This window comes from Helianthus annuus, chromosome 5 (assembly GCF_002127325.2).
Source record: "Helianthus annuus cultivar XRQ/B chromosome 5, HanXRQr2.0-SUNRISE, whole genome shotgun sequence".
NCBI classification, from domain to species: domain Eukaryota; kingdom Viridiplantae; phylum Streptophyta; class Magnoliopsida; order Asterales; family Asteraceae; genus Helianthus; species Helianthus annuus.
In genome coordinates, this window is record NC_035437.2 from 158,034,909 (window position 1) to 158,179,087 (window position 144,179).

The 144,179-nt window shown below is 38.0% G+C and overlaps 6 protein-coding genes and 3 long non-coding RNA genes across 11 annotated transcripts; 6 read left to right on the plus strand and 3 right to left on the minus strand.

Moving 5' to 3' along the window:
* Positions 1-14,031: 14,031 nt before the first annotated feature.
* LOC110941711 (ubiquitin-like modifier-activating enzyme 5) lies at positions 14,032-21,410 on the minus strand. The gene is made up of 14 exons (XM_022183370.2): positions 21,158-21,410; positions 20,139-20,207; positions 19,932-20,045; positions 19,679-19,807; positions 19,525-19,593; positions 18,013-18,165; positions 17,863-17,899; positions 17,685-17,767; positions 17,477-17,551; positions 16,465-16,539; positions 16,235-16,321; positions 16,030-16,142; positions 15,258-15,304; positions 14,032-14,337 (listed from the first exon to the last, which is right to left on the minus strand). The coding sequence occupies exons 1-14, from the start codon at positions 21,245-21,247 to the stop codon at positions 14,198-14,200; spliced, it is 1,281 nt and encodes a 426-aa protein (XP_022039062.1). The 5' UTR covers positions 21,248-21,410; the 3' UTR covers positions 14,032-14,197.
* A 6,729-nt stretch (positions 21,411-28,139) lies between these two features.
* LOC110941712 (exocyst complex component EXO70A1) lies at positions 28,140-30,772 on the plus strand. The gene is made up of 2 exons (XM_022183371.2): positions 28,140-30,475; positions 30,550-30,772. Exon 1 carries the CDS (start codon positions 28,310-28,312, stop codon positions 30,449-30,451), a length of 2,142 nt encoding a protein of 713 aa, XP_022039063.1. The 5' UTR covers positions 28,140-28,309; the 3' UTR covers positions 30,452-30,475; positions 30,550-30,772.
* Positions 30,773-31,359: 587 nt separating this feature from the next.
* Positions 31,360-34,269, minus strand: LOC110941713 (SNF1-related protein kinase regulatory subunit gamma-1). Its single transcript, XM_022183373.2, has 6 exons — positions 34,010-34,269; positions 33,006-33,178; positions 32,763-32,897; positions 32,399-32,674; positions 32,034-32,194; positions 31,360-31,821 (listed from the first exon to the last, which is right to left on the minus strand). Exons 1-6 carry the CDS (start codon positions 34,173-34,175, stop codon positions 31,524-31,526), a joined length of 1,209 nt encoding a protein of 402 aa, XP_022039065.1. The 5' UTR covers positions 34,176-34,269; the 3' UTR covers positions 31,360-31,523.
* A 4,270-nt stretch (positions 34,270-38,539) lies between these two features.
* LOC110941714 lies at positions 38,540-39,691 on the minus strand. Its single transcript, XR_002594383.2, has 2 exons — positions 39,245-39,691; positions 38,540-38,857 (listed from the first exon to the last, which is right to left on the minus strand). It is a non-coding gene; the product is annotated as an uncharacterized LOC110941714 (long non-coding RNA).
* Positions 39,692-58,603: 18,912 nt separating this feature from the next.
* On the plus strand, positions 58,604-60,946 carry LOC110939343. Its single transcript, XR_002592185.2, has 3 exons — positions 58,604-58,822; positions 60,280-60,369; positions 60,898-60,946. It is a non-coding gene; the product is annotated as an uncharacterized LOC110939343 (long non-coding RNA).
* A 3,487-nt stretch (positions 60,947-64,433) lies between these two features.
* Positions 64,434-65,587, plus strand: LOC110943868. The gene is made up of 2 exons (XM_022185599.1): positions 64,434-64,738; positions 65,206-65,587. The coding sequence occupies exons 1-2, from the start codon at positions 64,434-64,436 to the stop codon at positions 65,585-65,587; spliced, it is 687 nt and encodes a 228-aa protein (XP_022041291.1).
* Positions 65,588-68,265: 2,678 nt separating this feature from the next.
* Positions 68,266-70,608, plus strand: LOC110939344. Its single transcript, XR_002592186.2, has 3 exons — positions 68,266-68,484; positions 69,942-70,031; positions 70,560-70,608. It is a non-coding gene; the product is annotated as an uncharacterized LOC110939344 (long non-coding RNA).
* Positions 70,609-75,817: 5,209 nt separating this feature from the next.
* Positions 75,818-84,762, plus strand: LOC110941715. Of its 3 annotated transcripts, none has more exons than XM_022183374.2 (28): positions 75,819-76,045; positions 76,153-76,351; positions 76,640-76,752; positions 76,881-76,991; positions 77,123-77,269; positions 77,357-77,641; positions 77,719-77,873; positions 77,956-78,077; positions 78,170-78,261; positions 78,351-78,552; positions 78,641-78,695; positions 78,785-78,933; positions 79,569-79,639; positions 79,713-79,886; positions 80,496-80,567; positions 80,651-80,749; positions 80,833-80,922; positions 81,005-81,080; positions 81,181-81,274; positions 82,167-82,236; positions 82,675-82,854; positions 83,115-83,237; positions 83,315-83,398; positions 83,524-83,708; positions 83,790-83,928; positions 84,016-84,075; positions 84,198-84,302; positions 84,392-84,762. In XM_022183374.2, exons 1-28 carry the CDS (start codon positions 75,959-75,961, stop codon positions 84,503-84,505), a joined length of 3,453 nt encoding a protein of 1,150 aa, XP_022039066.1. In that variant the 5' UTR covers positions 75,819-75,958; the 3' UTR covers positions 84,506-84,762. The 3 variants fall into 3 exon arrangements, with proteins under 3 accessions (XP_035846204.1, XP_022039066.1, XP_022039067.1); XM_022183375.2 differs by having other exon boundaries at positions 77,357-77,635; XM_035990311.1 differs by lacking the exon at positions 76,881-76,991 and having other exon boundaries at positions 75,818-76,045.
* A 3,273-nt stretch (positions 84,763-88,035) lies between these two features.
* On the plus strand, positions 88,036-93,068 carry LOC110941716 (argininosuccinate synthase, chloroplastic). Its single transcript, XM_022183377.2, has 9 exons — positions 88,036-88,232; positions 88,350-88,457; positions 89,527-89,668; positions 90,347-90,395; positions 90,749-90,931; positions 91,031-91,105; positions 91,200-91,385; positions 92,068-92,156; positions 92,408-93,068. The coding sequence occupies exons 1-9, from the start codon at positions 88,169-88,171 to the stop codon at positions 92,967-92,969; spliced, it is 1,458 nt and encodes a 485-aa protein (XP_022039069.1). The 5' UTR covers positions 88,036-88,168; the 3' UTR covers positions 92,970-93,068.
* Positions 93,069-144,179: the final 51,111 nt, after the last annotated feature.

Sequence of the window (144,179 nt, forward strand, 5' to 3'; positions counted from 1 at the left end):
TAAATACTCTCTCAAAGTGGGAGGGCTAATTGTGTAGCTAGTGAATAAAATGTGTTAATTAAGAAATAATCAAAACAATAACACAAACACTGGTGTGTGTTCGTGCGAGCCAGGGGAGGAAGAAAGGGGAGCCAAAACCCTAACTACTAGAAATCAAGCAAATTGAGCCACAATTTGTAGGAAATTCCTATGCATGAGCCCTCAAAATCAAGCATCTAACATTAGTTAGTAAAGAGGTGAGTTAAAATTATGAAATTTATGATTTGTAGAAAGATGGGTCCAGTCCAATCTCGAATTCTTGTATCAAAAAGGAGAAATCCGAGTTAGAATTGCTCTCTAGAACAAGAATCATGTTGATTTCTGACTTGTAGGAAAGATATTAGTAAAAAACCCATTTGGTGAAATTGAGTTAAGATTAGTAGGATCATAGTGTTATGATTTCTTGTTATCTTGATGTATGATCTTGATTGTAGTACTAGAATGATAACTAGATTGATGAAGGATGGAATAGCTATGTGAAATTGAATGAATGAGATTGTTGTATGATGATAAACTCATAGAAACATGCTTTATAGACTTGTACCTTGTACCATAATTATAAGTCCTACCAAGTGTTCGATAAAATGCCTAAATGATGAATGTATGTGTATTTCGGAAAAATGGTAGAACGAATCGATAAACTAAACAAAAGAATGAATGTCGTGATGTAGGCGTAAAGGAAGAAGGTACAAGCACCAAGAAAACGGAAGGCGCGCAAGATCGAGGTATGTTTCGTTGCATACAAAACCTTAATTATAATTTTGTTTATAATATGATAATTAATCCTTGTCAAAAGGCTATGGTGATTAGTAAGTAACTAGCAAATCCCTTGCGGATTTGGTTGTTATGAGAGTTATAATAAGCTATGCAAGTCGACCGGTTCTAGTGAACAAGTCGAGTAAGAATAAGCTACCATCCGTTTTGAACGGGTGGTTTTGAATGCTATAATGAATGCTAGAAGCTTAATCCGTTATATGGATAGAAAGAAGAATTTATGTTGAAAGCAAATAACCCTACTAAACGGGTCGAATGTGTATGCTTAACTCTCATTGAGAGTGTTTATGCCAAACCCAATTACTTGGGTAGTCGAATGTGTAAGAAAGATGAAGGCTCATATATCGATGGAACTAAAACGAAGGAATTATGATTTTACAACTGAGATGACTAACTTTAAAAACCTTGTTGTTAAATGTAGGTAAATCCTCACTTTAGGCGATTTGGGGATTTGGAGCGAGCACGTGTCCATGTCATGTTATACCAAATGCTTCCGCTAGCTTATGTTCATCTTTATGGTCCATGACTTGTTATTTTGTCCAAGTTTGTTAGTAGTCGTACATTTGTAAAACTTGTTGTCTTTGCTTTGGGTAGTTTAATGTCAAACGGACCGTAGAGTGTTGTTTAGTTTATTATGTTAAAAACAGGGGGCATGTTCGTTTTACGAACGGGTCATGCCCAATTTTTGTAAAAATTTTACTATGTAACAAAGTTGGTATTTTTGATGTCTTTAAATTACTCTTGTAAGTAATTTATTATCTATGGAAAAGCGGACCTTACATAAGCGAAACCCTAAGTGTCACAATAAGCGAAACCCTGAGTTGTCACAATAAGCGAAATCCTGAGTTGTCACAATAAGCGAAACCCTAAGTTGTCACAAGAGCGAAATCTGCTTGTCCGTTAGAGCGAAATCAGCATGATGTCATCATTTTCACGAGTCACTATGAGCGAAACCTCAAAAATCCTAAGTTTTTAGGTCGATTTTAGCTTTGAAACTTTCAAGGGTTTATTAATACATGATTATGAGTGTTGTGTGTGAATTTGAGCTGGTTTTACCGTGAAAAATTTTAAAATTTTGAAGAAAGTGTAGAAAATCAGAATAAATGCAGCTGAAATGGCAAGAACTCTTCCTCCTGAGCTCTGATACCTCTTGTAGGATCGTTTTCGGCCCTGATTGAGTCGATCAAAAGAATTCCTATCCAAAACAAGAGGCGGAAACTAATGCTTTGGTGCAATTTCAGCAGTATTCACTTTAATTGTTGTTGTATTGATCAATGAAGCGATTACAAGCTCTAACAACACTTCGGCAGCACTTCGTGGCTCACCAGAAGACAACACCTACAACTATGCATATGATTTCGCTCATACACCCTATATATAGGTAACATGATTTCGCTCATACAGACATGACACAAGAGCGAAACCACCTGATTACCACATAAGCGAAATCAGAACTTGACATATAAGCGAAATCAGGGCATTGACATATAAGCGAAATCACCTCCTAACACATGTTTCTTGGATTTCGTGCCCTGTTCTAACCTATACAACACTAGACTCGATACAAGACGTAGTCGACAGACGGATGCACCAACAAAAACTCGTAGTGAGCAACTTTAATGAATTTCTATCGTTCCCTTTTAATATCGATTGACGCATTTTTTTTATAAATTATTTGCATTCTAATTTAATTTTTGCTATTTTTATTATGTAACCTGACCCGAACTGCTTAACCGGATCGGACAGAAAAAGGCTAAACTTAGTAATAGACAATCGGTCGTCCATCCCTCAAAAATTTCTGAACCCGTAGAAAAAAATTCTGGCTACGCCACTGTAAGTCGGGTTACGTATAATACGTTTTCATTAGACGGTATAATTTCGAGTTAATGTATGTTTCGATGCCGCGCAACAAGCGAAAATTAACTATTTTATAACAAATAAATAATATACAGTTTTTTTGTCGTCGCGCGTTGCGGCGAAACCGAGCAAATGATATTGTAAAGCAAACGTGATTTGAAAATAAAACATGTTGTTTAGAAAGCCAAACTGTTAGAACGGTTTAGTTTATCATAGTACTGTTTTATGATACCAAATAAATACTTTATTATAAGTACAATTTCGTTTTTAACAAAACTTATAACGGAATGTCCGGTAAAAAATCAAGCATAACTTCGTACTTAAGTTTTTAGAAAAAGTTATAAACGTAAATTATTAAAGAAGTATCAAATTAATCGATAATATAGAAAAGACAATTATTAAAAAAATGGTATAGGAAATATATGGTTTTAAAAAAGGAAAAAAATTAAAAATATGTTATTAAAAATAATAAAAATAAATACTTTATTATAAGTACAATTTTGTTTATAACAAAACTTATAACGGAATGTTCGGAAAAAAATCAAGCATAACTACTTACTTAAGTTTTTAGAAAAAGTTATAAAGGTAATAAAGAAGTATCAAATTAATCGATAATATATGTTCTAGAAAAAGAAAATAGAATTATTAAAAAGATGGTATATGAAATATATGATTTTAAAAAAGGATAAAATTTTAAAATATGTTAATAAAAATAAAAAAATAATAAATAGCTATGTATTATTATAAAATTAAAATTACTATTTATCGTCATACCTAATATTATATTATAATATTATAATAATATTATAATATAATATAATATAATATAATATAGTGGTGAACTAAAACAATTGAATTAAAGCAGATGATAGATACATGACACGAACCAATGAAGACAAGCTTTGTTTTAGTCAGCGGTCAACACCCTACAAGAAGATGATGCTCCACCAATACCACAACTTGAAGATGATACCTAAAATATATAATTTAATAAATTAACTATAAAGATCAACAAACTTATAGTTGCTAAATGTCAATGAACAGTTAACTATTTTTTTAACGACAAATTTGGATCACTGATAGATCACTGGAGTATCATTGTGCTATCAGTGGAACCATCCGATCATATCCATCTCCACTAGGCATAATGCATATACACCAATTCAGGAGGAAACCCAGTAAATATGGGAAAACCCAGTAAATATGGGAAAACCCCCTTTGTGAGAATCGAACCCAGGACCTATTGGTTTCAAAGTCTTATCCCACCACCAAAATGCCACTAAGCTATAAAGCCATGGACAACAGTTAACTATTAATAGTGAACTAATAAACTAATTCTGCCTAGCAATCTACAAAGAAAATAACATTAATCGAAGAGTGGAACATGCGAACAAGAAAACATAATCAAAGTACTTAACCTAGTCGTCACTTATTTAGTAATTGTCAATTGAACTGACCGTTGCGATTCGGGCATTTAGGGTGTCATACTACGATGGATGCCTGAAAGGATGGCTATCGTTGGAATCGAGTTAGGATTACACTTTTGTTGGAGTTGATTCTGTGGTTAGGCGACAGGGCGAGAAACCGAGGATTCAAGGAACTTGGCACAATTAGCAATCAAACGGCATTTGAATTTTGAATTTTGGCCTTTTGTATTTGGGATTTTGGGTTTGGGGTATTAGAAGGAGGCTTAGTAGGAGGTGCACATTAAAACTTTTTTGGGTTCCAAAATTGGTATATGATTCGATCTGAAAACGATACTGAAACTGGTTTGGGTGAAACCGATCCCAATCCAATCTAATTCACCAATTTGAAATTGGTTTTAGAGTATATTCGTTGAATCCAGTTAAAATTGTCCCGTTCTGGTTTAAAGTCATTTCATTCCGATTGAGTTTTTTTCCTCTTATTAACCGATTTCTAATCCAAACTGGTTTTGAACCGATCCGATTTTGACTTTCTTTGACTCGATCTAAAGCAATTCGGTTTGCCCAAAATCCAATTGTGTGCACCTCTAGCCTTAATACATTATGGTCTATATTGTTGGATATTTTAACATTAATGGGGCATATTTGAATGGGGCATGTCCCCCAATGAGGACAAGCTCAATGTATAGTATTCTGTATAGATCTCTTTCCTGTTAGTTTATATTATGAAAGTCAATTTTCTTAATAAAAATTTACTTTTCCTTTTGCATCTCTTATCACCCTGTTAAGAAAAATACTCACAATCTTTGACTAAGTTCATGTTTGGCTTAACTTTCCAAAACAACTTATGACTTTTTCAAAAAGTTAATAAGTCACAGTGAAGTGAGTTATTGACTTTTCCCCTCGCATAATAATCTCATGCCAAACACCTTTTAACTTTTCAAAAGGTCAATAAACTTATAAGTCACTTAAATAAGCAATCCCAAACACCCCCTAAAAGATGATTTTGTTAAGGTATATGATATATATTTCTAGTAAATTCTTCTCGTTATGCATCATCGTCTTGTCCTTCATTTTCTTCATATTAACTCTTTTACTTTTATAATAATCATAAAAAAATTTAAGAGTGTATAACTTTAACCTTTTAGAAGTCCTAAACCATTTGTGACCTAGTGGTAAGGAGACTTCGATTCTCTAATAGAGACCCAAGTTCAATCTCATGTGTGTCACTTTGGTGGATTAGGCAATGATGGATAGAGTCTAGTCTCCTTATTGTGATGACATGCTCTATCCTAAGCCCACCCGGGTTTCCGTCCTACCTTGTGTGCCAGAAATTTCTGCTCTTTTGGTGGCACAACGACCATCAAGTGGCAGCCGGCGGTATGGTTTCCCAGGGGAACACCCAAGCCAAACTCTAAAGCCAGCGTAGGCCCGATTAAGACAACGTAGTTTGGCTGGAGTGAGGCAACGAGGCTCTCCAATTTAAGGAGTGCGGTAGCCTAATACAAGAAAGTCGTCATTCTAAAAAAATTATTTGAAAATGGATGTCCCAAAAATACCCTTCATTCTCGTGCGAAATGACCCCTACACAAACTTGGTATATTGACAAAATCACACTAGGATGGCGTTTGGCATATCTAATGTGTGGTAATCATGGGCACCTTTTTCATAAAAAAAAATCTAGCAACAATTGTTTGTAGGTCCCTTTATAGTCTTTTAAAATGTATAATTTATAGTTTTTATGTAAAATGTATGACAAGCTTCAAGTATACCATCTTTTATCAATGAAATTTACCAAGGAAGGTAACTAAAAATATCAAATGTCTGAAATAACTTTAATTCTGCTATTGTAGTATTTACAAGTAAAATATTATGAAGTATGGGAATTTTGAACATATTTTTAAGTCCTTAAACTTGCACTTGTATTTTTGACAAATTTATATAGGATAAAATAAGTACAAAATAAATAAGAATGGTAAGAAGTATATTAGCCCATCGATCTTAGATTTGAAAAATTGAGATTAGTTTTAAGGAAAAGAAAATAGTGAAAGGCATAAAGGGAATCATACATTTATTGATTTTCTCTCTCCATATGCACAAAAGTGAAGTAAGGGCATTAGGCACCTAAAAATTTAGGGTCTCCATTTAAAAAAAATAAACTTAATGTGTTTAATTTGATTGCCGAAACCATTAATGTTGTTGCAGTATGATGGTAGGAAATCAATATACTCTCAATGTAGATCTTGGTTCGAATCCAAACATGGGTTTTTCTTTTTTGGCCTCAGGCCTGAAGCTTTAAGAGTTGAGAGTTTCTACAGCAACACCTGTTAACATATTTTTGTTGAATAAAAATGAGGATTCATCCAACACAAAAATGATGCCCACTTAATAGTTAATATTGAATAGATAAAGAAATAAAATCTAATATTTTGCTCATATAATCAAAATCAACTATTTTCAAGATTTTTTGTTATTGGGCAGCAAAAACATTTGAAATAATAGATTTGATCAACATAATAGAGGGCCTCAGATTTTTACTTTGCTTTAGAACTCCAAAACGGTTGAATCGGCCCTTCACATGCAAGACACATGTCAATTCCCCAATCAGTTTAAAATGTCCATAACCTTTATATACAACATTTGTTTTTAAAAAAAAATTCACAATAACAACGAGCGCTTTTTACCTTTATTACGAGTATGATATTGTTATAAAAAATAAAACAAAATAATTCATTTTTTCTTGGTTTTCTTTGCATTGTATTAAATGTTCTGGTCATTGTATCTTTCAACTGAGTTTTGGTCATTACGTTTTTTATAGAGTGTATATACATTGTGTTATTATCAAAACTTATAACACAATGTTAATTTGTGTTCTGTCTATTGCATTTTTATCAGAACCTATAGCCAAATTTAGACATAATAAAGATGGTGCTATATTTGGGTTTTCTATACATTGTGTTATTGATTCTGATTATTGTGTTTTTCAACTGGGTGAGTTTTCTGTACATTGTGTTATAGGTCCTCGTTGTTGTGTTTAGTCTTCTATCCATTGTATTTTAATCTGTTGTCCATTGTGTTTTTGTTTTTTTATTCATTGTGTTTTAGTCTGTTGTTTATTGTTTTTTAGATTGTTGTTCATTGTGTTTTAAAGTCTGTTGTCCATTATGTTTTAATCTATTATTCATTGTGTTTTTAATCTGTTGGCCATTGTGTTTTAGCTTGTTTTTCATTGTGTTTTTTATCCATTGTCATCGATTGTGTTTTTAGTCTACTTTCTATTGTGTTTTCAGTTTGGTACTTATTGTGTTTTACGTTATATCCATTGTGTAATACGCAATTGGTTTTCGATTTTTTTTTTTTTTTAAAAGTGTAACAATATGGTACTCGAATTAAAGATTATAAGAAACTCTATTTTATGGAATATATTTTTTTTTAAAATGACGTATAAAAAAGTTACAAATGTTTAAAAATGGTTGGAAAATAGCATGTGACTGGCATGTGCGTATTTTTTTTCTCTTGGACAAAGTTACTTTCCCACTTGATTCCTTATTAGACATTTGTCACTCTATGGTGGCTTTTTTAACCCCTTTTTTACTATAACTCAAGAATTAACCTAAGATGAGAAAGAAAGTTAATACACCGCATGTTAACAAACTTGAAATTGTACCACCAGCGGAACCACCCGATCATATCCATCTCCACTAGGCAATAATGTATGTACACCAACTCATAAGGAAACCCAATAAATCTGAACCCCCCCCCCTCTTATGGAAATCAAACCCAAAACCTAATGGTCTCTAAGTAATCTGAAATGCCACTAGGCTATAATGTAATGTGCGTTTTAATAAAAGTGTTTTGGATCATTTACAGAAGAGTTAACTGCCATTTTCGTCCCTGTGGTTTGGTCACTTTGGCCATTTCAGTCCATTTTTCAAAAATGCGCCATTTTCCTCCCCGACTTTCTGAAAAGGTGTCATTTCAGTCCAAAAATCATAACCCAGTTAAGTCGGTTAGTAAATAAGGACTGATTGTGTAAATTTGTAACATAAAGGACCATTTAAGTAAATATTAAACACCACCACCACTAGCCCTGCCACCACCACCACTCCGCTGCCACCACCACCACCGCCACCCACCACCACCACTCCGCTGCCGCCACCACCACCGCCACCACCACCACAGCCCTGCCACCACCACCACTCCGCTGCCACCACCACCACTGCCATCACCACCACCACACACTCTCTCTCTACTCTCTCTCTATATGCTCTTTAATCACCACTACCATCACCTTTACCTCTCTACTCCGGTGACCGGAGTAAATCCGACCATCTTTCCGACACCCCACACCCCCACGTGTTAATCTTCTGTTTCTGTCGATCTGGGTCGAATTGAACGGACATCTGAAGTTCCTTAGATCCCCACAAACATTTTACACCCCTCACAATGCTCAAACACATCGATTTTAGCCGGAACCGAACCTGCAACTTCGCCGGAATCTTCACAGTGGCCAGAATCAGTCAACACGTCGTTCCAGCCGTTAACGGTTTGTTTTTCTTGTTCTGGTTCATTCGTTTATACTTGTACAATGTTTGCACCAGGTTAATTGGAATATAACCTGATTTTGGTCGTTAATTTGAGCCGTTGACTTTCCTGTTTGACCTTCTGTTGACCGCTTTGGGGGAGATGACACTGTTGACATCTGTGAGAGTGGTAGTGGCAGGGCTGTGGTGGTGCGGTGATGAACGACAAATTCATCATCATCATCATCGCCTCTATTAATATTTGAAGGAAGCAACAGTAACAGCAGCAACAACATTATCAGCAACAACATTATCATCAACAAAATTGGTGGTGGCGGTGGCAGCGGAGTGGTGGTGGTGGTGGCAGCGGAGTGGTGGTGGTGGCGGTGGCAGCGGAGTGGTGGTGGCGGTGGTGGTGGTGGTGGTGGTGGTGGTGGTGGCAGCGGTGGCAGCGGAGTGGTGGTGGTGGCGGTGGTGGTGGTGGTGGTGGTGGCAGCGGAGTGGTGGTGGTGGTAGGGCTAGTGGTGGTGGTGTTACAAATTTACACAATCAGTCCTTTATGTTACACATTTACACAATCAGTCCTTATTTACTAACCGACTTAACTTGGTTATGATTTTTGGACTGAAATGGCACCTTTCCAGAACGTCGGGGAAGAAAATGACGCATTTTTGAAAAATGGACTGAAATGGCCAAAGTGACCAAACCACATGGACAAAAATGGCAGTTAACTCTTTACAGAAAATGTTTAACTTTTCATTTTTAGTGAGGAATTGTTTTAAATAACTACTTAAACCGTTTATTTCAAACTACTTATTAAAAAAAACAGTAATCATTCACTTCTAATTGATGATTAGATTGATTTGGATATTTTTTGTTACAACGCTATGCATTTGAGTTCAACTATGATTTGGTCATGTATTTAGTTTATGTTATATAAGTTTGAAATATGTTTTTTTTGTTTTTAAACAATTACCAAAAACGAATATATAAAATAGAGTTATGATGTTGTATGGGCCTCAAATGTCAGTTTAACGGTCCCAATAATTTGTCATACAATAATAATCCAAGAAAATATAAATGTTGGATGTTTTTTTGTAATTTAATGTCAAACCTAATGATTTATACAGTAACATTTTATGACACAATAGTTTTAGCAAAACCAATTTACTTCACATAAAGAATATGAAATGGTGAAATTGTCATGGACAACATGATTGTAACTATTTGTGACAGAATTTGTGGGCAACCAAGTGAGATTCGTTTTTAAGTTTGAATAAAATCCATTATTTAACGCATTTAATTATGCTTTTTCAATAACAAAATATTTATCAAAATATCATGCTAAAATGTAATACATTAAATAATGTGATTTTTAGCTAATATGTAGTCGTTTAGTTTTTTCTGTTTTCAAAAGTAATTAACAAAGTATGTTTAAAAAAATTGAATATTTCATAGAATAGTAACCAAGTTTTAAAAGTGTTCTAATTAGGTAACTGGTGTTATTTTTGTTCAAATCAGATAACATAACATTCAGATTGAGCCATGTCCTTTTTTCCATGTGTCAAGAAAAAAATGGAGTATAAGATGCTGGGGTTGAATTATTTTAATTATGAAATTATATTTATTAAAAATAAAAACCATTTAATTACATTAAAAATTAAAAAAACAAGTTACAATCCACGTCATCACTCGACGTTAGCATCAAATAAAAGAGAAAAAAGAAACAAAAATGCACATCACCACAGTTACGTATGAAATGGATGAAAAAACCCTTAATTTTAATGAAGAATGAATGTTGAGTGACCTGATTGGAACACTTTTAAAACTTGGTTACTATTCTACAAAGTTACCCCAAAAAAATATTACTATAATCGTTAATCTTATATTTAGGTTGGAAGGTGTGGTATAAAGCCCCTATGGGCTTTGTCGCGTCACGTCATATGGGGGCTTTAAAACCCCTCCATTTAACTTGCATGCAAATATGCAATGGTTTAAACTTTCCATCATCGTTACCTGATTATTTTTTTATTTAAATTTAAACATTATTTAATTTTGATATATTAATTTAAATAAAAAAAAATACAATGCCATAATTTAAATAAAAAAAATACAATGTCATAATTTGAATAAAAAATACAATGTCACTAAAAAAATACAGTTCTTAAGAAAAGACGACGGCTCATATGAAACCGACGCCTAAACTGTGCATCATCGTACAACGGATTTTCACAAAAATAATCGTGCATTAAACGTTCATGAGCACCTAACCGATCTCATTCAAGAGGCGCTTGTCTGGTACGTGTTGTAGACAATTGGGCTTCTTCTCGCAAATAATTAATCGCCTCATGCGTTACTGCGATAAGCATATCGTCGACAACACCGTTAGATGAAGAGCTGGACGAATCGGATGAAGAGTGTGATGACATTTTTAAAAATGATTGGAGAGAATTTATGTGTTATTTGTGAGTGGTATGTGTTTGAGTTTGTGATTGGTGTGTGTTTGAGTTTGTATATATATTAGATTTTAAAAGCCTTTTTTTATAATATGACCGTTCACCAACGGTCAAGTTTGACCACCACATCGTTCCACGCGTTATAATGGTCGTTAGTACGCTGGCAAGGCAACTATAGCGCCCATGTCATGGCGGGCTCGGGGTGGGAGTGGGGCGCCAGAGCGTGCTAAAATGCCCTAGGTGGCCAGGGACGGTATACCATAGCCCCTAGCCTTAAATGGGAGTATACTATCTAACACTTATCAAGTCCGTTTACTCTTCCATCAAAGTCACTCAAATTTCGTTCTAACTATAAAACCACTTAACTTTCATTAGTGATCCATTATTGTGATTTTTTTTTAAATGTTAAATGTTAAATTAAATGACCTAATTGAAAAAAAAACATTAAACTTTACTACCATTTAATGGTTTTTTCCTTAAAGTATTACCTGAAAGTAGGTGGTGATAGATAGAGATTTAAAGTCACTAAATCATAAGTAAATTTCATAATCTATATAGTTCATTCAGTTATACAGGTATAAAAAAAAAAATTCAACAAAACATTATAAATGAGTGGTTTTTACAGTCAAACAGAAAAAAATACCAACTTATTAAAACATTATTAAAAATAGGTTACTATGTGATGTATAGGAATTTATACATCTTTTAAATGTCAAATTTATCCCTGTTTATGCGAAAACTCTTTGTATTTTCATTAATTTTGATACTCATTGGAGTTATTTGTGAGAATACAGGTCCGGGCTTTGGCCCCGGGTTAAAACGAAGGCTTTTGGAGCAAAACTGAGGAAAAACGGCCAAATCCAGCAAACTGGCAGATATGGCACGACCGTGCCAGGTCAGCCAACAACAACACTATCGCCAGCACTATCACCCAGTCGCGCATGCACGAGCTAATTCCAGAGAATTACCGACACGCACGGTCGTGCCATTCCCAAGCACGATCGTGCCCGAGCCAAATCGTTTCCAGATCAGATCAGTCGATTCACGAGAACACAGTGATCATTAACGGTGAAACATCGACAAGCAAGGCGTGCCATCACTTGGCACGGTCGTGCCATCTCGGGAACTTTTGAGCGGGATTTTTCCAGAAATGGCAGTAAACAAGATCGACAGTCGGAAAGCCACACTGACACATACCACGCACGACCCTGCCAGAAGGTGGCATGGTCGTGTCAACCGGACAGTAGCATATATATGTGTTTCAGCTCATTTGCAAGGGTGTTTGACCATTTTGGTGAAGTTTTCTCTCAAAAATCTGGACTTGGAAGCTTGTTAGAGCGAAGGAGAAGCTTTGAAGAAGACCTAATCACTTGAAGATCCACCCATTCACCATTTAATCTTGTCTTTAAATTTGGTTAGCTTGTTTCTTGCATTATAAACGATTTAATCTTTCTTATACTTAAGTTAGTTGTCATGAGTCTTATGGGCTAAACATTTGTGTTGCTTAAACTTGGTTGAAGCTTATGAATATGTGAAAATATGGAAGGAGATGTGATGATTGTTCTTGTTAATCTTCATATTGATATTTAGTCTTGTTCTTGGAGTTCATGTGCATGTTTCAAGTTGTTGTTCTTGAGTGTTTAATCATAAGTATATGCATATGATGTATTGGAAAGCCCGTGTGTGGATTATGGTTATTGAATCTTGTTAACTTGTTAGTTTGATTCATAACATGAAACTAGGAATGATAATTGCCAACATGAATTGAATGATGATTTGAACATGTGTATGAATTCTTGCATTTAGATTTGGAAAGATCATAAGAATGTTTATATGAATTCTATGGTATGCGTTTGTGTTAATATGATGATGTAGGCCAAGATTATTATCTAGCATGACCATGCTTGTGGTTCATATCAAGAGGATGATAAAGATATTATTTACTTAAAAGCAAATTAGGGTGATTAGTATGTTATTCATAGTTGTTTTCCTTAATTTGTAGAGTTAGAAGTTTTGACAAACAAGTAACTCATGATTAAAGATTAACACTAACTTAACAAACGAACTTAAAAAGAATAATTCTTAGGTGATTAGAGTGTTATTTCATTTTAGTTTTCCTAAGGATTATAAAACTAGGAACCTTGATTGGGACTTAGTTAAATTAGAGTTTGTATATCACTAATTCTTCCCTTTAGTTGTCATATGTTCATTAGTGGATACTTAGTTTAGGCAACTTTTCTTAGACACTGTTATTTCTAGAATACTTAGTAGCTTATTATTTGCATGATAATTTAGAAAGACCAAACCCGTTAATTGAAAAGACTTTAAAGTAACAAAAGTTTAATATCAAGACACCGCGTCCACGAATTGATATCAGGTTCTTACCAATAAACTATATTATCATCTGATGGGTACACTTGCGCTTTTTGTGTGTATTTTAGTTCTTGGGTGAAAACCATTTAAAACTAAATTTGTGTGAAGGAAAATTCATTCATAAAAATATATACAATTCACGCACATCACTATGCCACGTTTTATCCTTTTTATTAAATATATCAATTTATTATATGTATATATATATATATATATAGAGAGAGAGAGAGAGAGATGGAGAGAGAGAGAGAGAGAAAGAGAGTTTAAAATACAAAAGTCCCTTAACGTATGCGACCACCCAATAACATGCGTAATTTTAATTTTTGGTGGCATGCGGGTTTTGATTTTTTGTAACGTTCGTAATTATCCAATAACATTTGTAATTATGCAAATAACATGCGTTAATCCACACGTAATTATGTCAAGTTAATTACTATTGTGCCACTATGTTCAATTAAAGGCCTGAGGTAGGTCAGATGTGCAGTTGAGATGCTCGTGTACGCTTCACACAATAAGGTGGTCTTGTATGTTAACCTTCCCCGTATATGTGTGTGTCAGTGTGTATATATATAATGCCTTGGAATATATTAGTCAACTTTCTAGATGTTCATATCATTGGACTTCATTAAAGTTCATATGATCTACTTGATTTAAAAGGTGCTCTTAGACCAAAACTTGAAACAGGCCAAAATTCTTCTTAGTTTGTTACTCAATTTGTAGATTATAATTTAAAAAACTGATAATATAACAACTAGAGAGCATTAAGGGCCTCAAGTTGCTTTTTGAGATCTTCAAGATCATCTACGGTGTCCACAGCGTCGTTTGAGACCGTTGGATGCTTGTAGACATCAGCATTTGGAAGCTCATGAACAAGACCTTCTGGCAGTGCATCTGCATAAAGCAAAACTACATCAACATTCAATAAAAGGGTAAAAATGCAAATATTACATGCGGCAATCTTGACCCATTAACTTACATTGATCGATCATTCGATCCGGATATGTGTTTCATCTCTAAAATGTCAAGTGAGTTACAAACTTAAATGGTTCGACTATGAAAAGAGTATTGAAATGTATAAAAACCTCCTAAACCATTTTTTAATCATATTTATCACATTATTATTTAATAAGTTAACGTGTTTTGACCCGTTATTTAACCCGTCTGCGAGAACCATTCTAACACTTGATTATCTTAACCTCAGTATATAATATTTTTCTACCAAAACATTAATGTTCTAGATTTTTTCAAAACTAACATGTTAGTATGAATAAAAACATGCTATCTTATAAGATGATTGTTCATTTTTTTCTTTTTGCATAAAAGAATTTAAGAGGTTTTAAACACTTTAAACAACTTTTAATTGACCTTTTGTGACGTGTTTCCTTTTAGCTAAAGTTTTTTAAATTTACCGGGTGTTCGCAATTTAATACAAACCCAGATAAACTTGTTTTTTTAGTCATATGGCTGGAATTGTCCCCTCTAAAACATTTATCGAGTTCACGTTCAGTAGTCAAGTTGACATTTTATGGTCGAATCCAAACCCTAAGGTAAGATTTCTAGCACTAATTACACACTTCAGGTGACTAAGAAACGAGTGTGTATTTGCCGCAATAATACACACACACACACACACACACACACCTGTTTCTCTCTCCCGTTACTTATGTTTATCTTTTCTGCATTACATACAACTGTACAAGTGCATTTATGTGGTTCTCGCAGTTCTTAACATGTTATTGGTTCTGAAACGAATACACACACACATGGCCATAAGAATTAATTTAGTTAATAATAGAATAGAATAGGCTAACCTGAGCTTTGGCCATTTATGACATCAACCTCACAATCATCAACAACACTGAAAAGCAACAAATAAGATAACACGTTTGTCAAGAACAGGTGATTACATTATTCTAAATCCAAATTTACAAACAAAACCTTTTAGAAATGATGTAGGCAATTCCAACCCATTTACTAAACGGGTCAACTAGGTCTATGTTTTGTCCCTAATGCCGGCCGGTATAACTAAAAAAGTGTTAATTTCATGTATTCCCTTGAAAACTTGTTATAATCTCATATTCTACCCAACAAGAAGTCACGATCTCAAATATACCGATTTTCAAAATTATCATGTTTATACCCTTCCCTTAAAACTTGAATTAGGATATGAGAGAAGGGTAGAACTGTCATTTACAAATTATACTTCATGAAGTTGACCAATTATGAGATATGTAAGTATTTTGAATAGGTATATTTTAGTAGGATAAATATGATATTATGCAAGTCTTCAGGGGTATATACAAAATTGCGCCTTAGAAAACAGCATATAAGAAAGCCGGTCGAACAGGTCAAAAGTTTCCGAAAAGTGCAACTTTTTTAAGCATAAAACCTCATAAATCATTTTACTCAATTTATTAATAAAATAATAATATAATATATTAGATTATATTTGACATCTTGAGTGTTCGGGTCAACCCAACACCACCTCTACAAAAAATTACACGTTTTGACCTGCATCCATTTTGTCATTAAATATCATGAATTGAAAGTCATGAAACATTAAAAGACGTTAGTGTAAGTTACCTTATATTCCACTCGTTATCGGCATGTACTGGGATTTCAATTGTTGATAGTTCTTCCTCCATCTTCGCTTTGGCAGCTGCATCCCTTGCGGGTTTTAAGAGCATGTACTCTTTCTGCATAACAAAATTATTCTAGCATCAACAAGAAACCAACAACCTTAAACGGAATCAATGTTTCAAACAAAACATCCATAATATCAACTTACCTGGCGTTCTAGACAAGGTCCGTTTGAACATTGAGGGTTCGGCTTCATTGCCATCGTTGGGAAGTAGTCTTTAAGAGCATTGTATCCCTGATATCCATAATATAAAACAAAATATGTCGAGAACAAAATTATATATATATCCACATGTGGATCACTATTGGCCCGTGGCCAGAATTATTTATCTATGAGGTTATTTATAAAAATGAATGTGTGTGGTGTGTAGTGTTTACCAAGTATGGTGAGACTTGCCCGAATTTCAGCAAGAACTTGAGTGTGTTTTGGACTAAAAGCCCAGCAACGACCCCCTATCAAATAATTTAGGAAGTTAGCCACAAATGTACACAGCATGATTTTCAAATCTACATTCACGATAAACATTTAAAGAGGCATAGTTGCCTAAACTTACTAAGCTACTGACTGGCATGAGTTAGAAAGTGGGTAAGAATTAGATAATAATGATAATAACTAGTATTTTGACCCGACACGCGTTGCCGCGGTGTCAAAACTTAAAGTAACTCGAACTTATACCGTCGGATATTTGACCCAACATGTTTCCGAACAAACTTTAAGTCAAAACGTAGATCAACTGAAAACGCACATGAAATAAGTACGAAAATGTATTATATTTGACATGACTCATTGCCGAGAAAACTTACATCAAAACGTAAACCAACTTCGATTTATAACGAAGCGTACTTAAAAATAAGCACGTAAGAAAATAGTGTTTTTTACGTTAAAGAATGGTACCACGCGTTGCGGCGGAGTCGAAACGTAAAGTAACTCGAATTTCTACCGCCTAGTGAAAACGTATTATATTTGACCCGACTTGTTTCTGAACAAAGCGTAGACCAACCAAAAACGTACATAAAAATAAGCACAAAAATGTATTATATTTGACCCACATACATAAAAATAAGCACGTAAAACTCGACTACTTGAGGGGGTCAAAATGACATTTTACAAAGTTTTTAGAAAGTTGAGGGGGTGTAAGTGGCAATGCTAGAAGTCGAAGGGTTGAATAACAAAATAAAAAACATGTGTTGATGGCATTGTTGTAAATTTGGCAAAGAAAATATATCGAGTCCAAGAACTATTATATATAATAATAATAATAATAATAATAATAATAATAATAATAATAATAATAACAGCAACAACAACAATAAAATATATCGAGTCCAAGAACTATTATAATTTAAAAAAGAAACACCGCATTTAATGGGTGTAAAAGGCGTTGCTAACCATAGTAGTAGGCAAAGATGCAGCACAAACTCCTTCACGTTTAAGTGTGCGTTCATCCACCCCAGATGCAACAACCTAAACAAGAAAACAATCACAAAAAAAAAAAAAAAAAAAAAAAAAAAAAAAAAAATTCTTCACATATTATATTCAGGGCAAAAAATGTGGAACATGTAAAGTTGATTTATAGTTTATATAACTACACACTTACCAAAGGAGGTGCACATGCAAAACAAGCAGTTTCTCCAGGAATCAACAACTGTATATGACCCGAAACAGCATCCTCAGACACACCTAACAAAAGAAAACAAGTATTAAACTAAATTTATGAATGGAACAGCAACGTAAGATCAACTAACTATTAAAAAAGGACAAATGCATTTACTTACCAGACTCCATCCAAGTTTGATTAAGTTCATTGCAAGCCTGTATACAAAAAACGGTTAGATACCCAATCATAACTCATCCTTCACTTATGAAGATATAAATTTAACTAATTATTAAAAAAACAAACGTTTTTGGGAAAAAGTTGAATAAACCTGATTAACAACCATCCTTGCTTCATAATTATCTACACAGCTCAAAACAAGATCCACCCCGGTGCCTTCTTTCTTTTGATTATAAGATTTATTTGTGAGACTTGAAATGAAAGTTTCGAAGCCTTGCACTGTTGTTATGTTCATGGTAAAGCTCTGAAAAATAGTAAAGAAATATTATAGTGTGAAGAAGTCGAAAGAAATTAGATAATATAAAAATGAAAATAGAAGGCGGTCTTAACTCTTTAACTGAATACGAACATGAACATATAATCAAACAAATTATTTTGTTCATGTTCGTTCATTAAGAAAATGAGCATGTTCGTGTTTGTTTAAAACCTAAACAAATTGTTAACAAACATAAACAAACAAACTTGAGCGAACATTATTTTTAAAAACATTAAACAACACAAATGAAGAACATAAATGACCAAACATAAACGAACACAAAGAAGTTGCTTTTATATAAATCATTGATTAATTATGATAAGTTCCATTGGAAAGCGCATTTTCATTACTAGAATGCCCAGTTACTAATTAGTTATATATATAAGTAGTTAGAACTTAGAAAGCCACTTTTATGTTTATATTAATATAAATATAACTACTTATGTATTTATTAAATTCAAAAGAACAAAAAGTAACAAACAAAAACAAATGTAAATAAACGAACGTTCACGATCATAAATGAACGAACAAAACGTGTGTTCATGTTCGTTCGTTTAATTAAATGAACATAAAAATTTATTCATGTTTCGTTCGTTTATTAAATAAACGAACTTACCGAAGGACAAGCTCACGAACAGTTCATGAACATTCGGTTCATTTACAAGCCTAGGTATTGGATTAAGATATAAGCATAGTTATTAAAGGCACTAGGAGCACTCAAGGCGCATAGGCCTTGCCTGGGGCCTAGGCGCAAAGCGCAAAAAAAGCGAGGGCCTGAGAAAAATAAAGCGCATAATGAAATTTTTTTAAAGATATATTATGTATTAGAAAAAGAATACTATTCTTCAAATAAAATAAACAAAGTCTAGTATGTAACACTTTATATCATCTAATTAGTACCAATATATTAGTGTATTAGTGTAGAAAAGTAGTTTTCCTTGATTAAAAGTAGAAATTTGGCTAGAATCTTGTCAGAATTTAGTCGGGAACTCTCCGGAATCTAGGAATCTTGCCGGAATGTGCACCTGAACCATCACCTGGAGAGTTAAAGCGCAATTTCCTCGACTTAAAGCGCAACTGCCTCGCCTCGCCTGAAAAATGGGCCTAGGCGCAAGAGGCGATGGCTTTTAACAACTATGGACATAAGTAGAAAATGAAGAAAATTCCTATGCATTTATGTTAAGAACTTTAAATTTATACATCCAATACGCTTGCCTATATAAACTATGAATACAAATACCATGGCAAAGTGGATATACAGGTATACAACCATTTCAACATATTTACAATTACAATAGCAGTGATCAATATGCAGCAACATATTAATACTTCTTTTGAAAATATTACCTCGAGAACAACGTCCGGATTTATTTCTGATAACGTTTGGACAGCAGCATCAGTCTTGGTCATACCAACCTGAGGCATATAAAAACAACGTTAACACGCCTCACAATAATAATAAACAATTAAAAGTGACAATAATATCAATCACACTTCACACCTGTTCAGGACGAAAAAATAGCCTATTCATGTTGGCTAACTCCACTGTATCGTAATCATACAACAAAAGACGGCCAATACCACATCTCGTAAGCATTTCAGCGGCAACACTCCCCACCCCACCGATACCCTGTGAAAAAAAAACAGAAGTATTAAGTAATCATTTTATCTAACTTGCTCATACATAGCAAAAAGTGTGATGTAGGCGATTAAGCCTCAAAAGTTATAATTGAAAAGATGGGTTCAGTACAGACAACTATAGCAACTGAAAATTCCCGTATTCTTTCATAATTGTCCACAATACCCATCCTCTGCAGCGCCATAAGCCTACTATACGGGTTGCTGTCTACAACCTCTGCACTCATATCCTGAAATCAAATCAACAGTATTACTAAACTACCGGAAACAAATAACCGCTTTATTAGAAATAAATTGCAGCCCGGTATAAACGTAGACAAAACCTTGACTTTTGAACGACGAGTCGGTGCAGCCATTGCAAGACTGGTGAGATTCTCTACACGCAACCGAATCTGCAAGCACAGTAATAACTTATAACTAGTAACAAAGGTAGCATATACCAAAAAACAAAAATATTTTCCTTCATAACAAAATTACATAATTATACGCCAAAAAATGCCTTTTAAAGTTAAAGTTTCAGCTTGTTGTCAGTTTACCGGCCACTTTATTGGAAATTGGATCCTTCTTTACATAATATATATAGTGGATGAGGACTTACGCCCCCCGCTTGCGGTATGCGCATATAATGTATATATGTGTGGGCCATCGGGGAGCAAAAGTGAAAGTGCACTAATTTTAACGTTATTTTACTAATTTCGTGAATATAACGCTAAAAGTTGAGGACGGTTAATCATGCATCATGTGGTGGCGTTGATAGCTGAAAGACAAAAGGGTACATGCACTAATCGGTCTTTGTCCCGATTGCTGAGTGTTATGTGCCTTATGTCCAAGGCTTGATGCAAAACTACTATCGAGACGGGGGTCTCACTGGGGAAGCAGCCTCTCTATATTCCTACGGGTAGAGGTAAGGTTGTCTACATCTTATCCTCCTCAGACCCTACCTTTGCTTTGCTATTGATGGGATTTACTGAGTATGATGACGATGATGATGATGATGAGATCTATCCTGCTAATGTTAATTGGTGTAAATAAAAATAACTAATTATATAAACCCTAATTCTCTCAAACAAAATGTAGTGACGAATCTCTGATAAGTAAGTGTAATTACTCAGTAATTTGAAACAAACAACCAAACAATTTCAGTATGCATGTCACATAATCAGACAATCAAACAAATTGAACGATCAAGAGCATAATTCGACAGTTAATTGATGAAAAAAGGGGTAGAATAATAAAAGGGAAATTAGGGTTTTGTAAACATCGATATTAAATCATTGATTTGCAACATTTTGAGCACAGAAACACTACGGATGATTGGAATTGAGATGAAAAAGAAAGTTACTTGATCGATGGAAGCATGATGAGATGGATCGGATAATGAAGTTTTGAGATTTTGGAGATCAGATAGCGTCGCTTTCAGTTCCGCCTCCATTGCTGCCGCTCTGTGGTTCAACTCTATGTTTTTGTGACTGTTTTTTCGTTACAAAGGTCAAAGCTTGTTAGATCTTGAGTTGCTAGAAATCAGAATTTATGTCAAGAATTAGTATAGCTATTGCGGCTCACTTGACAATCCGGATTCATCCTCTTAATACTATGACATATGGCGTTGACTAGACGCATCATCATCTTGCCCACTCGTGCCTCCCGTCACTTGAGTCTGTTCTGGTTAACCTCTGCTCGCCCAAGCTACCACACCTCCAAACAGTCCCACAACAGCCGCTCGCCCAAGCGACCATGCTCATCCCGGTGCTCACGGGTGACCATTCGCGGCACCCCGTTGCGGTGCCTGTGAGCCACCTGGCCGCCTATGTGGCTCACCCCGGCGCTAACGGGTGCCACAACGCACGGTCTTATATAATTGTTAATATTTCTTTGTCTCTCGTATTACCTCCAGCTTTGTTTTATGCGTAATGTATACGTAGATTATGTGATTCTTGTGGCTCTCAACATTATAAGGTCATCCGTATACCCCTTGAGAAGGCCTTCAGGGTAGGGGAGCGGGGAATACCACGCCACCCCCTGATACCTTTTGATTAGTGACGGATCCAATATTTTTTTTTCCAGCGGGTTCCTTTTGGTAGACTTTCACCAATTATCATTATTTTTTTCTAAATCATACAAGGTTTCCACTAATTTTGTTTCCATTTTTTTCAAACCAAAGGAGGTTTCCAGGAACCCCCAAAACCCCACTGAATCCATCCCTGCCCCTGGTCCCTTGAAGTTGTGTGGTATCCGACGTGTGTATTCCTTGCTTCCAATATCTATTCATCTCTCTCTTTTTATACCTCTTTATTTAATTTTAAAAAGTACAGAAAAAATGGGTGAAGAATGGGTATAACATAGGTTTAGATAGGGGCGGAAATTCTTGACATGACCCGTTAACCAGACACGAAAAAAACAGGTTGGGGTCGACTAATGTAACACCTCGAATTTTTGTGTCCAATGATGTGTTAACACGTGTCATTTGATTACACGTGGCATTGATATTAAATAAAGGACTAATTTTGACAAACCTTGAAAGTATGTAAATTCGAGGGTTATAAATGTCAACCAAGGGTAAATATACTGTATAGTAACCCTAAATGATGCTCGTACCTTCAAACGAATAAATCATGGATCGTACGGAAGCGAAACGCGGAAGAAAGTGAGAGATTACGAGCTACAGGGGTTAACTGTGTCAACATGTTTAATTATACCTCTGAGTGACCCTTTAACGTTCCCAAGGCCTTGTAACAGTATAATACACTCACTAGAATACAATATATAAATTTCGCGAAGTTCCGTTTTAAAAACAAGAAAGTTATGATCAAATTCGTATGAGAAGGGTTAAAAGCGTCAATAATATAATTTAAGGCTTTCCGGACAATAAGTAATCTAACCGGGGGCTTAACGATACGTGTAAGTAACGCGAGGTCCTTAATTGTAATTAACCGAGGGCCATATCGCAAAGTTACCCCTTCAAACCCGAAAGGTCAGGTAATTAATTACCAAGATTTTATAATCATTACAAAAAGATTTAAAAAGATCCTATTCTTAACCCTTACGGACCGTAAAGGGTATGCCTTACGGACCGTAAGGAGGTGAATGATTGTGTTTGATCCGCCTGTGGCTTACGGACCGCAAGGCCGAAGCCATACGGTCCGTAAGCGATGCCTAGCGACAGAAATGTGGCTGTTGGCTGATTTAAACGGCCAAACATGTGGGAATGGGTTTATCAGAGGTATGGACGCCCCCTACTCGACCCATAACTCTCTAGGACACCTGCCATTCATCCATGGTCACTTGTAGACCAATGTGTGATGATCTTGGACCTTGTCTTTGACTATAAATAGGCTTGCATTGTTCATAACTATCACACACCTCAAACACACCTTCTCTGATCATTCTAAGAGCTCTCAAGTGTTCTTCTTTGTTCTCTAAGCAAGCCTAAGCTTCTGTAAGTCGTTTAATTCCTTTGTGGTTCAATTTTACTTAGTTATATAGCTAAAAACCAAACCGTCGTAACTACGGTTTGACTTCAAAATAAATCCATAATGGCTCAGTCTTATGACGGATCAAAAGTAGTTATGAGTTGGTAATTATGTGGGTAATAAACCCCTAAAAGGGTTCCCTCTGATCACCACTCTAACTAGCTCAAATGTCGAGTCAAACGAATGCTTAAAAAGTCAACAGAAAGCTATTTTTGCGATTCTTGCATAATCTGTGATATAAATGATATGCAACCTGTTTAGACACTCATAAAACATAATATTAAGTGTATAAACTTGTTTACGCTCGTTTGAATCGACCATTTGCTATATTGAACCGGTTCGGAGCCGAATGTCGCAAAAGTTTGACTTTTGCTTTGACTTCAGTTCTGACCCGTTTTAGTGAGGTATAGATATGCCTTAGGACTCTCTTAAGACCAGGTTACATGATGGTATAACCCTCTGTGACCGGTTCATGATTTGTCCGAGTCTTTTACGCGTTTCCGTTAATCGCCTAAAAGTTGACCGTAACGCCCTTTTTTTTTTAAATAAAACGAGTATTTCGGACACGTGAACGGACCATAACCTTGCTTACTAAATTATAAGCATGTCCTTAAAGTTTCACGTCAATCCGAGGTCTAGAATGGTAGTTATGCTAAATAGCGCAATTAAAGTAAACTTTTGTAATAAACGGCGCAATTAGCATAACGCCTATCTAAACCAAGATTTCGTCACCAAAACTTTTACCCACTGTTATAAAATAATATTTTGGGATTTTTAAAGATTTTTAATTATTTTTACCTTGCTCATAACCTGCGGTTATGGCTACGGTTCGGTAAATACCGAATATGCCCTTTTCGGCCAAAACTTGAGTTCTACAAGGTCTTTTGACCCGATTCCAGTTGCTACTGATTTTAAATAAGAAATAAAGTATTTTAAACTTTATAAACTGTTCGGGAAACTCAGATTTCCTGTAGAACTCGAAAAGCTCTTTAAAAGTCTTTAAAATGACCGAAAAACCCCTATGGGGCGTAATATTAACTTAAACTCGTTACGGGCATCACGGAAGGTATCCTAGTGATGCCACAACCTCTTTAAGGCATATTGACTTAGGAAACAAGCGTAGGACTCTCACGGTTAACCGTTTCGCCTATTGCGCGCACGGTTCGACTTATGAAACTAGTTTTCATAAATTAGCCGATACGGGTCAAATTATATTATTTGGACCCCAAAATCCAGAGTGTAAACCTTAAACCCATATAAAACAAGTCTCTGAACTTGTTGGGTCGGAATCACACTCCATCCTCGGTTTTCGCCTTTTCGCGCGATTAAACCGTATTTATCTTTCGAAACCAACCGGTCTAGGCTACGGCTAATATAAAGACCCGTTAGGATTCTAATAGGTTAATTAAAACCTTCGTTCTGGAATAGGAGCCCCAGTAAAAGCTATCTGTGACGTAATCCATTAAGGAATATACTTGCAAAGGTAAATACTTTAACTTATTTTCCCTTATACGGGCTTGGGAAACGGTATATTAATACCGCTTGATTGAGCATCATATCTTCCATCGCTTAGGTGGTTAATTGAATAATGTGATCGGCTCATTTAAACAGTCTTGTTACTTAAAAGCCTTTGGGGGGTTAATGACCGTTGTCCCGGATATCCTTGGCATCATTTTACGAAATGGCCACGACCTCGACATCCCGGTGTAGGCGTACACCCGATATATTATGTCGACATTATTACTATTAAAAGACGTAGCCGTTGGTTTTTACACTACGGTTTTACGCAATGTGGTGTGTCTATTAATCTTTAACCCGGACAGGATCCGGGCTACTGAACGCATAAAAGAACATGTAATTCGTCCACAAGATTATAATTATAAATAATTTTCCCAAGTTATAAAAGAGTTTGTGCCTCGTGCATTCAAATCAATTTTTAATAAACATTTTCAAATGTGTCAGTTGAACGTATTTACCAGTGTAAACTGACGTATTTTCCCCAAAAGATTAAGTGCAGGTACTACACGAAATTTGGCTGGTAATAGCTTTCTAGCATCACGAATAGTCTCGCAAACTTGATGCTGTATCTGATCGAACAATACTTTATTTTATTTATGATCCCCTGTGGATACAATTCGACTTCTGTAATACACTTGATATTACATTCAAAAGGTTGAATTATATTTATCTTTATGCTTCCGCTGTGCATTCATATAATTGTGTGGTTTGACTATATTGTTGCCAACTACGTCACGGTAATCCCCCACCGGGCCCACCGGTGATACACGTGGAAATCGGGGTGTGACAACTAACACGACCCGTTTAAAAAATGGGTCGGGTTTGGGTTGACCCGTATTAAAAACGGGTCGGGTTCGGGTTGACCCGTTAACCGGTTTAACTATTTAGATAAAAAAAATCTTTTATGTTTCGTTTTTGTTTTTTTGGTTTATATTTTACATGGTTACTTATAATAATGTTAATTTGACACATTATATTATTTATTTATCACATTCATACTCATCATTAAACATGTTATCGATAACCCGCTTAAAACCGAACAACTCGTTAATAAATCGTCAACATATATCACTCATTTAAAAATATGGGTTAAACAGGTGGGGATCGGGTTGACCCGAATTAATATGGGTCGGGTTAGGGTTGAAATCTTTGACCCAAATAATAATATGGGTCGGATTCGGGTTGAACATTTCAACCCACTAACCCGCCAACCCCGTAACCCGTCAACCCACCGACCCATCAATCCGACACAATTGCCACCCCTTGGTTTAGGGATAGATGTCTTGAGTTGGAGGAGAAGATGATGCGAAGGATTTAGTTATAGCAAAAGGTAAAATGCCACCAAAAATAGATGTAGTGCGCACCTAACACATACGGACTTTGTGTGCCTGAATTTAATATTTTGTTTTGAAGAACCCGACAAACTTAAATCTATGTTTAATTCGTTTAGTGTTAATATATGTTTTGATCATCATAACATCATTGTGAGTTTAGTGCCCACCAACATTGGAGGTTTGTCACAAAATCCAAGTTCAACACTCTTCAATCTTCATGCATCCATCGTTGTTAATTATTAACCCATCTATCTATGTGCAAGTCAGTAGGCGTCGAGGGTGCTCACGTCCATCGCCACCATGGATACAAAAGTTGGGGGCTATATAGAGTGTGTGCCCCTCTTGTAAACAATGTGTTATCGTTGTTACTGGGTTGTTAATTGTGTTTGACTAACAAGTTCACATGTTGAAATTGACGGACCTAAACACAACCTATATATCTATTTGTTTCAAAGACATCAACTCTAACCCGAAATCACTTAAAACTAAGTACTTTCAATGACCCGTCAATATAGATATTTTCACCAATCCTCCGGGTTAAAGGTGAATTTCCATATAAGTCAACCTTTTTGAATTGGGGTAGAGGATGGAGAGGTCTCTCACATGGCGGATATATTACATTGCAAATTGGGGTCTTTTCCATTCACCTAGTTTGGGCTATCGATGGGATCTAACGTGGTACTTATAATGAACTAAAACCATTTGTGGAATGGTTTTTGGTTTGAAAAGAAGCTATCACTTTGGAAGGCGATGACCCTCTCTTTTGGTGGAAGGATCACCCTTATTAAAGTCATCTTAGGTAGCCTTCCAACCTATTACTTCTCATTATTTAATGTTCTTGTCCAACTCTGGTTTATCACAACTGAGAGATATGGATGATTGGACCAACTGCATACAATTACTGAACGGTTTTGAGCCTAAAGATCGGCCAGATATATGGTTATGGAAAGATCCTGATGGAGTCGATTTCTTTATGGTACGTTCTTTATGCCGTGAACTTGATGCTATGCTATGATACCTTTGAAACTAAATTGTTTTCTATGGAGAGTAGTTCTGAATAGTATTCCCTCGCGGGATGTGTTGTCTACAAGACACATTCCGGTTCCCACAACCTTATGTGCCTTATGCAACCCAACTACTAAAACGGCTAATCACCCTTTGATCTCTTGTTAATACTCAAAGTATGTTTGGCTCTAGATCTTTTATTGGATAAAATATTGATGCCAGTATTTCTATTAAGTGCGGTGGAGCTATTGGAATTTTTTTAGCAGTACAAGATACCAAGGCAAACAAAAAGGCGATTAATATAATCTTTGCCACTACATGCTGATTGCTTTGAAGAACTAGAAACAAGTTGATTGTTAACAATAAGCGGATCTCGTTTTCAAAGATTATTAGTGACATCAAATCTACTTCTTTTCTTTGGGCCCGGTACGATCAAGGTCCAAAAATCATGAGTTGGATTGGGAGAGGTAGCGGAGTTTTGGTTTTACCACTTTTCCATCGTAATAACCCTTGTTTGAGTCGCTTGACTACCCTCAAGGGTATTTTCCATGTTTTTATTTCCTATTCCTTAACTTTGGCTTGAGCACTTTGCTTAAGTCTTTATGAAATAAGCCGTCGTTAAAAAAAAATCATTTTGTGAATTTCTGTAGGGGCTCAAACTACTATGGAGATGAGTGCGTATATTAGATGTGTGGTGGTTTTTAAAAATTCCTAATATGTCACTTTCACCATTTATTTTTATTAAAAAGCAATTATTTATGAAATTATTTAACCTTTCAACCTCCATTGTGAGAGAGATTTAAATAGAAAGACAAATTATTATTACGTTTCTATGGTTGTTTTTATATACATATTCATTTTATCTACGTGTTGACGTAACTTTTGTTTAGAAACGGTTCATATCTTTACTGTACAAAACTAAGTTACTTTACATTTGGACCCGCTACATCGCACACGGGAGATTCACTAGTTATATTATATTACAAATAAAATATGGGTGTTTGGGGTTCCTTATTTTTCTGACTTTTGACTTATTGGTGGGTAAAAGGACTTATTTTAGTGTTTGGATTTTCTGTTGTTGTGAGACAAGAAGTCAAGAAGTAAGAAATTCTTACTTATTTTGAGGGAAAAGGACTTTTAATAAGTCAGAAATAAGTTAAGCCAAACATGCCCATACATTCTATTCTCTGGAAGAGACTGACTGACATTCCCCCGTTGAGGCCGGCCAAAAGGAAAGGAAAAGAAAGGAATCTCAAACACAAACGCACAGAGTTGGTGGAAGAGGAATGGATTCGTCAACCGCTTCTTAACCCTACTATTCATCTTCCTTCCTTCCTACACACACCACCGTCCTCCGCCGTACTACCACCACCGATGGCCACCACCACAGTCCAACCCAAATCCAAAGACAGAGTCCTCGCCACAGCTCACCAAATCGTAAAAAGCCTAAACATCAACACACAAGCAACCGAAGACATGATCAACATCTTTTCACGCTTCGACAATCGTCTCTCTAACATCACCGATTTGATCCAAAACGATGCCAAATTCAACGATCAGTTTCGAAAAGCCGAGAAGATTATTCTCCATCACGATTCAGACGCTTCACCGGAACAAGAACAATCTTCCGATTATCTCGCCGCCGTTGATCTCCTCATACAACTCACCGAAAACCTAACCGTTGAATCGTACAGTTTCGGTGACGTCATCGATCGAGCCGAAAACGCGCTTCAGTTAGCTATGTCGAAGCTTGAGGATGATTTCCGTCATGCCTTGATTCACAACACAGTTCCGTTAGACGCCGATCGGTTGTACGGATCGGTTCGTTCGGTTTCGCGCCCTAATTTGTCAAACAACAGTGAAATTGAAGATGAAATTGAAGGTGAATTAGATCGATTTGTTGAGGATGAACAAGAAGGAAGTACGCTGCATCATGAGAGAGGAGCGAGTTTAGGTGGCGATTTATGCGTCGATTTGATCCGTGTTGAGGCGATTGATGAACTTAAGGAGATTGCTGATAGGATGATTAGGTCTGGATATGAAAAGGAATGTTGTCAGGTTTACACCTCGGTTCGTCGAGATGTGTTGGATGAGTGTTTGATGATACTCGGTGTCGAAAGGCTGAGTATAGAGGAAGTGCAGAGGATTGAGTGGAAGATTATGGATGAAAAGCTGAAGAAATGGATTCTAGCTTTGAAAGTGGTGGTTAGGGTTTTGTTGTTTGGGGAGAAACGGTTATGTGAAACGATTTTTAACGAGTCGGAACTGGTTCAGGAGATTTGTTTCGTTGAGACTACAAAAAGCTGTGTGATGCAGCTGTTGAATTTTGGGGAGGCGGTTGCGATTAGTCCAAGATCGTCGGAGAAGCTGTTTCGGATTCTTGATATGTATGAAGTTGTTGGGGATGTTTTGCATGATTTAGAAGCGTTGTTTGTTTCGGAATCTGGCGAACTGGTTTGTAGCGAGGCGAAGGGGGTTTTGAATGGGTTGGGGATGACGGCTGTGGGGACTTTTATCGAGTTTGAGAATGCTGTGAAGGGTGAGAATTCGAAAGCCATGCAGAACGGTGATATTCACCCGCTAACGCGATATGTTATGAATTATTTGAAGTTGCTGGTGGATTATAGTGACTCGATGAACACTCTGTTGCCGAAAAACGACTATGATCCGAGTTCTTCACCGCCAGAGAACAGTGATGGTGTTGCTGCAATATCCCCTATAGCGACGCGTGTGCAAGAACTAATCGCGTCTTTGCAATCAAATGTTGATGAGAAATCAAGGTTGTATGAAGATAGTGCCTTGCGGTATGTTTTCTTGATGAATAACGTTCTGTACATCGTTCAAAAAGTGAAAGAATCAGAGCTTAGAAATCTGTTGGGTGATCAGTGGATTCGGAAACATCGTGGGAAGATCCGACAATGGCACACAAGCTATCTTCGAGCAGCGTGGGGAAAAGCGTTGCTGTGTTTGAAAGATGAAGGGATTGGTGGGAGCTCAAGTGGTGCCTCGAAGATGATTCTTAAAGAAAGGTTTAAGAACTTTAATGCTTGTTTTGAAGATATTTACAGGATACAAACACTTTGGAAGGTTTCGGATGCACAACTTAAGGAAGAACTTAGAATATCTATATCTGAAAAAGTTCTTCCAGCATACCGTGCTTTTTTGGGGCGGTTTGGAAGTCGGTTAGAGAGCGCGAGGCATGGAGGAAGGTACATAAAGTATTATCCTGATGATTTGGAGAATTATCTATTGGATTTATTCGAAGGGAAACCTGTTGTTATGAACCTCACAAAAAGAAAAAGTACATAGGATGCAATACATGATGTTTGGCAGGTATGTCTTCTGCTTATGCACATGAGGAAAACTGAGCATCATATAATGTAATTCGTTTTGTCGAGTTTTTTCAGGTTTGAGACTTGTCAACCTTTCTGCTGATCAAGAAAAGACTAAGATTAAGGTTATTATAATGTTATCTATGATACTGAAGGTAATACTGTAAAAGTAAAGTGACATGATCTGTTTAAACTTCTGTCATTTTCTTCAAAAAGTACTAAGTTGACATTAGAGGGCCAGTTTTTTTTGCTGCCTGTTATCTTTCCTTGTGGTTGTTGGACCCAACTTAAGTGAAAATATCTGTCTAATGTTTATCAAGTGGTAAACACGCACATGAACCAGACAAATTTAGACTTTCCAACCTTTAAGGGGCTAACAAAGTCTGTTTAGGCTATATAGTGTAGGATAAAGCCCACGCCACATCAGCTCCACGTGAGCGATACATAGGCAGGGAGCTTTATTGTTAACTACCATGTAGTGGGATAAAACCGCTTTAATGATTAATTTAAAATAAGAAAAAAGAAAAAAAAAACCACACAAATTTGATTGGTTTATGCACATGGCCCTACTCAATTCTCCCTCTAGCGACCGTTATGTGGCTGGCGAGTTGGTCAATGGCGCCCTGGGGCGGCGTTGGGGCGCGATAGGGCTTTATATGGCTGACATGGAAGGGGGCGCGAGCCCACACCATGTAGCCTTATTATAGTTCTCGGATTGAATCCAACCTTTTACTGGGTTTCTACGCTTAATCCCTTGAAGGACACTTGTCTAGTGCAAGTTGCATTTAACTTATCCCATTGCTTAGAAAGATATAGGTGGGACCCGTGAGTTTACCGGTACGGGTTTTTAGTTTTGGGCACGGGTTTTCATGGTAAAAAACTTAATTTTTTGGCTCATAAGAAGTTGTTAGCTCTTGTCCTCAAACCTGTGTCAACCAGGGCTAAGCCTAAACCCCTTATTTGGCCGAACTGATTTATTCAAACATACAAGACAAGCTCAAAACAGTCTTGATTAGAAAAAAAAAAAAAAAAAAAAAAGCACACTTGGGTTACACTCGGCTGTTGGCAGGTAACGGCAACACGCCATCAAAGAAGTCACCAAAGTATCCATGAGGCTCATGTACAATCCTTGATATTATATCTCGAAGTGTAATCACTCCTTCAAGATTCCCTTCTTCATCCACCACGTATATTCTATGTATCTCTTTGGAATCAAGCTTTGTGATTGCGTCTTTAAGCGTGTCTTCTTTTCTACAAGTAATCATGCCACTTACCAAAGGCGAAGCCTTCTGGTTATCCTCTAGATACCTTTTGACAGACGTCACAAAGTTCTTGGCTGTGATCGATCTGCAGTTACAGTCCCATGATTATATAAGAGAATTTTGGATGATGCAAACCCCAAACACCCTCTTAACGCGTTAAAAAATGTTTTGTTAATGCATACAACCCCAAAAGCATTTAGATTATTATCGTATTAAACTTTTTAATCGTGTTTAACGGATTAATTTTAACCCAATTATCCAACCCACCCAATATGAACTTATGCAGCAGAAATGAACCTGTAATCTTTATAAATTTCCGGAGCAATCAGTAGGAACTGAACGTCTCTGATGCTTATATTAGCAACTGGCTTATTTCCACCACTAACCACCGGTAACCCACCAACTCCCTTCTGCCTCATGAGGTTAAATGCCTGCAGCACAGGTTCATCCTCATCTACCTGCAAAATTTATATTAATTCCGTAATTACCTTATTTTTTAATAGATATTAGTGTGTCAAGTCTGATTACAAAATTTGGCCTATTTCTACCCCATTTTGACCTTTGTTTGACCCACCGAATTAACCACCTCCAACTAGATATAATTTACCGGTATCTTCTTAGAGGAGCTAAATGTAGTTTCTTGTTTGTTTATTTTAAAGTACCTTAATAACTTGATTGGCACTCATCAAGGGAAGACCAATGTCACATAATTTCTTGGAACCCAAGCTTTTAAACCACTGGAGATCAGCACATTCTTCCAACATGTGGATCACAGCAGATTGTGTAATGATGTTGTCTATCTTTTGGTCCCCTGGATCAACAACTGGTACACTCTTCATTCTGTACTTTGAGAGTAGTAAAAGCATCGTCAGAAATGAGTTTGATGTCTGCAATGCAAGAAATGGGGCCCACCGAAATGATCCTGATATATCCTTGACCTACGTGCCAGTAAGTATTTGAGCGAAACAGATAAAGGAACCGGTAGAGAAAAAAATGTTAAAAACTTAAAAATGTTGGAAGTAAAACCTTTGTGTTTTTATAGAAATCAGAGGAAGTTAATAACTCAAAAAAGTTTCCAGCAGTCTTGGGAGATTTAGGCTGGGAATCCTCTAATGCGCTTGAAAATGAATCGGATGTATCTAACATGCCATTCTTTTCTGACTGTACACGTAATATAAGAACAACAGTTAACATACTAATTTAGTAACTAGTTAAGAAGCAGCAGTTGTTAGCTGTTTAAAACTCAAGAAAACAAGTGTGTTAGTTAACCTGATGCAGAATCCACACAACAATGCCTGCAAACTCCACCATCCCAAGATATCTGTCGATCCAACTAGCATCCTCCGGTGCATCCACATTCACAACAGGAGCACTCAGAATTTTATGCTGGGATAGCAACCGGACGGCTTCACCCAGACTTGCATCCGATTTTATCTCGATTACTGAACAAAAAAAAAAAATTGCAGGAATTTTTAATCCAATCAATTAAAAAATAGAAAGTGATAACTAATAAGCACTAACCCTTTGTTTTGACATAAATATAAATATATATAACATGTTATCTCAATTTCCAATCAGAAATGATCAGATGCACACTACACTTGACTGATTAAAGTATGTAATTATGACACTATTCATATATGTTACGATCGCTAGATTAAATAACTTTTTTTTCTTTTATATAGATAGAACACCAAACTCACACGCTCTAATTCTACTACTAAACTACACCTATCCGTCCACCACTTGGAAAGACAAAGCCTTATCCAACACCTTGATACCGCTCGATTAAATAACTCATATAATCCGTAGTCACTTTGAAGTCAACTTGACAATATCCGGAACGATGAGGCACACAAATACAGTCGAACCAAATTACATAGATCGATCATGAGAACAACAACATGAGCTATTGACAATACTCATCAAACAATATACTGAACATAATCCGGAGTCAGTAAGTATGAAGCAAAATTTCTAATATTATGAACTATCAGAACTGATTAATTTTCTAATTATATAACTGATAACATCATGACATAATTAAAGTTCACTGTCAAATAATTAATATCTGCAATATAAATCCCTCCGAAATCCACTACATGAGACCGATCAGTCAATCACACATTCATTGAAGTGATCACATGCTCTAGATCCACCAGACACAACAAAAACCGATGCAGATCATCCAAATAACTTCGAATCAATCAACACACACAGTTTCAACGATCAACAACAACTCAATCAAAACAATCAAGAAAGAATATATATACCTTGTGAAGACGAAGCATGAGGAAACTCAGAAACCGGAATACTTTCAAAACAAACGTTAAGCTTCTCGGTAGGTGTGAGCTGCGCCTCTTGTATATCCCACAGTTCCTCCACCTCCATCCCTAGCTTCGCCTCTGGACTCCTCGGACTTCCTTCTTCTGTCACCATTTTCTCTCTCTAGAACTCTGTTTCTCTCTCTAGAATTCTGTTACGATCAAGTGTGTGTGTGAGTAGCAAAGTGCAAATAGTCTGTTTTGTATTATTGGTGAAGAAGACAAGTGGGGAGTGTTGGTGTACCGCGGCTGTTATTTATAGGTTTTATTGTGAGCCGTTGATGATGTGTTTGATTAGTAGTAGGTGACACGTGGACGGTGAGGATGAGGATCTAAAGTTGTTTATCCATTTGGTGATCATGATTCGAAATTATTGATCTGGACTATAAATATAAAAAACCGGGAAAATTGATTAAAATATATTTAAAGGCTGTTAAATTTATCTAAAGATTTATTATTATGTGTTTAATGGTGACGTGGAAAGGAAAAGAGTAGTGTCATGGTGTGCCTATCCGCAGTTCCCACGCATTCTAATTTATCCTTTGGACGGATGCTCAGGCTGTGGGGGTGTGGTGGCGTTGGTTGGGGGCGGGGATACCCTTCAACGTCAGCTGCTTCACTTTGGGTTGGCGTTAGTTGGGGCGGGGCATGGCATTGTCCCTTTGGCGTGGGTATTTAGACTGGCATGAGGCGGGGCAGAGTGACTTAGCTGTCTTTGGTTGGCTGATTCAATATAGCTGGCTTTGGTTGGCTACTTTCAGAGCCGTCCCCAAAAACTATTGAAAAAATTTAGGCCTCGGGCGACGAAAAGAATTGGGCCCAAAATTATGGTTAAGGGTAATTGAATTACAAAAATAAAAACTTAGTGATGGAGCAAAGACTCAAACTTGAGACCTTTAAATTATTTTGAGATGGTTTTTGCCACTACACCACCAATTTTTTTTTTGTATAATAAACGGATGAATATACTAAATATATAATTTAATAAATATATACAAGCTTATAAAGACTTTTCGGGCCCTTTGAAATTTTGGGCATCGGGCGTCGGCACGGGTTTGCCGGGCCCAGAGCCGGCCCTGGCTACTTTAATTAAAAAAAATTCACATGGTTGGCCACATCACGCCACACCACACCCCTCATTTTTCACCATAAGGGTAGCGGTATGGTTTGTTTGAGTTAGGGTGTTTGAGTTTTCTCTACCCAATGATATAAAGCCATGTCAACTCCCCTCTTCACTCCACATTTTCTACTCAAACACTAGGTATGGTTCAAACACCCACTCAATTCAAAAATAAAAAAATTTGATTGGTTCTTCTCTCCTCTCTCCTCTCTCTCTCTCTCTCTCTCTCTCTCTCTCCTCTATCACTCCTTCTCCACCTTCAGTGAATAGTCATCGATTTCTCTCCCTCTCTCCTACTCAAACACCCTAACTCAAATACTAGGGGTGGTTCACCGATCGGTGAAACCATTCCCCGAGCTTGGTCCCCGCAACCATACCGCCCTCCCTAAGCTTGTGGATCTCACCCTTACCACGTGTCGAACAATATCCCAAACCTAAGCCTCTCCAGTCCTCATAGCCAGCCTTAGTGAGAAAATCATAGACGTAATCATATCATGGGAAAAATATCCACTTTAAAATTCATCTACCACCGTTAGATCCTCAATTTGATTCTCAAATGAGACTTACCTAGATTTATTGAGTTGCCTTCTTAACTGATCTATAGGCATAAGGCATTATTGTCTAGTGAGATAGATATGATCGGGTGATTTCGCTGATGGCACAAATGCATGATAGTACTCCAGTGGTTCGTCAGTGATCCAATATTCTCATTCAAAAAAAAAAAAAAAAATTCATCTACTGTTTCCTAAGAGTGTTTACGATGCGGTTTAAAAATGTAAAATTGTCTAGATTAATCATATGCTTAATTTCACGTTCGGCTTTTTTATCAACTTTTAGTAAGTCGTTTCAAAGTTTTAAACCGTGACAAAAAGTTTGGTTTATGGTTTCGAATTTCCCAAACAGTATAAAACGAACCAGACTATAAGATTTGAATATGTATATATATATTTTTTTATATATTTATACTACATATCTTTGATTATTCTTTTTTTAAAAACGAAAACCAACTAAACTTAATTTCATTTAATAACATACTTGCGAAGTTACATTAAAATAGAAGGTAGACGGGCAACAAGCTGCGCCACCACCCCTTTATGAATTGTAAATCCTAATCTACCAAAAAACAAAACCCTAATATGAATATTCATATTTTTGGTTTAATAAAAATAAAAATAAGAGTAAAATGTCCGGATAGTCCCTATGGTTTTGTAAAATAACACCTATAGTCCCCAACTTTTGGAAATTACACCGGTGCTCCCTGTGGTTTGACGAGATGTTTCTCGGATAGTCCCTGGAGTGGATGTCCGTTAGTTTTCTCCATTAAGTTCATCTGAAAATACTTATTTACCCCTCCCTTAAAAAAACAAATATGAATTATTAAAAGTGTGGGACCCACCTTATTTAATCATAGATTTGATTTCACGGTAGGTTTTTATATTAACTTTTGTTTGATCAGTTTCAAAGTTTTAAACCGTGACAAATAGTGTGGTTGTTTCAAATTTCTCAAACAATATAAAATCAAACCAGACCGTAAGATTTGAATATGTATATTTTTTATATATTTATACTGCATCTATTTGATTATTCATATTTTAGGTTTAATAAAAATAAAAATGAACTAATTCTGTTGGAGCATTAAGGGTTTTGATTTTGTTTTTATTTTCATTTTCAGTTAACAATATTCTTGCATTGCCCATGTCTTTGAAAAAAGGCATTAATAATTTGCTTTTGTATTATGATACTATATTAGTGTTCCTAGAGGTTGAAATGAGGAGAAAACAATCAACGGGAAAAATTTAACAAATTAGTTCAACAAAGGTTTATTTTAATCTATTTATCTACTTTGATGTAGTTTATGCATTCTCTACAATTTTTTCATTCTATATGGAATGCATTTTTGTTTTTATAAAAACTCAATAAGTTTAAACTATAAAATCAGAATGTTAGTATCGGTTCGGTTTTAATTTTTAACGGTTTGGTTTTGGTTTTCAGTAATAGAAAACTGTTACTAATGATTTGGTTCACGGCTTGTCCTAAAAACCGTTAAAAACCGTGAACACCTCTAATATTAACTATGCAGAGCTTGAACTCATACCACTTTGATGAAGATAACCACATGAAGAGCATCGGCAACATTTGATTAATACGTGATTTACAAATTACTTTTTCTTGTGTATTAGGTTTTCTTTTAACTAATACCTAGGGATATTCATGGTCCGGTTTGGACGGTTTTTAAGTAAAACCGTAAATCAAACCATTAGTAACGTTTTTTTTATTATCGAAACCAAAACCAAACCGTCGAATTTTAAAACCGTACCAAACCAAACCGTTATAAACGATGTGGTTTCGATTTGGTTTTACGGTTTAGGTTTTAGTGGCCTATATATACAAGATTGAATATTGATGATGTCTAGACAGTTAACATGATCAAGAGTCACTTAAACAAAACCACTTTAGATGTAGCACACAATAGCAACTGAAAATACATAATACATCAAAAAAACAAATGGGATAAGTATAAAACCAAATACATAAAACTTAAAAGATACCAATACAATGACATTTTGAGGTGAGATCGGTTGGAAATCGAACTATGAAATTCGTGCCTTTGAGGTAAAAAAGAAGCATGCAGCTGAACTTCAAATATGATTTTGCACATATTAATTATTTTAACTAAACTTAATATATAATATACAAATAATACAATATGTATAATATGAAATATACAAAATAATTAAAATATATTATTAAATCTTACAGTCCGGTACGGTTTTATACGATTGGTTTTTGGTATACACCGTAAACCAAACCGTTCGCTACGGTTTGAAAATTTTGAAACTGGCCGACCGAAAGGTGAGAAAAAAAACGACCACGGAACCAAACCAATGACCGGTTTGAACGATTTCACGATGTTAAACCAACTTTGAACACCCCTACTTAATACTTATACCAACTTAAATGCATCTCTAGCAAGAACCTAGAAACCATATTACATGGAGAAAGCACTAGAAATCATGGTTGTAAAACAAGGTTTCCAAGGCCGAGTACTCTCCGAGTAGTCGCTACAAGGTAGGCTGCCGAGGCGACTTTCTTCGACTCCGCCTAATTACTCGGAGTCGGTCAAACGCGGTCAAACCGGCCAGAATTGGATCTAGTAGGTCAACTCGGGCCTAGTTTGACTTAAATAATAATAAAACATAATTTCTATGCCTATTATATTAAAGAATGAATATCATTTTCACGTATTTTGTTATAAACTAGTAAATGAAGCCGCGCGTTGCAGCGGCGCTTTGAACATCGTTGTTAATCACATATATCCAAAATTAGGCGAGCGAAACACTTTAAAAGTTACTAATAAGTAATTTTACAATTTCTGGTTTAAACTTTATTTAAATAAAGTACCAAAACTTAAAATCCACATTGATTCATCACAAATGTTACAGTAGCACTTATGCAAAAATGAAAGTTCATGATCAAGATTTATACCTTGACTTTCACCCTCCTCAACTACATAGAGAAAGCATCATTCAAATTATCGTCCTCTCATTATTGTGTTACTCCCTTCTTTCTTCACATCCCACTCTGCAAGTTTGATATCATTATTATAACCATCACCGGGACACATTTGATCTATAAACATCTCCAGTTCCTTTTTGCCACTGATTCTGCCTTTGAAGCTAAAACATACAACATGACATTAAAGATGAATCGGAATACCTTAAAATGTTTTATAGAGTTCAAACAATAGATTGGTTATTAATAAATAATTAAATACACAATTGCATCCTACTTCTAATTGTCAAGTTGGAATGAAATTGTTTCGCCACTAAAAAGCAAATCGGATATCAACGAACTACACATACGTTACAACTCTAGTACTCCTATAGTCACGCAAAACAAAGATCTACAATAGTTCAATTGTTAATCAATCCACACAATCACATGCTTTGGTGTAATACGATGCAATTAATCGACAGAATATGTTAATCGTTAGCGAAATATAAGAGCGCATTGAAGAATCAACGAATCATTGATATTAATAAACTGAATGAAGATGGAGATACCTTAATCGCCGGAGATGGTGAGTAGGGTTCCGCGTTCCAATAGAATAATGTGGTGGCGATGGGGATACAATAACCGATCGGAATCGTAGTTCCAGTTTGCGACGTGACCCTAACTGTGCGGCCGTTGCAGGTAGTCGGGGACCTCGACTTGAAGCCAAATCGGTTGTAGGATACTGTACCACCGAATCGACATCACTGATGGAACGCTCATCCTCCGGACAGCGAGGTATGGATGTACCCGCCGGCGTATCGCGTGGTCTCCGCCGTAAGGATTGGTGGTCGGCCCGTAAGTATCTCTCTCTTTACAATACTCTCTTCTCTCTCTTACTCCCGTTTTTCCCTGCAAGTCACTCTCTTCCATAAAGTATACATGGCAAAACCGTAATTTACATCTTTATTTTGTCCAATAAGTTGACTGTTCCTAAGGATCAACATAAATTGTTATATATAGAAATATTAGTAAATTTATGTTATTTGACATATATTTAATCTCCAAAAAATAATTTCTTTGTAATTTTACATGTCCGAGTACTCCCCGAGTACTCTCCGCCTAGACCGAGTACTCTCAACTCCCCAGTCTACCGACTAGGGAGCACCTAGCGACTTTTGCAACCATGCTAGAAATTACACCCACAATGAGTTTTAGAGCAGGATATATATTCCTTTTATTATATATAGATGTTATTATTTAGCATTAATTTTATGTGAAATGAAAATAATAACATGCACCACCTTTTTGTTAACCTTGCTGCCATGTATGTAATTCCAGGAGGTCTCAAATACTAAATGCAAAGAAGGGTGATGTATGTATGTAGTGCCATAACAAGAAACGAAAAGATGTTCAGTCAAGTCATTTTCATCCCCATATATCTTCCTTCAACCCGGACATTTCCTTTGCTTAACTCTCTACCACTGATGGAATTCGTTACATCTCCCCACTCCAACAAAGAATGCTAACCTTCTTTGGAATCCAATTCCACTTATTCTAAAAAAAAAAAAAAAATCTACAAAAACTTAATCCAGTTATTCTAGAAATTAACTTTAACTAGAATTACGACCCGCCGCAATGCGGCGGGGATTCTTTAGTTATAACGAAGTCGATTTAGGACCCGCACGTTATGTTGAACCTGTGAAATGGGAAAAAATAGACGATGTAAAAACGTTCACCCACCCACACACGTTGCGTCGTGTTAACTCGCAAAATTTAGAACGAAACGTAAAAACGTTAAACCAAAGACGCATGTTTCGATGTGTTAAGTCATAAAATTTAGAACGAAGCATAAAGCGAAAAATTTGCGTAAAATTAAAACTATAAAGGACCAAAGTTGAAAGTAAAAAAAGTTGTAAGGATAGATTGTAAAAGATAAAAAAGTTTAGGGTTAAAATTAAAAAAAAACAAATAGTTTTGGGTTAAAGTAATTTATGAAATACTTTTGAGTGAAAAGAAAAAAAAAATATTTTTTTTGAAAAAACCCCAAAGCCAAGGTTACAACAACCATATGCATAACCATTTTTCTTTGAAAAAACCCTCAAAACCAAGATTACAACACTTCGCGAAAGATTAGAAGTATAAGGGACCAAAGTTGCAACAGATGAAAAGCTTTGAGTTAAAAGTAAAAAAAATCGAAGTGGGTAAATCGTAAAAGATGGAAACTTTTGAATTAGAAGTGAAAAATCAAATTAAGCAAAGGGGTTAAATTAACAAAGATTAAAACTTTAACTTAAATTGTCAAAGATTAAAACTTTAGGGTTAAAAAGAAAAATTCTATTTTTTTTGAAACACTCCCAAAGCTAAAAGTACAACTAACTTATGCATACTTATGTTGCTTATTTATAGGTTTTTAATTGGTTACCTTCACCAAGGGCTTAGTTGTATTTTTCTTTCATGTCTTCAAGTGTGATCATCATCCCACTTCGAATGGTCCTCGCCAGGGCCGGCCCTGAGAAATCATGTACCCTGTTCGAGCTCGAAAAACTGTGCCCTTAGGCCTTAAAGAAATATATAATGTAAACTTAGTGTTATTAACGCCTAACGGCCTTAAGGGAATATATAATGTAAACTTAGTGTCATTAACGCCTAACTAATCGACAAAGTTTAGGAGCCATGAACGCCTAAATAATCGAAAAAGTTTCTAACAAATTAAGTTAACACGTAAATAATCGACAAACAATGTCAAATGATACATAAATAGTCAAATAACACCGTACTAAATAAACTATTCAACAACTAACGCGAAATAAAACCCAAACAATCGACACTCGTATCGTATCGTCTCCTTACCTCCCCTTGAATATTAATCCAATAATCATTAATTGGTTTAACAAGGTCGGATCACCAACAATTTAATCTTCTAATAATTCAACTCTCTCTACTTCTTATAGTAGTTGAGTATATGACATGATAACTATAAAAATAATTATACAAAACAATATATACTAAATTAAGCAAATAAAAAAAGTTAAAGGATCAGAATTCAAAGCATTAAAAAAAACCCTAAACAAAACCTAATGATAGGAAAACAAAAGTCAGTGGTAAAACAAATAATAAACAAAGTAACTTGTATTGAGTTAATGGAAGATTGGCAGGAGGGTGCAGTAAAACAAATTATCAAAAGTTGAGAAAAAGTAGAGGTGTGTTGTCTTTTCTGTGCTTCTAATCGCCGAGTTCAGTCTTTTGAGAATAGAAAATACAGGTACAAAAGGCCCATATGTATTTTTATAAAAATTATGTCAGTCACTCATCCTATTGTTCTTTCTTCTTCGTTTCTTCCTAACCATACACTGCATGTCTGCATTTTCCGCCGGAATCCATAGCGCCGCCGTCGGACCGCCGCTTGCCGGCCGGAAAAATTCTAACTTTTCTACTTTTTTTTCTTTAACTCTGATACTCTTTGGAGACGAACAACAGGGTCCAAGCTATAAACAACTTTTGTCGACTACTCCGTTTTACAGAAAACTTCACTGGCGGATGATGGACCTGTGCCCCTCGAAATCGTGGGCCCTGTTCGGTGGTCCTCCTCGCACACCCTCAGGGCCGCCCCTGGTCCTCGCCAGGGGAGATATTTGTTGAAAAATTTTGGAGGATGAATGGAAGTTAAATTTAGAAAGAAAAAAATAATTAGATTCTTTGATGAATAAAAGAGAAACTCTTGAGTATTTGGAGGATGAATGGAAGTTAAATTTAGAGCTTTTTTTTATGATAATTAGTTTTATAAGAATTTTAAGTCTTTAATAAGTGGCTAATTATTTCAACCACCATCAACTCTTGTATAATTGTCAATTGGTAGGCTATGTGCCTCATTTGTTACTACAAGAAAAATACATAATAACTACATACGTGAAGAATGTTGGGAGAAAAAACAAACACTTGAATACTAGCTATAGAGAGGAGTACTCTCTACTCGCTTTACACCACTGTCACATCATTATCCATTCCACAAGTTCAAACACTACAATTTTACCCAATGTAACCTCGGGCGCGAGGTCTTCTTCGGCAGTACAGACTGCTTCGGCTGTTGTACCCTTAGATACAAATATGTTATCTTAAGTAGAGGCAAAAAATCTATTTTAAGTGAAGTGTGTTGAAAACGTGCCCAAGTTCTCGTTAAAGACAAAGCGAAGATCGTACTAGAAGACGTGGTTCAAGTTCTTGTCGAAGACAGTGGTTTGAATCGTCTTATTTACATATGTTGTATTTCATGTAAGTTTCGTTTGGATTTGTACATAGTATATAACAACCCTCGGTAAAACAGACATCCTCATAATATTTCCGACACCCTAATATATTTTAAAATATCTCAATGTGTCTTTATATGCACCCCGTATGTGAAAACCGAGCCCAAAGATAGATTATACTATATAAAATAAATAAAAACAATAATTATTAAGTTGAGGCGGGCCGCGTAGGGCCTCACCTCAAGTTAAAGCGGGCCGCGCGAGTGTGTACTAGTATATCGCCAAAACCATAAGCCCAAGCGGGCCGCGTACATGTTCGGTTTATTTGATGCGGGCCGCGCGCGTCCTAAATGGTGGCATGACCCGGAGCCGCCACGTGTCCAGCGCGTGTCGAACCTAGTGTGTGAGCCGGACAAGCTAGTCCGTTGACCGAGATTGACGCGGGCCGCGTAGGCCCTGTCCAAATGTCACGCGGGCCGCGTGGGAACCAGATTTCACAACTATAAATAGAAGGCAACGGGCCTTCAGTCTGCTCGTTCAATTTTCGATTCTCAATCACAATTTCTGTAGTAGTGTTATTATACCCGGGCATTATACCCCCTAAATTAGCGAGGTTCTGCTACGATGTAAGTATTATAACCCCTGGAGACGTATTAGATACGCTGCCCGATTGATCTAGGGTTCCGTAACGGCTGTCGTGGTTCTGCCCGACGTAGTCGTTGGAATGCCGTCTCGGGGAGGGTATTACTAATGTTAAAATGGGTTATTATACTAACACACGTGCATTTGTGTAAATTATAGATATTCACCAGGAAACCCTAAAGAATCACCTAAGACAGCAATGTGAGTTGATCCACTTTTTGTAAATCTTTTTGTTAAATGCTTTTACAAAACCTTAAATTTCCATGCGAATAACAGTTATTGAGTATTTGTAAGAATACAATTACAGTCGGTAAATTTGGGGTTTTGTATACAAAATTTGTTACCACCTGGTAAAGGAGTAACATGACCATAAGTCGGAACGACATTACCGTGTGGTGGTAATTGATATAACTTGAAAACAAATGTAATTGCGGATGCGCCCTCAATACTGTTCACTGTGAAGTTTTATTTAAACTTGATCAAACTGGGATTCACTCACCAGTATTTCCCACTGACAAAATGTTTTTAAAACGCGTTTCAGGTAACAATATGTGAAAGCCAAATAGAAGCCAGCTGGACAGCACTGAAGGCTTGGAAAAGTGGCAATAAAGTTACCTAAGAATAAAATGGATGTTTTTATTAAATAAATAGGATTTATTCCTATGAAACGTGTGTATTGAAAACTTGGGTTTTTACCCATATGTTTAATGTTATAAAACATGGTGGTTTACTCTGATTAAAATATTTCCTAACTACGGTCCTGATGAAAATTTCCGCTGCCAAATTGGATAAATAAATGTGATACCACCGAGACTGGCTCACGGCCGCCCGTTCCCGGGAAATAGGGATCGGGGGCTGTGACAGAAGGTGGTATCAGAGCTATGCCACTGATTCAGCCACAGAAGTGTTCTGCTGACATCAAAATTCAAAGTGTTAGGAAATAAATTATGAAAATACATGTATAATTGTATTTCTTGCTATGTGTTATCTGACTATTTGTTAGTTTACAGTATGAGTGACCAAGGACCTTCTGACGCCTATCGTCAACTGTCTGGTTCGCCTAGGAGCGAAGGCACCTCCTCTTCTCAGCCTGCCCTCTCAGGGTATTCTGCTGACACAGAAGAAGGAATCTTTGTGTTTAAGGCTCAGTTTGAAGAGCCATTTCCTCAGAAAAAGAGGGGATGGTTCAGTAGGGGAGCGCACGAGCGTAGGAAAAGAATGAAAAAGTTGCAGGAACAGCGAGTGTTAGCCGCAGCAAAAAGAGAAACTGATGCTTATAATCAGGATATGCTCAATAGGGGTATCGCTAATATCCATATTTTAGCAACCACTGCTGCCGACCCAAACCTGGAACAAATGTTAGCACCACAACCACAAAATCCTGATCAACCCATGGAAATAGAAGACCAGATAGAAATGCCTGATTTCAACCCGGAGGAGATACCTAGGGTACCTGCACCTGATCCTCTAGACCCAAACAATTACGACCCCTGGTGGGACGATGTTAGGGACTACGTGCAACAAAACCCAATACAGGAGAATGTGCCAATACCCAACTTAGGAGCTTACCCAGGGTTAGATCCTCAAGATCCCTACAACATTAGTGATGCATATGTTAGGGAAATTTTAGAAAATCCATACCCGTACCAAGCCCCTATGCCTCCGTATCAGGAACCCGTACCTCAGTTTCCAAACCCAGTCCTAGAACCTGCACCCCCAATGAGTGCAGAAAATGTCCAGGAACTTAGGACTTTTGGGGAGGAAATTTTAGAAAGCAGTGATCGTATGCGACAGGTGGGAGAACGCCTCGTATGGAAATACGATGAGCGTAATATGGATTTCTGGATGAATCCATATCAGTAAACGTGATGATAATACGGTAGTAGTAATAATAATATAATAATATATGTGTGTATGTGTTAGAAAAAAAAAACTACGGATGCCTACTATTAGTATTGTAGCTTTACATTTCAGTCGGTACTGTAATTTTTATTTCTGTACTGGTGTGTATTGATGCATACTATATAAAAAGAGTAAAAGTCGCAATGCTCGACGCTTTTGGTTAAAAAAAAAAGTGTGTGTCATGTGATTGACTATATATATATAAATATTATTTGTGATATTAATATTTGGTAAATGTCTAAAATTCAGATGGCCGACGCGGGAAATCAAGAAAATCTGAATAACGATAACCAGAGTAACATTAACGTGGTTAATGAGAATTCGGACAATAATAACAACGGAAACCAAATGGATAATAGTGCCGTTCAGCATATTGTGGCACAGGGAATTATAGATGCGATGCCATTTATTATTCAAACAGTTCAGGAAGCGAATAATAAAAGTAAGCATAGCAGTAAGCGACCAACTGAACCAGAAAACAGCGTGAACAATGGACCCATACTTCAAGCGCCCGTTCCCAAAAGAAGAAGAACCATGCCACATGGTTGTTCTTACAAGGAATTCTGGTCCTGCAAACCAATAGAATTCTCGGGCAATGAAGGACCCATTGCAGCTTTACGCTGGATAGAGAAAACTGAGGCGGTTCTGAAAATAAGCAAGTGTGCTGAAGAAGATAAAATAATGTTTGCTTCAAATCTGTTTAAAAATGCAGCTTTAGAATGGTGGAACACTATCCTCCAGTCAAGAGGAAGTGATAGGATTTATAACATGGAATGGGAGGAATTTAAGAATATGGTAGAAAGGAAATTCTGCCCTCCCAATGAAAAGGAACAAATAGCAAATAAGTTTCTGAATCTGAGAATGACCGGAGTAGACAGTAAGGGTTACACTACCACATTCTTTGAATATGCTAGGATAGTACCTACCCTTGCATCACGTGAACCGGTATTAATCTCCCGTTACATCTGGGGATTAATTGGAGAAATTAGACATGTAGTCAAGGCAGCTAGACCCCAAACCATAGAAGAAGCTGTAGAACTAGCCAATACCTTGACAGATGAATTAATCCGTACTAGAGAAGAAGACCAGAGAAGAAACCTAACCCAAAGGCTTACTCAAGAATTCCGTTCTGGGAATTCCAATCGAAGGAATGTAGGTTCTACCTCTGCACCATACTGCAAAGCCTGCAAAAAGAAGCATTCTGGAAGATGCTCTACTTACTGCAATTTCTGCAAAGCACCAGGACATAAGGAGGAGACATGCAGAAGAAAACCAACTAATGGGATGTGCTTCAATTGTGGAGAAAAAGGTCATATCAAGCCAAACTGTCCAAAGTTAGCCCCAGCTGCGAACAACAAGAACACTAAAAATGCTAGAGCATTCGTTCTAACTACAGAGGAAGCCAGGATGATTCCAGACGTAATTGCTGGTACGTTTTTAGTTAATGATATTTTTGCTGAAGTATTATTTGACTCTGGTGCCAACCAAAGTTTTATTAATACTTCATTTTGCAAACTCCTAAATCAATCATTAACTAAACTACCACAAGAATGTCTAGTGGAAACCGCAAATGGAGAAACTGTTAAGATTTCTGAAATCTTGCAGGAGCAAGAATAGAAATCTTTAATCAAAAATTTATTGCAAACCTTTACCCAATGAATCTGGTTGGATTTGATGTAGTATTAGGAATGGATTGGTTAATAGCCAATAAAGCTAGTATTTTATGTGATCAAAAGACAATTCAATTAAAATCACCAAGAGGTGAAAAGATCTCAATTAAAGGAGATAAACCATTTAGATCCACTAAATTCATCTCTGTGATGAAAACTGCAAGTTGTATAAGGAAAGGATCTATAGTGTATTTGATTTCTATAATCACTAACACTAAAGGAAAAGAGTTAAAAGATATCCCAGTAGTGTCCCAATTTTCAGATGTCTTTCCAGAAGAATTGCCAGGACTACCGCCAGACAGGGAAGTTGAATTCAGAATTCATCTGTTACCAGGAACAGCACCGATTGCCAAAGCACCTTACCGTTTGGCACCCGCAGAAATGCAAGAACTGAAGAAACAACTAGACGAGTTGTTGGAAAAGGGATTCATACAACCAAGCTCATCGCCATGGGGAGCACCGATTTTATTTGTTAAAAAGAAGGACAGATCAATGCGTATGTGCATTGACTACCGTGAATTGAACAAAGTCACGATTAAGAATCGGTACCCATTACCGAGGATCGATGATTTGTTTGATCAACTTCAAGGAGCTCGATTTTTCTCTAAAATCGATCTAAGATCAGGATATCATCAATTAAAGGTACAGGAAGAGGATATTCCTAAAACCGCATTCAGAACAAGGTATGGTCATTATGAATTTACTGTCATGCCATTTGGTTTAACCAATGCCCCAGCCGCATTTATGGACATGATGAACCGAATATGTAAGCCATATTTGGATAAATTCATAATTGTCTTTATAGATGATATTCTTATTTATTCTAAAAGTAAAGATGAGCATGCAAAGCACTTGCACTTACTTTTAAGTTTATTAAGAAAAGAGAAGCTTTATGCTAAGTTTTCAAAGTGTGAGTTTTGGTTAGAACAAGTACAATTCCTCGGACATTTAGTTAACCATGAAGGAATTCATGTAGATCCAACAAAGATCGAAGCAATTACTAAATGGAAAACCCCAGAGTCACCAACTGAAGTTAGAAGTTTCTTAGGATTGGCCGGTTATTATAGAAGATTTATTCAAGATTTTTCTAGAATAGCCATTCCTTTAACTAAGTTAACCTGTAAATCTGTTAAGTTTGAATGGGGACCAAAACAAGAAGAAGCCTTTAGAATTCTTAAGCAAAGATTAACCCATACACCAATACTAGCATTACCAGAAGGAACTGAAGACTTTGTAGTCTTTTGTGACGCTTCTAAATTAGGTTATGGATGCGTATTAATGCAACGCCAAAAGGTTATAGCCTATGCATCTAGACAGCTTAAGAGTCATGAAGGAAATTATTCAACCCATGATTTGGAATTAGGAGCCATAATTTTTGCCTTTAAGATTTGGAGACATTATCTTTATGGTAGTAAGTTTACCATATTCACTGATCATAAAAGTTTAAGATATGTTTTCGGACAAAAAGAGCTGAATATGAGACAAAGACGTTGGATGGAATTACTTAGTGATTATGATTGTGATATCCAGTATCACGCAGGAAAAGCCAATGTGGTGGCTGATGCTTTAAGTCGAAAATATTACGAAAAGCCAAAAAGGGTACGTTCTCTTAAACTAAATCTACAATTAGATTTAAACAATCAGATTAGAAAAGCACAAGAAACAATAATCAAGGAGGATACTGAAAAATTAAAAGGAATGATTAAGGAATTAGAACAAGGAGCAGATGGAATTTGGAGGTTCCATAAAAAGAGAATGTGGATACCTAAATTAGAAAATTTACGTCACCGTATATTAGAAGAAGCTCATAAGTCTAAATATACGATGCATCCAGGAAGTGATAAAATGTACCAGGATTTAAGGAAAAATTTCTGGTGGATAGGAATGAAAAAGGATGTAGCAGCTTATGTTTCTAAATGCTTAACTTGCTCACAAGTTAAAGCTGAACATCAGAAACCCTCAGGTTTGTTACAACAATTAGAAATACCAGTTTGGAAATGGGAATGGATAACAATGGATTTTGTTACCAAATTGCCTAAAACAAGAAAAGGTAATGATACAATCTGGGTGATTGTAGATAGGTTAACCAAGTCAGCTCATTTCTTACCAATGAAGGAAACCTTTAGTATGGAACAATTAGCCAAATTATATGTAAATAAAATCGTTTCTTTACATGGCATTCCTTTATCAATTGTTTCCGATAGAGATAGCCGTTTTACTTCTCATTTTTGGTCAAGTTTCCAAAAAGCAATGGGAACCAGGCTAAATCTAAGCACCGCGTATCATCCTCAAACGGACGGACAAAGCGAAAGGACAATTCAGACAATGGAGGACATGCTTAGAGCTTGTGTAATTGATTTTGGAGGTAATTGGGACGAACACTTACCTTTAATAGAATTTTCTTATAATAACAGTTATCACACAAGTATCAATGCTGCACCATTCGAAGCACTTTATGGACGAAAGTGCAGAACCCCAGTCTGTTGGGCAGAAATTGGGGAAAAACAATTATCTGGACCCGAGATAGTACAAGAAACAACTGATAAAATCATTCAAGTCAAGGAACGACTGAAAACAGCACGTGATCGACAAAAGAGTTATGCTGATAACAGACGCAAATCATTAGAATTTCAAGTAGGAGATAAAGTATTATTGAAAGTCTCTCCCTGGAAAGGAGTGGTAAGATTCATCAAAAGAGGAAAGCTAAGTCCCAGGTATATTGGACCTTTCAAAATTCTTAAAAGAATAGGACCTGTAGCCTATCAGCTACAACTGCCAGAGGAAATGGCAGGAATACATGATATATTTCATGTATCTAATCTCAAAAAGTGTTTAGCTGATGAATCACTCATAGTACCTCTCAAGGATATAGAGGTTAATGAACAACTCAAATTTGTAGAAAGGCCTCTACAGATTGAAGATAGAAAAATTAAAAATCTCAAGCATAAGAGATTGGTTCTGGTCAAAGTAAAGTGGGACTCCAAAAGAGGACCCGAGTACACGTGGGAGCTTGAATCCGAAATGCAAAAGAAATATCCACACTTGTTCCAGTAGATCTCGAGGACGAGCTCTAAAACAAGGTGGGGAGGATATAACAACCCTCGGTAAAACAGACATCCTCATAATATTTCCGACACCCTAATATATTTTAAAATATCTCAATGTGTCTTTATATGCACCCCGTATGTGAAAACCGAGCCCCAAGATAGATTATACTATATAAAATAAATAAAAACAATAATTATTAAGTTGAGGCGGGCCGCGTAGGGCCTCACCTCAAGTTAAAGCGGGCCGCGCGAGTGTGTACTAGTATATCGCCAAAACCATAAGCCCAAGCGGGCCGCGTACATGTTCGGTTTATTTGATGCGGGCCGCGCGCGTCCTAAATGGTGGCATGACCCGGAGCCGCCACGTGTCCAGCGCGTGTCGAACCTAGTGTGTGAGCCGGACAAGCTAGTCCGTTGACCGAGATTGACGCGGGCCGCGTAGGCCCTGTCCAAATGTCACGCGGGCCGCGTGGGAACCAGATTTCACAACTATAAATAGAAGGCAACGGGCCTTCAGTCTGCTCGTTCAATTTTCGATTCTCAATCACAATTTCTGTAGTAGTGTTATTATACCCGGGCATTATACCCCCTAAATTAGCGAGGTTCTGCTACGATGTAAGTATTATAACCCCTGGAGACGTATTAGATACGCTGCCCGATTGATCTAGGGTTCCGTAACGGCTGTCGTGGTTCTGCCCGACGTAGTCGTTGGAATGCCGTCTCGGGGAGGGTATTACTAATGTTAAAATGGGTTATTATACTAACACACGTGCATTTGTGTAAATTATAGATATTCACCAGGAAACCCTAAAGAATCACCTAAGACAGCAATGTGAGTTGATCCACTTTTTGTAAATCTTTTTGTTAAATGCTTTTACAAAACCTTAAATTTCCATGCGAATAACAGTTATTGAGTATTTGTAAGAATACAATTACAGTCGGTAAATTTGGGGTTTTGTATACAAAATTTGTTACCACCTGGTAAAGGAGTAACATGACCATAAGTCGGAACGACATTACCGTGTGGTGGTAATTGATATAACTTGAAAACAAATGTAATTGCGGATGCGCCCTCAATACTGTTCACTGTGAAGTTTTATTTAAACTTGATCAAACTGGGATTCACTCACCAGTATTTCCCACTGACAAAATGTTTTTAAAACGCGTTTCAGGTAACAATATGTGAAAGCCAAATAGAAGCCAGCTGGACAGCACTGAAGGCTTGAAAAAGTGGCAATAAAGTTACCTAAGAATAAAATGGATGTTTTTATTAAATAAATAGGATTTATTCCTATGAAACGTGTGTATTGAAAACTTGGGTTTTTACCCATATGTTTAATGTTATAAAACATGGTGGTTTACTCTGATTAAAATATTTCCTAACTACGGTCCTGATGAAAATTTCCGCTGCCAAATTGGATAAATAAATGTGATACCACCGAGACTGGCTCACGGCCGCCCGTTCCCGGGAAATAGGGATCGGGGGCTGTGACATAGTACTTGTACTACAAATTCCCAAATGTATAAAGTGAGTATCTTTATATATTTTGTTAATTTAATTTTATTAAAATTGTGATCCACTTCCTACAATATTAACTAAATTCAGCAGCGAAGCAAGCCTTTGCAATTCGTCTACCTCCACTGGTTCACATATATCTTTTTCTGCCTACCGTTACCAGTTATACCATTGCTTTATGGTGTATAAGTTGTCACTCATGTATTATTAAAACTAGTTTATAAACCCGCGTACTACACAGGTTTGAAGATAAAAATAATGTAATTTTATAATATGTAAACCAATTTACATAAATGAATTATTCTTATTAAATCAAACATATAAAATCAAGATACACATTTACAAATTTCTAAACACTTTTTTATACACGACATTTGTAGTTTTGTTTGTAATTTGACCATCCTCATCAAGTATCGTCATCTCTACCTTTTGCTCTGGACAATGCCACATACTATTGGTCATGCATAAAAACTGTTTTTTTAGAAACAAGCCAATTTTACATAGCAATTGTTCGTGACTTTTATCAAATATTACTTATGCATAAGATATGCTCCTAAACAACGCGATTGCCATCGTTACCGATAAGGTTCCTCACTGTAATAAACAATAAATTGGTAACCTTGAGCGAAATAGGTAAATCTAAATAAGGAATTTCAAGCATACAATTAAAATACAGGGTGGGAGTTGGCTACAAAGTCTATTTTTCCTAAAAAGTGTAAAAAGTCATAAAACACCATAATGTCAACCATAAAACATACTCAAAACCCCCCCCAAATAATAAAAGTGAAGATTACTAAAGGCCATATTTGTAGGTTTTGTGTTGTGTTTTGGATGATAAGACTTTGATTATCGAATGACTAACATTAGTGTGTTTTATGTTGATTATCCTGTTGTGTTTTATATTCATAGTTCTAGGATTGTGTGTTTGAAGTTTTTATGGATTGTTAGGGTTTGGATATTGTGTTTTAGTGATCTTCACTCTGTTATTTGTGGGTTTTGAGTGTGTTTTATGGCTGAAATTGTGGTGTTTTATGACTTTGTACACTTTGTAGGAAAATTGGACTTTGTAGCCAAACCCCACCCTTAAAATACATATGATATAAATTTGTTTGTGAATACAAATTTATATATGGAATCACATATGGTAGAGATGAAACCGAGAATAATGACTACATAGAGAATATAGATCGATTAGAAAACTTACCTGGTGTGAGTTAACTTGCAGAAAGAGATTGGTGATTATGAGGGTTTTTGTGAGGCTACAAAGAGAAGCAATTCAATTATAGGAGTTTAAAGAGGGTCTAGTTACGATTTTTAATTCTAATCTAGAAAACCAAAGTAAATATATTAAAAATTTGTTTTCCATTGGTAACATCATAATCGAATTCGTATTAAACATAAAAGGCTTATAGATCAAATTAAATTGTATTTTTAAAGCTCAATTACGTTGAAAATTTTTAAGTGGCATTTTATGGAATCCTTTTAAAAAACTTATAGATAAAATTAACTTGTATTTTAAAATCTTAATTACATTAGGAATTGCTAAGTGGCATTTTATGGAATCCTCGTCGAAGCCTCTTGTGCCCCGCCCTCCCTCATGTATGTATATATATAGAAACGGGTTCGGGAGAAAACGCTCAAAAGTATGAGAACGGTGAGAACGCTTCCTGGCCCAACACGTGTCACGCCGCTTAGAAAAGGGCGGAGGGGCTTTTTTGTCCTTTATCTTCTGCTTTTACAGTTCCGCTTTTTCCCAATGTTGTTTTAATTTTTGGTTTTTAAGATTTTTGGCGTTTACCAAATTCAATAATTAATGGCGTTTTAATGGTTTCATTGTATCAACATTTTGACGTTTATGGCGTTTATTCACATCGTATGCCATTGGAACCCATGGGGCAGAAAATCTATTTGAATGGCGTTTTCCAGGGGGTTTTAAACAAGATGACCTATTGTTTTATTATTTTTTATAAACATTTTGGCGTTTTACTATTATATTTCAAGCACAGGAAAAAAAAATACAAGGGAAGGAAATAAATTAAAAATCCTAATCGGACCTCTTTTCCCAATCTTGAGTGTCATTAGTCTCTGTCTTCTTTAATAGTACAAGAACTGTCACCAAATATTTGGCGTTTTATGTAAAACTTAACAAACCCATCGGTTTGATTTTTTTTGCCTGCTCGTCTGTTGAACTGGTTTTTTTGTGGATGTATGGGGACATAGATCTATGGCGTGTGAGTGGGTTTTTTCGCTTTTTCTTTATATGGATCTTCATCTTTATAGTGAACCCACTCTTCAGTGTCATTGATCTCTTCTCCTCATCCAAACCTTCTTCAAGAACAAAAAATACAAAATGCCATATGACTGACATCAGTATCTTTTTCTTGAAATTTTGTCCATCTCATGCAGCAAAATCTTTCTGAGTTACTCCCATCTGATAACAATTCATTCAGTTTATTTGTTGGCGTTTTACACTGGGTGGTATTTAGTAGTATTGGCGTTTGTTTTTTTGGTTTGATCAAATGGAAGTTGCTGAGACGTATCATTTTATAGGATGTCTTTTTGGCGCCTAAATTAGGCGGTGCATTATTATAATAAAGTATTCGTCTTTTCAGTTACTGTTTTGTAATTAATGTCTTTGATAAGCTTTATCTCTGAAGTCTGTAACACGTCCCATCTTTCAAGTTTGGCGTTTTAGATTTGTAGGATCGTTTGTAGACCCGAACGAGTCGTTCAGAGGAGTTTTAATCAGTTTCAGGTGCGGAAAACAAGAAACTGATGAAGAAACAGCAGGCAATTCACTTAAATCACTGATTTGATTGATATTACAGCTTGTACCTTCAAGAATCAAACCGGCAGCACCTCGGTATGATTTTCTGATTCCCCACCAAATGACAATGTCACAAGCCTATTTATATTACTTCTGATTTCCCACGAAATGCCTAAACTTCTGATTCCCCACGAAATGACTAATTTCTGATTCCCCACGAAATGACATGTCCATTTCGTGGGAAATCGCCTTTCGTGGGAAATCACCTTTCGTGGGAAATCACCTTTCGTGGGAAATCACCACTACAACTCTATTTTCCTGTACAATGTGCCCTGATCTAACAAATCTAGTACTAGACTCGATACAAGACGAAGTTGACAGATGTATGCACCAACAAGATTCTTCAGTATTACTGATTTTGTATTTACTGTTTCTAGTTACATTTTCAAGTTTGCTTTTTTTTTATTTTTTGGTTTTTTATAATAATTTTTCAAAGTAATTTTATTATAGTTTGGGAGTTTTTTTGGTGGCGTTTAACTGGATGATATCGTTTAAACAAGCATTTTGGCTGTTTTGGCGTTTTTATTATATATGGCGTTTTTATTATATAACAATTAACTGAAAAGGAAAATAAAAAAAAGAATACATAAACAATTGATCTTCCAAATCTTCTTTGTCACCAGTCTTTTTCTTCTTTTTTGAATCATGTTAACTGGCTGGTTCGACTTTCGTATGATTCATTTTGTTTTTTTGTTTTTCAAGTAGTTTTTTGTGTTGCTGTTTGGAAGCACGCAGTCTGACATCAACATCTTTTGCTTGAAGATTTGTCCATCTCATGCAGCAAAATGTTATTGAGTTTAGATCTTTCAGCAAACAATCTTGAATTTTTACAATCAACGATGTTTGATTTTTTTAACTTTTTGGTGTTTTATCGATAAAAAGAACGCCACGAAATAAGATCACCTTAACCCTCAAATTTTGATCATGTTAAAATCAATAATGTTTTGCTGTATGAGATGGACAACATTGTTAATCATCGGTTAAGAAAGATAACTGACAATGTTGTCCACCCCATACAGCTAAACTTTATTGACAACAAACCTCAATAATGTTTTTGTATCTTTTGGCGTTATAAATTAGATGGAAGTTTAGGATAAGTCAATAAGATTTTACTCGATGAAATGGACAATATCCTCACTTAAGGATTTTGTCTATTTCATTGAGCGAAATTTTACTGACAGCCAAACTGAATTTCAAAAAAAAAAAAAACGTTTTGGGTTAGAAGATATTTGATGTTTGGGTTTTTTGGCGTTTCTAAGGAGAATCGGTTATATCAAATATGGCGTTTGGGTTTTTGTGTGTGTTTTTAATTGAAGGTCTGAGATGTTGTATATATAGGATTTTTTTGACCGTTTTTTTAGGCGGGATTTTACTATAATTAAGTTTGGCGTTTTATATTTAATGGCGTTTTACTTAGAATAATCTGTGATTTTTGTTTTTGGTGTTTTATTTCATGAGATGGCGTTTTGAGTGAAGTAGTCAAAAGACCATTTTACCCTTAATGTAGCGCGTCCACGTAATAAAATTGATGTTATTTACGAAAACGCCACCGCACCAATCTAGTCCATAGATTGTTTTGATCGGACGGTCGTTAAGCATTCTCACCGTTCTCACACTTTTCATCGTTTTCTCTAAATCCCGACCCTATATATGTATATATATATATATATATATAGAGAGAGAGAGAGAAAAAGTATAATGTACTTCACGCTGTAACGTACATTAACGTACTTCACGAAATATATAACATGCGTAATTATTTTTTTGACCAAAATAACATGCATGATTTAGGATCCCATGCGTGATTATGTGGTCCCATGCGTGATTATATGTTCCATGCGTGATTATACCCCTGATCCAACGGTTACCATTGTCTCCTACGTGAAGTATGATAAGCCGTGAAGTATGTTAACCTTTCTCTCTCTCTCTCTCTCTGTATATATATATATATATATATATATATATATATATATATAGGGGACCGCTAAAATGAAAACCACCTCCAGTTGTAAGAACCATGAGAACTTTTTGATCCGGGGGAAGTTGGACCAATTTTTTTTTCATAAACGTAGATGCGTGTATTATAAACACATTTGTAAAAAAAATTCAAAAAAAAAAGTCGTGTGTGTAGTTTTGAGCACCACAAGTTTGTTTTTACGGGTACCGCAAATTTTATTTAAAAAGGAATTACAAGGTATTGGCGAGCATACAAGTTTAATAATAGCATAAGTATAGAAAATGATTTAAACGAATCCACATGGAAAACTTAGTTATCAAGATTAACGTAAAACTGGCATGACGAGCATACAAGTTTAATAATAGCATAAGTATAGAAAATGATTTAAACGAATCCACATGGAAAACTTAGTTATCAAGATTAACGTAAAACTGGCATGCGATTAAAGTGTAAAACCAAAGATTACTGCTAATGTAAGCCTATCGTAGCAACAATAGGACCGTTCTGTTTTAACTTAACATGACCACAAGACTACAGGTACGTTACTCCTATAGGGCTATACATGTTAAGGGGAGGCTCGTACGAAGTTAATGACAAGTTTATCACATACGAATGTTCCAGAAACACGAATCAAGTATAACGTATTAAGCATGCATGTTTGGATCGTTTGTGTGATTGCATAAAATGTAAGCATAATTGTGTAGGTTGATAAGTAAACATATTGCACCCAAAAGTGTGAAACGTAAAAAGGAAGTTCGAGTATACTCACAGTTTTGCAAATCTTCGTTTGTAAATCCCACGAGTTGTTGAGTTGATGACGAGAGCACTGGAACACCGAGGTTACCCTACAGGTGGGTAAACGAAGGTGTGAGTCGTTGAGGTTTGAACGGAGGATTTGGATTCAGAATGTAAAGTATATAAGTATGAAAGTATGATTAAACAGAAATTATATTTCCTCTAGGCACTCGTTATCACACTAAGTTACTGTGATTTCACGGGTCCTGATTTGTCCTTTAGAATCAGTACCGAGGAACGTAGAACTGAAATAAACGGAAACCGAACATCAAAACTCTGTTCGGGCGAATGGACGGTTTGCACGAATGGCAGTGTAACACCTCGAAATTTTTGCGTCCAATAATGTGCCGACACGTGTCCTAAGTTTACACGTGGCATTGAAGGACTAAAATTGACAAACCTTGAATATATGTAAATTCGAGGATTATAAATGTCAATCAAGGGTAATATACTTTATAGTATCCCTAAATGATGCTCGTACCTTCAAACGGATAAATCATGGATCGTACGGAAACGAAACGCGAAAGAAAGTGAGAGATTACAAGCTATAGGGGTTAAACGTGTCAACATGTTTAATTATACCTCTGAGTGACCATTTAACGAACCCGAGGCTTCGTAACAGTAAAATACGCTCACTAGAATAAAATATATAAATTTCGCGAAGTTCCGTTTTAAAACGAGAAAGTTATGATCAAATCCGTATGCGAGGGGTAAAAAGCGTCAATAATAAAAGTTAAAACCTTTCTAATAATATTGAAAATAACCAAGGGACTGAATAATACATATAAATAACACGAGGCCCTTAGTTGTAAATAACCAAGGGCCAAATCGCAAGGTTGCCCCTTCGGTTCCGAAAGGTCAGGTTATTAATTACAAAGATTCTGATCATGATTATAAAAGATTCAAGTTACCCCTTCAAAACCCGAAAGGTCAAGTTGATGAATACTAAAGATTTCATTATTTATTACTAAAGATTTTATCATTATTACCAAGATTTAGTCATGATTATAAAATATTCAAGTTACCCCTTCAAAACCCGAAAGGTCAGGTTAATGATTACGAAAGATTTCGTTATTAATTACCAGATTCTCGTAATCATTTCAAAAGATTTAAAAGCCTTGAAAAACCACCCTCTCGCGACCCGCGTTGAGATTTGGGGTAAGTGATGGCGGGCCGCGAGCCCCCTAAGATACGCGCATGATTTTAAAAACCAGGCGACCCGCGTACAAGGTGCATGGTTCCCCCATGCGGGCCGCGTCAGGCGCCCAGATGCAGAAACATGCTTAAACTTGGCTGTTCAGCCTTCTAAAAGCCAAGACCTGCATTTAAACCTTCAAAGTGACCCCTAAACAACTCCTAAACACTAGGGACACATGTTGGAAGGTTGGGGTTAGTTGGGGGACTTGTGTGTCAAAATTTGTTGTGAAACCTTACTATAAAAGGGCATGTTTGGTTCATAACCAACACACAACTCAAAACACACTCCTCTGGTCATTCTAAAGGCTCTCAAGCATTTCTCTGTATACTCTAAGCAAGACCCAACTTCTGTAAGTCGTCTAGATCCTTTGTAGTTTGATTTATGCTTAGATAACTACTAGAAACCAAACCGTCGTAACTACGGTTTGACTTCAAAATAAATCCGTAATGGCTCAGTCTTATTGCGGATCAAAAGTAGTTATGAGTTGGTATTTATGTGGGTAATAAACCCCTAAAAGGGTTTCCCCTGATCACCACTCTAACCATGTCAAATGTCGAGTCAAACGTGCACCTAAAAAAGTCAACAGAATGTCGTTTTGGCGAATCTTGCATAATCTGTAATGTATATGCTATGAAACCTGTTTAGACACTCATAAAACATGATATTAAGTATATAAACTTGTTTGCGCTCGTTTGAATCGACCATTTGCTATATTGAACCGGTTCGGAGCCGAATGTCGCAAAAGTTTGACTTTTGCATTGACTTCAGTTCTGACCCGTTTTAGTGAGGTATAGATATGCCTTAGGACTCTCTTAGGACCAGGTTACATGATGGTATAACCCTCTGTGACCGGTTCATTGTTTGTCCGAATCTTTTACGCATTTCCGCTAATCGCCTAAAAGTTGACCGTAACGCCCTTTATAAATTTAAACGAGGTTTTCGGACATGTGAACGGATCATGACCTTGGTTACTGATTTCTAAGCATGTCCCTAAAATTTCATGTCAATCCGAGGTCCAGAATAGGAGTTATGCCAAATGGCGCAAATTTCGGAACTTTGGTAATTAAATAGCGCATTTAGCATAACGCCTACCTAAACCAAGATTTCGTCCCCAAAACTTTTACCTACTGTTGTAAAATAATATTTGGGGATTTTTAAAGATTTTTAATCATTTTTACCCTGCTCATAACCTACGGTTATGGCTACGGTTCGGTAAATACCGAATATACCCTTTTGGGCCGTAACTTGAGTTCTATAAGGTCTTTTGACCCGATTCCAGTTGCTACTGATTTTAAATAATAAATAAAGTATTTTAGACTTTATAAACTGGTCGGGAAACTCAGATTCCCTGTAGAACTCATAAACCCCTTTAAGAATCTTTAAAATGACCGAAAAACCCCTACGGGGCGTATAAAGGACAAAAAAAAACTCATTTCGGGCATTACGGAAGGTATCCTACTGATACCACAACCTCTTTAAGGCATATTAACTTAGGAAACAAGCGTAAGACTCTTACGGTTACCCGATGCGCCTTTTGCGCGTACGGTTCGGCGTACGTAACTAGTTTACATGAATTAGCCGATGCGGGTCAAACCATATTGTTTTGACCCCAAAATCCAGAGTGTGAATATAAGACCCATATAAAACAAGTCTTCGAACTTGTTTGGGCGAAATCACCACTTGTTCCCGGTTTTCGCCTCTCACGCGATTAAACCGTATATATTCCTTTGAAACTGACCGGTCTAAGCTACGGCTATTATAAAGACCCGTTAGGATTCTAATAGGTTGATGAAACCTTCGTTCCAGATTAGGAACCCAGTAAAAGTACTTGCGACTACTGATTAGAATATACGGCTGAGTTATTATTCTTGCTATTTAAGACAGGAGCTAGCTCAGGTAAATACTCTTAACTTATTTCCCTATACGGGCTTGGGATACGGTATAATAATACCGCTTGGTCGGGTATTGAATATTTAATCGGATTGTGATTAAGTTATTGAGGTAACCCGGTTTGATCTGTATTGTTTGAAATAAAAGCCTTTAGGGGTTAATGACCATGTCCCGGATATCCTTGACATCATTGTATTATAAAATGGTCACGTCTTATGCACGGGGTGTAGGCATACACCTAACAGTTGCATAAGGGAAACGGTATCTCACGCTCAGTGGGCCTATACTTGTGATGTGTCTATTAATCATGACTCGGTTTCTATATCGGGCCCTGAACGTACAACGAACATGTAAAACTGTATACAAGATCATAACTATGATTGTCCCAAGTTATAAAAAGATTAATCTTGCCTCTGGGTATTTTAATCAAAAGATATTTTGTGCCATGTGCATTCAAATAAATTTTCAATCATTTTCCAAAATGAGTCAGTTGAGTGTATTTACCAGTGTAAACTGACGTATTTTTCCAAAAAGATTAAGTGCAGGTGCTATACGTAATAGGCTGGCTACTCCAGGCATCATTATTCAAGTCTTGCAAGCTTTAGATGTCAAAGTCTGTTGAACAATACTTTTCGATATTATTATTTGATCCCCTGTGGATACCTTTCGACTATTTGTAATACATTTGATATTACGAACAATAGTTGAATATAATTATCTTTATGCTTCCGCTGTGCATTATTATATTGTGTGGTTTGACTATGATGTCTCCAACTACGTCACGGTAATCCCCACCGGGCCCACCGGTGATACACGTGGAAATCGGGGTGTGACAGGTTGGTATCAGAGCCAACATTGAGTGAATTAAACACTATCCTTATGTGTTTAATCTCAATGACACAATTGCACATATTCGAGTCTAGACTTAACATAGGAATATTCTAAATTCTAAACTAGAATTTACTGCTTCCAATTATTTTTATATTGGATACGTCGCCAAGCGAAGAAGCCATAATAGGAGTTCTCCACACCCGGAGTCCTGAGATGCTGAGCTTCGTACCGCGGTTAAAATGAAACGAACATCCAAGGAGAAAGTATTCAGAAATAAAATGAAGAAGGAACTCCTTATACTGAAGATCGTTTCCTTATTAGTCCTTATAAGGACATAATTATCTTTCAGTCCCTGCGAGGACAACATTATTCCTTTCAAGTCCCGCTTAGGGCAACTTTATACTTTCATTTTTATATAATGGAATGATTAAGTTTAGACTTTCATTCTAAATAAGAAATATTAAATAAATCAAAACCATTCCTTTTATTTGATCTGCCTAAATAAAGAATCTTAAGGGGGTGAAACCTAGCCTGGTGTCTTTTAAGATCCGGTCATGATGGTACGACCTAATTAAAAGATTCAGATTCGCTGTTAACCTATGTAAGCATGTTAACAAATCATGGCAGATGTGATTCGTTAAAATCGCACACGTCATTCTTATACAATAATCCTTTAAAGGATTTCAAAACCCAAATAAATGATTCATAAATCATGGGTTAAGTCATCAATAAAGATGATCACTTATTAAAACATCCATTAGTGGTGTAATGCCTACGGGCCAAACTTATTAAAACATCCATTAGTGATGTAGTGCCTACGGGCCAAACTTATTAAAACATCCATTGGTGATGTAGTGCCTACGGGCCAAACTTATTAAAACATCCATTAGTGATGTAGTGCCTACGGGCCAAACTTATTAAAACATCCATTAGTGATGTAGTGCCTACGGGCCAAACTTATTAAAACATCCATTAGTGATGTAGTGCCTACGGGCCAAACTTATTAAAACATCCATTAGTGGTGTAGAGCCTACAGGCCATACAAATTGTCATATAAAACAAAAGGGCAGTGGTAGTCTATGACTCCCTGTCAGAAAAAGGTAATGAACTAGGTTCAAACCTCAAGGCTTTGATTCTCTGAAATCCTAGCTTATAAGGTATAAATGTCCTAGTGACTAGGCCTATTGTGCCAGAATACCTTCATGCTGTGATTCTCTGAAATCATAGCTTATAAATTATATATGTCCTTGTGACTAAGCCTTTTGTGCTATTACTAAATGCCTCGATCCCAGACGATCATGGCTTATAAATTAAACTTGTCTACGCGACTAGGCCAATTGTGCTATTATTAACTTATAAATTAGGATTTATGATAAGATCCTAAATAAAATAAATATCCTTCCTTCCCTGCCAGCAGGCATTTTTAAAAAGAAATCTCAAGGGTAAACCTAGCCTATATGACGAGGCCAAGATGGTAGGACCTATTCAGGAGATTCAAATCCTTGTTAACATCCGTAAAATGTTAACACTCCTGGCAAACGTGGTTCGATAAAATCACGTAAGTCATCCCTAGATTGGGTTATTCCAAACCTTCCTTATTAAAATAATCATCCCTTAAGGAGGAAGTGCCACGGGCTATAATACACTGTCCGATTGCGACATCAACAATTGTGATCTTTTGAAATTCCCCATCCTAAGGGGATGAGCTATGCTCAAAGCCCTCTAGACGATAATCCTGTCGTCATGTCATTATTATGACCACTGAATGACAGTTGATTTAAATTAAAGTACTAATCCTGTCGTCATGTCATTATTATGACCACGGAACGACAGTTGATCAAATTAAGTGCTAATCCTGCCGTCATGTCATTATTATGACCACTGAACGTCAGTTGATCAAATTAAGTGCTAATCCTGCCGTCATGTCATTATTATGACCAATAAACGACAGTTGATTAAATTAAGTGCTAATCCTGCCGTCATGTCATTATTATGACCACTGAACGTCAGTTGATCAAATTAAGTGCAAATCCTGTCGTCATGTCATTATTATGACCACTGAACGTCAGTTGATTAAATTAAGTGCTAATCCTGCCGTCATGTCATTATTATGACCACTGAACGACAGTTGATTAAATTAATGGCACTGATCATGTCGTCATGTCATTACTGTGACCGTTGAACGTATCATCAGTGCAATGACTATATGTCTTAACATCTTGAGAGATGTTAATTGATAGGCCCCCAGGCCAGAAATTTTAATAAAGACAGTCGTAACTTACAACTCCCTGTCAAGAAAAGGCAAGAACACGTTCAGGCCTAAATACCTTAATTCTACAAAATCAAGGTTGATAATATAAAGTTATCCCTGTGACTTGGTCTCTTGTGCCATAATTATATAATATTAAATTAGGATTTATGATAAAAATCCTGAATAAAATAAACATCCCTCTTTTCCCTGCCAGTATGCAGTTTAAAAAGAATCTTAAAGGTGAGACCTAGCCTACACGGCCAAGATGGTGAAACCTACTCAAGGGATTCAGATCCTTGTTAACACCTAAGCACGTGTTAACACTATTGACAAATGTGATTCGGGAAAATCACAACAGTCATCCTTATATTGGATTCCTCCAATTTTCTTATCTGGCCTAGTGATTTAGAAATCACGGCTTGTGTCATCCTATAAGATGATCACATTATAAACATCCGATAGTGATGAAGTGCCTACGGGCTAAACTTGTTGTCCGATAAGACAATGACAGTGGTGGTCTATGACCTCCTGTCTAAAAGTGTTGGACCAGGTCCAAGCAAAATAATCGGTAGGATCCATACGATCTCGACTAATAGCATCTGAGAAGATGATCATATTATAACCATCCCTCAGAAGGGAAATGCCCACGGGCTATACCTATTGTCCTAAAAGACAAAAGACAGTTGAAGTCTACAACTCCCTGTCAAGAGAAGGTACTGAATGCGATTCAAACCTTAATACCTTGATTCTCTGAAATCATGACTTATAAATTAAACCGTCCATGTGACTAGGCCTTTCGTGCCACTAGTAAAACTGTTATTGTTTTTATAATTAGGTTAAGTTATAATACAAATCCTAAACAAATGTGATTAATAAATTAACCAAATATGGTCTCCGTTACCATGGTTAATGAATTGCCATAAAAGACAATTCCATAATAAGCTCCCAAGTAAACTATTGTCCTTGTTTTATGTAACAGTTCAATTAAATGGCTGGCTCAGATAAAATTAATAGCCACCCAATGGAGAACAATGATAACGCCCGAATTAATTTAACGGGTGCTGAACTAAAAGCGTTGGTAGACGACGCAGTTAAGAAGGCCTTAGAGCGGCAGTACGAAGAGTATAGTGGGACTCGTGGTAGGACCCTATCTATACCACATTCGAAGCCTCCTTCCAAGAAGGATGAACCCAAGAAGGAAGATGACGAGCGTCACTCTTCTAATAATCACAACGATCCGTCTCAACAGATCATACTGAATCAAGGACCCCATGATAAGGGTTGCTCCTACAAGTACTTTGTTTCATGTAAACCCCGGGATTTCACTGGGGAGAATGGAGCTGTAGATTGTATGACATGGTTAGATGAATGGATACGGTTGTGGACATCAGCGGATGCGCTGAGAGGGATGTGGTCAAGTTCGTGTCGCAATCATTTAAGGGTGAGGCCTTAGCCTGGTGGCGGTCGTTGATTCAAGCCACCGGGAAAATCCCTTTGTACAACATGACTTGGGATCAGTTCGTTACTCTTATCAAAGAGAATTACTGTCCTCAACATGAAATTGAGAAAATTGAAGCTGGCTTTATATCCTTGGTTATGACAAATTTAGATTGTCAAGCGTACCTCACCAATTTCAATACACTGTCCAGACTGGTTCCTTACCTAGTAACACCGGAACCAAAGAGGATTGCTCGCTTCATTGGGGGTTTAGCCCCAGAAATCAAGGCCAGTGTTAAGGCCTCAAGGCCTGCTACGTTCAGGTCAGCAGCAGACCTGTCGCTATCTCTTACACTTGATATAGTCAGAGGCATGGCTGCCAAGGCCTCTGAAAATGGAAAGAGAAAAAGGGAGGATGAGAATTCTCGTCGCTCCGATAGGAAGAGTTCCGGGTTAAAAAGAGACAGTCAGCAGTCGGTTGAGAAAACCAAGTGCGAAACCTGTAGGAAATACCACCTCGGGAAATGCAGATTCGAATCTCAGCCCCTACCTTGTGGAATTTGCAAATCACAGGAACATAAAACCCTGGATTGCGAAAAGCTAAAAGATGCAACCTGTTACGGTTGTAATGAGAGGGGGCATGTCAAGACCAAATGCCCTAAGAATCAGAAGAAGCCCGAAGAAGCCAAAAGAACAAACGCATGAGTCTTCGGAATGAACGGCCAGAAGATGGTGCAGTATTATAAGGATACAGCGGGTACCTTTCTTATCAAACGGTTATGAAGAAAATAGTTACTACTGGCACATATAATTCCATAAGAGATCATATTTGTTGAGAACTATTGACTCCGCATGTTTAGGATCTCAATCATTTGATATGAGATAGGAATTTGTCATTTGTACCTAAGAAAACGCTCCAACAAATCTTAGATCGATGTTGTATCTATTAAAAATCACTCTGTTCTGATATCCTCGTGGCAGACTTTTGAGCTGTCCAAAAAAATTCATCAATATAATAAAGACAGAAGTGACGTTTTGATCTCCTGTCAAGAAAATGATGAATTCGGCCGAACCTTAAATGCCGTTTATGGTCTTTCATGACCTAGACTAAACATAATGAATATATATATATTAAATAACGTTCATTGAGAATGTTAGTACTATATTAGCCTATATGGTCTATAAATACCATGGTTAGTATATATTAAGGCCATCTAGATAAAGAGTAACAGTTGTTGGTTTGCAACTAATAAATTGTTTTAATGGCATTAGAAATCTGGAGTACTTTCCCTAACCTTTATCATAAATTTAAATGCCAAACTATGTTTGATAAAAGTACCATATGAGGATTGGCGTATACTGGCGTGTCCCATAGATTATTTCCATGCCTGATCAGTATGGAAGTTAATACATGGAACCCCGGAACTACCCCAATGATCATATTATACAAATATCGACTAGTAGTATTCGAAGAAGATATCCATAATATTGTCCAAGTAAAGCGTTCCGAAATAAGGAATTCATGGACTTATAACATAAACATATCACGTATTAACACAAACAATAATGAAGGAACAGGAGCCTGAAATATGGAAAGTCTCTGTAGTCTCCCTGTATCTCGATTATCTCTTTCTAAGATTATCCTGTTTATCTCCCGAAAGGTGAGAAGGGTTGAGATGCATATCCCGTTTAGGACTGCATCATTATTATGAGACCTACCACTAATCGAATTCTCCTACAACAATAACTACCGTACCGGCATAAAGGCTGCGCCTTTCGAGGCATATACGGTAGTAAGTATAGATCGCCTGTTTGTTGGACGGATGTTGTAAAGGTCCAACTATCAGGACCAGAAATAGCCTTCGAAATAACGGACGAGATTGTCCAGACTCGAGGCCAACTCAAGTCTGCCCGAGATAGGCAGAAGAGTACGTAGACCCAGAATCATTAATTGGAGTGATGCGGTTTGGAAGAAAGGCAAGCTAAGCCCGAGATACATAGGACCTTTCAATGTTACCAAATGTGTCGGGTCCGACGCCTATGAGTCGAACTTACCGGAAGAGCTCAATGGAGTTCACAATGTGCTCCGCATCTGCAATCTAAAGAAATGCTTCACCGATGGATCATTGATGATACCTCATACTGATGAACGTATAAATGAGAGCTTGAAGTTTGTGGTAAAGCCTTGTCAATTAAAGACCGACAGGTGAAGAAGCTTAGAAGAAAACATGTGCCTATAGTAAAGGTTAAATGGGATGCCCGGAGAGATCCCGAAAATACGTGGGAAGTTGAATCCACGATGAAAGAAAAATACCCCAAATTATTTGAGTAAATCTCGGGTCGAGATTTATTTTAAGGGGGTGAGGATGTAACACCTCGAAATTTTTGCGTCCAATAATGTGCCGACACGTGTCCTAAGTTTACACGTGGCATTGAAGGACTAAAATTGACAAACCTTGAATATATGTAAATTCGAGGATTATAAATGTCAATCAAGGGTAATATACTTTATAGTATCCCTAAATGATGCTCGTACCTTCAAACGGATAAATCATGGATCGTACGGAAACGAAACGCGAAAGAAAGTGAGAGATTACAAGCTATAGGGGTTAAACGTGTCAACATGTTTAATTATACCTCTGAGTGACCATTTAACGAACCCGAGGCTTCGTAACAGTAAAATACGCTCACTAGAATAAAATATATAAATTTCGCGAAGTTCCGTTTTAAAACGAGAAAGTTATGATCAAATCCGTATGCGAGGGGTAAAAAGCGTCAATAATAAAAGTTAAAACCTTTCTAATAATATTGAAAATAACCAAGGGACTGAATAATACATATAAATAACACGAGGCCCTTAGTTGTAAATAACCAAGGGCCAAATCGCAAGGTTGCCCCTTCGGTTCCGAAAGGTCAGGTTATTAATTACAAAGATTCTGATCATGATTATAAAAGATTCAAGTTACCCCTTCAAAACCCGAAAGGTCAAGTTGATGAATACTAAAGATTTCATTATTTATTACTAAAGATTTTATCATTATTACCAAGATTTAGTCATGATTATAAAATATTCAAGTTACCCCTTCAAAACCCGAAAGGTCAGGTTAATGATTACGAAAGATTTCGTTATTAATTACCAGATTCTCGTAATCATTTCAAAAGATTTAAAAGCCTTGAAAAACCACCCTCTCGCGACCCGCGTTGAGATTTGGGGTAAGTGATGGCGGGCCGCGAGCCCCCTAAGATACGCGCATGATTTTAAAAACCAGGCGACCCGCGTACAAGGTGCATGGTTCCCCCATGCGGGCCGCGTCAGGCGCCCAGATGCAGAAACATGCTTAAACTTGGCTGTTCAGCCTTCTAAAAGCCAAGACCTGCATTTAAACCTTCAAAGTGACCCCTAAACAACTCCTAAACACTAGGGACACATGTTGGAAGGTTGGGGTTAGTTGGGGGACTTGTGTGTCAAAATTTGTTGTGAAACCTTACTATAAAAGGGCATGTTTGGTTCATAACCAACACACAACTCAAAACACACTCCTCTGGTCATTCTAAAGGCTCTCAAGCATTTCTCTGTATACTCTAAGCAAGACCCAACTTCTGTAAGTCGTCTAGATCCTTTGTAGTTTGATTTATGCTTAGATAACTACTAGAAACCAAACCGTCGTAACTACGGTTTGACTTCAAAATAAATCCGTAATGGCTCAGTCTTATTGCGGATCAAAAGTAGTTATGAGTTGGTATTTATGTGGGTAATAAACCCCTAAAAGGGTTTCCCCTGATCACCACTCTAACCATGTCAAATGTCGAGTCAAACGTGCACCTAAAAAAGTCAACAGAATGTCGTTTTGGCGAATCTTGCATAATCTGTAATGTATATGCTATGAAACCTGTTTAGACACTCATAAAACATGATATTAAGTATATAAACTTGTTTGCGCTCGTTTGAATCGACCATTTGCTATATTGAACCGGTTCGGAGCCGAATGTCGCAAAAGTTTGACTTTTGCATTGACTTCAGTTCTGACCCGTTTTAGTGAGGTATAGATATGCCTTAGGACTCTCTTAGGACCAGGTTACATGATGGTATAACCCTCTGTGACCGGTTCATTGTTTGTCCGAATCTTTTACGCATTTCCGCTAATCGCCTAAAAGTTGACCGTAACGCCCTTTATAAATTTAAACGAGGTTTTCGGACATGTGAACGGATCATGACCTTGGTTACTGATTTCTAAGCATGTCCCTAAAATTTCATGTCAATCCGAGGTCCAGAATAGGAGTTATGCCAAATGGCGCAAATTTCGGAACTTTGGTAATTAAATAGCGCATTTAGCATAACGCCTACCTAAACCAAGATTTCGTCCCCAAAACTTTTACCTACTGTTGTAAAATAATATTTGGGGATTTTTAAAGATTTTTAATCATTTTTACCCTGCTCATAACCTACGGTTATGGCTACGGTTCGGTAAATACCGAATATACCCTTTTGGGCCGTAACTTGAGTTCTATAAGGTCTTTTGACCCGATTCCAGTTGCTACTGATTTTAAATAATAAATAAAGTATTTTAGACTTTATAAACTGGTCGGGAAACTCAGATTCCCTGTAGAACTCATAAACCCCTTTAAGAATCTTTAAAATGACCGAAAAACCCCTACGGGGCGTATAAAGGACAAAAAAAAACTCATTTCGGGCATTACGGAAGGTATCCTACTGATACCACAACCTCTTTAAGGCATATTAACTTAGGAAACAAGCGTAAGACTCTTACGGTTACCCGATGCGCCTTTTGCGCGTACGGTTCGGCGTACGTAACTAGTTTACATGAATTAGCCGATGCGGGTCAAACCATATTGTTTTGACCCCAAAATCCAGAGTGTGAATATAAGACCCATATAAAACAAGTCTTCGAACTTGTTTGGGCGAAATCACCACTTGTTCCCGGTTTTCGCCTCTCACGCGATTAAACCGTATATATTCCTTTGAAACTGACCGGTCTAAGCTACGGCTATTATAAAGACCCGTTAGGATTCTAATAGGTTGATGAAACCTTCGTTCCAGATTAGGAACCCAGTAAAAGTACTTGCGACTACTGATTAGAATATACGGCTGAGTTATTATTCTTGCTATTTAAGACAGGAGCTAGCTCAGGTAAATACTCTTAACTTATTTCCCTATACGGGCTTGGGATACGGTATAATAATACCGCTTGGTCGGGTATTGAATATTTAATCGGATTGTGATTAAGTTATTGAGGTAACCCGGTTTGATCTGTATTGTTTGAAATAAAAGCCTTTAGGGGTTAATGACCATGTCCCGGATATCCTTGACATCATTGTATTATAAAATGGTCACGTCTTATGCACGGGGTGTAGGCATACACCTAACAGTTGCATAAGGGAAACGGTATCTCACGCTCAGTGGGCCTATACTTGTGATGTGTCTATTAATCATGACTCGGTTTCTATATCGGGCCCTGAACGTACAACGAACATGTAAAACTGTATACAAGATCATAACTATGATTGTCCCAAGTTATAAAAAGATTAATCTTGCCTCTGGGTATTTTAATCAAAAGATATTTTGTGCCATGTGCATTCAAATAAATTTTCAATCATTTTCCAAAATGAGTCAGTTGAGTGTATTTACCAGTGTAAACTGACGTATTTTTCCAAAAAGATTAAGTGCAGGTGCTATACGTAATAGGCTGGCTACTCCAGGCATCATTATTCAAGTCTTGCAAGCTTTAGATGTCAAAGTCTGTTGAACAATACTTTTCGATATTATTATTTGATCCCCTGTGGATACCTTTCGACTATTTGTAATACATTTGATATTACGAACAATAGTTGAATATAATTATCTTTATGCTTCCGCTGTGCATTATTATATTGTGTGGTTTGACTATGATGTCTCCAACTACGTCACGGTAATCCCCACCGGGCCCACCGGTGATACACGTGGAAATCGGGGTGTGACAGGCAGGTACCCTTCGCGCGAGTGGGAGTACCCTTCGCGCGAATGGGGGCTATTTGTGCGAACGAAACTTCGTTTTGAACGTTTTAACCATTAACCGACTATGTTTTTGAGTTCAGTTATGTCTTTTATTATATTGCATAGTATAGTAACAGTCCTATAGTCATATAGATCACAGAAGTCATGTATGGAGGTAATAACCTCATTATAAGTTCACTAATGCACAAGTTCATAAACTAAGTTAACAAACCGGTTGGTCGCGAATAACAAAAAGTAAATACCGAATGTAAAAGCCAAACAGCCGAACAAGAACAACCGGTTGGTCGAAGAAATGAGTAAAAAGATTAAATGAGGGGTGCATTGCTTAAATCTGAATCAGGTTGTCAAACAAACACTACTAAAGATGATCCGAAACATTCCGAATAACTAGCAGAAGAAAACGTGGTGTTTGTAATGATGTTTGGGAATTAAACATCATAGAAGGCGTGTCGGCTTCTTCTGCTAGTGGTTTCTTTAACTAATCCATTATCATCCTTGGTGGTTTCTGTACCCATCCCCGCTGATAACTAGCAGAAACGATAAATAACTAACACGAAGATCTCTGCGATCGCTAAGGTTTCCATCAACGGACTGATCGGTAACGTTACTCTACCTGTGCTCCGATTTAAGCGGCGTATTCCGATCAACGTTTATCGACATTGTTAAAGGTGATAAAGAGTTTAGAAACCCTAGAATGATTGTGTTTTTATTGAAAAAACGGGATACTGGAAAAAACAACCTTATATACGGCACGTATACAGTTATACGGCCCGTATACAGTTATACGGCCCGTATACATTTGGTAACATCAAAAAGTTTGAAAAAACCTCACAAAATAAATCCATTGAACCGTATACGTTTACTAATCACATACACATGTATACGGCCCGTATAACTATATACGAGCCATATATAGTAAAATCAAAAAAACATTCCCTGCCAATTTTCCTATTAAAAACATTTTATACGGGCCGTATAATGTTATACGGCCCGTACACAATAGGGGTTGTGAAAATAAGATATAGGTTATATGTAAATAAGAGGGGCCTTTTTTATCAAATGGAGAGAAAGAAAGAACAAAGAATGGAGTTGAATCAAACAGACTTTATGAGAGCATTCACATCCAATCCACTAAAAATATACATACATTTCACTAAAAAACAACTTCTATATCAATATATTTCCACTAAAAACAAATACTTTTTCTCTCTCATTTTCAATATATATTACAATTTTCTCTCTCTTTCACTCACAACCACTTTCAATATATATTAAAAAATTATAGTGGGTGAACAGTGTTCCCTCAAATATACAGATGAACAGTAATATTTTCTCTCTCCTCCACTCACAACCACTTTTTATACTCTTTACATTTTAAAAACCCACACACTACATATGAGACTGGATGGGAATGCTCTGAGAAACAATATCCCATATGATCTAACCGCCATTGACGTCGCATTGACCTATCTCTCCTCTGAAGCGTCTTTTTTCCTTTTTGTTTTCTCCTTCAAAAAACCAAATGTCAGTAGGTTTATTACAACTTAAAAGAATCATCGCCAACATCTCCATCCATCTCAATTTTATTTATGGCTGTAGGCATGAACAAATTAGCCCTATTGTGGGCGTTGGTTTGGGGGCGTTTTGGCTCATAAACGCGAGCTGCTCCACCCCTGGTTGGCATTGGGCATAGCGTTATCCTTTTGGCGTGGGTATTGAGCCTGGCGTGGGGCGGGAGCTGGGTGACATGACTGACTTTGGTTGGTTGGGTGAAATTTTAAATGGTTTAAACAAAAAAAAAAAAAAATCCACATAGCTGGCCACTCCAAGCTAAGCCACGCCACACCCCTAGTTTTTTAGACCATGTGTAGTGGTAATACCTTTACCATTGGGTGTTTTGCGCTATGTGGCAGCCCAGTCAGCAATGGGGCATTATGAGACGTTTTTCTAAAATGGGTGTAGTGGGAATGTGGACATTGTGGGGCATTATGTTAAAAAAGGGGTGTAAACAAAATTAAATAAAAAAAACATCAAAAATACTTTATTGGGCATTATGTTTAAACTTGCATGTGATTGGCCAATTCAAAGTTCTCTCCGGCGTGGAATAAAAAACGCTCCAACCCAATTTTGGTAAAAAAACGCCCACGGGGGCGGAGATGAGGGCGTGGAGGGGCGTACTCGAACCAAAAAACGCCCAGAAACTTCACCACTACGGGTGGTCTTAGTATTATTTTGTGAATCCCACCCTCACCACGTGTCAAACAATGCACTAGACCCACACCCCTCCACAACAACGCCCCTTTTACATCAAAGACGCTCTCTTTCATTTGTAATTCCTTTTCATTTGAATATATATCACATGAAACACTGTTATGTATTATTGTAGTTTTAATGAATCAAGATTAACATTGTAAATATGAATTGCATTAGTTTTCTAGTTGCCCCACTTGATTTTTTATCAAGCTCGACGTTTTTATACGAGTTCCTCACGAGTGAGAATCTTGAACATTTTATATGCAACTTTTTTATAACAGCTGATTTATTCATTTGTTATTGATATGTATGAAAATTTTCAACTTTTAGCAGGATATATAAGATGTTTCCCAATAAGAAAATAATCGCGAAGTATGGGGTTCGAGATTGTTGGTGGGTTTAGATCTGATTTAGATGTTTTTTTAGATTTTACAGATCTGCGATGGGTGCTATAGCGGAAGTGTAGCAATGGCGGTGGTGATGCGTCAGCGAAGGTGGTGTGATGGTGTTGGTTGCACCAGATTGATTGTAGAGAGAGGGGGTTGAGGGAAAGAGAGTGAGTTTTGAGATAGAGGGATAGAGAGATTATATTTATTTGGTATTAGGGTAAAATAACCAAAATACCCTCATACGGGGTCCATTTGGTCAGATTTAACTATGAAAATTAACTGAGTTATAGTCAAAGGACATAACGTGCAAGGGTTTGACAACATTAAGTACGTTTTTTTGTCATTTTTTAAGGTAAAGGACATACTTTGCAATTTGATGTAAACACAAAGGACGATTTTTGTAATTTACTCTTTATTTTATAACAATTAATCAGTTATCGTCGTATTGTGGTTTCTGGATATATAATTGATAAGTTTATATTATAGGTAAGGGGCCCAATTTTTTTTGTCTTGCACAAGGTTCAGAAGTTTTTTTTTTTTTTTTTTTTTTATCATTCTCGAGGACGACCCTATTCGTCATGAATTGATGCAACTAGGCTTTCCCAAAAGCAAACATATTCGTGTGGAGAGTTACGGCTAGCAAAATCCCATCGGGTGATGAACTGTCAAAACAGGGAGTTCAAGTTAGAAATATAATTGTCCATGTTGTTGTTATATGCAAGAATCGGCGGACCACGTACTAGTGTCATGCTTATTTGTCAAGTCTGTATGGTGGGTGATTAGTGTCTGATTAAATATCCTAGCCTTAGTCTCATGTCTTTAAGTCAAGCATATATTGAACAAAGCGTGAAAGATGCAAGCCAAAAAGGAAAAAAAAAAAAAAAAAGAAGACAACAATGTGTATTACAGTGGCAAATTTCAGAAGAAATGGTTTATACAGAAATTACAAATTGTTTAAAGGTGTTAAAAAATCAATTGGAAAGCTTATAGAAGAGATATAAAGAGTTTACTTTTCTTTGATTGAAAAGCTTATAGAAGAGATTATGGGAGTCTACTTTTCATTGAAAGTATGCGAGGTGTTGTGTTTATGGTGATTTATTTATGTCCCCCTTTCATCATGTTAAAAGATTTGATCACAAAAAACTTGTTCTCCATAATATAATATAGGGATATTATATTAAGGCTCTAACTTACTTATGGTTTGGTAATAGACATAATAGTAAATGATTGAAAGTCTTGGTGTTATTTGTATATGATGTAATTTGTTTGGCAGCCTCTACTGTTCGTATTGGAGAGTAGGTAGTGTCCGCGGTTTCATTAATGAAGTTCACTTTACAAAAAAATAATAATAATAATATAGGGATATTAAATTTAAGAGTTAACTGTCATTTTTGTCCTTGTGGTTTGTTTACTTTTGCCATTTTGGGCCAAATTTTCAAAAATACATCAGTTTCCTTCCTGACATACTGGAAACGTGCCACTTCGGTCCAAAAATTAAAACCCAGTTAGATCAGAATAGTTAAATGAAGGGTATTATTGTCAATTCATATATCTTTTATTTTCACCTTATTTTACGAATTGACAATAATACCCTTCATTTAACCTGTCTGAATTAACTGGGTTTTAATTTTTGGACTGAAGTGACACGTTTCCAGTATGTCAAGGAGGAAACTAGTGCATTTTTGAAAATTAGTCTGAAATGACAAAAGTGAACAAACCACAGGGACAAAAATGGCAGTTAACTCTAAATTTAAATAGCCCAAACTTTCATCACTTGACCAATATCACTTCCCACTTTCGATCTGTACCACACCACTCTCAACTTATTTTTTTCTGCCACTCTCAAACTAATTGAATCCTAACCTAGTTAGTTGATGTTAGATGCCATGTAATAAAAAATGCCGTGTCAATTGATATGACGTCACCAAACAAAGTGTCTCATCGGCAAACAAAACTAAATAAGTTAGGATTCAATTAACTTGGGAGTACCAAATGAAACTAAGTTGACAGTGATGTATAAATAAAAAATTGAGAGTGATATCAACCAATGATAAAAATTGAGAGAGGTTATTTAAATCAAACTTTTTAGGTTATCAAAATAATCAAAAATCAAAATTTGAAATTTAAAAAAGCACCTCAAATACAACAAACAATGAGAGCACAAGTGTTAAGTGTAAATCTTGAACAAGAGGTAGGCATGCAAAACTAGTAAATCCAACGTCTACTACTCAAACAAAATCACCTATATATACCCACACATTTCTTGTTTATTATTTCCACTCACCATATTCAAGAAACAATAACATTTTTGCTCTTATTCGGTTTCTCTCTCTCTCTCTAAAGACTCTCTCTCTCTCTCATTCATTCTGTTCGTTTCTCTCTCTAGAAGAGAGGACGAAGAAGAAGAAGAAGCTCAAAGATATGGTGTCTACCCGTCGCAGTGGATCTGTATCCAAGCGATCATCTTCTCCAGACCAACACAAACCCCCTTCCCCCAAACGCCCAAAGGTCTTCAATTTCTTCACATCTTTCTTCATTTCCATGCAATTTCGCTTCAATTTCGTTTCAATTTCGCTTCAATTTGGCTTCAATTTGGTTCAATTGCATGTTTGCAGGTTGATAATGGAGGCGCATCGGAGAAATCGACGCCTCAGGAACCCTCACAACCGCCTGTTGTGGAGAATTTCAAAGAATTAAGCTCGCCAGAGCCTGTGGATCCGCCGGAAAACGCTGCCGGAAGTTCTCATCGGAAAGAAGGCCAGGATGTTACTGCCGTTAAGGCTGAGGCTTCCGTCGTCACTCCGGTCGCTCAAGGTAGTCTGTTTTTGTAACTTTTGTTATATAGTTGTTAATTAATTGATTGCATGTTCGTTACTGTAAGTGTTTCTTGTTGTGCATTTGTTGAATTTGATATACCACTTGTGGTTGTGGATGTTAACAACTGTAGATGAGTCAATGAGTTCAGTTATAGGATTAGTTAGGGTTTAGAAGAAAATTAGGTTTCTATAACAGTATAGCACATGCCTTGGCGGTCTGCATGTCTGCTAACTTCATTGTGGTTAAAAGATTTGAAGCTAAGTCTTTGTATTGGTTTTGTTGAAGGGTCGGTGCCGGTTTTAACGGAGAAACCGCGGGCAGTTACTTCATGGAAGACGCATTATCAAAGGTCTGAAATCGCGAGACCTTGGTGCAGGCTTCTTGCTCAGACTTCACTGGTTAGTAGTACTCACTGTTAAAAATGCGTTTTATTTATAATTTAAATGAAATCTGTTAAAACGCGTAAGTTAAGTTTCTTGAATATTTATCGAATGACTAGATGATATGCATGCATTGTTTCTTGCAGAACCAAAGCATGACTGCTTATACGCCAACCTTTTTAATCGGGTCAAACAAGAATGCAAATGTTGTGATTAAGGATGTAAGCGCGGTTCTTTGCAGTATCAGGCTCAATGAGGTATTGGGTAATATACTAATATTTCATGCCACCCGTTTAGGGATTCACATCACATTAAGCAGAAACATTTCACATGAATTTTAGGATTGTTATTTGCAGTATGAATACTTATTGTTTGTCGACATGATCAGTGCGAAGGCAGTTCTATGGCGGTGCTTGAAAGCAAAGGAAGCAAGGGATACGTTTATGTTAACGGGAGGGTTATAAAAAAGGGTACAAGTTGCGTTTTGAGATCAGGAGATGAAGTCGTTTTTGGCTCTTTCGGAAATCATGCTTATGTATCCTTCTTTTAGCATAAATATTTTGTTTAAATGCATTATTTGTTACTTTCGTTTCAAGATTTTTCTTAACTTTTTTTCCCATAGATTTTTCAGCAACTGCCTGATGTCTTGTTAAGAAGACATAGAAAAGTACTGCATATTGAAAGACGTGCAGGGGACCCGTCAGCAGTTGCAGGTGCATCTATTTTGGCATCTTTATCAAATCTGCGATCGGATTTATCTCGTTTGAAGCCTGCTGTTCAAGCTGCACCTAAAACTAATATTGAAACCGCTAATCCTGATGATGAGATCGATGGTTTAGAAGTAAATTCAGCTACAAATACTGAAATCGGAGCGATAGGCAAAGTCACACCTCTTAAATCTGTAAGTGTACGTTTCAGTTACTTATTCAACGATTTTTTAACATTTTTGATTGTGTTGATGAATACAATATATTTTTACAACAGCCACTGGAAACAAGAGATTGGAACAGGGATTCACTCTCTGCATCAACATCAGGAACGTCTGTAAGATCTGCAATATTGAAGGAAGAGATTCTTGCTGCTATTATCGACGGGTGTGAAGTTGGAGTTTCTTTCGACGAATTCCCGTATTATTTAAGGTTTGTAGTGTTTAAGGTTTTGTGTTTTCACCATTTTGTTATGTTAGTGAAGTGTTTTTGACAATCCGACATCTTTATGCAGCGAGAACACAAAAAACGTGCTTATTGCAGCTTCTTATATACACTTGAAGCATAGAGACCAAGTTAAATACGCTTCCGACCTTTCTACAGTGAATCCCAGAATCTTGCTTTCGGGTCCCACAAGTATGTTTTCAGTTTTACATCTTTATCATTTGTCGATTTAAAGTTTACATCTTTATTCATTTTACAATTTTTCATTCTAAACCCCTTTTCAGATTCTGAAATTTATCAGGAGATGCTAGCAAAGGCACTTGCGTATTATTACGGTGCCAAGTTGCTTATATTCGATAGCAATATGTTTCTTGGCGTAAGACTTAATCTATCTGATTACTACGATTAATTACTTATAGTATTAAATCTGAAAAAAAGAGATTTATTTGATTGAATTGTTTATAGGGTTCGTCATCGAAAGCTGAGCAATTGAAACAAAGTTCTAGGTCCACTCCTCTGTTAACAGGCAATACAAGTAACCCTAGTGAATCAGATGTTGTGGGAAATGAAAATAATCCTTCTTTTCCCGTTGACTCGCAAAACAAAATGGATGTTGACTCTGTTTCTCCAGCTGTAGGACCCTCCAAAAGCCCCACGTTTAAATTGGGTATGCTACTCCAAACAAAATGAATTTGCTTGATTTTTGTTTGTTTCGGTTATTTCATTTTATAACAAAATGATGTACAATTGTGTAGGTGATAGAGTAAAGTTTATAGGTGGAGGCTTACACCCTTCTTCGTCAACTTCAAGGTACAATTCAGTTTCCGCTTGCTGCAAATCTCATTTATTTGATTGGCTTTCTCATTTATTTTTGTGGTTGTTATGTTTCTTGAACTTAGAGGTCCAACTTCTGGGGCCCGCGGGAGGGTTCTTTTACCGTTTGAAGACAATCCGCTCTCGAAAATCGGTGTCAAGTTTGACAAACCAATTACCGATGGGGTTGATATGGGTGGACACTGTGATGGTGGTTATGGATATTTCTGTTCAGGTAATTTAATAATATTCTATATTAGGGGTGTGAATTTCTGACATGACACGAACCTAACACGAAATTTGCGGGTTTGGGTCTAGTCTTAAACGGGTTTGGGCCAGTTTCAGGTTGAACCCGCGAGCCCGTTTAGCTAAACGGGTCGGTTCGGGTCAACCTGGTTGGGTTGGCGGGTTGACCCGTTAAACCCATTTATATTATATTTTATTACAACATGTTTTATGTCAAAAATTAAATTAGGTGCATATTTTATGCCATAATTATAACTTAAAAAGAGAAATTGACATCAGATTTTATACTTAAAAAATGTATAGTATTATATACATTTGTGTTTTTAGTAAATTTTAATTTTAATATATTCATCATTTGCGGAAAAAAATAAAAAATAAAAAAATTCGGGTTGAAAGAGTCGTGTTCGGGTCAATCCGCGAATACCCGGGTTGTGCCCGGGTTCATATGTATGACACAATTTTTGGGTTCGGGTCGTGTTCGGGTCAGGATGAATCCGCCAACCCATGAAACACGACCCATTTAGCACCCCTATTCTATATGCACTAAAGCTTGAATTGGCTTGTTTTTGTTGGCATCTTCTCCTCCTCTGATGTGGTGTTTATAATGCTTTTTATGTCTACCAGCTAATGAACTCCGTTTGGATTCAACGGGTGTACAAGATCTTGATAAATTAGTCATCAGCACCTTGTTTGAGGCAGGCTTTCTTATTTTAGTTTTGTTTATTCTTTGTAGCCTCAAAAAAGTAATTTTATTTCTTTATCTGGCAGGTTGTATCCACTGAGAGTAGGAATATTCCGTTCATTCTATTCATGAAAGATGCCGAGAAATCCATCGTTGGGAGCTCAGAAGCGTATTCAACATTCCGAGATTGGCTCGATAAACTCCCAGACAATGTTGTTGTAATCGGTTCACAAACTCACACCGACAATCGCAAAGAAAAGGTAATATTATTATTCAAAATCACCCGTTTTTGGTTTTCCAGAGTCCATTTGAAGTCGTATAGACGTGGAGGTCGTGTTTGTGGGTTCAACCCGACCCGAACCCGAAAATAGTGTCATACATATGAACCTGAACACGACCCGAATATTCACAGGTTGACCCGAACACGACCCGTTCAACCCGAAATTGTTTATTTATTTTTTATTTTTTTTCTGGAAATTAATATATTAATATTAAAATTAACTAAAAGAAATACAAATGTATATAATACAATTACATTTAAATTAACAATCTTATGTCAATATCTCCTTTTAAGTTATAATTATGGCATATAATACACACCCAATTTAATTTATGACATAAAACAAATTGTAAAAATATAATATAATATAAATGGGTTAAACGGGTCAACCCACCAACCCGACCGGTTGACCTGAACCTGATCCGTTTAGCTAAACGGGTTCGCAGGTTCAACCTGAAACTGATCCGAACCCGTTTAGAGCAAACCAAAACTCACGAATTTCGTGTTAGGATCCGGTCGTGTCAGAAATTCACACCCTTATATAGACGTATAGCTTTTAGTTATGGCGTTTAATTTGCTTTTATTGCAGGCGCATCCTGGTGGTCTACTTTTCACAAAATTCGGCAGCAACCAAACCGCTTTGCTCGACTTTAATCTTCCGGTAATGTTTTTTCTTATAATCTTTTTCTTATTTGGATAAAATACAGTTAAAAGCGTTTTGAAAGAGAATTGTACGGTTTTCAGGATATCGGAAGATTACATGAAAGGGGGAAAGAGGTTCCGAAATCAACAAAGCTTTTAACAAAACTTTTTCCAAATAAAGTGGCCATTCACATGCCTCAGGTTTGTGCCCTAAATCCTCATTGATTTTTTGTCGTGACCGTTTCTATTTTTTTTTTAACTTTAAATTGTGAGAGCTTATGCAGGATGAGAATCTCCTTGCTAGCTGGAAACAACAACTGGATCAGGATGCTGAAACTTTAAAAATGAAGGGAAATCTTAATCATCTACGTAATGTAAGCAACTTCCATTATCTATCAATTACTAATGTTCATGTGAATTTTGTGGGCACATAATGGTTTACAAATTACTATGTAGGTTTTAAACCGCACTGGATTAGAATGTGACGGGCTGGAGACATTGTGCATCAAGGATCAGTTGCTTACAAATGAAGGTATGTTCAGCTTTTTCTCTTCTATTGCAGGAACATGCTTTACGTGTAAAATATTTTTCTATCTTAACAGAAATTGATGTTTAACTTAATTTAATTATAGGTTCTGAGAAGGTTGTAGGATGGGCTTTAAGCCATCATCTAATGCTACACGCTGAAGCCGATCCAGATGCAAGAATTGTTCTTTCAACCGAGAGGTAGATGAAATAAATGAAACTAAAGTGTATTCCTTTTTTGTAGGGCTGTAATCGAACCGAACGAACACGAACAAGGCCATGTTCGTGTTCGTTCGTTAAGGAAATTAACATGTTCGTGAACTGTTCACGAACGCATACCGAGTATAAGTTTATGGTCGTGTTTGTTCGTTAAGGAAATTCAGTCGTTCGCGAACAGTTCATGAACACTAGTCTTGAACAGAAACGAACGCAAGTGAATAAAAGTGAACGTAAACAAACATTTAACTTGAAAATAAAAAATAAAAACAATGTTAACCTTAAACATTGAACATCAGTGGTTAAATACGACCATCAAATGATAAATCAAAACACAAGTCTACTATAACCACCAAACGATGAATCAAGTTTAACTAACTTAGACATAATTATCCAGAATTACTTTGATATAATTATTCAAAGTTTAACTAAAGACATAATTTTTCCAAAAAATGTCTTGAATATGTTTAGATAAAAGGTTTATTATTTATTATGTTTAGATAAAAGGTTTAACTAAAGACATAATTTTTCCAAATTTTAGCTAACTTCCAAATTTTCAATATGTTTAGATAAAAGGTTTATTATTTATTATATTTTTTAGTATAATCAAACGAACACGAACAAACGTAAACGAATGAACATGAACGAACGTAACTAAACATATTACGAAACGTTCACGAACGCAGTCGAACAAACGAGACCTTTGTTCGTGTTCGTTCGTTGAGCTTATCGAACGAACATAAACGAACTTCCCGTCGAACGGTTCACGAACTGTTCGTTGAACGTTCGGTTCGTTTACAGACCTACATTTTTATGTTCCCATTTGTTTGTATTGGGAATATGTACTTATTGATCGATTAACATTACCACTTGGCAGTATACAATATGGTGTTGAAATTCTCCATGCAATTCATAATGAATCCAAGAGCCTAAAGAAGTCTCTCAAGGTGATTTTAGTGATTTGCTTTTGTTGATTATTGAAATACATTGCATACCGTGTTCATAGTTGTCAATAGCGGTCGCTATAGCGAATAGCGTAGCGTATAGGTCAAAGGTCACTCACTACAAGGTATGTAGCCATAAATAGCGGGATTTCAGTTTTTTATTTTAAATTTAAATAGCGATTAAATATAGCTATAAAATAGCTGGATTTTAGGTTTTTGTTTAAAATACATGGAAAATAGCGTATATCAGGGTATTTTGGTATAATATACAATTATACATATAAAAAAATTTGAATTTTTTTTCTAGTGTATCGGTATTTATGAAATAGCACCCGCTATTTGTCGCTATTCGCTATGTAGCATACAGGTAACTGTCGCTGTTCGCCATTAACAACTATGGTAATGTTTGAGAAAATGAATATAATACTTACACACTTGCAGGATGTTGTTACTGAAAATGAATTTGAGAAAAGACTGCTGGCTGATGTCATACCCCCTAGTGACATTGGAGTTACGTTTGATGATATTGGAGCCCTAGAAAAAGTCAAGGATACTTTAAAGGAGTTGGTTATGCTCCCTCTACAAAGGCCTGAGCTTTTCTGTAAAGGCCAATTAACCAAGGTTACGCTCCGTCTTTATATATTTTTCTTGAATTTTGTCAGTTTTTTAGTCGTCTGTTTAGGCCAAAACAGAAAAATCACCTATGGTGAAAATGCCAACGCTAGAAAAAGTCAACGTTGACCAGAAAGTCAATGATGTCAACAGGATAGAAATTACGTTCTTCGTCTTATGCATACTGATCTGACATGGCTATAAGGCATGTAAATATAAAAATGTTTTTGGAATAAAACTGAGATCTGATATTCGTTTTGAAATTACAGCCATGCAAGGGTATTCTTCTGTTCGGGCCACCTGGAACCGGAAAGACGATGTTGGCTAAGGCTGTGGCTACGGAAGCTGGTGCTAACTTCATAAACATATCCATGTCAAGCATTACATCAAAGGTCAATATTATTATTTACAATTAAATTACTTCATTAACAAATCTGTTACTCATGTATTTTTATTTTCTATTAATCAGTGGTTTGGTGAGGGTGAGAAGTACGTCAAGGCGGTTTTTACGTTGGCCAGCAAAATTTCTCCCAGTGTTGTTTTTGTGGACGAAGTACGGTTATGATATATTTCATTTTCGTATTATTATTATTATTATTATTATATTATTATTATTATTATTATAATTGTATCTTTAATAAACTAATGAATAAAACATACTTTAATTGATACTTGAAGGTGGATAGCATGTTGGGGCGGAGGGAGAATCCCGGGGAACATGAAGCCATGCGTAAGATGAAAAACGAGTTTATGGTAAATTGGGACGGTTTGCGCACAAAAGACACAGAACGAGTTCTTGTTCTTGCAGCCACAAACAGACCTTATGATCTTGACGAAGCAGTCATTAGAAGGCTTCCACGTAGGTAAAATACGTTCCGATTCTTTATGATTCGGTCCATAACATGTGAAAACGGATATTTTTAATGTTTTTTTTTTCTTTTCAGATTGATGGTGAATTTACCAGATGCTCCCAATAGAGCAAAGATATTAAAGGTCATACTAGCAAAAGAGGATTTGTCTCCAGATATGGATTTGGATGCAGTGGCAAACATGACCGAGGGATATTCCGGAAGCGATCTTAAGGTTTATATTTCTACTTTTTTGTGTTATATTCTTGAATGCTGTAAAAAGCTGGAAACAACCTTATTTTTCCGATATCTTCAATTGCAGAATCTATGTGTAACTGCGGCTCATCGCCCAATTAGAGAGATCATAGAAAAGGAAAAAAAGGTATATATATGTTACGTTTTATGATGCAAAATGTGAATGATTTTGTTATGAATGAAGTTTTTAATATATATATATATATATATATATATATATATATATATATATTTTTGCTTTGATGGCAGGAACGTGCTGCAGCTATAGCAGAAGGCAAACCTGCTCCACCGTTGAATGAAAGTTCCGATATTCGGCCTTTAAATTTAGAAGACTTTAAATTTGCTCATGAACAGGTAAACAACACACCCCTTTGACTAGTTTTTTGTAGCCTTTTATTTTTACCTGTTTGATAAAACGTAACCTGGATCCACGATTTTTATAGGTTTGTGCCAGTGTGTCTTCGGAATCTGTAAACATGAACGAGCTTGTGCAATGGAATGAGCTCTACGGAGAGGGAGGTTCTAGAAGAACGAAAGCGTTGAGCTACTTCATGTGATGAGTTCTAATAAACAGAGGAGAATAACATGTGAAAATCGCCATCATGTTTGTACAATGAAAGTATAGGCACTTTTTTTCTTTTGTTAAAAACTTAAATTTACTTTTTCTGCCATTTGTTGTATCTACTGAAAGTAGTATTTTGTGAGGTGGCATAAAGGCAGATGTTGGTTGGTTAGGGCTGCTGCATCAGCTTTTGTTTTGTTTCTCCCTCCATCTCCCTTTGTGGTAATTTTGAGGACACTTTCTTTTTTTTTTTTTGTTAGTTTAATTCAACATAAATTCGGTTACAATTATAAGTTATATCAACCTTGTGCATAACTTATAACACATTAGCTTTCTTTCTTTTCTTTTCATTTTTTAATGCCATTGTGTCAACACATTTGGCTTTTTTTAATGTAATTGTCCTATGTAGGTAAACTGCAGTTGTTCGTGTATTGTTGCACGAAATTTAGGTGATCCATCTAACAAACGTGGTAGATGCTGTTTTAGTGAATGTTTTAGAGTGAATGCTTTGTGACACTTTCAAGCTGTCACTGATGATGGCACAACATATTCATAAAAATATATCTTGGTCAACGACGAAGGTGCATAAAAGATATGGACAATTGTCGACATTGGCTAATACAAATCTACATTCGATGAGAGAGCCGCAAAGGTAAGAAGGATCTCGTTGACTTGGTTAATCCAAAAATGTTCTTGCCGAAAATGGCCGCATAGCCTTCCTTTATTTTGGTTAAACAACGGTTGCACTAGATTGTAGCCGTTGGGTTATTAGTTCCTCAAAATCCTTTATTTTGGTTAAACAACGGTTGCACTAGATTGTAGCCGTTGGGTTATTAGTTCCTCAAAAGGCTTTTATCGATGGTAGAATAAAATCACATCATTGATCAGTTGAATGCTCGAATGTGACATCCCTAACAACTTTGTACCCCTCAAACCATCAATAATGGACGATCGACATGTAGAGCTTCATGTAATGGCAATCGTATATCATCGTAAGGCGAGGGAAAAACGGCTCATACATGTAGCTAAGGTCATGAATTATTGCAATACGACTCTCGAAAGATATGTCAATAACACCTCAATAACTGAATTTTAAATGACACCTGACTAAAAAGCATTCACAACTAGCACAAACGATATCATACCATCTGTTTTATCTCAATGAATAACTATTGAATAACATGTAATTATGGTAATCAGGGGCGGATCCAGGGGTGTTTTGGGGGGTTCCCGGGAACCCCCTTGGTTTGAAAAAAAAATGGAAAAAATTAGTGGAAACCTTATATGATTTGGAAAAAATTAGTGAGAATCTACCAAAAGGAACCCGGTGGAAAATATTCGTGGATCCGCCTTATATCCATACAATTTATATTACATGTGGAAAAATGTTAAAGGTCATTATTTCCAGCCTTTCTGCTCATACATGTATGTGGTTATAAATTGTGTTTTGTTGGTCATTCTTTTTGTGTGATTTTCCTTTTCTTTTCTTAGACTCGGTATAAGCTGCAAGACACGTTTGTGGTTTAATGGGTTTTTTTTTTTTTTTTTTTTTTTTTTTTTTTTTTTTTTTTTGCGATTTAACAGCTCCAACGCTCGAAGGTCGACTTAGTTATTCTTTTTTATGTTTTACATTTCCGTCTAAATACATGTGCGTACTTCTACGTTTTTACGTCTACTTTTGTATGGTTTAACAATCCCGCCGCAAAGTGCGGGCCCTACATACTTATTGATAATATATTGAGAGTTTTTTCCCAAAAGGGTGTTGGTGGAAAAAATATTAATCAAAATGGGTGATTTGAAAAATATTTACCAAAATAGGTGTTTTTCATTTATTTATTTTTTTAGCTTACTTTTTTACTTTTCTTTTATTTTACTTTTTATTCGGTCAACCTATTATTTTTAACATGGTTTGATTAGAAATAAAAAAAATTAACTCTGTTATTTATGAAAGCCAAAAACAACTATTTAAATATAGGAATCAAACATATAGTTAAGAGTCTAAGATGGAACATCATTTTTACATGGTTTGACTAGAAATAAAAAGAAATAATTCTGATATAATTAGTTAAAAAAAAAACTAAAATGAGATGATGAATAAAAAAATATGATAATAGGTTGACTGAATATCAAACTAAAAAAGAATTATAATAGAGTAGTTAAAAAATAAATGAGTAAACTGTCAAAATGGTCCTAAAGGTTTGGTCACTTTAACCACTTTAGTCCAAAACTCAAACCTTTTGAATCTGAGTCCTCGTGGTTTCAATTTTGTTGTCATTTTCATCCAAAATCAAAATCTGGTTAAATTTTTCAGTTATCATCCAGCTTTTCTATCTTTTCCCTTCATTTTAATGAAGGGCAAAATGGTCTTTTAATATTTTATTATAACAAATTAAAAAAATCTGACCATTTTGCCCTTCGTTAAAAAGGAGGAAAAAAAAAAAAAAACTGGATGTTAACTGAAAAATCTAACTATATTTTACTTTTGGATGAAAATGGCAACAGAATTGAAACCACAGGGACCCAGATTCAAAAGGTTTGAGTTTTGAATAAAAGTGACCAAACCTTAGAGACCATTTTGATAATTTACTCAAAATAAAGTAAAAACATCATTTTAATAAATATTTTTCAAATCATGCATTTTTATAAAAAAAAGTTTCCAGTAACACTCTCTTTTTTGAAAAAAAAAAAAAGAACTCACATATTCATTCAATATCTACAAAGCCAATAGTACTTTCCCTCTATTGGGCTAAATGGGCGGGGGAGGGAATAGTGCTAGGCAGCTGCCTGACCATCAGTTCAAAATTATGTTTTTGCCTCCACTTAAAAATAAATTTACGCTTTTACTCCCAGCTAAATATTTCAATTTTGTTCCCAGTTAAAAATTACGATTTTGCCCCGTTTCAATTTACAGTTTTGCCATTAGTTTTTTTCCTTTAAAATTACGATTTTGCCATCAGTTCAAAATTATGTTTTTACCCCCACTTAAAAATAAATTTACGCTTGTGCTTCCAGCTAAAAATTCCAATTTTGCCCTCAATTCACAATTACGATTTTTTTTGCCATTAGTTTTTTTTTCTCACAGCCAAGTTACGATTTTGCCCTCAACTTAAATTTACATTTTGCCCATCGTTTTTGTTTGTTTCCTTGGTGAAATTACAATTTTGCAGCCAGTGCAAAATTACAGCATGCCGGCAGCTTCCTGACACTCCCCTATTGGTCCATTTAATTTACGATTTATCTCTGAATTAAAATTATGATTTCGTCTTCAGTTAAAAGTTACGTTTTTCTCATCGTTTTAGACTTTTAGTTTTTTTAGCAAAACAATAAAGGTTTTTTGTTTTAATTGGTTTACTCGATTTATTTTTTTTTCGTGTCAAGGAGCTACCTAACACTGGCTCATTAGTCCTGAAAAATTACAGTTTTGCCCTGAGCCCAAAATTGCGGTCTTATCATCGTTTTCGTTTTTTTTTTTTCTAGCAAAACTATAGTAGTTTTTTTTTAATTGATTGAGAATTATTCGGTTATCGCCCGTGGAACGCGGAACGGGCATCAACTAATTGATAACATTAAAGCCAAGGAATAAACCCTAGTGTCCGATAACCGTTCTGTGAAGAAGACAAGAAGATACAGAGAGACAGCAGCCGCCATTAACACTCTAATGGCTAACTTACAGGTCACCTCATCATCTTCAACAAAGCCTCTAATTCACGCTCAAAATCCAGGTAATAATCTATTATCAACTGCATGCATATGAACATTTTCCCCTAAATGTCTGCGTTTCGATGATTTCTGATTGTTCTTCTTCTTTCAATTAACGGTAACATTGTTTGAATGTGCAGCGCGTTTTATGATAGAATGTAAATTAGGAGCTAAAGCGAGTGAATTTGGTGGAGCCACATTTGTTCATCCTACCACTAGGAAGCTTTCTCACGCCTGTAAATCTCAAGGTACATTAGTTTTGATTAGTTTGAGCTTCAGCATATCTTTTCAGATTTGCATATGAAAGTTTTTTTTTTTTTTTTTTTTTTTTTGTTGATGTTAATTATTACAGTTGCAATAGGGCTTGTATTATTAACTTAGGGAACATGAATTTGTATTAACTCAAGGATATAATGTGTTCATGAACACTTACCGAACGAGATTTTATGTTCGTGTTTGTTCATTAAGGAAATGAATGTGTTCATGAACAGTTCACGAACACAAACGGACACAGATAAATTCTGCAAAGACGACGGTGGCTAGAGGTGGATGGTGAGAACGGGAGTGGCGCTAGACCTTGAAGACCTTGTTGTTAAACGAACGCCGATAGTATTTTTCGATGTGAATAATGAGAAGGAAAATGGAACGGTGCATAAACAAGGTGGAGATAGGGTTTCCTATTTTATTTGTTTAAGTAATGAGATAAATAAGAATTAAAGAATATAAAAAGTTTAGATAAAATAAATAAATGCTAAGAATCTGTAATGAACAACGCAAACAAACGAACATGTGTTCACGAACACATTACCGAACGTTCACAAACGCAATTGAATGAACGAGACGTCTATTCGTGTTCGTTCATTTAACTAACCGAACATAATTTCTTGTTCATGTTCGTTCATTAAGTAAACGAACGAACGTAAACGAACTTTCCTCCGAATAGTTCACAAACTGGTCGCTGAACGTTCGGTTCATTTACAGCCCTACATATAAAAAAATATGTTGCTCATCCGGCCGACCGACCCGGCTTTTGGTTTGTAGGTTTTTTTGTCAAAACCAGCACCGACAATCATACTTGATTCGACTTAATTTTACAAGTTTCTACTTTTTTTTACCCTCCCTAATATATGCTTCTTTTAGGGGATTGTTTGTAAGGTTTTGTTGAGAGTTTAAGCTTGGACTGGTCAAAGGAATGGTAAATTGTTTTTCATGTAGAATCTAGTATACGGAATGTGGTTGATACACATTAACTTGTGCTCATAGGGGAAACCCTTATTATTTGTGGTATCTAATAAAAGCAATGTTGTTGATGTACAGCGATTCAGGCAGTGTTGGCCAGTGATAAGGAAACACACGCTTCAAGTGCTACCAATGGAAGCGGTCTTCGTGGCAAATTGAACAAAGTTGTCCTAGCTTATAGTGGTGGATTGGATACTTCAGTCATTGTTCCTTGGCTAAGGTACTAATTAAACAAAGTACCGATTTTTCAATTGGTTATACATGTTCGTTTGACCTATCCTCATGTTGCTTATCCAAACGGTTCATGCAAATTCTACAAAAATCTGTGAACCCGTGCAAAATCTTAGTTCAGGTGGTTTTTTAATACAGTGAAAATACCCTCAGAAGTTACATTATTCTATGCAGATTATGTTTTTCTTTGCTCTATGCAGTGTTGCAGAAATCGGCCTAGGCGGCCGATTAATCGACGCCTAGGCGCTAGGCGGCCACTTACTGCCTAATTTTGAGCTAGTCGGTCAATTAATCGGCCATGGTCAAAGTCGGTCCTAGGCGGTCAAAAATCAGATTAATCGGACTATATTAATCGGTCAAAATCGGTCCTAGGCGGTCAAAATCGGTCAAAATCAGTCAAAATCGAACCATACTATCTGAAACTTGAAGTATTTATGTGAATTTTGAAGTATTATTTTTATATTATTGGGTATATATATATAATTTTGAAAAAAATACATATAAAAATCCCATTACGATTAATCCCGATTAATCCCTAAGCGGTACCTCACCGCCCGACTAGCGCCTAGCGCCTTCTACAACATTGGCTCTATGTGATGAATATTCATCCAATTTGTTTTATACGTTTTTTACTTATGTTGCTTATCTCTTACCTTGAATGTTGCAGGGAGAATTATGGTTGCGAGGTTGTCTGCTTTACTGCAGATGTTGGTCAAGTAAGTTCCCTAGTGTTTTTTGTATATGGTTGGGCTGCTTGGCTTTTAAAAAACTATCAAATGGCATGCAAATCATTATTCTTTGCACGAATGACCAAAAATTTGCTACACGCGATTTTGGTCAAAAATCATCATGCTGTTGCATATACATTTTAACATGTTTTTCTAAGTTCATTTATTCTGGCAAACTGCAAGAATGATTGTCTGAAGATTCGTGAGAACTTTTTTGTGTGTTGTATCACTAGAAATGAAAAGTAACAGTCGTCACAGTATTCTGTAGAGTATGTGTGATTGGTGGACCCATATATCCCGTTATTTAAACTTTCTTCTGTTTTTGTATTTTTGTGTTTTAGGGGATCTCGGAATTGGAAGGTCTAGAAGCAAAGGCTAAGGCGAGTGGAGCCTGCCAATTGGTCGTTAAAGACTTGACAGAAGAATTCGTGAAGGATTATGTATACCCTTGTTTAAGAGCAGGTGCAGTATATGAAAGAAAGTATTTGCTGGGTACTTCAATGGCCCGACCCGTTATTGCAAAGGTAAATCCCAAATACATTTTGGAAAAATCGGTACACCCTCATAAAAAAGTTATAGCCCATTACCCGACCCACCAATCTTATCATTTATAATACTAACAGGCAATGGTGGATGTGGCAAAAGAAGTTGGAGCCGATGCCGTTGCTCACGGATGCACAGGAAAGGGAAACGACCAGGCATGCTTCATCGGCTTTCTACTATACCTTTCTGCTAGATAAATAGATTATAATGTAATTAGTTTTTTTTTTGTGTTTTATTTTCTCAATACAGGTGCGATTTGAGCTCACGTTTTTTTCTCTTAATCCCGATCTTCAAGTTGTAGCTCCTTGGAGGGAGTGGGATATAACAGGGAGGGAAGATGCTATTGAGTATGCCAAAAAACACAACGTTCCCGTTCCAGTGACAAAAAAATCTATCTATAGCAGAGACAGAAATTTATGGCACCTCAGTCACGAGGTATGTTTTAAAAAGAGTAGTTGTTTGGAGTTCGGGTCAAACGGGTTGGAAGTTAACTGAAGTCTGTCATTGTAAAAATAATGTTTTTATAATCACAAATAACAAATTAGCTATTAAAAAATAGAGTAAACTGCCATTTTGGTCCCTGAGGTTTGGTCACTTTTGCCATTTTAGTCCAAAACTCAAACTTTTTGCATCTGGGTCCCTGTGGCTTCAGTTTTATTGCCATTTTGGTCCAAAAATGAAATCAGGTCATATTTGTCTTATAAAATCCTGCAATTTCGTCATTTTCCTCATGGGCAAATCAGGTCATATTTGTCTTATAAAATATGGTATTTATTTATAAAAAAAAATGATCATTTTGCCCCTGCGAAGAAGGACAAAATAGCAGGATTTTATAAAACAAATATGACCTGATTTCATTTTTGGACTAGAATGGCAATAAAACTGAAACCACGGGGACCCAGATGCAAAAAGTTTGAGTTTTGGACTAAAGTGGCAAAAGTGACCAAACCACAGGGACCAAAATGGCAGTTTACTCCAAAAAATAACTTGAGAATGGACAAAAGGGGTTTGTGGGTTGGCCTGTTTCAACCTGAATCTGTTTTGGCTTGTTACTTAATTTACAAAGGTGTTTATTTTTAATTTTATTTTTTAATCATTTATGGTGTGTGGCTTGAAGGGAGATATATTGGAAGACCCTGCAAATGAGCCCAAGAAGGATATGTACATGATGTCCGTTGACCCAGAAGATGCACCCGACAAACCTGAGTAAGTTCTATTTACCATTTTGTTGATAAAGGTTAACGGACTTGTCAATTCGGGTTTATAATTTTTCGCCAACTCGCCAAACAGATAAGTTTTATAATTGCATAGCATCTTCAAAATCTGTTATTTAAAAAAATATATTAAAATACCTAATCATACTGTTTTAGACAAAAAAGGGTGTGTTTTTTGTGCACATTATCAAACATAACACATTATTGGATAACATTCTCATTTTCTTAATAAAACTACATCAGGTACATTGAAATCGGTATTGTTTCCGGGATCCCAGTCTCCATAAACGGGAAAGAACTCTCTCCGGCATCTCTATTAACCGAGCTTAACGACATCGGGGGCCGCCACGGTATCGGCAGAATCGACATGGTGGAAAACCGACTAGTCGGAATGAAAAGTCGTGGGGTCTATGAGACCCCTGGTGGGACCATCTTAGCCGCCGCGTGCCGTGAGCTCGAGTCACTAACCCTCGATCGAGAAGCCATCCAGTTCAAAGACAGCATGGCTCTCAAGTACGCCGAGTTAGTCTACGCCGGTCGGTGGTTCGACCCGCTTCGTGAGTCCATGGATGCATTCATGGAGAACATCACCAAAACCACCACCGGTTCGGTGATGCTCAAACTGTACAAGGGTTCGGTGATTGTGGCTAGCCGAAAGAGCCCGTATAGTCTATACAGGGAGGATATTTCGTCGTTTGAAAGTGGTCAGATATATGATCAGGCTGATGCTGCTGGGTTCATTAAGTTGTATGGGTTGCCTATGAGGGTTAGAGCCATGCTTGAAAAGGAGAAGGGTAATAACTAATAAGTGATTAGGGTTATTCTTCTTGTTTGTTATTAGAATTGAATAAATGTGGATTTATAGTTTCGTTTTGGTGATATAAAATTGTTACTTTGGACGTAATTTTGGTTGAATTTTATTAAATTTGAATTAAAATTTGTTATTAATTAACTTAATTAAAGAGTAAAATTGTCACACCCCAACCCCAACCTATGACGAAAACATCGGAGTGAGACGAAAACATGATTGCTCGAGACATCATAACTTGCTAATTGTGATAATAATTAAATAATTTAAATTCATTCATACTAGAGGGAAAGTACATTGTTTTGGAAAGGGAAATACAACATTACATGAAACAAAACATAAGTAAAAGTTTAGGTGTGTTTCTAGTCCACCCTAAATACGTTTCTTCAATCATCATCCACTAGTTTCCTGCAACATGTATTAAAATAAAATCAACAAAAGTTGGTGAGTATACAAGTTTGAATACATAGCATAACCGTTAGAGATGGGCATAAAAACCGGTTCCTACCCGATTCCAGTGGACCCGACCCGGACCCGGTTCCGGTTCCTACCCGGCTAATAGTAGAACCGGTTCCGGGTTTAAAAAACCCGTAGGTTCCGACCCGGTTCCACATTTTATAAATAAAATCGGTTCCTACCCGGACCCTACCCGGACCCGGTGCGTACCCGAAACCCGGTAAAAACCCGATATGCCCATCTAAAAGACTAATAAGTTACTGCTTACTAAAAGTCTAAAACCATGTGCCATTGTGCCCACTGTTTTTTTTTTTTTACAAATAGAAGAGTTAAAAACTATTTTATTTTTAGACCTCAGGTGTAGGTCTGTACAAAAGCATGACCTTTACTGACAAATTCAAAAACACTATTTTCCAAAGCTACAAAAACACCATCTTCCAAAGTCATTCACTCCCATGCAGGTATATCAACAATATAAGACTCCAACACCACCATATAAACCTTCCCATCTTTCTCAAACTCATTAACCGACGTACCCGAAAGATAGTTATTCAATCTATGCTCACCACCCACCACTCTAAAGCTCAAAATATGCTTCTCATCATCCAACAACTCCAGCCGTTCAGTACTCGTGGAGGCCGGGAGGCCCGATATGACCGTCACCTCACGTATGCTTCCCACACCACCATCCCCAGATGGGCATAAATACCGGTTCCTACCCGATTCCAGTGGACCCGACACAGACCCGGTTCCGGTTCCAAACAGTACCCGTACCCGGTTCCATTAAACCCGTAACCGGTTACGCCGGTTCTATATTTATTTACGTGTACCCGGGTTGTACCCGGACCCGGTTCCACCGAGAACCCGGTTCCACTCAGTTGTATCCATACCCGGTTCCGGGTTGGAACCGGTTCCGGGTTTTAAGAATACCCGATTTTGCCCATCTCTAATAACCGTGTCTAAAAGTTGTCTCATATCCAACATGATAAATTGCATACGTTGTTTATTATCAGACTAGCATGTGTTAAGCATATGTCAAACCAAGGTATACCGCAATCGTGCGTATCCTAGTCGCCGAAACGACAAGGCCGTAATTAATTTACTTAACAATACCACAAGAATACGGGCGGTGTGTTAATCTTATAGCGCTATAATTGTTAAGGGATGTTAGCAAAGTTAATGAGCATATTGAACACAAGTTTTAACACAACATGTAATAACAAGAATATAATAAGTATCACGTGTTCAACGGATAGAGTGTTTATGTGAATGAGTTTGATCGTGAATACGTGATTTGTATACTGTGTACATGTTGCACCCAAAGTGTGTAAAACGGTATGGGATTGAGTATACTCACAGTTTGCGTAGTAATTTCCACGAACGTGAGTTGATACGTTTGAGTGATTAGAGGACCGCCGTGTTATCCTACAAGGATGAACGAGGCGTATGAGTTTGATGGAGTTTGGAATGCAAAATGCAAAATGATTATTTAATATTAAATACATAAAACTTATCTTTGACGAAATTCCCGAATTTGGACACCATAGTGTAGTGTTCTTCATAGGCGCAAGTTTGCCTATTGGAAGTCCAAATTACAAGGAGTTTAATCAAGATAATTTAACCATGTTCCTCTTGACATCAAACCATGGATTGGTTAGTGTCTTAGGTTCGGTTAATTGTAGATATATATATATATATATATATATACACACACATACATATTTATTTATATAGTTTGTTAGTAGTCCAAGTGTTAGTTTTAGTCAAGTATGATCATGCATGGTTGGATGAATCCATTAACCTGAATGTTCACCAATACACAAATCATCACAAGGATGATTCGGATGGTCATGGAACATATGAACATAAGAACATAAAATTACTATATCTAAAACAACCAAGTCAGCTAGCTAGATGTGTGTATCCCATACATGAAAAGTGTTTAGGGACGTGATGTAGTCTCGTCCCTTTGTTGGAAATTCTTTTGAGATGTAGTAATATGAAGATAATCTAACTAATCAAGCAAGTGAGGTAGTGGAAGCATAATTAGAAAGGCAAGGCTTCCATTGTTCACACTTTACCAAAATACAAGTCTTACAATATTGAAGATTGAAGACGTGGATTGGTCTCAACACTTTGTAGGTTGTTTGAACCTTTTTGAGCAGTAGCTAAGTGAGGTTTTTAGGCCTTTAATCCTGTCAAAATCAACCATACTCAAGCCCCACAACCATGAGTTTGATTGGAAGCAAGGTTGGTACAAGATTCCCACAAGATGTAACAAGAAACAAACAATGTTGTAAAAGTTTTGTGAAAACAGAATTTATAACCTACTTTGGACATCAAATGTGGAGTTGTACCACCTTATTGAACATTTGGTAACAATCCTTGATGTTATCCAAGTGGTTTGAAGCAAGAAAAACATGTGAAAGAAGGAATAAATGTGTTCAAACTCACTGATTTGAACACAAATACAATCTGCCAAGAACTTGAAGAAATGGAGATAATTTGATGCTTTGAGAGTGTTTAGAGTGTTTGGAAAGTGTTTAGGAGTGTATGGAAGCTTCTATTAGGGTTTATGTTAAAAGATGTTAGAAGTTGATTGGAGGAGAAAGGAGGTGTAAAAGATTGAAATCCGGTTGGCTGAAAATGTAGGATGAAAAAATGGGCATCTTCGCGCCACACGACAATGCAACATGTTCCCGTCGCGTCGCATGACCGGTCATGTTTTTCGAACTTTTTCATTTTGTCCATTTTAGCCCCTGAGCTTGGTTTTTAGGTTATTTTATGTCTTTTTCTTATATTTTAGCTTGTTTTTAGGTATTCAAAGTGTATCAAAGTATTGTATGAGTATGATGCACGTAAGATTGATAATTCCAAGTATTTCGAGTCTCGGTTTTGCGTATAAACACGTATTTGATGATTAATTTCGTATAACACAAGCATGTAACACGTATATGTATAAAAAGGAATTCCATTATGATCAAAGCCTCGGATTGCAAGATGGGAAATGAAATACGAATACGATACAATTACAAGTTTTTAAAAATAGATGTACTAATACAACTTTATAAATATGAAAAATACAGAAATGCGAAGCGTTACAAAAATATTTTTCGCCTATGTGGTTCGCCAAAAATAACCATTTCGTCGACACAAATTATTGACAGAATTCATGTAATCTGTCATTTCAAAGTTTAGGAGCATGTTTATATAGTAGTAAATTATTGTGTTTGAAAGTACCAAAAAGTGAAAATAAGTGGATAAACATATGAGAGGTTAAGTTGATAGGTTAAAACTTCTGGTCAAATAAAGGGGTAGGGTGTTTGGACCTTAGACCACTAAATGTGTTTAATTGTGTGGAGTTAAGGGCGAGTAGCAAAAGGGAAAGAGATCACTGTTCATTTCGCTTTATGGCGGGAATTTGGTTGGTATCGTTTCGCTTCTTTAAAATATCGGCATTCGCTATAGCAATCGAAAGAAAAAAACTCAATGCTAAATTATTTCGGATCAAAAAAATAAAAAAAAATAAACAAATAAATAAAAAAATAAAAAAACACATTCACATAGCTAAACATAAACACTTTCTAGAAAAAAAAACTCAATACTATAGTATTTTGGATCAAAAGAATAAAAAAATCTATCTATATTATATAATAAAAGAAACCAATGTGAGGACACATGTCATTCATTGAAGTCATCTATTTTTTTATAGATAATTAATATAAATTAAAAGATAATTATAAAATTAAATTTAATATAAATTTAAACAATTCGTATAGAAGATAATATAATATTTTAAAATATTTATCGGATTTCAAAATTATTTATCCTGAAATTAATAAAAGATGTACGTTATATATAAATTAATATAATGTAAATGATTTACTTATTTTATTGAACTAAAGTAGTTAAAGGTAGAACCTATTTCAAAAATGTTTGTAAGGGTAAACAAAAATATTAATCAATGTTTATTGGTTCTATACTTTTATTTTCGTGTTCAACTCTCAACTCAAATACAGTAATCATTATGTTTACGTGACATTTATAAGAACCAGCACCGCAATCACCTCATCCATCGTATATCGAGTATATCCATTAGTTTTTTAAAAGATATAAATTTTTATTAGATTCATTCAACCAATATAATAAACGAGATTTTTTAAAGATATAACATTTTTATTTTTTACTATACAAAATTACATTTATGCAACTCGTGTAATACACGAGCTTTTTAAAAATATAACTTTTTTAATAATGTACTATATAAAATTAGATTTATTCAATCCGTATACTACATATAATACACGAGCTTTTTATTTTTTAAAAATATAATACATATAATACAACTCGTGTAATACACGAGCTTTTTATTTTTTTAAAATATAACTTTTTTTATTATGTACTATATAAAATTAGATTTATTCAATCCATATAATACATAGGGTTTATAAAGATATAACTTTTTATTGTTTTGTATATAAAATTACATGTGCAACCCGTATAACACATGAGGTTCTTAAAATGTAACTATTTTCATTATTTAATATATAAAATTAAATTGACTCAACTCGTACAATACACGGGGTTCTTAAAAATACAACTTTTTATTATTTAATATATAAAATTACATTTATTCAACCCATGTAATAAACGAGATTTTTAAATATATATTGTTGTATTATTTAGTATATAAAATTACATTTATTCAACCCGTGTAATAAATAACATTTTTAAAGATAATTGTTTATATTATTTGGTATATAAAATTACATTTATTCAACCCGTGTAACACACGGGATTCTAACCTAGTAAACAAATAAATAAAAACACACATTCTTATAACTAAACATAAACACTTTCTAGAAAAAAAACCCTGTATTTTAGATCAAAAGAATAAAAAAATAAACAAATAAATAAAAAACACATTCTTATAACTAAAATAAAAACTTTCCTAATAAAATTTACCTAGATGTAAATAAAGAAAATAAAGTAACTTTGTGATTCAGAATTACATAAATATAAAATAGGATTAAGCACCCCCGCGTTGCGGCGGAGGCGAATACCAATGCCACACAACTGCCAGCGACCACCAACACTAAAGTTACGGCGTGTTAATGCGAAGAAATTAAACCGAAACGTAAAACATATAAAAGAATAACTAAGTCGATCTAGGATCCGCGCGTTACGATGAACTTGTCAAACGGAAAAAATAGACAACGTAAAAATGTTTAACCACACATGCACGTTACGTCTGTTAACTCGCAAAATTTAGAACGGAACATAAAAATAAAATTTGTGAGGTTAAATTGTAAAAGATGAAAAGTTTTGGGGTTAAAAGTAAAAAAAATGAAATAGTTTTGGGTTAAAAATAAAGATGAAAAGATTTGGGGTTAAAAGTAAAAAATCAAATAATTTTGGTTAAAAGTAAAGAATCAAATAGTTTTTGGTTAAAAGTAAAAAAAAAATCATTTTTTTTTTGAAAAACTCTCAAAGTATAAGGTACCACGCCTCTATGCCTAAAAATGTTACAAATTATAGTATTGAGTAACGAGTAATGAGTAACGAATAATTATAATACTAGTTTTTTTTACGTCGCGCGTTGCGGCGAAACCGAGCAAATGATAATGTAAAACAAACGTGTGATTTGAAAATAAAGCATGTTGTTTAGAAAACCAAACCATTAGAGCTGTTTAGTTTATCATTAAATCGTTATGGTACCAAATAAATACTTTATTTTGAGTACAACTTTGTTTTAACAAAACTTATAACGGAATATCAGGGAAAAAAATGAAGCACAGCTACGTGCTTAACTTTATAGAGAAAAAAGTTATAAACGTAAATTATTAAAGAAATATCAAATTAATTGATAAATTAATACGTGTTTGAAAAAAAGGAAAAAAAAAAGAATTATTAAAGGAAATATATGGTTTTAAAAAATTAAAAAAAATTAAAAGTATGTTATTAAAAGTAAATATAATAATAAATTATTATAATATATTAAATAGAAAAAATAATAAAAAGTTATATATTATTATAAAAATAAAGTTACTATTCATCGTTGTAACAACCCGCACTTTCGTGCGTCGTTACTACTCGCTATACTCGTTACGCCTAGCACCAGAGATTCGGATCATAATGTAACAATATCAGGTACATCGTTATATCGAAGTATAATCGAATAATTACGCATACTTTATCACTATTACAAAGCTATTTTCGCAAATAATAACGCTCACGATGACGTTGAGTGAGGACCTATTCTACCCTCCTCGATAGTCGTGAGGTGTCAAAACGTAAACAATCAACGCTAACAAGGACTATCGGGTGAGTACCATGCCTCCAGCCGTCATGACGATGATGGCAATACGAGCAAGTAGTACCTCGATGATCACTGTGGCACATCACGTCGAAGAACGCACTCGAAGGCACGCGTAACTCGATCATCGCACCGAATATTGGATATAAAGATACGTATATACGACCCTTTTGTGATTAATTATGATAAATAAATAAATAATAATATAAATATATGAAAACGTGGCCCAAACTATCGCAACGCACCAAAAACGAGGATCGGAAGGCTTCCGTACGGACGGGCCAGCCAAACGGCTGGGCCAGTCGATCGAACGGACCAGCCGAACGGCTGGGCCGCCTGATCGAACGGGCCAGCCGATCGGCTGGGCCGGCCGATCGGACAGGACAGCCAACCGGCTGGGCCACCCAATCGAACGGACCAGCCGATCGATTGGGCCGCCCGATCGGACAGGCCAGCCGATCGGCTGGGCCGGCCGATCGAACGGGCCAACCGATCCGGCCCACCCTTCCTCCTTTTCCCTCCTTCCTCGCCTATAAATATCCCTCTTTCACCTCAAACACTTGTTGTTGCTGCTGCTACTCGACCAAGACGTTCCAGCCCCCTTAATCTCTCGATTTCTCGCGATTCTTGTAAGTTTTCAACTCAAATCTTGTACTTCCTTGATCTATATGCATTCTTTCATCTTTCTACCTTTCGATTTTCGACTTTTAACCGTGATATCAACGGATTTGGAGTGTTCTAGGGTGATGTCACCATGGAGTTCTTCAAGAGTGATGTCATCCCATGAAGAATAACTCAGATCCGAATGGTTTCCATGCGATTTTACACAAATCTCGTCTAAATCTATGTTTTCCAATCAAGAAGTTATGGATTTGAGATGTTCTAGAGTGATGTCATCATGAAGTTCTTATGAACTTCAAGTGTTGGCCTCATTCCACCAAGAACAACTCAGATCTATACATAAAAACGGTAGAACCAGAGCTTAGATCGACCTTCTACTCATTCTTAGTGACGTATTCGTCAAAGATCTGATTCCTAGCAATGTAACCACCAAGTACGGGTTAAACAAAGGAAAATCGTCAAGAACGGCAAGTCCTGATGGAACGGGGTGATTCCCAGCCGTTAGAACAGGTCGGAATTGATGGGATTTCAGTTGTTCAACACGTCACAACAACGTCCCGACCAAACCACCGAAAACACGCGAAAATCGTCAGAAAACAGCTGGACAGGCTGGCCGCTAGTCGATCGAGCGGCCCAGTCGACCGAGCGGTCCAGCCGATCGGCCAGGCTAGCCGATCGGACGGGCTGGCCGATCGAGCAGCCCACTCGATCGAGCTGACCATCCGATCGAACAACCTATCCGATCGGACGGCCCATCCGAATGGGCTAACTTGCGATCTAACTTTCGCCCAATTTCGTGTAATCCGATACCAATTAACGCGTAATTCGATACTCATATGATCAGTCTGAAATCAGGGCATTCTCAGGCAGTATCCCGTCAATCCAACCAAATACGCAATGTGAGTATACTTTACCCCTTTTTGTCGAATTTTGGGTGTAACATACGTTCCTTAAAAATCGAACTCATCAAACGAATGATTCAATTGGTCAATTTATCACTTGCGAATAACTGTTTGCATAGATATACGTGATGCTAGTTGCATGTATGCTAGGACTTATACTCGTGACGTCCCACCACGACTAGTATAGTACTATTGCGCCCGACGGGGTCTAGTTATGCCATCGAAGAATCGAGCATCGAGGACTTAGCTAGTAGTATCAGTTTTGTGAGTATATATGTCGTGTTTCACGTTTATGCACATGGGAATTCGCAACACTTTTAATCTATTATGCTATTACATATCAAACCTATATTGATGTGCGATAAAACATACATATTTGTCCCGTGTAAATTGTATAATTTTTAGTGTATATTATATTACATAGGTTTTATTTGTTTTTGTTTAGTTTTTAGTGTATATTATATTATTTTGTGTTTTGGCAGGTCCTGGTGCAAATGGAGCAAAAACGAGTCATATGAAAATAACCAGCCAGTTGGGCCGAGTGGAGTGCCAAGGACCGAATATAAATTGCAGTCATTTTCCGTGATTGGGCCGAGACAACTTATCTCTATATTATTAAAATAGAAGGCAGTCATATATTATTTATTACAAATATTAAATAGGCTTCAAGTGCATTAAAGAGGGTTTGTTGTTGGCTTCCTAAAAAGATCAAGAATGCACGAAGACTAAATATATGCCATTAGTGAATTCAACAAATTACACAAACAAGCCATTAGTCTGCAAATAGAAAAATATATGAGACGCATAGCTTTGGAAGACTATAAGAAAAAGGTATATCATTCTTGAACTTGGGATGCTGGGATTGATGGGGAGTCTGAAACACGAGCCTTAAAAGTATTATCTTATGTGATTTAATGCGGTTTATGCGATTATATGTTTTGAATATAGTAACTACGAGTGTTTGTGGTTTTACAGGTTATTCGGCTTAAACTGGTAAAGTTGGAGTGTTTAGTGATGAACCGGAACGACCGTGGATGGAAGTCAAGACATATTACATTATTCAGTATATGTTTCGGGTTAAAAGAGATAGCTTAAATGCGCGAGCAACATGATAAAACGAAGTTCAGGGGCCGTTTGGTAATTAAGTGAAAGTTGAATCATAGCCAAAAGTTCCAGAAAGTGTGGAACGTAACATACAGTTTAAAGCGTAGCTTACGGTTGGCAAATTCTGTTGTTGCAGAATGTTACCGTACCCTACGGTTTAGGACCCGTAGGCTACGGTAGATATAAAAAGGCAGAAGCACATGTGAATTAAGTTGGGGGAGATATTAAAAAGGTTGAAATCCTAGTACACGCACATGGGCAGTCATATTCACGTGGACCTCTAGACATCATTGGACCACTTTTATTAAATGATCATTCTCAATTTTTGGGGTCACGTGGAGCACCAAGAGATTTAAAAGGATTTAGATCCTAACCCTAAAGGCATGATGGCACGGTTATGTATGGAAGGAAGTTAAAAGGGATTATGACGACGGGGGTAGCCCAAGGATAAACAAAATGATTAATATGCAAAGAGCTTAAAAGGTTGAAAGGTTCATCGGATGAAAAGCTGTAAATTGAGGGAATCGAGAAACAGTAACTAGTCATGTCCAAACAGCTCGTCCCACCAACTCACGCTCACCAACCCACAAAGTCAGAGCAGGTCTGCACAAGCACACCCTATTAACCAGGGGTCCAAAGCCTTCAACCCCAAAAGGGGAAACCCTCCATAAGCAAACAGGTCTCGCTAGTATAGTCCATACCATTTCGGGAGGTGTCTTCCACTATAAGAAGACAGCTCATAAACACTTCAAAGACATTCCGAAAAGGCAGAGAGATTCCTTAATCTCTGGTCATTCAAAGAGTTCTTTGTCATTCAAAATAACTCTTCATCAAATTCACCTCATTCATTCTATTTGCTTTCTTTTCTGGATCCGAGCCGGCCTTGGAGAAAGAACTTCAAAGCAAATAATCCAAACATACTAGTGAACCTCCTTCCACGTTTTGCAAACGTGGAGGGACCCCGCGACCTGCGTTAGGCAAAGTTGAACCCTTCAACCCTTTTGCCTGACCATCCCAGCTACCATCCTTGGTCCCGTATTTGTTGCATCAACAAGTTGGCGCCCACCGTGGGGCTACGCCGCTGTTTCTCCTCAAAAGAGACCTGGTACGTGTAGCTCCTTCCATCCCAAACCACTATGTCAGAAAGTGGATCTCCGGGAGAGGTAAACCAGATCCCTAACACCTCTACCCCGGGAAGTGGTCAAGCTCACACAACAATAACAACGCCTTTTTCAACTCCGGGGAGTACACCCGAGTTCCTCACCTTTAACACACCAACCCCATCCAGATCTGGAGCTCCGTCTCCCAACGTTGGTGTGTCTGACACTCCGACACGCGTTGAACTTACCCCCGAGGGGGTCGCTCATAACTTCCTTGAGCTGAGATCACTTCTTAACCAACATGTGAACAGAGAAAGGGAAAAGGGTGTAAGGATTCGTCTAGATTACGACGAGCCTGAGCCAACGTTATCTCCTGGACCACCTCTACCACCCTTCGTTACAAGAAGTGAAGCCGGTCCTAGCAACCCTTCAAACCTTCACCCTTATCTGTCCACTGTGACAAACCCCACTGTTCATCCTATTCTCTCTTCCCAACCAACTGTTAGTGGTACTCCTCTGGGACACGAGTTAACACTCGACCAACTCCTACAATCCCCGGTGACCAGTTGTCCCACTTCTCTAACTACCACATGGGAGCAAGCCCTATCCGTGCTCCCTTTAGCACGAAGTGCTGTGGCCAGCACCCCCCTTGGGGTAAGTTGCTCAGTTGGGCCGGGAAGCCTTCAAGGTTTCAATTTCATACCCAACATGATGTCTCAGATGATGGCCAACTTCCCCTGGCAACACTTCATCAATCAGGTGCTTGCCACCCAGGGAAACCCTGGCAACAACAACAACGTAGGTACAAGACATGAAGAAGACCTGGCTAAACCTTACAAGCCAAGTAACCTTTCATGCTTTTCTAGACAGATAGCTGATTATGATTTTCAGTCTAAAATCAAGATGCCAGCTCACATCAGAACGTATGATGGGACTGAAGATCCCGAAGATCATCTTCAGATCTTCACTGGCGCTGCTCGAATAGAAAAATGGACGAACGCTGAATGCTGCCTAATGTTTATGCAGACTCTTGTTGGGTCCGCTAGAATCTGGTTCAACGACCTACCAGCTCAAAGCATTCGAAGCTTCGACGATCTCAGCAGAGGCTTCCTAGCAAACTTCTCCCAACAAAGGAGATACGTTAAAGACGCGACAGTGATCTTCCAGATAAAACAACGAGATGATGAAAGCCTACGAGCATTCATTGAACGGTACAAGAAAGAAGGGCTAACCTACGTGGGGGCTGATGAGAAAATGAGGGTTGCCGGTTTTATGAACGCCATAACCTCTAAGTATCTCACACGAGATTTCAACAAATCTCTACCCAAAACCTTGGAAGAAGCCCTTGAAAGAGCCGAGGCTCACATCCGAGGAGAGGAAGCTGTTGATATCAAAGAACAAAGAAAAAGGGGTTCCGGTTGGCAAAGCAGCAGCCCAGCCAGAAAGAGAGGAAACTTTAACTCTTACGACAGACGCTCAAAGGGTTCAGACCCTCGAAGGGTTGAAGGGCGAAACCCTCCAAGCAGAGATAAGAGTATGAGTTTCACTCCTCTCACCAAAACCCCTCAAGAAATCCTGGCAACGGAAGAGGTCAAGCAAAACTTCAGACCTCCCAGACCTCTTCCCAAAAGTCGGAAAAACGAGAACTCCACTCAGTTCTGTGAATTCCATGAAGAAAAGGGACATCACACCAACGATTGCTTCCAGCTGAAAAAGAGAATTGAAGAAGCTGTCAAGTCAGGGGAACTTGCCCACTTGGTCAAGGGAGTTCGAGACAAGATGGCTGAAAACAAAGGGAAGGAAGTAAACATGGTATGTTCTGACGAAAAGGTCCCTTACAAGAAGCGACGGTTGGAGGATTGGGAGCTTCAGTGTGTCTGCTTCCCCCCAACAAGGAAGGACCCGCTCCCTGGTCCCCTTGTGGTTGAAGCCATTGTGGGTACCTTACAAACATGCAAAGCATACATAGACACGGGAGCAGCCACTGAAATCATGTTCGAGAAGTTTTTCAATCAACTAAGCAACGAGGAGCGTTCAAGGCTTCAACCCTCCGGGACCTCCATAAAGGGTATCGCTGACATAACCCTGAAGCCTTTGGGGCAAATAACCCTTGATGTCTGTCTTAAGGAGGGATCAAAGGAAAGAACACGATCATTAACCTTCGTGGTTATCAACATCCCTTCCAATTACGACGTAATCATAGGGAGGCCCGGACAATGTGCATTTTACATGGCTGTATCTGTTGGCCATGGCACCGTCAAGTTTCCCACTGAGAGAGGAATTGCAACCCTTCAACCCTCTCAGGAAGCTTACCTGATCGAAGGAGAGAGTTCTAATGACGAAAAAGACAAGCAGGGGTTAGTCATCAACCCTAAGTACCCCGAACAGCGGATAAGGGTCAATCCCAACCTCTCTCAAGATACTCTTTCATACCTTGAAAAGCTGCTAAAACATCACAGCGATGTGTTCGCCTGGTCTCCCGAAGACATGACCGGGATCCCTCGAAGCATTGCTGAACATGAGCTAAAAATACCACCGAATGTCAAGCCAGTGGTTCAAAAGAAAAGAAGTTTGGCACCTGAAAGAAGCCTGGCAGCTTGCCAAGAGGTTGAAAAGCTTGTATCAGCTGGCATTCTCCGAGAGGTTAAGTATCAATCATGGATTGCTAATCCTGTCATGGTCCGGAAACCCGACAACTCTTGGAGAATGTGTATAGATTTCAAGGATCTTAACAAAGCTTGTCCTAAAGATTGCTACCCGCTTCCAGAAATTGACCTTAAGGTTGATTCCCTCACGGGATACCCGTTCAAATGCTTTCTTGATGCATACAAAGGCTATCACCAGATCCTCATGAAAGAAGAGGATGAAGAAAAAACGGCTTTCCACACAGACAAGGGCATTTTCTGTTACCAAAAGATGCCTTTTGGCCTCAAGAACGCGGGAGCCACTTACCAACGACTCGTCGATAAAGCCTTCGAAAGCCAAATTGGAAGAAACATGGAAGCGTATGTCGATGACCTGGTGATCAAAAGCAAAACGGAATACCAGATGCTTGATGACATCCAAGAAACCTTCAAGAATCTTAGAAAAATCAACGTGAAGCTTAACCCGGAAAAATGTTCGTTCGGATTTGATGAAGGAAAATTCCTGGGTCATATTGTTGGAAAACAAAGCATCAAGGCCAACCCCAACAAAGTAAAAGCTGTTCTCGAAGCTAAACCACCAAGAACCAAGAAGGAGGTTGAAAGCTTGAATGGGAAGCTTGCAGCCTTGAAGCGTTTTACCTCAAAACTGGCCGAAAGGTCTCTACCATTCTACAAAACGCTCAAGAATTGTTCAGATAAGAAAGATTTCAGATGGACCGATGAGGCTGAGGAAGCTTTCAATCAAATGAAGCAGCACCTTGCTTCACTGCCAGATATTGCAGCACCAGAAACCAGGGAGCTCATATCGGTGTACCTCTCAGTCGCCGACGAAGCCATCAGTGCAGTCCTCACCATTGAAAGGGACAAGGCTCAGGTACCCGTCTATTTTTTCAGCAAAACTTTAAAACTAGCTGAAACCAAATATCCTCCCCTTGAAAAACTAGCCCTAGCCTTGGTCCAAACAGCCAGAAGGCTTAGAAGATACTTTCAAGCACATCCTATACAAGTGGTCACTGACCAACCTGTCAAGAACGTGCTTGAAAAGCCTGAAAACTCAGGTAGATTGGCAAAATGGGCAGTGGAACTAGGTGAACATAACATCACCTACGTCCCACGAAAAGCAATCAAAGCTCAGGTTTTGGCTGACTTCCTAGTAGAAGTCCCAAGCCAAAAGACTGAAGAAGTAAACACCACAACCACTGAACCCTCCAACCCTGAAGCCTGGAAACTGTTCACCGACGGGGCTTCAAGCGTTGAAGGGTCAGGAGCTGGTGTAATCCTAATCAACCCTGAGGGGCTAGAATTCACATATGCTCTTCGTTTCAACTTTCAGACCACTAATAACGAGGCTGAATACGAAGCACTGATCGCTGGCCTCCGGCTAGCCAAAGAAATGAAAGTCAAAAAGCTTGAAGTGTTCACTGATTCGCTACTAGTATCAAGCCAAGTCAATGACAGCTATGTCGCCAAGGAGCCCAACATGAGAAGGTACAAAGAAAAATCGAAGGAATTAATGAACACCTTCCAGGCATGCAACATCAAACAGATTCCAAGATCCCAAAACAAAAAGGCTGACGCCTTAAGCAAGTTAGCGTCCCTCACATTCGCCCACCTCACAAAAAAGGTGTTGGTTGAAGTGTTGAAGGCTCGTTCAATTGACGAATTGGAAGTACAAGATGTGGTCACCGAGGAAGATCCAAATTGGATGACTCCCATAAAGAAATTCCTTCAAAACAACGAACTACCCAGCGATCAAATAGAAGCTGAAAGGGTAAAGATCAAAGCAAGACAGTATGTGTTGCAAGGAGAAATCCTCTATAAAAAAGGATACCTTGCACCATTGCTAAGGTGTGTGGCCCTGAACAAAGCAAGTATTTGGTTAAAGAAGTGCATGAAGGAATATGTGGAGCTCATTTCGGAGCTAGGTCGGTGGTTGCAAAACTCATGAACTTGGGATATTTCTGGCCTTCAATGCATCGGGATACCGTCGAGCAATTGAAGAAATGCGATGCCTGCCAAATCCACTCCCCAATACCAAAAAGTCCAAAACATGACTTGGTCCCCATAACTTCAGCATGGCCATTCCATAAATGGGGAATGGACATTGTTGGACCATTCCCTCCAAGCAAAGGGGGAGTAAAATTCCTGTTGGTAGCAATTGATTACTTCAGCAAATGGCCAGAGGTCAAACCCCTTGCCAAGATCACAGGAAAGCAAATCATAGACTTTGTATGGGAGAATATCATATGCCGCTATGGGCTGCCAGGGGTAATCGTCACCGATAATGGGAAACAATTCGCTGAGAAACCCTTCAGCCTTTGGTGCAAGGAGTACAGGATCAACCAAATCTTCAGCTCAGTGGCTTACCCGCAGTCAAACGGTCAGGTTGAAAGGACCAACAGAAGCATAGTGGAAGGCATCAAAACAAGATTGGGGAGATACGAAAGTAATTGGCTGGAAGAATTGCCTAGCGTTTTATGGGCAATCAGAACAACAGAAAAAGCAAGTCACAGAAAAACACCTTATAGCTTGGTATTCGGATCCGAAGCCGTAATCCCCGCTGAAATAGGAGTTGTAACCCAACGAATTGTCAACATGGATCCCGAGGTAAACACACAAGAGACCATGTTGAACTTACAACTCTTAGAAGAGGCCCGGGATCAAGCAGCAATACAAGAAGCCAAATACAAGCAAAGGATGGAAAGCTATTACAATAAGAAGGTCAAGAACGAACGATTCAAGCCAGGGGATCTTGTCCTCAGAAACAACGAAGCAAGCAAAAAAGAAAATCAGGGAAAACTAGGACCGAAATGGGAAGGTCCATACACCATCCTCGAAGCACACAAAGGAGGATCCTACAAGCTGGGAGATCTAGAAGGCAAAAGGCTCCCAAGGCACTGGAACGGAAAAACTTTAAGAAAGTTCTATGTTTAGAAAGTTTGGTTTGTAGCAAAACAAAAACCTTTTGTAAAAGCAAATGTTGCTTGAATGAATGAAGTTACTTTATCAAACTTGTCTTTCTATCCTAATATCAGGTTGAGAACCTAGCAAAAAACTCCATGGCAAGGGCCATGTAAGGGGATGAGCTCCCAGGCCATATCGCTCAATAGGTTCAAGGGTTGAATGGACCTATATAAGGGGTGAGTTCCTAAATCAATACAACTCCATGAGACTTATCAAAGAAAAACAATAGTGTCTCATAGACAGGTTTGAACAGCCTACACCAATCGTTCCTTAAGTCTAAAAAATGTACTCAATAAACAGACTTACGAAATCAAACAAATTACAACGAAATAAAGAAAAGGATAGATACTACGTCTTGATGATAAACACTAAGGCAAAGTGACTGCAGCACTGAACCCTTTAAAGTGTAAAAAACATAAAGACAAAGTAAACAAAGACAAGGCAAGAAAATAAAAACAAACAAGCCTATCAACCAAACATACAAACCAAATCAGAAGCTACCCAAAGTTCAACCAACAGGTACTGAGCTCGAAAGGTTAAAGGCTTCAACCCGTCAGCAACTGTACAAAAAGCTTGAAGGGTTGAAACCCCACAAAACAAAACCAAGCAAATGGAACCAACAAAAACATCAACGATAACCATCATGTCATAGTTAGAAAGGCCATAAAAGACCTTCATAAGATAGTCAAAGCAAGCCCTAGTGGCTTGCAAATTAAACTAGTGTTCAACGGCCATATAGGCCTAACCAACCATAGGAACCTTAAGGGTTCCCAAAACCTAAACATTGTTTAAAACATTACAAAACATTATAGTGTTTGCTAAGAAAGCTACGAATAAATGTCAGTTATCAGAAGGCCTAGAACCTTCACCCTTCGACTTTTTGGCTTTCTTAGTCTTCTTCATCTTGGCACCTTCTTCACCACCAACAGCAGAGGTTTCCAAACCAGCATCCTTTGAGGTTTCAGGCAGACTCGAAAGGGTATCATCACTGTCCCCAGAGTAAGACCTCTTCCTCGACAAAGAACCCAAAACCTCAGCACAAACCTTCTCATTCAACCCCTCAGGCTTCAATCCCTGTAAAACAGACAAAGGCTTACCAGAGCAAGAGGATACCTCATGAATGTAAGGGTAGGTTAGCCTCTCCATCTGCTCAACAGAAGCCTTGAAGATATCAGAAGCCTCGGGGCGAAACATGGGGGACTTCTCCAAAGGTTGTCCAGATTCATGAAGTTTATAGCCAGCAGTAAGGCCTTGATGCTTCCCCAGGTTCAGCAGCTTTGTGTAAACATCACCAAGGGCAGAGTTAAATTCCTTGGAATGCAAAAGGTAAGTAACCACCTGCTGGAAACCATGCTCGATCAACCATTGATTGTCAGCAGTCACCTGACCAACTGAAGCTTTCAACCCTTCCTTTTCTTCACGAAAAGCCTGCTGCTGGACAGACAAGGCCTCTCGATCAGCCTTCAGCTTCAACAAATTTGCTTCAAAGCTCTTCCTCAGGTCACCCATCTCAATGGCATGCATCTTCTTCAGATCATCAACCTCTTTCTTCCACGCCGCCTCCTTCTCTGCAAACCCGGCCACTTCCTTCTTCATCGATGCTAGGGAGGATTTCATTTTGTCCTTCTTCTTAGAAAAATCCTCATACTCCCGCATCCTTTGGCGAAAGCGTGTAATCCCTTGAGGAAGCATGGCAGCAAGGTTGCAAGTAGTTAGAACCATGCGAGATAACATAAAGTCATCGTCCATCTCAGCAATGGTTTCACGAACAGAGGGAGGAGCAAGATGACTAAGAGCATCCTCACAGACGGCAGCATCCTTGAAAGTATCATCATTCTTCACTTGCCAAGCAGGCACATAAACACCTTCAGGATCCAACCCTCCAGCGTCCCTGCTTGATGATTCTTGAACAGGGGTAACCTTCTTACCTCGAACCTTCTTGCCATGAACAACCAACTCCTTATCTTGTTCAACACCCGCTTCAACCTGATCCTCTGAAACCTCAATATCATCAGTCAAATCCACTGGCTCAGTGGAAGTGGATTGAGGCCCAGCTTTCAGCAAACGACGAGAAGATCGGCGACTTGAAGACTTAGGGGCAGTAGACTTGGTAAAACCCTTAACATTGGCAACATTAGCATAACCCGTGCCCTCAAACCTTTGCTCAGAGGTTCTCACCACAACATTCTCACCCGGAACAGTTGGAGCATCTTCAAAAATAACATCGGACGTATCGTCACTCTTGATGAAGTCCAAAGCAGACATAACTGCCAAAAAACAAACAAAGAAAAATAAGTCACAAACAAAGTAAAGTAAAAAGGCATAAAAGGGGAAAATGCATACCAACGCCATTTCTCATTAACACCGGATCCCGATCGGCTTTTGCCCAAATATTACTAACCCCTAAAAGCACTAACAAATGTTCGGGAAAGGGACGAACCCTCGAAGGGCACCCCCGAATGGCTGAAAGAAAGGCATCGTTCAAATCAGACTCAGAAGGTTCCGGATCATTGAGAACAGCATCCGGACGCCTCCATATCATTTTAAAAGGAATGATAGAATCAGAAACCCAGAAAAATTGATCCTTCCAGGACCCAAGGGTTGTAACCATTGATGAAACAAGGCAAGTATCAACCTTTGTCGCTTCAAAAGTAAACCAATCGCCATTTTTGGCTAAACGAAAAAACCTCCGGAAAAGCAACAGAGATGGATCATAGCCAAGAGCACGACAGAGCACTTCAAAGTGCAAAACCCTAGCCATTCCTTTTGGGTGAACTTGCCCAAAAGATACTCGGTAATACTCAAGCAAGTTTAGAACAAAAAGCGAGAAAGGGTAACGAAGATTGGACCATTGAAAATGGCGACAATACAAAGCAATCGAACCTGGAATCGGTTTGTCAATAGAAACATCACAAGAAGGGGCGGTTGGATTAAACTTTTTATCAATACCATATTCAAGGCAGAATAGGTCTACCTCCTCTTGGGTCATCCGAGAGAATGACCTCGCTAAATCCTTAAGGGCACCCATGATAGAACAAAGTAAAAGTGAAAATGGAGAAGAGAAACTAACCTGAGGAAGGAAAAACTGTGAACGATTGTAAGGAAAATGAAGAAAGTTTGCAACTGTTAAAATAAATATGAAAGTAAAGTAGGGGTATTAAAGGTAAATAAATAATCTCTGCCAATCCGCCGCCTGACACATGTCAATCAAATCAACTGTCAAATCGTTTCAAATTCAAATTTCAAAAAAGTAACTACCTCAAACCTTTCAAGCCTCCAAGCAACGAACCTTTCAAGCCTTTAAAAGACATGCATAAAAGTCAGAAGTCTTTGAGTGTACTGCCCCAAAAACCTCTGACTTGGGGGGCTGACGACGGGGGTAGCCCAAGGATAAACAAAATGATTAATATGCAAAGAGCTTAAAAGGTTGAAAGGTTCATCGGATGAAAAGCTGTAAATTGAGGGAATCGAGAAACAGTAACTAGTCATGTCCAAACAGCTCGTCCCACCAACTCACGCTCACCAACCCACAAAGTCAGAGCAGGTCTGCACAAGCACACTCTATTAACCAGGGGTCCAAAGCCTTCAACCCCAAAAGGGGAAACCCTCCATAAGCAAACAGGTCTCGCTAGTATAGTCCATACCATTTCGGGAGGTGTCTTCCACTATAAGAAGACAGCTCATAAACACTTCAAAGACATTCCAAAAAGGCAGAGAGATTCCTTAATCTCTGGTCATTCAAAGAGTTCTTTGTCATTCAAAATAACTCTTCATCAAATTCACCTCATTCATTCTATTTGCTTTCTTTTCTGGATCCGAGCCGGCCTTGGAGAAAGAACTTCAAAGCAAATAATCCAAACATACTAGTGAACCTCCTTCCACGTTTTGCAAACGTGGAGGGACCCCGCGACCTGCGTTAGGCAAAGTTGAACCCTTCAACCCTTTTGCCTGACCATCCTTTGACGGTGGGATTTGACAACATATGTGAACAAAGGCTGGCCATCAACATCAAAAAGATTGGAAGTCTTGAAGGACATCATCATTACAAAGACTTTTGGGGATACATATTGGCGGCAGACATTAAGGGATAATAGGCAATTGGGCTTTGTTTTTTTAAACATATGACCATCATCATACATCATCAATTAGGCCAAATAGGGAGTGGACACTTGGGCCGAGAGATGCACGTGTTTTTGAGGGTTTGGACTTTTGGCTTGGGAACAGGGGGAGTAGTAAAATAACATAACCATCATCTTCTTCGACGGCAGTAGGGAGAATATCATCGACCATCACACACAAGTCTGAAGATGGGGTCAACCGTCTATCAAGCCTACGAAGATCAATCTTACCATATGAGCGGCTAGTCTTTCTATGGTTTCCTCTAGATGGAGGGTTTTGTAAGTTAGACAATTTTATGTGTTTGTGACAATCGTTTAACTCGGTGATTTAAGCATTCGATGCTTTTCACCTTCGATTTGATTTATTGGTTGTAAACAATTGCATTTATTTAAACCTTAATTTCTAAGCATTCAGTTCCCGAGAGTTCTAGTAATTGGGATATATTTGACATGGGGTTAGGGTTTGTAATTGTAATTGATAATCATTCGATAACCTCCCGTTATGTATTGACCGGAGTACTTAGTCGTTGGTTATCACAATTGATGAATTAGGTTAAACACTTATGTCTATGTGAGTGTTTCGATTAAACACATAATTGAATCTAGCTATAAAACCTGAAATCTGGAGGAACCATTGTTCTTTCTATTGATTTAAATCTCACATTTAGTTTGTAATTTTTAGTTAATCCACAAATCAAACAATCATCAGTTTATTTTTTTATAGTTGTTAATAAATACTTAACATTACACACTTTCCACAATCCTCCTCTGGTTCGATATCCGACTTACTCTAGCTACTAGTTTATTTCGGTTTTTGCATGTCCAAAACGACAGACATCAAAATGGCGCCGTTGCCGGGGAGGCGTGCACAAAGTGTTTAGTGTTAAGTTTTAGTTTAAAAAAATAAAAATCCAAAAATAGTGTCAGTTTTGTTTTGTTTTGTTTTGTTCAGATTTATGCCTGGTGCTTGTGTTTTTGTGTTTGTGCAGGATGAAAGATCTTACAATATTATGCTGCTCTTCTAGATGCATTTTGTGTAGGGAACCACTTCACCCGTGTATCGGTTGCCACGAGGCCCGATTTAGACGGGAAAGAGCGAAATTGGCAGAACCACCGATGCCTTGCTATGATAATCCTTCCCCTCCACCATATTTCTATGACTCTGATACAACGGTGGAGGATGATTATTACTCGGATGGATATGATCGGGACGAGGATGCTTATTATGAGCCAAGGACGGATGGACGATGTTTCTGTTGCGGTCGTTGTCATACTTCTTATGATGAGGATGTGTGCGCGGTGTATTTGGAAAATCTAGAGTATTGGAATAAAAAAATGATGGAGAAAAGCGGGAAGCACACGGAACGAAGATTGACGGGTTTTACCACTCTGATTTATCTTGTTCTTAGTTTTTCTTGTTTGATACAATGAATTCTTGTTTGAGACTTTGTGTTTTTATTTTTAAAACCATGATTTCCGGCTAAACTTCATAAACTACCTAGGTGACGACAATAGTTAAATAAAGTTTGGTTCTTTATTCGGTTTTTGGCGTGGTTATGGATTTTTCTTGTATTGTAAAAGCTTTGGGAATTTAACTTGGTGCATATGCGTGCTTGACAATTGTTTTATTACTGTTTATTGCTTCGTATAATCCTTGGTGACGGTCTTTATCACATAATAGGGTTGTGCTAGGGTTCTTGATTTAGGTGACGGTCTTTATCACGTAATAGATCATTAATCCTTTAGGGTGAAAATCTAGTAAGTAACCTTAGAAACAATATTCGGTAATTTAATAAAATCAAGTGTTCTGCTAAACTTGTCGCTGTAAGGCTCGAGGTTATTAATAGGTCTCGGTTTGGTTATAAGTCCTTAACATTCCATTGTCTATTAAACCAAGATTAAAACCCGTAGTTGCTTTAGATGTTCGCGCTGTGAGGTAGAGCGTCTTATATAGGCACTTTCAAGAAATCTAGAGGACTGTAAGGAAATCTAGAAAGCCGGTGAGCGTAACAGCCTAGGTAATGCCATAAGAATCACCTTGAGAGTGTTTGAGGGGCTTAGTGGTGTCTTAATAGGTTTAGCATTTAAAGATCCCGGTTCCACACCACAAAATCATCGAATAGAAACCCATTCTGAGTTTAGCTTGCGTCTAGCCTAGGTAGTTCCTTCATCATCCTTGAGTTCAATCGTCGTTCGAGTTCGTGTTTAGTTCGTCTAGTTATTTAATATTATTTTAATACTTTATTTAGGACTTTTAGAAACCCCCCCCCCATCCAAATAAACAATTAGTTAAGTCGTGTCAGTCTAAGTCTAGATAGAGTCATTAGCGTAATCAGTAGAGTCTCTTGGGTTCGATACTCGGACTTCCTTAGGCTATACTACACCGATCGGTACACTTGCCGGTTGTGTGGTTTAGGGTTTAGAGAGTCTTAGTTTTATAAATTTAAAACTTAGAGAGTCTAGAATTAGGGTAATTTTAGTTGTTTTTGATTAACCCATTTTCAGCACATCAAGTTTTTGGCGCCGTTGCCGGGGACTCTTTGGCGATTGCGTTGATTACTTTGTTTGGACTTAGTTGACATATTACGTGCTATTTGTTTGTTTATTGAGTCGTAGGAGTCTAATTGTCCGTGTCTTTTATTTTTCTTGAGTCTTGTAAATATGTGTGAGATTTGTGGAGGGCCCCATTTCACTATTCATTGTCCAAATTCACCGGGGTACTCTACAGATTATTATGCTAACCCTTTTGTGCAGCCGCAGCCATATTTTTCACAGGGGTATTCTCTGCAAGGTTATATTGCGCCTACCTGATGCTTCTGGTCGAAATTGCAAAAAACAATGACTTTGTGTGAACCCCGCATACTACAATTTCACACAAAGAAGCCTTTCCTAAGGCTGTAATACTACCTAGCCTTTCCTAAGGCTGACACAATACACATGTTTTCGAAAATACTCGCATCTCACAACCGAGTGATCCAGTCGAGACCAGGTGTGAAAACTAATAACTCTCGATAGGATTGCTCACTCAGCGCATTTTTCTAGCACGAGAATCTTTCGTTGAGTTAGGAGTGACATCCGTACCTCGACGAAAGCCTCCATTTCGAAATTCTAGTGGAGCTCTCGGATTAATTCGATGAGCACAACCACAACTGGGAACGAAACCGTTAAGTCAGGGGTGAAACCCGTACCTTAATGAGTCGTTCCACTCCCTAACATATTTTTTTTCAAAAGCTCTCACCAAGGACTCGACCATCACAATGATTTGAGTCACACGATGACTAGGAGGACGAATGCCATGAACTGCATCCCAGTGGAAGCATAAATCTTCAAGGTCAACGCGTGTACACAAACTTGTTGGGTGCGATTGGGCTACCTTGGATAGTCGACGCCTAAACACCCAGGGCACTCCGAGTACTCTATAAAGCCTACGACTCGTCGGATTTTGCGATTTGATGAACTTAGTTGCATTATATGTGTTTATTTCCCCCATTTATCAAATTTTCGCTTCCTATTTTACAAAACGCACAACTCGCACAACCATCGCAATCCAAAACAAAGACTGAATGTTCGCAACAAAACTAATGTCTAAATTGTCCAAATTCCTCTCGCATACTCTCTCTCTCTCAACGCGCCCTCGCGCATTCTAAACCGCAATAAATGTGTGTAAGTATAAACTACAACTATCTATATCTAAGTACAATCAAGACATTGTGTGAAAATCTAGGAAGTTTCGTGTCTCCTATGTGGCTCCTATGTGAAGTCTATTTATATTGCACGTTACAAGTTTCGACCGCGCTCAACCGCATCGTAAACTCGAGATCATTATGATCGAATCTCATTCCAAATCTCTCTCTCTCTGTCTAGATGCCTTCCAACAACTCTATCTCGAAACGAATAGCTAGGAGAAGAGCCAAACGAAGCGCTGATAAGAGGATTGCCTCGCTTGTGACCAAGGAAGTGGTCAAGCTCATTCCTCAAATTGTCGCTCAAGTGCACTCTCTCAGCAACGCTCGAGCCGCGAAGGACTCTAAGACGGAAGCGCCGCAATCTACTTTCCTCTACAAACACTTCAAAGCCTGTGACCCGATGGAATTCACAGGTGAAGGAGGTGTGACCCAACTACTCCAGTGGTTCGATTCTATCGAAGTCACCCTTCGACAAAGTGGGTGTCCTGATAGTTTCCGTACTACCTGTGCTACCGGGGTATTTCAATCACGAGCACTCGACTGGTGGACCGCCGAAGGCAACAAACGTGGGATCTCCGCAGCTTACGCCCTCTCTTGGGACGAGCTGAATGTCACACCCCGACCGCGTATAACATGCAACCGCGGCGGAAAACGTCGGGGAGTGTTGTGGACAGAATTAATTGTTTCATAACCATGGCATACAAGTTGTATTTTATTTATAAACAAGAGTGCTACATCGTTCCAAAACAAGAAATACAAGGTTCATAACATATTTAAACTAGCCTATCTTCATTTTTAGGCTCTAAGGCACAGGTCCGCCCTAGTATCGTGATCAACATCTTATGGGATAGCTCCTGAAAACACATGTGAAAGTAGGTACGTCAGCATAAAAATGCCTGTGAGATACATAGTTTTTGTGAAAATGGGATTCATGACTTGAGTTTAAAGAAATGTTTAATAACAGTCAGTCATGAACCTTGTAATTTGTCTCGCTTTGTAAACCGTTTGAAAAACGATAATATCAGATGATATGTATAGATAAATGTAAGGTTAAATGAATAACCTAGTAAAATGAGTTGAATAAGATAAGTTGTTTTGTAAGACAGTGTTTTATGAAAAGGATGTTATTTGTATAAAATGTTATACGTCTAAACTGAAATGATTTAGATAACGCTAAGATATGTAATATTATACAAACATTTATATATAGGAAGTACCAGCGGCGTATCCACCATGTTTGCATCATATTACATACTCCACGTTACTCAAACCATTTACCCAAACCAATCCATCATGTAAATTGTTCATGTATAACCCAAATGTCAAGTGTTATTGTGTAAACCATGTCAAATGTTTATGTTCAATGTAAACCACCAAATGTGTATGTCAATGTCAACGTGTTTATGTTCAATGTAAATCATGTAATGTGTATCCCAAAATGTGTCATGTATGGTAAGCGAAATGTATCAACTTAAACCATATGTAAAATGCACAAAACAAGTCGTTGAAGTAAAACGTGGTTTAAATCAACGTTATGTTCTGTGGAAAAATGCATGCTCTATTGATACTAACATTTATGCGGTATTGTAAACTATGCATACATCCAAGCCTTGAGACTGTGGCGATAAACCCTCAAACAAATTAAAGGTTTATCTAAGTTATGTATATCGAATTCGGTCATTCCTTCCAATCCTATCAAACCCAGGATTTCAGAAACGGGAGTTGTCAATTCCTATGGTACCACTACCTACTAACGAACGGCGTAGCTAATGTTAATGAATGTATTGTCCCATGTTAAACAAACCAAATGTCATAACAAAATGAAGGCATGTGATGTAAACAATTGTACTAAGTATGCTAAGTAAACATATGAAGCAGAAATGTTCATGTAAATCAATGTGCCCATATGCTGAGTAAACATATGCAGCAGAAATGTTCATGTAAATCAATGTGTCCATATGCTGAGTAAACATATGCAACAGAAATGTTCATGTAAATCAATGTGTCCATATGCTGAGTAAACATATGCAACAAAAATGTAATGTAAATCAATGTACTAAGTACGCACACAATGGGCATACATAGCATAAAATGTAATGAAATCATGTACTATAATGTACTAATGAGCATAGCAGATATACGATGTGAAAACATGGAAAGCATGAAAGTAGCGGATAGGCACATGTGTTTCACCCCAAAACAGTTGGGAAACAGTAAAAGAGGGGTTCAATATACTCACCTGAGATTGCTTTGAATTCCTTGTATAATAACCAGATAATGCTAAAGATCACGGGATATCAAACGGCACCTAATAGGTAGCTATGTTAATATACCGGACCAAATCAGAAGGATCGGGTAGTACGCGGGTTCGTAAACCAAACGAGTATGGAGACTCGTGTAATATGGTTTAACAAAGCCTACATACTAAAATGAGACTTAACCTAAGTGCTTACGGTCCATCACGACCCGTTTAGGTAGCTTATGCTACCCTAACGCGTCGTTCGCGTAGAACGCGTTCGGAACGCCTAACATCGAGACTACAAGGTATAACCTCGGAAGGTTATAGCTATGGTCACCTAATGTGTTTGGTCGGATCCTAATGATCGACCAAATGGGTCGGGTTCGAAAGTATAAGCGATGGTTTAGATCGCTTACCTTACGACCCTATATAAGCACTATACTAAAAGTGACGAGCTAAGCATGTTAGAACATGCTTAACTAAGTTTAGAAAACAGGTTTGGCATCAAAACAAACGGCTTTGATGCTCACGAGTAGTTTGGTTACAAAATATGCAAGAATGCACATTTTGGCCGAAACTACGACTCGTCACTGAGCCTAGATAACATGGTGATCAGTAGGTATAGTCACTACGGACTATAACCATCGTGATCACGCTCACGTTATGAAGTTCCATGAACTTCGTGTTGACCATAGGCTGGTCAATGCAGAAAGTCAACAAAACGTTGACTTTCGGACTCGAAAAGCGAATAAAAGAGCGAAAGAATACTTACGGAGGGTCCCCGAATGCTAATCTAGATCAAAATGGCTCAGGTATGAAACAAAGGTTCCAACTTAGAGCTCTTGATCAGATTGTGTGGGTTTTTGGCAACAAGGGGGGGTATTTATAGGAAAAGCATAACCGTTAGGATCGTTTATCGAATATCGTGTTACGATCTTGTGCGTACACTTGTCAAAATATTGTGGTAAGTCAGAACTTGGCCCTTGGCTCTTGATTGGGTGAAAGGCATTGCCCCTTGATCGAACGAAAGGCCAACTGCATTGAATGCAAGCATTGAATCTGGTCTGATAGTCCCACGCGGTCCGCCTCAATATGCAGGGCAAACTCACGCGGGCCGCCTGGCCCCGTCTGATCTGCACATATTTTCAGAATTGGCAGTTTTGGTCCCTGTTGCGTATTTAAGCCATTTCCGACACTTCTAAGGCCCGTAAAGCCATCTTTAAGGCCCTAAAATGATGCCTAAACATTGTGGACATGAAACATGCTCAAAAATGTTCCGGATGTTGGTTCGTTTGGCCGTACGATCGCGATGTTCGCTTAATTACGACGGAATGCGCATAAGCGCGAAAGACGATCCAAATGACGCGACGAATGGATTTTTCTTATGCCAAACACTAAGGCATAATATAAGGATGCTTACATAAATTTTTGGATGTCCGGATGTATTCAGAACGTAAGTTATGCGCAAAAGTGCAAACTTGTGCACTTTTTGACACTTTTAGCCCCTGAATGATCCAAAAGCTTGTTTTAGCATACCAAACCCCTCAAAGCCTATTTCTAAGCTATGTAAAGGATATTTATGGTATGTTTAACTTATGGACATGTCCGGAATGTTCGTTACAGTTCAAATTGGTATACTTTCGCAGTTTGTCAAGTTTAGTCCCTGTAAGCGAATTAACTTGTTTTTGCCATACCAAAGCCTTCAAAACTTATTTCTAAGTTATGTAAAGGTTATTTAAGGTATGTTGAGTATATGATGATGTTCCGGAGTATTTGTCGCATTAAACTGAGTACGTTTAAGCACCAGTTAGCGTATAATTCTCCAGAAAGCAATGTAGAGTTTGAAATTGAACAAAAGTTAAAACATGAAAAATGTAAAACACAACCAAACAAACATTGGGATCAAATAACATTGTTTTATTGATAACTGAACTGTTCACAACGATTACAAGCACAAATGTTACACTGAAGGAACTCATGAAGGAAGAATATTGTCCTCCTCACGAAGCCCAGAAGCTAGAAAACGAATTTTGGGAAATCAAGCAAACCGAAGGTGACAATGCTGGCTATACCGCAAGGTTCAAGCAGCTTAGTGCAATCTGCCCAAGTCAAGTTGACACTCCAAGGAAAGCCATCGCAAAATACATTCGCGGCTTGCCCGAGTGGGTGGGTGATTTTGTCGAAGCTGCAAGACCTGCTACCATCGAAGAAGCCTACCGTTTAGCCGCAGAAATCAACAGCAAACGAGTCTTGGACGGGTTCTTCTCCAAGAAGCCTGTCAAACAAGCTCATCAAGCAATCATCATCAACTCATCCGACGATTCCTCTGGCGAATCGGTCGATGTTTCATCTGACAGCTCCTCTGAAGGTTCTTCTAAGGATTGCTCTGACAATGTCTCCGTCAAATCATCAGGCGAATCCGACGACACTGCATCATCTCAGAAAGCTCAACCTAGCCGCAAACGAAGGACCGTGAGCCCAGACTCTTCAACAACTGGGCTGCCGCAACCCGAACCTCTCCGATCAGTCCCAGTTCAACCGAAACTTGCTTACAATGGGCCTCATCCCCTGTGTTTCACGTGCACGTATCATCACCCGCCAGAAGCAAATTGTCGCTATTGCACAAATTGCAACTGGTATGGTCATCATACACAGCACTGACGCGCAGGACCGCAACTTTGAAGGAAGTCAGCAACAACCGTAGTCTCCGCAGGTGCCCTCCACAGCAACGTTATTTTGCTTCTAATGTTGTTGTAATAATACGACTTATCGCTATCGTCTTCTTTTATGTGTGGAATTTATTACATTGATCGTCGCATGTGGACTCTATTTCTCTTATACTTGGGCACCATCTAAACGCTAGCACTATGTACTATATAATGTATTTTACCCTTACAACACTCTTAGAATGAGGTACGATGTACGTGCAAGGAACAACTAATCGCGGGTGCACAAGGGATTATTTTGGTCAGTGCACGGAGATCGTAGTGAAGTTCTAAGGGCGCCATAACGTTTAAAAGCATGATCAAGGGTCTTGGCCATGTCAACAAAGTGTGACACCAAAGCACGAGGCATAAGTAGTAGGGGTAACGCAAGGTGTGCTTTACCATACTACCGAAGCTTCGTGAAGAAAGTGCCATGTGGAGTTGGACGTTATTAGACCTATTATATTATAACGGTTATTTTCGACACAATACAAATCGATCGCACGGCGTAACAAAACTAAATCACATCACTGCGAGACTTCTCGTAAGTCTGCGTAAGCAACACAATTGCCACATCGATGGACTTAGGTAAGTTCACCCCGAAGAGCAATTGGAGCAACGCAAGACTGGTCGTAAGTCTAGAACGCAACTCAATCGCAGTTTTGCTAGATCTATCTCGCAATCCAAATCACTCGATATGTGGCTCGAAATCGCAATCGCATCATGTGTTTATCACGCAATCACTAATGCTGGTTATTGAACTATTGTGTGAACTTCTACCGCCTGGTGTGGATCGCTTATTGTGGATCGCTAGACGAGTATCGAAAATCACTCGCCGCTTTTCGCTTTAACGCATTTCGCGCCTATTTCATCAACTCGATACTCTCATCGCGTGTCGCTATCACTCATCGATACTCGTGTTATCTGTGTTATGTTAGCACGCACGACCTCGCTTCACGAGGCAAAACTAATAGGGTCGAAACATGGTAGTGTTTTGACCATATTAGCATACTTTCGTGGAAAAAGGCCGTGTGGGCTAGCATTAGTTACTGTTTGTGGTATAATCAACTCAATCGAATCGCATATCACTCGCAACGCAACAATCGTCACTTATCATTTATTTGGGGTCGAATTGGTTATCGCTATGCAAAACATCGCTCATCACTTGGAAATCGCTATGCAAAACATCGCTCATCACTACGGACTATAACCATCGTGATCACGCTCACGTTATGAAGTTCCATGAACTTCGTGTTGACCATAGGCTGGTCAATGCAGAAAGTCAACAAAACGTTGACTTTCGGACTCGAAAAGTGAATAAAAGAGCGAAAGAATACTTACGGAGGGTCCCCGAATGCTAATCTAGATCAAAATGGCTCAGGTATGAAACAAAGGTTCCAACTTAGAGCTCTTGATCAGATTGTGTGGGTTTTTGGCAACAATGGGGGGGGTATTTATAGGAAAAGCATAACCGTTAGGATCGTTTTTCGAATATCGTGCCACGATCTTGTGCGTACACTTGTCAAAATATTGTGGTAAGTCAGAACTTGGCCCTTGGCTCTTGATTGGGTGAAAGGGCATTGCCCCTTGATCGAACGAAAGGCCAACTGCATTGAATGCAAGCATTGAATCTGGTCTGATAGTCCCACGCGGCCCGCCTCAATATGCAGCCCAAACTCACGCGGGCCGCCTGGCCCCGTCTGATCTGCACATATTTTCAGAATTGGCAGTTTTGGTCCCTGTTGCGTATTTAAGCCATTTCCGACACTTCTAAGGCCCGTAAAGCCATCTTTAAGGCCCTAAAATGATGCCTAAACATTGTGGACATGAAACATGCTCAAAAATGTTCCGGATGTTGGTTCGTTTGGCCGTACGATCGCGATGTTCGCTTAATTACGACGGAATGCGCATAAGCGCGAAAGACGATCCAAATGACGCGACGAATGGATTTTTCTTATGCCAAACACTAAGGCATAATATAAGGATGCTTACATAAATTTTTGGATGTCCGGATGTATTCAGAACGTAAGTTATGCGCAAAAGTGCAAACTTGTGCACTTTTTGACACTTTTAGCCCCTGAATGATCCAAAAGCTTGTTTTAGCATACCAAACCCCTCAAAGCCTATTTCTAAGCTATGTAAAGGATATTTATGGTATGTTTAACTTATGGACATGTTCCGGAATGTTCGTTACAGTTCAAATTGGCATACTTTCGCAATTTGTCAAGTTTAGTCCCTGTAAGCGAATTAACTTGTTTTTGCCATACCAAAGCCTTCAAAACTTATTTCTAAGTTATGTAAAGGTTATTTAAGGTATGTTGAGTATATGATGATGTTCCGGAGTATTTGTCGCATTAAACTGAGTACGTTTAAGCACCAGTTAGCGCATAATTCTCCAGAAAGCAATGTAGAGTTTGAAACTGAACAAAAGTTAAAACATGAAAAATGTAAAACACAACCAAACAAACATTAGGATCAAATAACATTGTTTTATTGATAACTGAACTGTTCACAACGATTACAAGCACAAATGTTACAGTCTCCCCTACTTGTGGAAATTTCGTCCCGAAATTTATTTAGAGGAAACTCGTGGAAAAAGATGCGGATATTTTGCCTTCATTTGATCTTCACGTTCCCAAGTAAACTCGGGTCCACGTTTAGATTCCCAGCGAACCTTGACCAAAGGAATGCGCTTGCGTTTAAGCCACTTGACTTCGCGTTCCATGATTTCTACCGGTTTCTCAACAAATTTCAGTGTTTTATCAACACGAATTTTGTCAAGCGGTATGTGGAGGTTCTCATCAGCTAAACACCTCTTGAGATTGGACACGTGAAAGGTTGGATGAACATTTCCAAGTTCAGGAGGTAACTCAAGTCTGTAGGCTACCTTACCGATTCTTTCGAAGATCTTGAATGGTCCAACGTATCTAGGTGCAAGTTTTCCTTTCTTTCCAAATCTTATCACACCTTTCCAAGGTGAGACCTTAAGTAATACACGATCACCGACTTGAAAATCCAAGGGCTTGCGTTTTAGGTCCGCGTAACTCTTTTGACGGCTTCTAGTTGTCTGAAGGTTGTCACGAACTTTCTTAACCTTATCTGTTGTCTCTAAAATGAGGGCATGTCCAGTAAGTTGAGCCTCGCCGATCTCATTCCAGCAGACTGGTGAACGATATTTTCGACCATAGAGAGCCTCGAAAGGAGCCATGTTGATGCTGGAGTGATAACTGTTGTTGTAGGAGAATTCAATCAATGGAAGATGTGAATCCCAACTACCACCAAAATCGATCGCACAAGCTCTAAGCATATCCTCCAGTGTCTGGATTGTTCTTTCAGATTGACCATCCGTTTGCGGATGATAAGCTGTGCTCAGATTAAGTTGAGACCCCATAGCAGATTGCATGGTTCTCCAAAAATGAGAAGTGAAACGAGCATCTCTTTCAGAAATGATGTTCAAAGGAACACCATGTCGAGCTACAATTTCATCCACGTAGATTTGAGCAAGTTTGTCAGCCGAAAAATCCTCACGGATTGGCAAGAAATGCGCTGACTTGGTAAGACGATCAACGCCTACCCAAATGGCATCGTGACCTTTCTTTGTGCGCGGGAGTTTAGTAATGAGATCCATAGTAATGTTTACCCATTTCCAAACTGGGATCTCCGGTTGTTCCAATAAACCCGAAGGACGCTGATGTTCAGCCTTAACCTTAAGACAAGTAAGGCATTTGGATACGTATAAGGCAACGTCTTTCTTCATACCAGGCCACCAATACTGAATACGAAGATCCTTATACATCTTATCTGAGCCAGGATGAATAGAATAACGAGACTTATGGGCTTCATCCATAAGCAGGGTACGAAGATTATCTTGGCTCGGGACCCACAAATGGTCCATGAAGTAATACGATCCATTGTCCTTCAGTTCAAGAGCAGGTGTTATGTGATAAGGAAATTCCTTATCCATCAAGCCTTGTGAAACACAAGCTTGTTGAGCTTGAGAAATACGGGCTTGGATATCGGTTTGAATAACAGATTGGACACGTACACAATGAAGCTTAGTACGTTCCTTGCGACTCAAAGCATCGACCACGACATTCGCCTTACCAGGATGATAGCGAATCTCACAGTCATAGTCGTTTAGAAGCTCCACCCAACGTCATTGCCTCATGTTGAGCTCTTTCTGATTGAAGATATGCTGAAGACTTTTGTGGTCCGCAAAAACCACACATTTTGTACCGTACAAATAGTGTCTCCAGATTTTAAGAGCGAAGACAACTGCACCCAACTCAAGATCATGAGTGGTGTAGTTCTTCTCATGAATCTTCAACTGTCTCGATGCGTATGTTATGACTTTGTTCCTTTGCATCAGGACGCAGCCAAGACCTAATTTAGATGCGTCGCAATAAACGACGAAATCATCATTGCCCTCAGGCAATGTTAGGATAGGCGCGTCGCAAAGCTTTTGTTTCAAAGTCAGAAACGCTTCCTCTTGTTTGACTCCCCAATCAAAGGGTTTGTTCTTCTGTGTTAGAGCAGTTAGAGGAACTGCAATCTTTGAGAAGTTTTCTATGAAGCGGCGATAATATCCCGCTAGACCAAGAAAAGAACGAACTTCAGTAGGAGTAGTTGGCGTATCCCAATCCTTAATCGCACTGATCTTGGAGGGATCTACATGAATACCTTGTTCGTTGACAATGTGTCCTAAGAATTGAACTTCTTTAAGCCAAAATTCACACTTGGAGAATTTGGCGAAAAGTTGCTCTTTCTTTAGGAGTTCCAAAGTAAGACGAAGATGTTGCTCATGATCAGCTCGCGTCTTAGAATATATCAAAATGTCATCAATGAAAACGATGATGAACTTATCTAAATAAGGCTTGCAGACCCTATTCATCAAGTCCATGAAAACAGCAGGAGCATTAGTCAAACCGAATGGCATGACTGTGAACTCATAATGTCCATAACGAGTGCGGAACGCTGTCTTGGGAATGTCTTCTTCATGCACACGAAGCTGATGATATCCAGATCGTAGATCAATCTTCGAAAAGTATGAAGCACCTTGCAATTGATCAAAGAGATCATCAATGCGAGGTAGGGGATATCGATTCTTGATGGTAAGCTTGTTAAGCTCACGATAATCGATACACATCCTAAAAGATCCATCCTTCTTCTTTACAAAGAGAACGGGAGCACCCCAAGGTGAAAAGCTAGGACGGATAAAACCTTTGTCGGAGAGCTCCTGAAGCTGTTTAGATAATTCTTGCATCTCAGACGGTGCAAGACGGTATGGAGCTCTGGCTATGGGATTTGCACCAGGTACGAGATCAATACGGAACTCGACTTGGCGTGCTGGAGGTAGACCAGGTAACTCTTCAGGGAAAACTTCAGAATAATCCCGAACGACAGGAATATCTGAAATAGTCTTACCCTTGCCTTTATCTGCTGTAACATGTGCTAAGAAAGCCACATAGTTCTTCCGTAGATACTTCCGTGCTTTAAAACAAGACATGAGTTTGAGACCACCGGCAGGCTTCTCACCACTAACCTGTAGGATCTCGCCTGTCGACAGCGGTACACGAACAATCTTCTCAGAACAAACTATCTTTGCGCGATGCTTGTGTAACATCCGCCAATTTTAGAGCTATAGGAGTAATGCACCTCCCCGTTAGTCTTTGGGGTATTGTTAGGAGGAGACATATCAACCTCCCGTTAAACTTTGGGTTGGGTACTTTAAACGCATTGGGAAACTTGGGCTATCACATGGACTACGTAAACTAGCACGTTTAAACTATTTTATTATGTTCATGTTGGATATGAGTTTTTATTCTATTATGCTATGTAAACAAACTTGTATACTCGCTCTTTGCTTTTGCATTGAAACTCTATTTTAATACATGTTGCAGGTTGATTTTGAAGTATGGATGATTCATGAAACAAGTTTAGGGTGGACTAGATACACACCTAGATTAATCTATCATTTCGTTTGTTATGTTATGTTATGAAACAAAGATGTTATTTCCTTTTGAATTATGTATGACATTTAGTTTTGAAATGAAATTTGAATTTAAATTAATTATTGTCACATAGTGTTATGACGTTTTGAGCAATCTACACACTTCGTCTCATCCCGATGTTTCCGCCATCGGTTGGGGTGTGACAGATTGGTATCAGAGCCATAACTATAGGGAATTAGGAAAAATTGCCATGCTTTTGCCCTAATCTATAGTTCTAGGAATTTTGCCTCTTATTTGTTGTTTAAAACTTTTGTACTCTACCATGCATGCTTCCTAGCTATACTTTTGATTAAATTTATGTGCCTTCCCTAAGGCTAACACGAATACACTTATGCTATTTTTATACTCTTGTAACACCAACGAGAAGAATTTACCAAAATAGGCGTGAAACCCACAATTTGGTAAACGACTCTCATTCTACCTTTAATCTATTTGCACGAAATTTCACCATTAAGCTAGGAGTGACATCCACAACTTAATGGTAATTTCCATTTCAACTCTAGTGGACCCTCATCAAAGTGTCAAAATTTTATTTTGATCGATGAGTACCAACCACATTTAGGGTACGAAATCGTCAAGTTAGGGGTGAAACCCGCATCTTGTCGATTAAGTCCCATTCCTTGATTTTTATTCTCGCCAAAGTCCCGAATGTTTCAATCATTTAGAGATGTGTAGTAACCGGAAGGGTAAGATACCGTTAATCGCTTCTCGACGAGAGTATCTTACTTATAGGCCAAAGCACAATATCTCTAATTCGAAAGAACTTTCGACCCACTTTGGAATAGTCGACGTTTCTCTACCCGAAACACTCCAATGTTTTATTGAGCCTCTCTTTTATGTATCTCAATTTATACATGATTTTTATACTTGGACGTTCGTTCATTTCAAAATGTCGTTTTAAACATTTCGCACGTTATCGCAATCACAAACAATAATAATCCCTCGTGAACAAACTAAATTTACAATGCTTTCGTTTATTCATGTGATGCTATGTGGAATTCATGACTATGCTATATGAAACGTTTAAACTTTTATGCTATGAAAATCAACTTGAACCTTTATGCTATGTGACTCTTTATGCTATGTGATCAATTTCGTTTTCATAAACAAACATTATGACCAAGTCTCACTCATTTCGTTCTTTAAATCTTAGATGTCTTCTCGTCTCTCCAACGCGTCTAAGAAGTCAAAGTCTCGCTCCACCAAGAAGATGATGGCTTTCATGGCCGATCAATTCGCTCGCGTCGTCCCAAAGGTCATTTCCGAGATTCGTGCCTCTGAAACTCCTCACCCTTCCGTCGACTCTAAGGTTGAAACACGCAAGCCCGTCTCGTTCCGCACCAGTATCAAAGGCGGACAAAAGCTTTGTGTCCTTAGAATTCGAATCATTGTTAAAATGTGCACGCTCTAAGCTACTTAAGTCGTTTTCCGTTGAAGTCGCCAATGGCAAGTCTATCCTAGTCGATTCCATTCTCCTCGATTGTCGTCTTATTCTTAACGAGCACATTTTCTCTATCGATCTCATACCCATGCAACTGGGTAGTTTCGACGTCATCATAGGCATGGATTGGCTTCAAAAGAATCATGCCGAAATCGCTTGTCACGAGAAATTCGTTCGCTTACCTCTTCCCTCTGGTGATGTTTTACACGTTTATGGAGACCGACCTTCAAGGGGACTAAAGTTGATGTCCTGCACACAAGCAAACAAGTACTTACGCAAACAGTACTTTGCCTTTTTAGCCCACGTTGTGGAAGAAAAAGGCAAGGGAAAGAGCCTAAGTGATGTTTCAGTGGTGCGCGATTTCCCTGACGTCTTCCCTGAAGATTTGCCCGGTCCTCCTCCTCCTCGATCCGTTGATTTTCGTATTGATCTCGTACCTGGCGCAACTCCTGTTGCCAAGGCTCCTTATCGTCTTGCACCTTCCGAGATGCAAGAATTATCTTCGCAACTTCAAGAACTCCTCGAGAAGGGTTTCATTCGTCCAAGTACCTCTCCTTGGGGTGCTCCCGTGCTCTTCGTTAAAAAGAAAGATGGTTCCTTTCGCATGTGTATCGATTATCGTGAGCTCAACAAACTCACCGTCAAGAATCGTTACCCTCTTCCGCGTATCGACGACCTCTTTGATCAACTTCAAGGCGCTACCTGTTTCTCCAAAATCGATCTTCGTTCTGGTTATCATCAACTTCGAGTCCTCGAAGAGGACGTTCCCAAAACCGCTTTTCGTACTCGCTATGGACATTACGAGTTCGTGGTTATGCCTTTTGGCTTAACCAACGCACCCGCTGTGTTCATGGACCTCATGAATCGTGTTTGTAAACCTTACTTGGATCGCTTCGTAATCGTCTTTATTGACGATATCCTCATTTATTCTAAATCTCGAGCCGATCATCTGCGTCATCTTCGTCTTATACTCGAACTCTTGCGTAGTGAACGTTTATACGCTAAGTTCTCTAAATGCGAGTTTTGGATCAACGAAGTTCAATTCCTTGGGCACGTTGTTAGTGAAAAAGGAATTCATGTCGACCCTTCAAAAATCGAAGCTGTGAAGAATTGGACCGCGCCTAAATCTCTTTCTGAAATCCGTTCTTTCTTAGGATTGGCGGGTTATTACCGTCGATTCATCTCGAATTTTTCAAAGATCGTCGTTCCTCTCACTTCGTTGACTCAAAAGGAGAAACCTTTTGCTTGGGGTCCTGAGCAAGAGGAATCTTTTCAAACTCTCAAGGACTTGCTTTGCAACGCTCCTATTCTCGCTCTCCCTGATGGGACTGATGATTTCGTGGTGTATTGTGATGCATCAAATCGTGGTCTTGGTTGTGTGCTCATGCAACGAGACAAAGTCATCGCTTACGCCTCTCGCCAACTCAAAATACATGAGAAAAATTATACTACCCACGACCTCGAGCTTGGCGCAGTTGTTTTTGCGTTAAAGATTTGGCGACACTACCTATATGGTACTAGGTGTGTGGTTTTCACTGACCATAAGAGCCTGCAACACATCTTTGACCAAAAAGAACTCAATATGCGACAGCGACGTTGGGTGGAATTACTTAATGACTATGATTGCGAGATTCGCTACCATCCTGGTAAGGCGAATGTCGTGGCCGATGCACTTAGTCGTAAAGCTCACGTAGATGTCATTCGTTGTTTTCATATCTCGAGCGATCTTCACAATCGTATTCGTGAAGCGCAATACTCGTCTGTCAATGAAGGTTCCATGGCTGTAGAAATACGTGGAGCTTCTGAAAGTCAACTCGTTTCGAAACCTGATGGTCTTCTCTATTGTTGTGATCGCGTCTGGATCCCAGATCGCGACAATCTTCGTGACCTTATCATGAACGAAGCACACAAATCTAGGTACTCAATTCATCCTGGCGCCGACAAGATGTACCATAATCTACGTACATCCTATTGGTGGCCTGGTATGAAGAGAGACATTGCTGTGTACGTTTCCAAGTGTCTTACCTGTTCGAAAGTCAAAGCTGAGCATCAACGACCTTCTGGCCTACTCGAACAACCTGAGATCCCTGTTTGGAAATGGGATAGCATTGCGATGGACTTCATAACTAAACTTCCTCGTACACCTGCTGGTTACGATAGTATTTGGGTGGTCATTGATCGTTTGACCAAGTCCGCACAATTCATTCCCATTCGTGAGGATTTCAAGGTTGAACGACTTGCTCGTATCTATACCAATGAAGTCATACGCCATCATGGTGTTCCTCTCGACATCATTTCTGATCGTGATGGTCGATTCACTTCGCGTCTCTGGCAAACTTTTCAGTCCGCTATGGGTACTCATTTAAATCTCAGTACGGCCTTCCATCCTCAAACGGATGAACAGACTGAACGTACTATCCAAACCCTAGAGGACATGCTCCGTTCTTGTGTCATCGACTTTGGTGGTAGTTGGGATGTGCATTTACCTTTGATCGAGTTCTCGTACAACAATAGCTACCACTCTAGTATTCAAATGGCTCCTTTCGAGGCATTGTATGGTCGCAAATGCCGATCTCCTTTAAGCTGGCACGAGATTGGTGATAAGCATTTTTCTGGCCCTGAGATCATACAAGAGGCAACGGATAAGATTCTCCAAATCCGTGACAATCTGCTCAAGGCTCGAAATCGTCAAAAGAGCTATGCTGACAAGGGACGAAAACCAATGGAGTTCAACGTTGGGGACCATGTCCTACTCAAAGTATCTCCTTGGAAAGGAGTGGTCCGTTTTGGTAAAAAGGGAAAACTTGCCCCTCGTTATGTCGGTCCTTTCAAGATACTCGAAAGGATTGGTAAGGTGGCTTATCGACTCGACTTACCCCAAGAGCTCAGCAACGTTCATCCAACGTTCCACGTCTCGAACCTAAAGAGATGTCTCGCTAATGAAGGACTTCAAGTTCCTCTCGAAGATCTTCAAATCAACGATACTATGCATTTTGTGGAAAAACCAGTGGAAATCGTTGAGCAAGAAGTCAAGCTATTAAGGCGCAGCAAGATTCCTATCGTCAAAGTTAGATGGGAAGGAAAACGTGGCGCTGAATTTACATGGGAACTCAAAAAGGATATGAAGTCAAAGTATCCTCATCTCTTTTCTACGTCTTCCTAAATTTCGGGACGAAATTTCCTAAAGGAGGGGAGACTGTAACGCCCGGCTATTTTGTACTTTCCATTTATAGAAAGTTTGATTCGTAATTCTATTTTTGGAAACTTTGTATTCTTGTAATCGTTTATTTCCTTGTAATCTTTATCAAATCGAGACTTGGATCATTAATGAAGCTTATATTTTGTTACATCTATGTTAAACGCATTCTATGTATACTCGTATGTTCAATTTGGTGAATCAGTCTATGTTTAATCGTGATTCTTGGAAACTATGTGCGAAACTTGTAATTAAACTAAACTTACGCATTGAACGTGTTTTGAACGAGAACGATACTTGGTTATGACATTTATACGCTTAAACTTACTTCGGTTATGATCATCATGCTTAACTACACCTTAAACTATGCTTTTACATCAAAACAAGTCCCTAAACTATCAAATATGCACCTAAAGGGATCAATTACAAACTTCAGGGGCTAAAGTGTAACAAAAACAAAAGTCGGACAACCACACCCGCCGCGCGACGCGAGGGTGCTAGGCGTCATGCGACGCCCTTGTTTCGGCAGAATGTGTTTTCTTGAGCTGATTGTGCACGAAATCCCATTAACCTAAACCACCCAATCACCTTTAATCCACCTCTAATCACCTCCAATCACCTTCTAACTCCTCCATTATAAATACCCACCTTCTCCAACCCATTTGACACTTTCACAACTCTCTAATCTTCACTAAACTACTCTCTAATCAGCTGAGAATCTGAGTTTTGGACAGATTCGTGAAGACTTACAAAAGTGAGTGTAACTTGCTCATTTCTCAACCAAATCACTTGGTTCTTCTTCCTATTGCCTTGTTATTTCCTTGGGTTTGAATCCTTGGTTTTTCCTTGGAAGAATCAGGCTTGGATTTGCCCTAAAATGGACTAAAACTTTCTGTTTTGTTTCAAACCTATGCAAACTTCATCTAACTTGTGTGAAACACATCTCAAACCAATGTCCTAATGCTTACAACCCCTCTCATGGTTGGTTAAGCTTAAAAACATGGTTGAGACATCTAAATCAGAGGTTAAAACCTCATAAACTTTCTGTTTTAATTAGGGTTTTACCCACAAGTAGTGTTCAAGTGTGAAGCTTGATGTATGTGTGATGGTTGGATTAGCTTGGGCTATCCTTCATAAGAATCCACTCATTACTTGATGTTTTACTATAGATTAGTTGTTCTTCATACCTTGATACTTGTATGTTCATGACCCTCCTTGTCGTTTATAACAACAAGCGTAGTGGTGAACAATAGAGGTGCCTAAATGGAAGCTTGTTCTTCCTACCTCATGTATGTATTCTATGACACAAAGAGGTACCTAAATGGAGACATTAATCTCCTACCTCATGCTTGAATCTTAAGACTTGTAAAACTATATAATATCTAAGTTATTCTATACGTATACATCTAAGTAACTAAGACTTGATGATGACTTAATAGTTATTTGTTAAGTGGACGTTACATCATCTATGACCATGCCCTTGTTACGACTCTAATGGATCTTAGAATCCATGAAATCATACCAACTCTTTTGAGTTTCAATAGTGTCAAGAACAAGAGTTATGTGTACAAGATGATTATTTTCACCTATGTTACTTTCTTTATATTTTAAACTCCGAATCTATAATCTTCCGTATACGCCAAACTCACACACCTACGTTTCCTTGTGTAGAAGGACAAGGTGCTCCAAACTAACTCATCTACAAACTTGCTCTTGGAACTTCAAGTCACCACTTGTAAACCGTGAGTATACTCGAACCCATTTTTACTTTTAACACTTTGGGTGCAACATGTATTCTATATTAAACGCACATGACACTTGAAACTTATTTGAAACTTACTCTATCCATTTAAACATGAAACTTGAAAAAATGGAAACTTATCATCAAGATAGGGGTGATTCCCAAACCTTGATGATTAGCTCCACTCACTTTCTAACTTCACCAACGAGCTAGAGGTGATTCTCTTACCTCGGAGGTAGTTACCAACTTTTCTTCGTTCTCAATGAAATTTTATGATTGAACGTTCCTTTTCAAAAATTTTGGAATTTATTTCACGTGCATGCTAATACGTTATACTGGATTCGTGTTACTTGGGTGAAACTTTATGTGATAAACTTGTCATTAACTTCATAAGAAGCCACAACTTAACATACTCGATGGGTTGACCTGTGTATTCACATGCCAGGGATACGTTAATCTTGTTAACTAAGTATGGCATGTGGATTGTTCTAAATTTTTTTGAAAATACGTTAATCTTAGATTTCGAGGACGAAATCTCCTAAAGTAGGGGAGACTGTAACATCCGCCAATTTTAGAGCTATAGGAGTAATGCACCTCCCCGTTAGTCTTTGGGGTATTGTTAGGAGGAGACATATCAACCTCCCGTTAAACTTTGGGTTAGGTACTTTAAACGCATTGGGAAACTTGGGCTATCACATGGACTACGTAAACTAGCACGCTTAAACTATTTTATTATGTTCATGTTGGATATGAGTTTTTATTCTATTATGCTATGTAAACAAACTTGTATACTCGCTCTTTGCTTTTGCATTGAAACTCTATTTTAATACATGTTGCAGGTTGATTTTGAAGTATGGATGATTCATGAAACAAGTTTAGGGTGGACTAGATACACACCTAGATTAATCTATCATTTCGTTTGTTATGTTATGTTATGAAACAAAGATGTTATTTCCTTTTGAATTATGTATGACATTTAGTTTTGAAATGAAATTTGAATTTAAATTAATTATTGTCACATAGTGTTATGACGTTTTGAGCAATCTACACACTTCGTCTCATCCCGATGTTTCCGCCATCGGTTGGGGTGTGACAGCTTGGATAACCAATCCATTCCCACTATAACGTCGAAGCTTCCAAGTTGCATTGGCGTGAGGTCAATAGGAAAAATATGGTCGTTAAGGTTTAACTGGCAGTTGCGTAGAACAGAATTTAGAACAATGGGTTCACCACTGGCAACCTCTACTGTCAAAGGTTTACCTAGTTTCGTTCTAGACAAGCGAAGCATTGTCTCAAAAGACAATGACACATAGCTCTTGTCGGCACCCGAATCAAAAAGAACAGATGTTGGCTGATTATTAATAAAGAACGTATCGTTTACCACCTCGTTGTCTGCTTGTGCTTCTTGTGCATTCATGTTAAAGACTCGACCTCGAGCCTGTGCCTGATTCTGGTTTGCATTCTGGTTCTGGTTGGCTAGCCTTGGACACCGATTTCTGTAGTGGGTCAGATCCCCACAGTTATAACAAGCACCTGGTGGGTGGTTTGGTCGTGCAGCCTGACCCTGTTGCTGAGCAACTTGTTGAGCAGGGTTCTGAACTGCGCGATTCTGAGCAAACCGACAAACATCGGCAAGATGACCCGACTTCCCACAGTTAGTACAGAAGCGGCACTGATATTGCGGCTGATGGTGACTGTTGCATTGATTGCACAAAGGTGCACTTCCTGAATAGGGCTTCTTTGCTGGAGGCTGGTTGGGAGCTGCCTGGTTAGCTTGGGCAGTGACAGCATAGTTTTGGGAAGCCTTACGCTTCCTTGACCCCCTTGAGGAACCAGAATCCTTTCCCTTCTTGTTTTGACCTTTCTTGCTATCTTCCTTGTCAGCCGACTGTTTCTTGCCCTTGTCGCCCTTCCTGTGTAGCTTATTCTTCCGAATCTGCGACTCAGTCAGTGTCGCTGATAACTCGATTGCCTGATGGAGTGTGGTAGGGTTGCTACCAGTGAGGATGTCTTGTACTGAGTCAGGTAGGCTGTCGATATACCTTTCGATGGCCTTATCGAGTGGGGTAACCATAGTTGGGCAAAGCAGACTCAATTCCTCAAACCTATCAGTATAAGCCCTATGCTCGCCACTATCTTGCCTCAAAACATCAAATTCTTTCTCCAACGCTCTTTGCTCATGACGAGGACAAAACTCCCTCATCATAAGAGCTCTCAGTTCAGCCCATGTCTGAGCTAGAGCAACTTCTGCACCTTGATCTCTCATAACCCCGTTCCACCACGTAAGAGCCCTCTTCTGAAACACACTCGAAGAAAACTCGACCTTGCGATTGTCAGGACACTGCACATGATGGAAAGTGTTCTCGATGCTCTCGAACCACTGAAGAAGCCCAGTTGCTCCCTCAGAACCACTAAACTTGAGTGGCTTAGCCGAGTTAAAATCCTTGTATTTGCATGTACCATTGTTGTTGTTGTTGGCCTGGTTCCATTGAGCAAAGAGATTTGGGAATTGAGCAGCCATCCGCTGCGCAATAATCTCCGCCAGCTCGGCAGTAGCTATCTGGTTGTCGCGTCGAGGAGGCATTCTAGAAGAGAATAACATGAAATGAAACGAGTGAGATGATTGGATGAAGAGAATGAGATGAAGCAAAATCAACAAAAGCAAAGATGGCGGTTATGCATCGCAAAGCAAACAAGCGACATGAAATGTCTAGTCAAAGTAAATGGGTCAGAATTAGTGTATCGCTAAGACATGCTCGCCTATAAGTGAACACTCACCCCAAGAGTTCCCAGGTAAGAGTGACTGGTCCGATTATGTGGATTTGTACGAACACTCTAGCCTTAGACAGAAAACCCAGGGTACAGGCATTCACTCTTCCAGTTCGCACGTGTTCACACTATTAACCCAAAACTTTGACGGGATTTTTGAAATCCAAAGAGGTTCAAAACCATATAACAGAGGGTTCAAAACCTTATAACAGAGGGTTCAAAACCTAGTAATCAATCATCCTAGAACAGATGATTAATTTTCAAACCGGATTCGGAACCGAAGTTCCCGTTGTAGTTATCACCTAAGGATAGGTGATGTGCATGTTTTAAACTCTAAACACAAGATAACTTGTGTTAGGGTCCTAGAAAGTTATAGTCTAGGTCAAAGCATTACTAATAACCTAATTCCCTATAACCATTGGCTCTGATACCAACTCTTCTGTCACACCCCAACCGCGTATAACATGCAACCGCGGCGGAAAACGTCGGGGAGTGTTGTGGACAGAATTAATTGTTTCATAACCATGGCATACAAGTTGTATTTTATTTATAAACAAGAGTGCTACATCGTTCCAAAACAAGAAATACAAGGTTCATAACATATTTAAACTAGCCTATCTTCATTTTTAGGCTCTAAGGCACAGGTCCGCCCTAGTATCGTGATCAACATCTTATGGGATAGCTCCTGAAAACACATGTGAAAGTAGGTACGTCAGCATAAAAATGCCCGTGAGATACATAGTTTTTTGTGAAAATGGGATTTATGACTTGAGTTTAAAGAAATGTTTAATAACAGTCAGTCATGAACCTTGTAATTTGTCTCGCTTTGTAAACCATTTGAAAAACGATAATATCAGATGATATGTATAGATAAATGTAAGGTTAAATGAATAACCTAGTAAAATGAGTTGAATAAGATAAGTTGTTTTGTAAGACAGTGTTTTATGAAAAGGATGTTATTTGTATAAAATGTTATACGTCTAAACTGAAATGATTTAGATAACGCTAAGATATGTAATATTATACAAACATTTATATATAGGAAGTACCAGCGGCGTATCCACCATGTTTGCATCATATTACATACTCCACGTTACTCAAACCATTTACCCAAACCAATCCATCATGTAAATTGTTCATGTATAACCCAAATGTCAAGTGTTATTGTGTAAACCATGTCAAATGTTTATGTTCAATGTAAACCACCAAATGTGTATGTCAATGTCAACGTGTTTATGTTCAATGTAAATCATGTAATGTGTATCCCAAAATGTGTCATGTATGGTAAGCGAAATGTATCAACTTAAACCATATGTAAAATGCACAAAACAAGTCGTTGAAGTAAAACGTGGTTTAAATCAACGTTATGTTCTGTGGAAAAATGCATGCTCTATTGATACTAACATTTATGCGATATTGTAAACTATGCATACATCCAAGCCTTGAGACTGTGGCGATAAACCCTCAAACAAATTAAAGGTTTATCTAAGTTATGTATATCGAATTTGGTCATTCCTTCCAATCCTATCAAACCCAGGATTTCAGAAACGGGAGTTGTCAATTCCTATGGTACCACTACCTACTAACGAACGGCGTAGCTAATGTTAATGAATGTATTGTCCCATGTTAAACAAACCAAATGTCATAACAAAATGAAGGCATGTGATGTAAACAATTGTACTAAGTATGCTAAGTAAACATACGAAGCAGAAATGTTCATGTAAATCAATGTGCCCATATGCTGAGTAAACATATGCAACAGAAATGTTCATGTAAATCAATGTGTCCATATGCTGAGTAAACATATGCAACATAAATGTTCATGTAAATCAATGTGTCCATATGCTGAGTAAACATATGCAACAAAAATGTAATGTAAATCAATGTACTAAGTACGCACACAATGGGCATACATAGCATAAAATGTAATGAAATCATGTACTATAATGTACTAATGAGCATAGCAGATATACGATGTGAAAACATGGAAAGCATGAAAGTAACAGATAGGCACATGTGTTTCACCCCAAAACAGTTGGGAAACAGTAAAAGAGGGGTTCAATATACTCACCTGAGATTGCTTTGAATTCCTTGTATAATAACCAGATAATGCTAAAGATCACGGGATATCAAACGGCACCTAATAGGTAGCTATGTTAATATACCGGACCAAATCAGAAGGATCGGGTAGTACGCGGGTTCGTAAACCAAACGAGTATGGAGACTCGTGTAATATGGTTTAACAAAGCCTACATACTAAAATGAAACTTAACCTAAGTGCTTACGGTCCATCACGACCCGTTTAGGTAGCTTATGCTACCCTAACGCGTCGTTCGCGTAGAACGCGTTCGGAACGCCTAACATCGAGACTACAAGGTATAACCTCGGAAGGTTATAGCTATGGTCACCTAATGTGTTTGGTCGGATCCTAATGATCGACCAAATGGGTCGGGTTCGAAAGTATAAGCGATGGTTTAGATCGCTTACCTTACGACCCTATATAAGCACTATACTAAAAGTGACGAGCTAAGCATGTTAGAACATGCTTAACTAAGTTTAGAAAACAGGTTTGGCATCAAAACAAACGGATTTGATGCTCACGAGTAGTTTGGTTACAAAATATGCAAGAATGCACATTTTGGCCGAAACTACGACTCGTCACTGAGCCTAGATAACATGGTGATCAGTAGGTATAGTCACTACGGACTATAACCATCGTGATCATGCTCACGTTATGAAGTTCCATGAACTTCGTGTTGACCATAGGCTGGTCAATGCAGAAAGTCAACAAAACGTTGACTTTCGGACTCGAAAAGCGAATAAAAGAGCGAAAGAATACTTACGGAGGGTCCCCGAATGCTAATCTAGATCAAAATGGCTCAGGTATGAAACAAAGGTTTCAACTTAGAGCTCTTGATCAGATTGTGTGGGTTTTTGGCAACAAGGGGGGGTATTTATAGGAAAAGCATAACCGTTAGGATCGTTTATCGAATATCGTGCCACGATCTTGTGCGTACACTTGTCAAAATATTGTGGTAAGTCAGAACTTGGCCCTTGGCTCTTGATTGGGTGAAAGGCATTGCCCCTTGATCGAACGAAAGGCCAACTGCATTGAATGCAAGCATTGAATCTGGTCTGATAGTCCCACGCGGTCCGCCTCAATATGCAGGCCAAACTCACGCGGGCCGCCTGGCCCCGTCTGATCTGCACATATTTCCAGAATTGGCAGTTTTGGTCCCTGTTGCGTATTTAAGCCATTTCCGACACTTCTAAGGCCCGTAAAGCCATCTTTAAGGCCCTAAAATGATGCCTAAACATTGTGGACATGAAACATGCTCAAAAATGTTCCGGATGTTGGTTCGTTTGGCCGTACGATCGCGATGTTCGCTTAATTACGACGGAATGCGCATAAGCGCGAAAGACGATCCAAATGACGCGACGAATGGATTTTTCTTATGCCAAACACTAAGGCATAATATAAGGATGCTTACATAAATTTTTGGATGTCCGGATGTATTCAGAACGTAAGTTATGCGCAAAAGTGCAAACTTGTGCACTTTTTGACACTTTTAGCCCCTGAATGATCCAAAAGCTTGTTTTAGCATACCAAACCCCTCAAAGCCTATTTCTAAGCTATGTAAAGGATATTTATGGTATGTTTAACTTATGGACATGTTCCGGAATGTTCGTTACAGTTCAAATTGGCATACTTTCGAATCGGTCGATGTTTCATCTGACAGCTCCTCTGAAGGTTCTTCTAAGGATTGCTCTGACAATGTCTCCGTCAAATCATCAGGCGAATCCGACGACACTGCATCATCTCAGAAAGCTCAACCTAGCCGCAAACGAAGGACCGTGAGCCCAGACTCTTCAACAACTGGGCTGCCGCAACCCGAACCTCTCCGATCAGTCCCAGTTCAACCGAAACTTGCTTACAATGGGCCTCATCCCCTGTGTTTCACGTGCACGTATCATCACCCGCCAGAAGCAAATTGTCGCTATTGCACAAATTGCAACTGGTATGGTCATCATACACAGCACTGACGCGCAGGACCGCAACTTTGAAGGAAGTCAGCAACAACCGTAGTCTCCGCAGGTGCCCTCCACAGCAACGTTATTTTGCTTCTAATGTTGTTGTAATAATACGACTTATCGCTATCGTCTTCTTTTATGTGTGGAATTTATTACATTGATCGTCGCATGTGGACTCTATTTCTCTTATACTTGGGCACCATCTAAACGCTAGCACTATGTACTATATAATGTATTTTACCCTTACAACACTCTTAGAATGAGGTACGATGTACGTGCAAGGAACAACTAATCGCGGGTGCACAAGGGATTATTTTGGTCAGTGCACGGAGATCGTAGTGAAGTTCTAAGGGCGCCATAACGTTTAAAAGCATGATCAAGGGTCTTGGCCATGTCAACAAAGTGTGACACCAAAGCACGAGGCATAAGTAGTAGGGGTAACGCAAGGTGTGCTTTACCATACTACCGAAGCTTCGTGAAGAAAGTGCCATGTGGAGTTGGACGTTATTAGACCTATTATATTATAACGGTTATTTTCGACACAATACAAATCGATCGCACGGCGTAACAAAACTAAATCACATCACTGCGAGACTTCTCGTAAGTCTGCGTAAGCAACACAATTGCCACATCGATGGACTTAGGTAAGTTCACCCCGAAGAGCAATTGGAGCAACGCAAGACTGGTCGTAAGTCTAGAACGCAACTCAATCGCAGTTTTGCTAGATCTATCTCGCAATCCAAATCACTCGATATGTGGCTCGAAATCGCAATCGCATCATGTGTTTATCACGCAATCACTAATGCTGGTTATTGAACTATTGTGTGAACTTCTACCGCCTGGTGTGGATCGCTTATTGTGGATCGCTAGACGAGTATCGAAAATCACTCGCCGCTTTTCGCTTTAACGCATTTCGCGCCTATTTCATCAACTCGATACTCTCATCGCGTGTCGCTATCACTCATCGATACTCGTGTTATCTGTGTTATGTTAGCACGCACGACCTCGCTTCACGAGGCAACACTAATAGGGTCGAAACATGGTAGTGTTTTGACCATATTAGCAGACTTTCGTGGAAAAAGGCCGTGTGGGCTAGCATTAGTTACTGTTTGTGGTATAATCAACTCAATCGAATCGCATATCACTCGCAACGCAACAATCGTCACTTATCATTTATTTGGGGTCGAATTGGTTATCGCTATGCAAAACATCGCTCATCACTTGGGAATCGTCGCAGTAGTGTAGTATTAGGGTACATGACATCGCTTCACGAGACAAAACTAATGTGGGAAAATGTAGTGTTTACCATATTAGCAACTCTTGTGGAAACATGCCATGTGGGGTTTTATGTGGAATCAAATCAAAAATCGCGTCATTCGGCATCGCTTATCAATCGTCGTCTAACCCAGTGTGCCATATCAAGGTCCCATATGATTGAACTACTCGCACTCGCTATCCACGCCTTGTCTGCATCCAATTCGCTTCAATTCAAGACTCGGTCTGGCATTCTATCGCCTGGACCGAGGGATCGAAATTCTATCTGTCTTATCAGCGCGCGTGACACCGCCTCGCGAAACAGAAGTAATATGGGCAAAACATGGTGGATACGCCGCTGGTACTTCCTATAAATAAGTGTTTTAATCATATTAACAAACTTTCGTGGGAAAGTGCCACGTGGGGCTCGATGTAAATTATTTTTCCGTACTGTTAAAGAAAACCAATTTTTATAAAATTTTGTTAAAACCATTGGACAAGTGAAATTTCCTTACAACATGGAGAAAACATCGAATCAGTTTAGCTCCGTGCCCAATGGAAGTTTCATAAGTCCAGTTTTTCCCTAAAACTTTTGCAATGACAAAAAGAAATCTTCCCGAAAACGATGGTTCGACAATCGAGTTTCAGCTCGAACTCACGTTGTAGGAAAATTTTCTTAAAACTTATTTTGCCACCAAATTCTTTTAAAATGTATAGCTCAAAATCTGTTACCAAAATAACAAAAACCCTCCCCATAGCACTGGTGTGGACATCGATGCAGTTAGCGCCGCGCCATGAGGGGATTTTCCTAAATATCTTCGAAGATTAATTGATTATCGGTAAGTTTAAAACGTTATAGAATCGCTTTTGTTTGTGTCATCGCTTTTGGTTATTCGAATCGTATCCTCTCGTCGAATCTTAATCAATCGCTCGCTTATCTAGACGCTTCTAATCGCTACTCTCATTCGCATCAACTCTTACGGCCCTACTAATGGATTAATTTCGGGACGAAATTTCCTAAAGCAAGGGACACTGTAACAACCCGCACTTTCGTGCGTCATTACTACTCGCTATACTCGTTACGCCTAGCACCAGAGATTCGGATCATAATGTAACAATATCAGGTACATCGCTATATCGAAGTATAATCGAATAATTACGCATACTTTATCACTATTACAACGCTATTTTCGCAAATAATAACGCTCACGATGACGTTGAGTGAGGACCTATTCTACCCTCCTCGATAGTCGTGAGGTGTCAAAACGTAAACAATCAACGCTAACAAGGACTATCGGGTGAGTACCATGCCTCCAGCCGTCATGACGATGATGACAATACGAGCAAGTAGTACCCCGATGATCACTGTGGCACATCACGTCGAAGAACGCACTCGAAGGCACGCGTAACTCGGTCATCGCACCGAATATTGGATATAAAGATACGTATATACGACCCTTTTGTGATTAATTATGATAAATAAATAAATAATAATATAAATATATGAAAACGTGGCCCAAACTATCGCAACACACCAAAAACGAGGATCGGAAGGCTTCCGTACAGACGGGCCAGCCAAACGGCTGGGCCAGTCGATCGAACGGACCAGCCGAACGGCTGGGCCGCCCGATCTGTCACACCCCGACCACGTAAAACATCAAATCGTGGCGGAAACATCGGGGAGTGTTGTAACAGAATTATTGTTCCACAACCAAGGTAATTAAAATATTATTTTATTCATCATCCGAGGGTGGAATTCTTGTTCTAACAAGAACCAACAAGCCATATTGTCTTAAAACTACAGAAATAAAGAGCACATGACGATATTAAACTATGTCTAGCTTCATTTTATAGTCACTAAGGCCCAAGTCCACCCTAGCGTATCACGATCAAGCTATGCATTAGCT

Bases quoted from the DNA above. Each gene is read 5' to 3' on its own strand.
- LOC110941711 (XM_022183370.2), bottom strand. From the start codon at position 21,247: ATGGAGGCGGAACTGAAAGCGACGCTATCTGATCTCCAAAATCTCAAA. The intron at 17,768-17,862 runs GTAAGTAAATGC...TTCTTTTGTTAG, and splicing joins TCAAACTTGGATGGAGTCTG to GTGTGTCTGAGGATGCTGTT. The intron at 15,305-16,029 runs GTAACTTACACT...GTTGCTTTTCAG, and splicing joins GATAACGAGTGGAATATAAG to TGTTGTTGATGATTGTGAGG.
- LOC110941713 (XM_022183373.2), bottom strand. From the start codon at position 34,175: ATGGTGACAGAAGAAGGAAGTCCGAGGAGTCCAGAGGCGAAGCTAGGG. The intron at 33,179-34,009 runs GTATATATATTC...TTTTTTGTTCAG, and splicing joins TCATGCTTCGTCTTCACAAG to TAATCGAGATAAAATCGGAT. The intron at 32,675-32,762 runs GTTTTACTTCCA...ACTGGCACGTAG, and splicing joins ATTTCTATAAAAACACAAAG to GTCAAGGATATATCAGGATC.
- LOC110941712 (XM_022183371.2), top strand. From the start codon at position 28,310: ATGCCCATACATTCTATTCTCTGGAAGAGACTGACTGACATTCCCCCG.
- LOC110941715 (XM_022183374.2), top strand. From the start codon at position 75,959: ATGGTGTCTACCCGTCGCAGTGGATCTGTATCCAAGCGATCATCTTCT. The intron at 76,352-76,639 runs GTAGTCTGTTTT...GTTTTGTTGAAG, and splicing joins CGTCACTCCGGTCGCTCAAG to GGTCGGTGCCGGTTTTAACG. The intron at 80,568-80,650 runs GTAATGTTTTTT...TACGGTTTTCAG, and splicing joins TGCTCGACTTTAATCTTCCG to GATATCGGAAGATTACATGA.
- LOC110943868 (XM_022185599.1), top strand. From the start codon at position 64,434: ATGGCTGGCTCAGATAAAATTAATAGCCACCCAATGGAGAACAATGAT. The intron at 64,739-65,205 runs GTACTTTGTTTC...TGCTACGTTCAG, and splicing joins GATAAGGGTTGCTCCTACAA to GTCAGCAGCAGACCTGTCGC.
- LOC110941716 (XM_022183377.2), top strand. From the start codon at position 88,169: ATGGCTAACTTACAGGTCACCTCATCATCTTCAACAAAGCCTCTAATT. The intron at 89,669-90,346 runs GTACTAATTAAA...TGAATGTTGCAG, and splicing joins GTCATTGTTCCTTGGCTAAG to GGAGAATTATGGTTGCGAGG. The intron at 91,106-91,199 runs GCATGCTTCATC...TTCTCAATACAG, and splicing joins CAGGAAAGGGAAACGACCAG to GTGCGATTTGAGCTCACGTT.